Source organism: Arvicanthis niloticus, chromosome 8 (assembly GCF_011762505.2).
Source record: "Arvicanthis niloticus isolate mArvNil1 chromosome 8, mArvNil1.pat.X, whole genome shotgun sequence".
In the NCBI taxonomy this organism is placed as follows: domain Eukaryota; kingdom Metazoa; phylum Chordata; class Mammalia; order Rodentia; family Muridae; genus Arvicanthis; species Arvicanthis niloticus.
The window spans coordinates 61,580,255-61,724,433 of record NC_047665.1 but is presented as its reverse complement, the minus strand read 5'-3'; the positions used below and the strand labels follow the sequence as shown (position 1 = coordinate 61,724,433).

At 44.0% G+C, this 144,179-nt stretch overlaps 1 protein-coding gene and 1 non-coding gene across 2 annotated transcripts; one reads left to right on the top strand and one right to left on the bottom strand.

Moving 5' to 3' along the window:
• The first annotated feature begins 32,333 nt into the window (after positions 1–32,333).
• Positions 32,334–117,428, top strand: Ccdc3 (coiled-coil domain containing 3). The gene is made up of 3 exons (XM_034511121.2): positions 32,334–32,872; positions 35,757–35,931; positions 115,329–117,428. The coding sequence occupies exons 1-3, from the start codon at positions 32,499–32,501 to the stop codon at positions 115,599–115,601; spliced, it is 822 nt and encodes a 273-aa protein (XP_034367012.1). The 5' UTR covers positions 32,334–32,498; the 3' UTR covers positions 115,602–117,428.
• Positions 117,429–142,428: 25,000 nt separating this feature from the next.
• LOC117714470 (U2 spliceosomal RNA) lies at positions 142,429–142,614 on the bottom strand. The gene has a single exon (XR_004607545.1). It is a non-coding gene; the product is annotated as a U2 spliceosomal RNA (small nuclear RNA).
• Between the last annotated feature and the right edge of the window lie 1,565 nt (positions 142,615–144,179).

The following is a 144,179-nucleotide window of genomic DNA, read 5'->3' as shown; positions in this document are numbered from 1 at the left end:
TTTCACTGTGCTCCCAGAATCCAGGCTCCTAACATGTGGCATAGACCTCCATTTAACCTGCACAATGCAGTCACGTAGAACAAAGCAGCCCCTCCCAGAGAGGTTTGCATCAGGATCCACAGGTAGAGGGCATGACTACAGGCTTCAGCCTCAAGAGATTTCCATATTAATGAGTTACCTAAAGGCTAGAAGGCATAGCTAATTAAGTGATCCTCCTCCCCTTTCCCTCCCTATTTAAGTCAGCTCCCCCCTGGCTTAAGGGGGGGGGGGAGTGCACATTCAGACCATCTACCATCCATCATGCCAATAAAGCCATTTTGGAAACCTACAGACTTTCTCATGTTATTGGGGCCTGCTGTCTTGCAATTGTCCATGGAGGACTTCCCTGTGTCCCACCTATCGGGTTCCACAGCCTAACTTCCCATCTGGAAGACCTCTCTGCATCCCAGCCGCCAGTTCCCGAAATTCTCTAAGTTTTAGGGAGATAAATATGTAGATAAGTGCCAAGGACCAGCCTTAGCTTGGTTGGAGGTCCTGCAGGAGTGAATGTGAACATTGGAAGAATGACACAGAATCAGTGATGGATGCAAGCTGACAGCTCTGTCCTCTGCTCAAGATAGCCCTCTCTTGTAGACCAGAGTCCAGTCTTTTATTTCGCATAAGATACTTCCTTAGAAATTGTATATCAGTTTAATCATTTACCCCAGGTTCATTTTTGATTATCCCACGAATTAGCATTTTATGACCTTAGCCCCTTGACTCTAAAGACAGAACCAAATGGTCAAAGCTGCCAAGTTCTGCTGCTTGCTGAACATGGCCCCATTGTCTATTACATTATCACCAGTTTTCTGTTTTCCAGGTTCTTTGCTGCCTAAGCTTGGCTGTCCTGGAACTTACTCTGTAGACAGACCTTGAACTCAGAGATCTGCATGGCTCTTGTCTTCTGAATGCTGGGATTTAAGGCATATACCACCACACCTAGACCTAAGCTTTTCATTACCTAGAATTTGCTTTGTACCAGGCTGGCCTTGAATTTAGAAATCTGCTTGCTTTTGTCTCCTGGGATGAAATGTGTATACCACCATGCTTGGGCCTCAGCTTTTCATGGCCATTATGCCTCAAGATCTGGATCAAATTTGTATTTTCCAGCCCCAAGATCTGAATCACAAGTGTGCCCTCTATCTCTGGATTGTAGTTAAATCCAGATTAAAAATCCAAACTATTCCTTGTTCAATTGCAAGCACAGACAATAAACTTAGCTGGGTGGGATCTTGCCTTAACATCACCACTCCCTAAATCTCCTTAATATTTTTTCTGACAAAGCTGGCTCATTAGTACAGCTGCCTCTGTTCTTTCAGGTCTATGAAGCTCTTCATACAATTCATATTGCATCCTTATATTTTGCATAGTTGAGAAATCCTATAAAGAACAGTTCTTACATAGATTTATATATTCTTGAACTCATGTTTTCAGAGTTCTTTCCCACAGCCTTAAGGGCTATCCTGAAGGTTACAGCATTACCATTTTGCTGAGGAATACCAGACACATTCATGCTTTCTGAAATCATGCCGTTTCTGATTATCACAGAGTCATTAACCTTGGCAGGAAAAACATTGCCCGAAATCGGAACATCTAGTAAAATATATACACTATTATACAAACAACCCTTAAGTCTACAGCAACTGTCAGCACTTAAAAAGACCCAAACCCCTGCAGGCTCTGCTCCAGGGGTGGGAACCTTGTCACACATATCATCTCTTCTACAGCCAGGCCGGACCTGGAAGATAAGATTTATAGTAAGTTCTATATAATTGGCACACTGGAAGTAACATGGTAGAAATATCAGCAGCAGTGTGTATAGCACAGTGTCACCCTTAGAGGTCACTTAATGATTTGGAGACAGCCAGGACCTTAGTGTGCTGGGACTCACTTACATAGACCAGAGTCTATCTTGGAGTGGTGAAATGTTAGCACAAGTAGAAAGGGCTATAAATACGTGTAATCCTTGGGTTACGATGGGGTAATGTCCCAAGGAACCCATCATCTGTGGAATGTGTCATGAGTCAAAGATGTGTCTTAGTTTCTCTTCTGCTGCTGTGTTAAAATGCCCCAACAAAAGCAACTTAAGGGAGTCAGAGTTTGTTCTGGCTCACAGTTCCAGAGAACCACAGTCCTCAGTGGTGGGGAAGGTAGGCAGCAGGCAAGGGAAGGCACAGCAACAGCAGCAGGAGAAGTTTGGTTGGATACATTGTATCCACACCCAGGAACAGATACTGAACAGACAGTGGGGCAGGGCTATGAAACCCTAATGCCCATGCCCAGAATGAATCACTGTCTTCAGCAAGCTGGAGGTTCTATAGCATTCCAAAACAATGTCATGAGCTAGGGACCAAGTGATCAAATCATAATATAACTTACTAGACAGCATGGCTTGGCAACACAACATGCTGTGCACTATCAGCTGATCCCTGTTATATCTGTATGGAGACTTGGGCTCTAGCTTGATACCGCTGCCCAGTGAGTATCATAATCCAAAATGTAACCTTGGAATAGATCAGAATCTACCACTGTAAAGTTAAGGCATTGTAAACAGAAAATGGAACCATACTAAATCTTACATTTAAAAAGAAATCTAGGTTGAAATAGTGGTGAGCGGTAGGGAACCAAGCAATATCTGAGGGTCCAAAAAGCTGGCAAGTGGTTCATTGTGTCCTGTTCCTCTGTTCATCCATAGTTCTAAAATGCTCTCATTATACCCGTCATCCATGGGCTAGACAACCTGAACTTTGAACTTCATCTTGCTTTGCCTGGACTTGTAGACATTGGTATTCCTTAGACTGTTAAGCAGAGCAGATCCCCCCGTGATCATAGCATTCCCTCAGCAAGAAGCTTTTCTGTGCATGACAGACAGCATACTCCTTGCTATTACGTGTCAGCAACCCATCTGTTACGGTTACCTTGACAACCGAAATTCACCTGTCTGGAAGATACTAATGGGAGATGGTGGGAGGGTCCTAAAACATTCAGCTGACAGTTGTGTGCAGTTAAGAAACAGAGCCAGGGAGGAAGAGTCACTTGCCCAAAGCCATTATGAAAATTATCGAAGAAGTCAGAATTGCATCCTCAAGTCTGACTGCTCTCACCTCTTTGGAAAGCAGGAAACTTAATTATATGTAGCCAATACTTGTAAATGCTTTAACATTCTAGACAAAAGATACTAATTAACATTCCAAATTATTTATATTTGTTGATAACTCAAGGCACTATCAATCTAAATGTAGGTGATCAATTGTTAAAGTATAATTCACCTGAAAGTGAGTTTTTTTCTATCTTTTCTTTCTCTCTCTTTTTTCTTTTAGTTTTAGAAACAGAGTTTCTTGTTGTAATTCAAGCTGGTCTTGAACTTACAGTAATCCTTTTGGCCTTGAATTCATGGTAAACCTCTTGCTTTAGCCTCTTAAGTGTTAGGGTTATAGGTTTGACCCACCATGCCAGATTTGGGGTGTCCTACCATCTTCTTCTCTCCCTCCCTCCCTCTCTCCTTTCCTTCTTCCCTTACTTCCCTCTCTCTCCATCCATCCTTCCCTCTCTCTTTCCCTCCTTCCCTCCTTCCTTCTTTCCCTCTCTACCTCCCTCTCTTTCTTTCACCTTTCTTTCCTTTTGGACAGCTCTCCTGTATCCTAGGTTGACCTTGAACCTGTAGACAAATTTGATGTAGACAAATACGTCCTTGAAGTTTAACCCTTCCACCTCTGCTTCCCAAGTGCTGGGTTTACAGTATCACTACCATATATGCCCTACTATGCAATTCTGGAAGTGGAACTAAAGGGTTCATGCATGCTGGGCAAATACTCTGAGCTATTTGCCATCCCTGGTTATGCTATTTTTTTCTAAAATCCCTATTTTTTAGGGATGGGTGTGCTCCTTCTGGAAGCTTCTGGGCATGGGTACTCTCTTTGTGCACCAAATAGAGCCAGCTAATATTTGCTCTTCAGAACTACAGCATGTACACGCGGCTTTGAGCAGCGGTCTCATATATATCTCCAAGTGGCTTTCCTTGTCGTTTCAGTTTTTCATCATAGTTTCATTGATTATTTGGGAATTTCACATCATAAGCCCTGAGTACTCTTACTTCTCAGTCCTCCCAGGTCTATCCCTCACCCTTGAGACCTCCCCACTAAAGAAGAGGAAGAGAAAGAAGAGGCAGAGGAGGAAAAGAAAGAGGAGGAGGCAGAGGAGGAGAAAGAGGAGGAGGAAGAAGGGAAAGAGGAGGAGGAAGAAGGAGGAGAAGACAAAGGAGATGAAGGAGGAGGAAAAGGAGGAGGAAGAAGGGAAAGAGGAGGAGGAAGAAGGAGGAGAAGACAAAGGAGATGGAAGAGGAGGAGGAAGAAGGGAAAGAGGAGGAGGAGGAAGGAGGAGAAGACAAAGGAGATGAAAGAGGAGGAGGAAGAGGAGGAAGAGGAGGAGGAAGAAGGGAAAGAGGAGGAGGAGGAAGGAGGAGAAGACAAAGGAGATGAAAGAGGAGGAGGAGGAGGAGAAGGAAGAAGAAGGAGGAGGAGGAGGAGGAAGAGGAGGAAGAGGAAGAGGAGGAGGAGGAAGAGAAGAAGATAAAGGAGATGAAAGAGGAGGAGGAGGAGAAGGAAGAAGAAGGAGAAGGAGGAGGAGGAGGAAGAGGAGGAGGAGGAGGAAGAGAAGAAGAAGAAGAAGAAGAAGAAGAAGAAGAAGAAGAAGAAGAAGAAGAAGAAGAAGAAAGTCCAATTTGTGTTGCCTATATACAGCCCCTTTTGTATCCCTTCTCCCTCCAAAAGTATTCTCTCTGTTAGGAAGGAAGTTTCTTGCCATGCATCTAGTAAACACTCAGGCTCAGCACCAAGATCTGATGAAACAGAATAAGAAATACGAAAATGATAAAGAGCACGTCTGTTCTTACCTGTCTGGCCAGGTCATGCTGGGCCTTGTGGGCACCATCATAGGGCAGGCAGGAGGTCTCATCATTGGAGGCCTGGGCATCATGAACATGTGGCCTCCCATGGGTGGTCTCAGGAGCTGGTCCCTCAGGCATTATCCCAGGAGGAGGGGGACCCATCATTGGCATTATGGGAGGTCCTCCCATGTGGGGTTCAGGGATCATGCCAGGCCTAGGAGGACCTGGGAGACATTGGTGGGAGAATCATGGCCCCTGCAGGTGGAGGAGCAGAGAACGGAGCTGAAGGGATCGTTCCTTGTTGTTTTGTCAATCAAGCTCTGGGCTTGCTCTTACATCCATTTCTGGTCATAGTCTTTCCCGTTCTCTTTGTGTTTCTGACCACTACAGTGTGTTTTCCTCACAGATGGAGAATTGTGGGTAAGATATGTATCACAGTAGTCATAATAAAACTTAGGCATGATGCTCACAGGCCATTGGCTACCCAGGTCCCCACTGCCAGGAACTCTCATCACAATTTTTAAGAGTTCTCTTTAGTGGCTTTCTGTCTAGACTGTTGTTGTGGGAGTGGGGGTAGGGTTGGGGTGGGACAGGGGTAGGGGTTGCACCGGAAGTCTTCTATCTTACTCTTTCTCAACTGTGAGTCTGCAGTCATCAATGCCATGGGAAAAAGTAGCTTTCCTTGCCTTTTACAGTCAGCTGGAGCATGGACTGCGGAGTTACGCGTGGTTTCTGGCGACAATGTGGACCTCGGACATCCACATGGTTCCTAGTTGCTGACCTCAGCATAGTCTACTGTGGCAGTACAGACCATGGATATCAGCCTGTCCTGCCACTGCATGTACCATGGACACTGTCACAGCCCTCAGCAGCAGCACAGGCCAAGGACATCAACATGGCCTCAGGTGGCAGTGAAGGCCGCTCACGTCAACATGGTCCTTGGTGACAGCTTAGCCCACAGATATCAACATGGGTTCAGGCTGCAGCACAGACCATGACATCCACATAGCCTTCAGTGGTAAAGTGGGCCATGGGCATCAACATAGGCCCTGGCTGCAATGGGACCATGGACCCAGACATGTCTCCCAGTGGCAACATGGATGCAAACATGGAATTACACTTTTAACTACTCCAGGGACTAATTTGTGTTTGGATTTGTCCTGTTTAGTTTTTTGTCATCTTGACCTAACCTAGGATCATCAAGGGAAAGAGAACCCCAACTTCGAAAATGCATTCATCAGATTGCTTAAAGGCCAGTCTGTGGGGGTGTTTTCTTGACTAACAATGGATGTGGAAGGGCCCAGACCGCCCCTGGTCAGGTGGTCATGGGTATATAAGAAAGGATGAGCAAGCAATGGAGAGCAAGCCAGTAAGCAGCATCCTTCCATGGCTTCTGCTTTCTTGCCTCCAGGTGCCTTCCTTGAATTCTTGCCCGGTCTCACCTTCTTGTCAAACTGCAAGTTATGAGATGAAATAAACCCCGTTCTCACAGCACTGGAAAACAAACTAGACAGGGGTCATCTGGATTGAGATAGAAAGCTGGATTTCTAAAAACAGTTCAAAACTGATGGGCCACACCTGTAACTCTCAGCATTTAGGCAGGAGGGACTAGGCAGGACGATCATGAGGCCAGCCCAGGTCACATAGGAGACCTAGTAATACAGGGAAAGGAAGGAAGGGAAGGGGAGAAATCTAGAAGGTAAAGTAGTTAAAGTCAGAACCCTGATGAGGGGTGCACAGTGTGCCAGCATAGGCATAGATAGGTGCCACTGGGCTCCTTGATGTAGACAGCCCTGCCAGCTACAGTCTCTCCCTGTAAGAGTCAGGCAGTGCCAGCAAGACAGCCTGCCAAGTGCTCCGAGCTGCCTGGAACACAGCACTGCATGAACGCCATCCTCATTATTGCTTCTAATCTGCAGATCCTGGGCTCTCTTGTCTGTAAACACAAAGGAAGGAATGGGGCCGAGGAGCCAGGAGCCAGGGGCTGGGAGCACCCCAGGCTGTTTCTTGCCACATGCCTTGTTGAGGAGAATGTCTAAGCCTCCGAAGTTAAGCCTCGACAAGTCTGATGTGTCCGTGACAGGAGCTTCCTCTTCTGGAACCATAAATGCTATTTTGATCCCCCCCCCCCTTAAACAAATAGCTTTTGTTCTTTCCCAGCAGAGCTCTGTGACAGCCCTGGCCTTCTCCTCTTTGCTGAGTCTATCTGGAGATCTGGGCTCTCCAGATCTTCTTGGAACTATGCCTGAAACTCCCCTGCAGAGAAGCTTTCTTTGGGCTGAAACCTTACTTCATCCCTCCACGGAGGGTCCAAAGGAAGACCAGGGCAGTGGGCCCACTCAGACCGTTTACTCTCCGGTTTCATAGTTGAGTCTGTCAAAGGACACTGCTCTGAACATCTCAGTTGGTGAGGGTGTCAGCTTAAGGAAGGGCTTTGTCACCAAATTCAGTCTGACTATGTTCTTTTTTTTTTTTTTTTCTTTCAAAGTTGATAACAAACTGGAGTCGTTGGGAAGAGGGAGCCTCATTGAGGAGTCGACTCCATCAGACCGGCCTGTGGGCATGTGTGTGGACATTTTCTTGAAGGCCCAGACTACTGTGGGTGGTGCTGTCCCTGGGCTGTGTGAGAAAGCAACTGAGCAAGCCACTAAGCAGTTTGGTTATCCAATCTCTGCTTCAGTTCCTGCCCCTAGGTTCCTGCCTTGGCTGTAACTTGTATGTCAAATAAACCTTTCCTTCCAGGGTTGCTCATGGTGTTTACCACTGCAATAGAAGACAAACTAGATTATAATGTAATTACACGACTATACATTGAAAAAAATTAAGCTTGTCTATATCACTACCAAAAACAAACAGTCAAACAACACACACACACACACACACACACACACACACACACACACACACACACACTAATCCTAAGCTAACTAGGGTAGACAAGCTCTTCAAGATAAATAGACTCAGAATTAGCTGTGGTGCACATCTGTAATTCTGGGAGACTGTAGCGGTTTAAAGAGGCTTGGCCCTCATGGACTCATATATGTTGGAATGCCTGGCCCACAGGGAGTGGCACTATTAAGAGGTGCATCCTTGTTGGAGTAGGTGTAGCCTTGTTGGAGGAAGTATATTACTGTGGTGGTGGGCTTTGAGGTACTATGTTTAAGCTCTGCCCAGTGTTGAAGTGAGAGCCTCTTTCTAGCTGCCTGAGGAACAGAGTCTTTTCCTGGCTGCCTTCAGGTCCTTCCTCAGCACCCAGTCTGTTTGGATGCTGCCATGCTTCCCACCATGATGATAATGAACTGAACCTCTGAAAGTGTAAGCCAGTCCCCAGTACATGTGTTTTTTTTTTTTTTTTTAAATAATACCTTGATCATGGTGTCTTTGCACAGCAATGAAACCCTAACTAAGACAAAGGTTGAGGCAAGGGGATTATGAGTTTTAGGATAGCCTGAGCTACATGGTGAACTCCAAGGTAGCCTGGACTATAGGGTGAAATCTTATTCCCCAAGCAGCAGCAACAACTAACCCCAAAAGAACAAATAATAAACAAACCCAATATCTTAACTACCTGGCAACATGGAGAACAGGTGGGAATGGAATGTTCTAGTAATTCTAGAGTGAAAGAGAAATAAGGAAGATATAAGAGACATAATAGTGGCCTATGATATTTCAATTTAACCTATGGCAAGGCATTATTTTAGATATTTGGAGAATTTTCCAGAAGCATTGGATATCAGACGGTCAATTCTGCTGGTGTCTTGGTGTCACTGTGGTTAAATAATGAGGTAGTTCCTTATTTTGATTTGACTGATGAAGTACTTAGTGGTAAGATGGCTTGAGACCTCATGTTGTTTTCAGATATTCCAGTTTAGAAAATGTGAATGTGGATGAACTCGGTGTGGGAAAGCATTGGTGGTTATTGAGCCTGCGTAACTGGTCTCCCAAGCTTTGTTGTACTCCATATTCGGAAATTTTTATTTAAAAAATTAACATTGAAGACAACGGTATAGTGTGATTTTAAAGCACGGGGAGTGGTTGTGATCAATGTGCTCAGAGCACCGAAGGGCTTTGCTTTCTGTCTAGCCTAGCGAAAACAGTTTTCTCGGAGTTATACAATTTAGTCTCTTTGGAAAGGGGTTTGCAAAGTTCAGCATGTTTTATCTGAAGTTTAAATTAGGTATATGTTTTACTGACTTTTTAAAAGGTCTTGAATTTTTTTTTCTACATTCAGTGATATCACTAAGCTAAAAGAAACGGGCAAGATTTATAATAGCTCAGGGCTGGGGAGATGGTTCAATGGATAAGAGTACTTGCTTTGTAAACACGAGGACCTGAGGTGGAAGCCTCAGCACCTGTGGAAAAAGCTGTGCCTGACTGTTCCCAGTGTTGGAGGCCGAAGTTAGGCAGGTCCTGGGAGCTTGCTGGTCATCTAGTCTAGGGGAAGTGACAGGCTTCTAGTTCAGAGAGACATTCACTGTGGAGAGGACACCTGATGTCCTCCTTTGCCCTCTGAGTGTGATTATATATATGTGATTAATGTGCACACACACATGCTCATGTACCAGACACACACACAAACACACACACACATATACACACATACACACACATATATGCACACACACACACACACAAAGGGAGAGAGAGAGAGACATAGAGACAGAGAGAGACAGAAACAGAGAGAGACAGACAGATTTACAGTATTTCTTACTGCCAAAGCAATTAGTTTTTACATACCCCCTTTCTTATTATACTTATTATCCATTTTTAGGCTGTTCTTCCCTGCTTATTATCTTAGAAGAAAATGGTCCACCTATATTCAGGTCTTTCCTGCCCCCCCCCATCCTTAGACATGGTCTCCCTGGGTAATAATCCATCCTGGCCTCAAATTTATGATCCTTTTGCCCTAGCTTCCAGAGTGCTGGAATTACAGGCATGTACCACCATACCTGGCTCACTCTCTGTTTCTCTGTCTCTCTGTCTCTCAGTATTACTTACATTTCTTTATTAGGCTCTATTGTACAAAGCAGTACGGTATAACATGCTTAGCACGTGCATATAAGATGCATCGGTCATAATCACCATCAACACACTTTTCCCACCACCTCTTTTTGTTTTTTTCTACTTCATATCTGCTACTTTTATTTTTGGGTTCTACATGTTACAAAAGCATGTGATGCATGTCTTCCTGAGTCTGGCTTGTTTTGCTTAGCATGAAGATCTTCAATCCCATCCACCTTCCTGAAAACAAGAAACAGGCTTCTTTTTTCTTCTTAACAGTGGATCAGGTTGTTTTTCTGCAATGTGCTTCCAAGTGGTGCCAACCCCAGGATGCTTTAGGTCAAGGACTCATGAATAGTATAAGTGGTGCCCATTAAACCTACAGCTTCTTGACATCAGAATAATAGTAATAAAACTTGAGGTGATATGGTGTTTTCTCTAACATAAATCACCCAAGCAGAGCAAACATGCTTGGTTCAGTGGGGGCATGTGTAAGCATGATATGGTTGCTGACTTTAATTGGCTAAAGGATTTAGCTAAAAAGCCCAGGTGGGGCCATGGAAAGCTTTGAAAGGGTCACAAAGGGTGGGAGATATGGTAGAGCATTTCTGAAGGGTATTAGCATTTTGTCATAGAATTCAGAATCAAGTCGAGACTTGGTTCTCTATTTGGGTTTGTGTATCTGATATCTATTATATAACTGCTAAATTATAAGACCTGTCATTATAATCACACCAAAAAGCAGAGTTCTCTTGTGTTGCTTTCAGAAAGTTAGTAGAAAAAGCAATGCAAGACACATGAGAGCAAAGACAGCAGAAAATTGTAGCAAGGCCCTAAAGAGGTCACTTCCACCCTAAGCCTCAGTCTGGAAGACTGCCACCCAGACACCAGAGACAACAGCACCCTCTAGTCGGGCACCCTGAAATGACAACATTGTTTTTATATGTGCATGTGTGCATCTGTGTGTGCATTTGTGTGTGTGTGTGTGTGTGTGTGTGTGTGCATACGTGCATGCTGTATGTATGTGTGTATGTGTGTAGGCTAGAAGAAAGCCTCAGGTGTCATTCCTTAGGTACCAACCTCTCTCTTTTGTTATTACATTTATTTGTTTGTTTATATTCACTGTGTGTGTGTGTGTGTGTGTGTGTGTGTGTGTGTGTCTGTCTGTATCTGTATGTGTGCATCCACAGATGCCACAGCATGTGTGTAGAGGTCAGAGGTCTACTTGGGAGTGCTGGTTCTCTCCTACCACTTGGGGCCTGGGGATAGAACTTAGGTCACTGGGGTTTAGGACAAGCACTTCTCCCCTCCCCTTACTGGCCCCACCTTCTTTTTGAGATAACATCTTTCACTGAATTTGAACTTGCCAAATAGACTAGGCTGGCTGGTAAGTGAGTCCCAGAGACTGCCCTGTCCAGGATTACAAGTACACGCCACCATACCTGTCTCTGATTTAAAAAAACAACAAAGCACACAGACTCTTGGGATCAAACTCAGGTCTTCATGCTTGCAAGGCAAGCTTTTTTTTTTTTTTTTTTTTTTTTTTTTTTTTTCCAATTAAGCTGTCCCCCCCAAGCTGAAATTTATAGATTTCCTCTGGGTTGTTTCTTTAACTGAACTGGGAAGAAGGAAACAGGTCCCTGAAGCACAGCGGAAACAGCTTTCACTGTGATTAGAGAGTTCGGGGAAACGGGTAAGGGAGCTGGAAGTTGTAGAAAGGTTGCTCAACCCCCCAAGTGCCCTGACTCGCTCACACTAGATAACTCATCCTGAGTTATCGCTGACCGTTTGACACGGGGTCACTTAGCTCCTTATCAATAAAACGGAGGCAGTAACAGCTCCATTGTTGGACTGAGGTGAGTCAATGAGTTCAGGACCTATCAGATCCTGTTGAATGCTGGGAACGATAGCTACCAATGAATTAAGGATTGTTGTCTTAGCGTCTTAGGACAGTGAGGAGACACAGAGAAAGGGAGAGAAAAGAAGATGCCACATTTTAAAAGGTTGTACGGACATTCCCGATAAAACATGACAAATGAAAACCATTCCTGATGGTCGAGTCTGGTTCTAATTAGCCTCTTCAGAACGTGACAGTGTCTGTTGGAAGAGTTTGCTGTGGAGGGGTTGCCTCGCCTCTGGGAAATGGGTTCTGGGAAATGTCTACCAGCAGAGGAATTGACAAACCTAGACACAGAGCCTTCTGCTAAGGTCATCCCTGGTGCCCCACCTCTGTCAACCACCGGCACCTCCACCACTGCCATGCAGCTCGCTGCCCCACTAGTCACTGTCTCCCAGCAGTTTTGTTTCCAAGTCGACCAGAAGTACAGCTAATACCAGAGTAGCCTTTGTAAGTTCTGTATAAATTGCTCAGATTGCCATGGAAACAAAGGAAGCAACGGTGGAGGCTTGAGGAGGAGGAGGCATCCTTTGTTTAATTGCTGATGAAGATTGTGAGGGGAAAGGAAATTTCAGGTCCGGGGGAAATGAGAGATCTACTCACCAAGAGGAAATGGGAGAGTGGGGAACGGAACCCTGGGGTGGGGAGCGACCCCAGACAGCACCATTGCAATCACTGGCTCTTTGGAGGCATTTTGTTTAGAGAGTTTACTGAACAGGACTGTCAGATTTCTGCCTGAGTGGAGAAAAGGCTCGGGTTACTGCGACTATTAAGAGATTAAAGCGTCTCTGGGGGGTGGTGTACAGAACGGTCAGTGTATATGCTTCTTGGCTCCATTTTAAATCCCTTTAAATGTATTACCTGTAGTTTCATTAAGGATTAGATCAGATTATAGAGTGTTTCCTAAATTTTGGAGACCTGAAGTCAATTCAGGTTTATTGCCCCCTCTTGCTTTTGAAAAACACTCCCCCCCCCCCCCAGTATCCAACCACAGCACAAACTGCACAGTGTTCTAACACCCATAGCACCTTTATTCCACAACACTCATTTAAAGCTTAACCATGTGTCAGAGAACAAAAATCATACTCAATCTGAAAACCACACTCTCGTCCAAAATGTTCTGGGTAAAGACAACAGGCTCCTCGAATTAATTTCTGTAGAAACTATGGCAAGAAAAAAAAAAAAAAGCAATTTGTAAAAGCTGTAGGTTATTAAGTCTTGACAAGGAAAGTGCTCTTGTATATAATTTCAAGACACACCTAATTGTCTAAGTTACAGGGCTGGGGAGAGAGCGACCTTAATTCTTCTTAAAGATTAAGGGAAGAGTAAAGTAAATGCAATATCCATCAGGACGGGTTGGTGCTTGGTGTTATTATGATGGTGTTATTTCCAGTAACTAGCCGAGCCCAAATTCTGTTTTATGACTCATTCCCCCTCTGTAGAAGGCTCTTGACCTGACAGCAAGACTCAGAGTGTAAAAACAGAGCACAGGATCTCCTCAGGCTGGAGAATAATTGGCGCTAGGAAAAGATCACTCATACCATAGTCACCCAATGTGTGGTCAACGTGTCATGGTAAACAAAATAGAACACGTGTGATAGGTGAAGCTTCTGGAAGCCAAAATGAAAACAATCTAATAAATATATTACTTGTCTTACTGCTAACAAAACCCTGTTGTTTTTTATCTATGTGCATGTATGTGCTTGTGTTTGTCCTGGCATGTGGATGCCTACAAAATCCAGAAGAGGGTGTTGGATCCTCAGGACCTGGAGTAAGAGGTGGTTCTAAGATGCTGGGAGCTGAACTTCTCTATAGGAGCAACACGCAGTCTAACCACTGAGCCACCTCTTCAGCCCCAACACAAAGGTTTTAAAAAAAAAACCACAGTGTAATCTAGATCATTTATTTAATAAAAAAAAAAATCAGGCTTTATTTGAAGGCCAATGGAAGTCTCTGGTGAGTCTGCTCAGTGAGCCTCACTCGTCAGTGTTTGCTCTCGTGGGTTCCTTTCCATGTTGACCCTGGCATGGCTAGCATTGACAGGAGAACACACAGTTGACTGATAAATGTCCAGCCTTCATGAGTTCTTGCCCACTGAAGCTTCTTTTCCAGAAGTGCTTTTTTTTTCCTTTCCTCTTCCCTCTTCCTCCTCATGCTCAACCTCCTCCCCCTCCTCTCTCTTCTTCCTCATACTCAGTCTCCTCCTCCTTCCCCTCCTCCCTCTTCCTCCTCATACTCAGTCTCCTCCTCCTTCCCCTCCTCCCTCTTCCTCCTCATGCTCAGCCTCCTCCTCCTTCCCCTCCTCCCTCTTCCTCCTCATGCTCAGCCTCCTCCTCCTTCCCCTCCTCCCTCTTCCTCCTCATGCTCAGCCTCCTCCTCCTTCCCCTCCTCCCTCTTCCTCCTCATGCTCAGCCTCCTCTTCTTCCCCCTCCTCCCTCTTCCTCCTCATGCTCAGCCTCCTCTTCTTCCCCCTCCTCCCTCTTTCTCCTCATGCTCAACCTCCTCCTCTTCCCCTTCTCCTACCTTCCTTCTCCTCTTTCTCTTTTTCCTCCTTCCCCTCTTCCTCCTCCCTCCTTTTCTTTGCCTTGTTTGAGATGGGGGTCTCACTATGTGGTCCTGGACATAGACTAGTCTGGCTTTGAATTTGTAGAGATCTTCCTGCTTCTTTGTCTTCTAAGTGCTGGGAATAAAGAAGCCTGCTACCATGCTCAGTCTTGTCTTCTTTGTTCGGTCTTTTATTTAAAAAAATGTATATTCTTTTTTTAATCATTTATTTATTTATTTAATTTATTTATTTACACTCCAGATCTTATTCCCCTCCCGGTCCACCCTCCAACTGTTCCACATCCCTTCTCCCCGACCCCCTGTTTCCACGAGGATGTCCCCACCCCCCACCCCACCAGACCTCTAAACTCCCTGGGGCCGCCAGTCTCTTGAGAGTTAGGTGCATCTTCTCCAACTGAACCCAGACCCAGCAGTCCTCTGCTGTATATGTGTTGGGGGCCTCATATCAGATGGTATATGCTGTCTGTTTGGTGGTCCAGTGTTTGAGAGATCCTGGGGGTCCAGTTTAATTGAGACTGCTGGTCCTTCTACAGGGTTGCCCTCCTCCTCAGCTTCTTCTGAAGACCCCCCAAACTCGGGAGACCCTTACTTAAGTCTCAGGAAATCACGCCTACCCAAAAATCACAAGACACCGTACCTGGATGCAATCAGCAGAGGTTTATTAGGGAGAGTTGGCTAGCCAACCGTCAAACTGTTTGTCCATGCAGGAGCAGAATTTGACAAAAGACCAGCAAGCTGAGGGGCTTTTTATAGCACTGGGTGGGGAAAGGGAGGAATTTTCTCACAGTTACACATGATTGGTTGCTTTACAATTTTTGAACATCAGCAGGCTGTACCAGTCAATGGGGGCGGAGGGCAGTTCCTGTAGGCAGAAGCTTATCTAGGTTAGCAGAGCATCTAGTTAGACTTAAATTACAGCTTTCTGGAACACTGGGAAAACCTCAAGTGGGGGGGAGGGGTAACCAAGGAGACATAACATAAAAACAGTAGAAAGTACACTTATCTTTTGTAAGGATGTAACCTCGCCCAACCATTCATCTTGTGATCAGCCAGTTCCTGGGACCACCCAGATGACTTGCATCTTTCTTTGTAGTCAGGGATGTGTCTTCCTGCTTTGGGCCTTCCCCACCCACAGGTGGGTTCTCTTCCCTGAGGCCTGAGGAATGTTAATCCAGCAAGTGTCCTCTGACTCAGGGATAATGTCCTCCTCCCAGAAAGTATCCCAGGGGAGTGAAGGCCTGAAATCTTACATTTAGTTCCGCTTTCTGGAACCTGCATTCTTTTGCTCAGGTCTAGAGGTAAAGAAAAAGCCTGTATATATTTTATAGAATGGTCTTTATAATTTTTTCACTCTACACTTCCAGTTTTTCCCTAATTCAACCCCAGGGGTCAACAGTTTCTGTTCATTGGTTGGGTGCAAATATCTGCAGCTGACTCTTTCAGCTGCTTGTTGGGTCTTCTGCAGTGCAGTCAGGATAGGTCCCTTTTTGTGAGCATTCCATAGCTTCAGTAACAGTGTCAGGCCTTGGGACTTCCCCTTGAGCTGAATCCCACTTTGAGCCTGTCTCTGGACCTCCTTTTCCTCAGGCTCCTATTTCCATCCCTGCAGTTCTTTCAGACAGGAACAATTCTGGGTCAGAGTTTTGACTGTGGCATGGCAACCTACTTGATGCCCTGTCTTTCTGTTGGAGGTGGGCTCTATAAGTTCCCTCTTCCTACTGTTGGACATTTCATCTAAAGTCCTTCCCTTTGTGTCCTGAGAGTCTCACCCACAGGTCTCTGGTGCATTTTGGAAGGTCCTCCCCCCCACCCCCCAACCTCCTACCTCCCTAGGTTGCCTGTTTCCATTCTTTCTGCTGGCCCTCAGGGCTTCAGTCCTTTTCCCTCACCCAATACCAGATCAGGTTCCCCTCTTCCCTCCCCCTTCATTTTCCCTCCCAGGTCCCCCCCCCCCCCCCTTGTGATTGCTTCGTTCTGTCTTTATCTCCGTCTTCCTACTATTTGGTCTCTCCTTCAGTTCAGTTCTTGCTGTGTATTCCAGCTTGGACTTGATTTCAAAGTCCTTTATCCTCAGCTTCCAAAGCTGTGATACAGATATGTGTCCCCATGCAGGACATGTAATAGCTCTTTAGGGAATCTATCTTCCATGTCATGAGAAAGCCCAGGAAGTCATGTGGAGAATCCTACTTGGAGAATAACTGAGGCCTCCTTCATCAGCATATCTCAGTGTTCAGCCATACATGGGAGCCCATTGGGGATAGCATAGAAACCCTGACTTTAAGTCAACAGCATGTAAAGCCCCACAACCTATGAACCAATCCACAGGGATACAGGAGGGATAATTAATTGTTATAATCCATCAAACTTTACAGTAGGCTTGTGCAGCAATAATAAGGACACTAGAAATGTAGCTAAGAGTAGCATCCTGACATAGAGTGCGGCATTTGCATGGCTTAGAGAAAGAGGAGGAGCTGTTAGGGGGAGCCTTGAGGAGATTCCCACCAGTGGCTGGAGAAAGAGCCAAAAGCAAGCATTAGCTCAGTTTTCACAACTGTCCTTTTGCTAATGTGGGAAACAGGAAGCCAGATGAACGAGGTGCTAGCTCAGGAGATCTCTCAGCAGGATGTGGAAACGGTTGGGAAAAATATAGAAGAAACGAGGGAGTGGACTCAGGCAGAACTGAGGATTTAGAACTGAGAAGCAGCTTAAGTGCCCAGTCTTTCAAGAAAATGTTTGTAAAATAAGGAATGACTTTGAGGTCATTGTGGTGGGAAGTTCTTTAGTCCCAGCAGAGGCAGGCTTAGCTCTATGATGCGGAGGGCAACCTGGTCGAATAGATAGTTTTCAGGTCAGCTATACAGTAGGGCCCTTTCTCAAAAATAAAATAAAAATAAAATAAAAATACATGCTCCCCTAACAACAACAAAAACAACAATAGCAAAGAACCAAAACCAACCAACCAAACAAAAAAGAAATCCAAAACAATAGCAACAACAAAGAGAAATGACTGGTTTGAAAGTGGAATCAGAACACTGCTGGGCTGGGGGTATAGCCCAATGCCAAGTACTCAGAAGCCCTGTATCTGATGCTCTTTTTTGGCCTCTGGTCACTGCATGGTAATGTGCTCATACATACATGCAGGCAAACACTCCTAATTAAATAAATATGTGATATATATATATATATATACACACATCAATCGACTGACTAATCATTCTATCTACCTATTGATCAATCTATCTTCTGTTTGTGGTGCTGGGGACAGAACACCAGGGCTGTGTATGAGTGTTTTGTCTGCTCTTACAATGTAGCCCTGGCTCACCTGGAACTCATTGTATAGACCAGGCTGGCCTCAAACTCACTGAGATCTGCCTGCCTTTGTCTCCTGAGTGTTGGGATCAAAGGTGTGTCCCTACTGTGTCCAGCTTTATTTGTAAACAAACCAAACTTAGTAATAAAAATTTTGGAAGAGTTAGATACGTCTCTACAAATGAATTTCCTGCAAGCTTATAAGTTGTAGAAATTCTTATCACAAGTGACATTTTTGCAATTTGAGTATGGATCGAGAGGCCAGTAAATGCAGAATGAGACACGTTAATTATGACCCCTTTGGGGCTTTGTTATGAATGAACAAGGTGGACTTTTTCTCCATACCCTCTCCCCTCAAAAAACTAACCCATAGCACTACTTAGTTTTATTTATATTCCAGACAAATCTTTATTAACACTTTTAATGCATTAAACATAGGGATACCCAAACTTCTTACACACTTTCCATTCATTTTATTCTTTATTTTATTTTATTTTATTTTTATTTTTTACCACCCCCCATTTTATTCTTTAAAGTACTTTTTACAGTGTGTGTGTGTGTGTGTGTGTGTATGTCTATTGGTGGTGTATGTGTGCCATGCATATAGGTGGAAGTCAGTGGACAACTTTCAAAGTCAGTCCTCTCCTTATATCATGTGGGCTCCAGGGATTGAACTCAGGTCATCAAGCTTGGTAGCAACCACCTTAACCAGCTGAGTCATCTCAACGGCTCATTTCAATTTAGTTAATAATATATTTTCTGTTCATAGCTATGAGATTTTTTACATGCTACCAGACAGATAATCCTGGGAGATCCTTCTGACTGCAGGAGAAACACCCCCCATTAAGCTTTTCTGCAGTCCTGTGTGCAGCTGGCAAAACCACGGAAGCAGAAGCAGTCGATGGAGTCTTTGTAACTTTTGCTCAGAGTCCTTGTAAACTTTCTCTGTGTTACTCATGCTGCCTGTCACCTACACCTTAAGCAGATAGACACTAAAGCTCCAGATGTCAGGCAGCTCTGGAGGTGCACACTGTCTCCCATGCAAAGTTTGTCTATCTGGTCAGCTGAGCTGCCCAGCTGGGGATCTTCCCTCAAGGAGGAAGACTGTGCCCCTTCTGTCTTCCACTGGCCATGACCTCTATCAGACTCCCCCAGGAGACTCTACTTCCTATGGGAAAGAGCCCTTGTTGACAAGTGTCTGTGCAGGGCAGAGCCGCTCTGTGATAACCACATGTACTCCTCTAGCCAGCCCTCTGGAACTTGAACTTCCTTTTCCATTTCCCTGCAAGGACTAGGGTGTGAAAAGGTTAATGAGATCTACCTTCCTCTGGCTTGGGGTTTTGTTTATGCCCTGACTTACTAGGGATTTCCCCTTGTTGCCTTTTTTTTTTTTTTTTTTTTTTTTTTTTTTTTTTTTTCTTCCCCTCTGTGTAGACAAGGCTGGCTTCAAACTCAGTGAACTACTTGCTGTTGCTTTCTGAGTGCTGGGATTAAAGGCTTGTGCTACCATACCTGGCTTTCTTTTCTTTCTTTCTTTAAACAAACAAATACTTTTCATCTTTTATTTATTCTTTGACAATTTCATGCATGTATAAAATGTATATTGACCATCACTCTCATAGCCCTAAAATTCCCATTTCTTCCTGGCTTCATGTTCTTTCCTTTCTCCTCCTCCCCTCTCACCTTCTCTTCCTCCTCTTCCTCCTCCTCCTCCTCTTATCCCTCCTCCTCTTCCTCTTCTTCCACCTCCTCTTCCTCCTCTTCCTCCTCCTCCTCTTCCTCCTCCTCCATCTTTCTCCATCTGTCTCTGTCTCTCTGTTTCTGTCTTTCCATCTCTCTCTCTCTAGTAACCCCATCAGTGCTGCCTGCCAGAATGCTGACTGATCTCGTTGACTTTACTATGTGTGAGTGAGCTCACCTCAGTGAGGTCGTGTGTACATCTGTTCCACCCTGTGCAGAAGACAGAGAACATTCCAGAGCACTCCTCTTCCAGGTCTTGCATTTCTCCTGTCTCCTTTTCCATAACACTCCCTGGGGCTGAGTAGAGGTTGATAGAAATGCCCCAGTTAGGGCAGTTAGGGCTGAGCACTCGGAAGTCTAGTGTTCTCTGCACCTGACCAAGTTCCTGACCACTCATGACCCTCTGCCTTAACTGCTGCCCACTTCCGAGAGAAGCTTCTCTGGTCAAGATTGAGGGTAACACTAATCAATGACCTTCCCTTTCTTTACTATTACTTTCTCTTTAATGTTTTTTATTAGCATATACTCTTTGTACATGATACTGGGTTACATAAGGACATTTTATACAAGTATATAATTCACTTCAAGCCTCTTTCTACGTATCCACCTTGTTAGTCCTAGACTGTTTTGCTTCTACTTTCCAGTCATATATACATATGGTTATATGTGTCTGTCCAAACTCTAGGAATTACAAATGGGAGAAAATATGTGATATTTGTCTCTTTGAGGATGACTTAATTTACTTTACGTTATAATCTCCAGTTGTAACCATTTTTCTGTAAATGACCTACTTAGTTCTTCTTCAAGGTTGAAAAAATCTATCTATCTATCTATCTATCTATCTATCTATCTACCTACCTACCTACCTACCTACCTACCTAAATATCTCACATTTTTGTTATCCAGCTCTCTGTAGATGCACAGCTAGGCTTGTTCCATAACATAGCTACTGTGAACAGTACTGGAATAAGCACTGATGTACAAGCATCCCTGTGACACACCGCTTTGGAGTCCCTCACATAAGTACCCAAGAGTAGTAAGCTAGGTCATATGGTGGATTCATGTTTAGTTTTTGTTTTTCTTCTTTCAGGAAACTGTATTGGTTTCCATAGTGACTTGTCTAGGGTGTAGGGCAAGTGGACCATGCCACCAGACAGAAGAACTGGTAAGTTTGAGCAGGCTCAGACCCCAGGGAATCTCAGAATTGAGGATGGCAGGAGTGGAGCCACCTCCCTGTCAAGCTCTACTTGTTCTGGGACATGTAACCATGACACCCCACTGAGAAGACCATGGCAATCAGTCACATAGCATAAAAGCATGGAGTTCTTCATGCTAATGAGGTGTCTAGATAGGCCCCGAGTGTTCAGCCAATGAACTTCCCTCCCTGTGCATTCCTTCTCACTAAGGGTATTTAATCCCTGAGTAAGGCATATGCATTCACATTCACCATCAAATAAAACAGTCTGGACAATCAATGACTGGCTCTTCATCAAGGATCACTGTGGTGTGAGGCCTTCTACATAAAGAGCCTGGCCTAAATCTCCCGGAGAAGGCCTCCCTCCCAGCCCCTCTGTACACTTGTCACTCACTCAGAACCAAACTGGGTTCTGCCCAGCTCAGCTTTCCCCTTCCTGCCTAATGCATAGACGCCTTGAGGGAAAACATGGACCTCGGACCCCTGTTCCCAACTCCCAGCATCGTCCCAGAGGTGTCGGGGTACACAGGGGACTGGGAACCACAGCAAGCATCCCAGATCCTGCCGTTTCCCACCCGAGAACACACAGACTGAGGACCTTTATTGTGGGCCGTGTTCTGCCTTCCCTGATTTGCTTGCTGGCTGTGCTCAGCAGTACTCTGGACACCCCAGCTCCGGGAACCGCAGCAGCGAGAAACACACGCAGCCAGGCACTGGGGTACCTTCCCGTTAGCAGAATCCAAGGGTTCTATTTGTTCAGGTTTCAGGCATTTCATTAACAGCCTTATCAGAGGCTGTTGAATAACTTTTTCAAGCAATTCATTCCCAAGAAAAGGTTACGCTCTCAAAGTCTATTTTTAGCCATACCAATTTGACTAATGAGGACGGCTTCTCTACATTATTCTTAACTGTGTATCCAGGCCCTGCATCTACACATTGAGAGATAAGTATGAAAAGTTATTTGTTTGAAATAGAAATGTTGAATGATGAACGGGAGTCTCAAAATGCTCAGCCTGTGCCAACTAGTTCCATTTGGTATCTAAAACTTTGAGCGAGGAGATGTTAAGGATTTGGTTTGATGGGCTTAAGACGACAGCAGGCATTCTCGGAACTTCATATGCCCGCCTTGAAAAACTAGCCATCCCTGATTCCATTTGCTAATGTGAAAAGGCTTTGGCAAATATTGTTATTCTGACTGGTGAGCCAGACTCCAGGAGGACGCTTAGCCAAAGTGCTGACAGCAGCTAACAGAACAGTTTCTGGGTGCTTGTCAAGTCCAAACCTTGATTTTGGTAGCTGGAGCTATGCTTCAGCGGTACAGTGCTTGCTTGGCATGCATAAGGTTGCAGGTTCAGTTCTCAGTCCCATCCAAAAAAGAAAAAAGAAAAAAAAAGAAAAGAAAAGAAAAAAGAAAAGATTATGTTAGCCAAAATATTTTTTGTTTTTGTTGTTACTATCCTCTCTTAAAGCTACAGATTTGTGGACTCAGCAGTGGTCAGGCCCTTAATCATTAGTCGAATTTGTAATAACCACAGACAATCATGATACGCACTTAACTGCCTCCCGTAAATGTGTTCATATGCAGGGGAAGAGCTGTGCATGGGCTGCTCTGCATTCCCATAATATTCCTTTTGGAAAACAAGACTCCATTGGGAGCTCTACGTCTTTACACACACATCTTCACATCTTAGGAAGGAGGCCCCATTTGGTTGCTGGGAGACCTCAGGCAGGGAGTCCTAACCTAAGCCCCATTCCCAGCATCCCCAACTGCCTATAGTTATGTGACCCAGGCAGGCATCAGGTCTCTGGGGATTCTAGTTTCTTTATCTGTGAAATAACTCTGGCTTTCTTCCTCCCAAGGATACCAGAAGGAAGAATGAGTTGAGGTTTACATTGCACACTGGGAGCCTTCCAGAAAGGCCCCGCAGGGCTAGGAAATATGACACACTAAAACAGGAAGAATGTCCCTCATTTTTGGTTGTTGATCTCTGTTTAGGCTCCGTGGGCTGTCACTCTGTGCAGAGAAATATGGAAAAGAAAGGTCTCAACTTAGAGCAAGTAGCATAATTCACACTCAAAAATGCTGGATTTTGTTTGTTTTCTTGCTCACTTTGAGGGGAAGGCTTTTGGAAGCAGATGGCTTGATTGCTAGCAAGAAACATATATGGCTCTGGTCTGTATTCAGAGAACAGCAGACGGACCTTTGTGTTGAAAACAGCAGGAGGCTGAATTGGAGTGGTCTGAAGTTGGAGTTTATCATCAAGATGGGCAGGTCCTGGAGGGCAGGAATGGTGTTGGACAGACTATTACATCTTCAGTATCTGTCTAAGGGTAGACGCACAGTGCTACCGAGTTTGGTTTATTTAATGAACGGACAGCCTAAGATGACATTCACAGCTATGAGACTGGGGAAAAGGCTCAGTCAGTAAAGCGCTTGCCTTACAAGCACAAGAACCTGAGTTCCTATGTCGAAGTTGAGAATGCTGGATATGGCAGCACACGCTTGTAATTCCCATACTGGGGAAGAAGCAGAGACAGGCAGATTCCCAGAGCTGGCTGGCCCAAAAGCCTAGGCTACTAGGTGAATTCCAGGACACACCCACCCACACACACAAGCACACATGCATGTGCAACCACACACCCATGCATATACACATACAGAAACACACAGAGAACAAAACCGATTTTAGCTCTGTTCTTTACTAGCTATGGGTTTCTTTCCATCAGTGTTGCCACTGGGGCAGGAGCGCAGGTGCGGGGCTATTGTGTTTGTACCAGGAAGGATACACATATATTGCTTTGCTTATGGGGCATTCCAATCTTAGTGACTGTTATAATAATGTTAGCTTTCTATCACTAGCAAGGGTCAGTGGAGAAGGGCAGTGCTTACCCAGGAGTACTGAGCCTTGTCACGTGGGAACTTCTGGAGAGCAGTGAGCCTTTTGCACTTGGCTCCATATATATATATATATGAATGAAGAGGACAGATCTGAATCTACTTGCTAGATAAATCGCTTAACTATAATCCAGTTTGACAAAGAGCCAGTCCTTCAAAGATCTCTTACTGTATGAAGAAAATACATAAAAATATATTTATAAAACAAAGCAAGTAACCATGACACTGCCACCAAGGTCAAGGCATGGAGCATTCCAGTCTCCTATGTGTCCCCAGATAATCCATATTCTTCTTTCACAGATCCAATGTGCATGCCGTTTGGAATGCTTGAAACTGAAGCATGCTGTCCAAGCACATGAGTACAGAGTGATTTTTATACCACTTCCCGAGTGGTGGCAGTTTGAGTTCTTGAATATGATACGTTAAGTTCAATGACTGAATGTCTGTCTTGCTCTCCTGATACGGCCAGTGAGCTTTCACAGTTACCACACTGTTTCAAGCATTCCATTTATATAGTATAATTTTTAAAATATGAAATGGCAATGTGCTGGCTAGGTTTATGACAACCCATCTCAAGCCAGAGTCATCTGGGAAGAGGGACTCTCAATTGAGACAAAATTCACCATAAGATTTGTCTGCCTATAGGCAAATCTATAATTCATTTTTCTTGACTAATGATTGATATGGGTGGGTCCAGTTCCTTGGAGATGTTGCCACCCCTGGGCAGGTGGTTCTGGATGGTATAAGAAAGCAAGCTGAGCAAGCATGAGGAGTAACATAGTAAGCAGAGTTCCTCCATAGTCTCTGCTTTACTTCCTGCCTTCAGATTCCCGCTCTGAGATCCTGTTCTGACTTCCCCCAGCAACAGAGTGTGACCTGAGAATTGTAGTCCATAAGGAACTCCTAGATAGCCATTAGTCAAAATGACACAATTCCTGAGCAGGGACTGGTCATTTGTTTGGATGGATGGGAACTCAGAGGAATAAAATCAGAAAACGGGTAAGAAGGACATCTGGGGATGAAGATGAGTGGATGTCTCAGAATGGTCACGGATTGTCCCAGCATCTGTGTCTCATGTGAGTGATGACCATTGGAGGGCTTCTTAATAATTAGATGGACAAACCCATCCTATATAGTTTCTTTACCCAGTAACCCTGGAGAACAGAGTGGCCATGTGGAAATGAGATAGGCTCTTTACTGGTTCAGTACTTCCTTCATCAAGGCTGGCCTGGCGAACTCCTGCTGAGAGCTTAATGTGTCAAAAAGAGGCAAACATAAGACTGCATCATTCACCCAGAGACCAGTCAGCCACTTGGTTGATTATATTAAACTTTTTCCATCTTAGAAGAGACAGAGAGTAGGTACTTTCTGGACATGAATATGCTTTCCCTGTGCATGTTTCTGCCAGCAGCACCACCATCAGTGGCTGTAACTTTAATTTTTAGCAGTAGTAGTGGCAGGTTCTAGCAGGAACAACAGCCAGGCCTCAGCCGAATTGGGCATGAGTTAGCAGGAGGGATTCAGACCATCAGGGATGCCAGGAGAAGTTCTTTGCTGTGCCTCTCACAGGGAAGCCAAGACTTGAGACCAAGAATCATTGCACAGCTAACTCTACGAGCAGGTCCCTCTCACAGTCCATTGAGTCCTATTTGTATCCCTCCAAACATCACGTGTCCTCCATGGACCTTGCTTTAGCACATGGGTCTGACTTAGCAAAACTCCACGTGAGTCTGTCTCAGCTGACATCACACTGCCAGTCGAGTTCTCAGAAGTGGCAAGAAGCTGCAGGACACCACCAGAAGTTTTTTGGTGTGTTTCTCTCTATGGAGTCCAGACAAATAGAGATCAACTGCGAGTGCAGTGTAAGGTAGACCAATACATGCATGTCATTAGTGAAGAATCCTTCATCACATGTCCTTTCACGTACTTGCTTTAGCAGAACATCCTTTCACCTGTGTCTGCTTCAGTGAAATGTTCCTTAGTGTGTTTACTTTAGCAAAACGTCCTTTTTACTTGTTTCAGGAAAACGCTTCTTCACGTGCTTGCCCCAGCAAGACACCATCCCATCCGACACAACTGCCTTCCGAAGATTCCTTAAGTTTCCATTTCAAATGGCCTCCCAGAACACCCTGTCTGTCATCATGACATTTCCCAGAGCACCAGTTCTGATCAGTGTGTCCCATTGTTCCCTTCACAGCAATGGGCTCATGGCAGACTCAGTTATAGGGTCAGTTGACAGTCAAGGCCTTGAAGTAGTGGGGTGTCGTCTCTGCCTCACAGTTTCAATTGATGAGTCTTGGAGTCAGTGGCAGAAATGGCTTGCTCCACTATAAAATCCAATAATTAGTATATGGAATTATTATATGGAATTATACAGAATTTTCATTTCTTTCTAACTATCTTGAGCTCTGCTTATTTTGTCAGTCTTGTTCTCCAAAGATCAGCAGATCACCAGGGAACATACCAACAGTCCCACCAGGAAGAGAAACCAAATGGAGACAGACAGCTCTACACCAGATCCTACAGAGAAGAAAAACTAAGCTGACCTGCCCGAGAATCCATGAGGACAATCTCTGGGCTGGGCTTCAGGAAAAGATGTTTTCGATAATATTGGAAAGGCTTTGATTCTGTCAACTTTCTACGAGACAAGAGAAACTAGCCAGGCCTGTAGCTGTTTATTTATTGACTTGTCTAAACAGAAGGAAAAGCCAAGGCTTTAAAGGTAGTGGAGGCAGACAAAGCTTATCCAGCCAGCCCCCAAGGCGCTTGCAGATGAGATTTAAAAGAACAACCTTTAAGTTATCTTGTCTGCGTAAGTTATAAAATAGGACTGAAATAGAAGGGGGCTTCAGGACTGAACAGTATGAATGCCAGGTCAGTTTCACAGTCACTAAATCCTTCCTGGGTATGCTTGTTTGAATAGGTATGACCCGTATAGACTCATGTCTTTGAATACTTGGCCCATAGGGAGGTTTGGCCTTGTTGCAGTAGGTGTGGCCTTGTTGGAGGAAGTATGTTATTGTGGAGTATGCTTTGAGGTCTCCTATGCTTAAGCTATGCCCAGTAGGGCACACAGTCTTCTGCTGCCTTCTGATCAAGATGTAGAACTCACAGCTTCTTCTCTGGTACCATGTCTGCATGCATGCAGAGAGAAGACTGAAGGAGTTGAAGGGGCTTGCTGTCCCATGGGGAGAGCGACAATACCAACCAACCAGAGCTCCCAGGATCTAAATAGCTAGCCTGGGAAACACACATGGAAGTACTCATGTCTCCAGCTGTATATGTGGAGGAGGATGGACTTGTCAGGCAAGAGTTGGAGCGGAGGGCCTTGGTCCCTTAAAGGCTGGATGCCCCAGTAAGGGGGAATTTGAGGGCGGGGAGGTGGGAGTGGGTGGATGGGTGGGGGCACACCCTTATAGAAATAGGAGGAGGGAGGATGGGTTAAGGGGTTCCTGGGGGATGGAGGGAATGGGGAAAGGGGATAACATCTGAGATGTAGATAAAGTATTTAATAATAATAATAAAGAAGAAAACAAACAAAAAACAGATAATGGAACTGGCTATTTCAGTCGACCATTTGAGACTTTTTGGCAGCAATTTAACATTACCCATATTACTGGGATTCCTTATAATAATGGTCAAGGACAAGAGACTGTGGAAGGGGCCTATGGGACTTGAAAACAATATCTTCATAAAATAAAAAATGGGGAGATATATCCCCATACATCACAAATTTATTTAAATCATGTTCTTTTTATTTTTTATTGATAATTTTCTTTAAAAAAATTGGAGGCCAAGGAACTTTCTGCTGAGTTCTATGGCACTCTATAACTAGGCATACTTATGCATAGGTGAAAGGGAAGGATCCACTTTTTGGCATAAGGCATGATCCTGATCAGGCATTAAATAAGGGGAAGAGGGAATGTTTTAGTTTTTTCTACAGAATGCTGAAGGAGCATGGCGGCCACCAGAGCGATGGGTGAGACATGCTGATGCCAGGACAAAGAATGATGCTGACCTGTGAGCTTGCTGAGTGCCCTGACAATGGTGATTAGAAGCTCTATTGGACATATGTTCCTGAGCCACCATTGCTTACCCATACCCCTGATGGGACAAGCTGCCTTGTCTCAAGTTTTTAGACCTTGTGGAACAGAGAATCAAATAGAGAAGTTATAATGACTCTTGTATCGTTCTTAAATGTGACCAGTTATTCAGACTCAATCATGGACTGGTCTAGAAATCAACCAATATTGGAAATAACAGTCTTCATTTGGAAGTCTGGTTCTGGACATTTTCAGAGACATATATGGAAGTTAGCTGCAGTTCTCTATGATGTTATGTTAGCAAGAGATAAAGTTGGGGCAGGATCTGGATTTCAAACAGGTGTTAGCACATGTGTTAAGGCTCTTTTAATTGTCAAGTTAAAAATACTTTTGTTTCTTCTACAGTATTTAATGTAAGTTGCATTGATTGTACACCTTTTAATTGTGTTTGTGTTTTGAAATCCGGCATGTCAGTTACAGAGGTCTATCAACCAGCTTTTGTTTTAGTGCCCTGAGTATCACAGAACCTTGGTATTCCAAAAATAGCCTGCAAGTACTGGAAGAAATGAGCCAGGCTTTAAGCAGAAACAAGAGGGTAGTGGACTTGATTATTACTGGTATTACAGCCTTAATTACATCAATTGCTAGCATCACTGCTTCTGCAATTGCTTTGACACAAGAAGTTAAGACAGCTACTTTTGTTAATCATTTAGCAAAAAATGTTACTAATGTATTGAATATACAAGAGGATTTAGGCATTTGGAAGAACAGATTGATGCTCTTTATCCTATTCAAATTATCAGAAGGAGGTTCAGAATTTAAGGGTAAGGAACCATCTCAAGTGTCATGCAAAATACCATTGGATTCATGTTAGTTCTAAAATTTACAGTGGTAGTCACTATAATTAGGAAAAAGTTTAAAGTCCCTTGCTATGTATTTGGCATAATTCTAATACCTCTCTGGATGTTTTAACTTTGAATAGTGAGCTTATGAATTTCAAGAATGCTACTCTGCTGAGTGTTGATGTGGTAGATACTGCTGATAAAATTACTCATGGCCTGAAGTCAGTATTTCTATTTTGGTTAAGCTTCAAGAATGGCCTATATACCTTGATCATGCTAGCCCTTTTTGTCCTGAGAATACTTTTATTCCTGCCCATCGTGTTAAAGCTTGTCTTTAACAACATCAACATGTTGACAGCCAAAGTACATGGCTTGAACCTGAAAATGGACCCCCAGACAGAGTTGTTAAATTAAAAGGCTGGCAAGCCAAGGACGGGTAAGATTCTGCACAGAGCCTTATCAACCTAAGACATAAGTGCATTTCTTTTGATAATGCATATTTCATGACAGGTAAGGAAGGCATTTTGTCAGAATGACCTAAGACAGGCTCAGTCTTGTTAATGGAATAAAAAAAAAAGGGGGGGGAGGCAGAGAGCCATTGGGGCTGCTAGGCAAGAATCTGACATGGGCCAAGGACAAGGAAATTGGCTGCTTGGCAGAAATATGACATTGGCCAAAGAAAAGGAAGTAGATTTCAAGCAGGAATTTGACATTAGGCTATAACAAAAAAGTAATTTTAGTCAGGAATCTAAATCTTAGGACAGAACAAAGAAGCAATTTCATGCAGGAATCTAAATTTTAGATTAGAACAAGAAATAGGCTTCAGACATGAAAATAACTTTGGACAAGGACAGGGAAGTTGGCTCAGATATTTTGGTTATCCTGATAAGCCCTTAGAAACAGTGATCATAGGAGTGATCATGGAATTTTGTTTATAGCCTTGCTTCTTCTTTGACTATTTGTGTTTATTGTCTTTCTTGTTCCTTGACTATTTGCATCTATTGTATTGCTAGTCCCTCAACCTAAAAGTGACCTGAATACTTGCATGTAATTCAAATGGTATAAAAGCAAAAAGGAGGAGGGGGGATGGGATAGGGGGTTCTAGGGAGGGTAAATGGGGAAAGGGGATGACATCTGAAATATAAATAAATAAAATATCTAATAAAAAATGAGAACAACAAGAGCAGTTATCTATTCTGGAATGTTGTTTGGCAATCAAGATAAAACATAAAACATGCACAGTCCATACAACAGTACTTGGCTCATACTTAGTGTCTGGTAATACTGCGACTTGACAATGCTTTCTCTGAGTCTGTTTGCCAGGAATATAAATGATGTCACACTCCCTATCTTTCTCAAGCAAACCTATAGAACACCTCCTGAACAACTGTTGTGTCTACACTATCTTCCCCTCCCCACTCCCCACTCCCCACTCCCCACTCCCCACTCCCCACTCCCCACTCCCCACTCCCCACTCCCCACTCCCCACTCCCCACTCATAGATCAAAGCTCTTTCCTGCCCCTCTGTGCGACTGTATTTGGAAATAAGGCCTGTATGGGAGAAACTAAGGCTAGACTAGTTGATAAAGATGGAGCTCTAGTCCACTGGATTGGTAAGAGAAAGACAGATGTGCACAGAGGAAAGGCCATCTCTTGCTGCAAAGATACAAAATGGCTGTTTACATACTTCAGGGACAAAGGTCTTAGGAGACACCAGTCTTGGCATCTGGATATTGAACTTTTAGTCTCCAGAACTGGGAGAAAGAAATCTCTGCCCTGTAAACCTCCAGCCTGTAGTATTTCATTATGACAGTCAGAGCAGGTTCATACAGTAACCCTGCAAAAGTTCATAGCTTAAATGTCCAATGGGAGACAATGGGGCTGTGCTGATAAGCGGCCTCTGATATTTGGCCAGAGCGTCACTACTCATTGTGTGAAAGTCTGGTATTTCCCATGACAGGTAACTGCAGAGAGCCATTTGTCACTTGTATCCTTGGCACTGCTGTCCCCTGGATTTATTTTGTCTATAACTAAGATTTTCCTACATAATTTGTTTAAGCCTCACTGAGCATAGTGGTGCACACTTGAAATTCTTGCCCGAAAGCATTAGAGGGCCACATAGCAAGACCAAATCTCTGCCAATCTCCCATTCTGTAAAAGGGAGAGAGAGAGAGAGAGAGAGAGAGAGAGAGAGAGAGAGAGAGAGAGAGAGAAGAACTGGCCAAGGTCTCAGGCTGAATACTTGACACATGGAAATCCATGGCCTGTGAAGGGCTTCTTTCTTACTTTTTCTTCTGCTTTGGGACTTCACGAAATTTGTGAAAATAAACCCTGATTGGCACAGTGACAATAGTCTAAGCTTATGGAACCATCATGATATCTGAAGTGCTCCAAATCTGACAACTGGATAATACTGCCTGAAGTCTCTTTTATTGTCTAAAAATGCCCCAAGTCCTCCCTCAGGTTTCTTCCAGCTCATCTTCCTTCTAAGGCCCCTCTGTGGTTTGGGTTTGTAAGAGCTGCCTGTCAACAACTGCAGCCATCCCAAGCTGTCACAAGAGGAACCAGAGTTTCAGGACTCCCTGGAAGACCTAGCGCCTTCACACGTTCTTCCCGCTGCTTTATATTCTCTTCACATCATTCTAGAACCACTCTATTCTCCAGGCCCTCGGACAACTCCTGAGTTCAAACCTACAAACCCCAGTGAGAAGCTGCAGACAGTCTTCCATTTTAAGGGCAACTTTGCTTATAAATCTGTTGTAAAAAAATGCATTAAATTCAGTATGTATATTACGATAATGATATTTGGATAACATCCATACCATAAATATATGATTAATACAGTATTCTCGTTCTTTCTTCCTTCCTTCCTTTCTTCCTTCCTTCCTTCCTTCCTTCCTTCCTTTCTTTCTTTCTTTTTTTTTTTTTTTTTGAGACAGTTTTTTTTTTCCCCCATGCTGGACTCAAATTTCCTGTGAAGCCTTCTATGTAGGTGAGAACAGCCCTGAACTCTGATTCTCCTGCCTCCATCTCCCAAGAACTGAGTGTTTGCCACTGTGCCCAACTGATGTGGTGCTGGGGATCAAACTCAGGGCCACAGACATGCTGGTGAAGGAGCTACACCCTCAGCCCTCTTGTGATCGATTCTCATTACACCAAGAATAGTAAAGGCAATGGAGACCGGGAGCTTTTAAGGGCTTTGGTCTCTTCCATTTCACGAACTAGTGAAAGCTTTTTTGAATTTACAGATGAATTTGCTTCCCAGGTGTAGGACTTTCCGAAAGGTTGCTGTATAAAGCAGTTAACCTTAAACAAACAAACAAATCTGTGAACAACAGCTTTTCAAATCTTTATGGGGACTCTTAACATTATTACAGAAAACTCAGTGTGTGTGTGTGTACGCTATAGAGATGAGAGGGGAGGAGGGGAGGGAAGGCATGGGAGGAGGGGAAGATGAGAAGAGGAGGGGGGAGGAGGAGAAGGGGAGGAGAGGAGAAGGGGGAGATATTGTTCTACACGAAGTTCTGGGAAGATAAATCAGATTTGATTTCTATGTGCTTTGATTCTAAGTCACTTGCATAGAAAACTTGTCTGCAGAGTGCCCCACCGTGTAAACTGAGAGCAATAGTCCCACCTGCGCAGGGAACAACTCTTTACTCCTGGCAAGCTCTGATCTACCCCATAGTGGCACGCTACAAACCAACTGGGTCTGGTGGTCAAGACCTAGTACATCTAGCACATCTCATTGTCACCCTGGAGTCCCAGGGCTCAGGGGTCCGTACTTTCCTCCCGAGAGCCCTGCAAGGGCCGGTTGCCGGGTTGGCGGACTCCCCGCCCCTGCCACGCTCCACGCCCCAGTCCCCGCCCGTCCCGTCGCGTCCTCTCGACCCTTTTTAAGCGTGGCGGGGCGAAGGCCGGGGCATGGTGATCCCGGCCGTAGAGCTAGCCGCGCACGCAGCTCTCCGGAGCGCGTGCAGCCGAGCGCCCCGGCCGCGGTTCCCGGGCAGGCGCTGCGGGCTCCCCGGCTCCCCGCCGCCCCCGGCACCCGGGCGGGCCATGCTCCCGGGCTAGAGCGTAGCCGCCGGCATGCCGCTCCCGCTGCTGCTCGCCGCGCTCTGCCTCGCCGCCTCCCCGGAGCCCGCGCGCGCCTGCCAGCTGCCGTCGGAGTGGAGACCCCTGAGCGAAGGCTGCCGCGCCGAGCTGGCCGAGACCATCGTGTATGCCAAGGTGTTGGCGCTGCACCCCGAGGTGCCCGGCCTCTACAACTACCTGCCGTGGCAGTACCAAGCTGGAGAGGGAGGGCTCTTCTACTCCGCCGAGGTGGAGATGCTGTGTGACCAGGCTTGGGGCAGCATGCTGGAGGTGCCCGCCGGTTCCCGGCTCAACCTTACGGGTCTGGGCTACTTCTCCTGCCACTCCCACACGGTGGTCCAGGACTACTCCTATTTCTTCTTTGTAAGGTGAGCCTGCCCCCATCTGCGGGCTACCTTCAGCAGGTCCGGAGCGCCCCTGCCCCCCCCCCCCCTTTTTTTCAAACTAAGACAAGCCCTAGGCTCTTCATTCTCTCCTTGTTCTGTCCTCTATGACGATCCTGACCGCCCTTGATTAAAGATGTTTAAGATACAGAGATGCTTTTGGAGTAATATGCACATACGGGGGTTAGAAGGCAAAAAGGTCAAAGTGCTTTTGTTTATGAGAACAGGTTTTTCTGTTTTCGCCGGGTCATCCTCCTGCCTCAGCCCGAGTGCTGGGATCACACGCTCTCGCTGCCACGCGCGGCTATCAAAGTGCTTTCTGATCACCCATTTGACGTTATGAGAAAGATGACCTTTGCAATCAGTTGTTGGGATTCTTTCTGGCTTTGAACTTGAGTATAAGTTTCGAGCCAGCTCTCTGAGTCCACTCTCACGCTCCTTCCCTTCACCAATTTCCATCTGGATAAAAGTGAGAAGCAAATAGTGATAGAAGCTCCCAAAGCACCTGGGAAAGTCCTGTCGTTTAATGTACACTCACGCTCTCCTTTCCTACCCACCTCTATGCTAGAAAGCAGCGCCTCCCCTTCCCACTTGGCTGTCTTGGCTCACTCTCTTATACCAGCTGCCCGGTAATTCAAATTAGCAGAGCTTTACTGAGAGCCCACTGGTGGTAAAGACCCCAGGTCACAATGCTTTGAAGAGTGCAGAGGGGTATCAGGCAGGTGGTCTTATGTAGACACTGACAATCTTGTGAAGTTCTACTGAGATTGTCCTGTGGTCAACGGCAAATCCGTCTGTTCTCTCCAAATTCCTTTCATTTTTATCGACTACTGAATTCAACCTAAATCATAGGTAGAAAACAGCAGGTGGATACCCAAGCTTGTGGGTTGCTTCTAATTCAATCAATATGCATCTAGAGGGATATACGGGCATAGGATTTTAGCCAGGTTTTAAGACAGTGATTCAATCTAAAAGTTTGTGATCAGTAATAGTCCCGGCCTTGTCAATTAATTGTAAAGCAGCACCGAGGTTCTTGGGAATGACTCTGACCACGGGGCTGCAGATTCAGTTTTGAAGTCTCCGAGAAAGAAAACGGTAAGCTCCCCAGAAGGGCATCTGTAAGCTCAAGGCCACATGTGCTTTCCATATTGAAGGCAGGCTAAGTTTAGAATGTATGTTCTGCTTTGTGTTGGCTTGAGCTGCTTAGCCAGATTAGGTTGATTTTTATTTTTATTATTATTATTATTTTTGTAATTGCCTGGAAAGTATAGTTTCTAAATAAAGTCAGCCAGGACTGTGAGTGTGCCTTTTCGTGAAATGGAGAAATCTGAGTCGGCCTTTTCATGTCTTTATTTATGGAAAACACTGAAAGCCCAGCTATAAAACAACTCAACACCGCTTTATTTTCCACTGGATGAAAGCTCAAGAAAAGAGCAGATAGCGTTGGATATTTGCTTATTATATTTTTTAAATCACAACATGATCCAGTGGCCGTGTGGTGGTCAGCCAATGTTTTCATATTTTGTGATGATCTGTTGGCGGAAAGTCACACCATGCTGTGACAGACTGTCTTTTCATAGGGCCGTCTTGCCTTGGAGTAGGCTAATAATGCACGCAACGCATTCTTCCTCTGGTCTGGCTTCTGTGTCTGCCTCTTGTTCACTAGCTGTGGCTGATGCGTGGGAAGGAGAGAGGGGTTATTTTGGCTCTTCCCATGGCTATGTGGCCCTGTACACTGGGGCAGATGAACAAGGCAGTGCACCAGCAGAGGGGCTTCACCTCAAGGCAAACAGGAAGCAGAGAAGGAATATAGATAGGAAGGGGCCACAGCAGGGGATAGCCCCAGAGGCATATCCCCAGTGATTTATTTCCTCCAGGTAGATCCACCTTCCAGAAACTTCCCACCCTAGTTGGGTACCAAGGTTGAAACAGAGGAAGCGGGGAACAGCTCAAATTCAAACCGGAACCCTTAGGTTATAATTCTCACTTCTTCTTTTTCTTTCTGTTTCTAATAAGCACTTCACACTTGAACATGTGAAAACTTTCACTAATATTTGTACCACATTCGCTCTGTGCCAAGTTCTTCATTATCTTCGTGTGCGTTGGATGTGTGTGCTGTGTGTATGTGCTGCATGCACTGGAGTATGTGCCCATGCAGAGGCCAGGGGAAGATGCTGAACATCTTCCTCTACCTCTCTCCACTTCATTGCCTTGAGATAGGGTCTCTCATTGACCTGGAAACTTGCTGTTTGGACTAGGCTGGGCTAGCAGGCTCTCAAGATCTGCCCGTCTCTGTCCCCCAGTGTTGGTGTTACTGGCATGGATGGCCATGACTGGCTTTTTATGGGGGTGCTATGGATTTGACCTTGGGTCCTCACATTTGATCAGGAAGTGGTCTTACCCACTGAGTCACGTCTACAGTTTTCCAACGTAATCCCCATGATGATACCAAGAAAGTATATTCTACTACAATCCTCTTGTAGTGGGCGGGAAGTCAATGGTGCTTAAAGAAGAAACTGGTTTCATGTCATGAACCCAATGTAGCAGTGAGACTTGAATCCAGGTCACATTACAACTGCTGCCTGCTCCAGGAAGCAAGGGACACTATGAGACATGGGAAACAGACAGGAATGCATACATCTCTTTTCCCTCTTGTCTAGACTCCATTCTTTAGAAATCCTTAAGCTAGACTCAAACAGTGTAAAGTGGAAAGTAATAAGAAGTGTTAACGATAGAGGTCCCTTCCTGAGAGCCATGCCAGACTTCATGGTGACATTAGTGAGACCATCTCTGTCCTTTGTAAACCAGACTGTAGCTGGCCCATCCCCATAGCCTCACCAACATCTCTGCTTTGACCCTTCCTTCTTAGGATGGATGAAAACTACAATCTCTTGCCCCACGGAGTCAATTTCCAAGATGCCATCTTTCCAGACACACAGGAGAACAGAAGGATGTTTTCCAGTCTTTTCCAGTTTGCTAACTGTTCCCAAGGGCAGCAGCCGATGACTTTCTCGAGTGACTGGGAGATCCAAGAAGACAACAGGGTAAGAACTGACTGCAGTCTGTGACTTGGCGAAACAGTAGTGTAGTCATATCATCTATGAAGATATTGCATCATGATTGAAGGTGTTAAGAATGCTCTTCCAAGTTATGTCTCCTCCCACCTCTCTCCCAACTTGGCACAGAGCAAAGTGGACATTCTTCCACTCTCAAGTGGAAAGTGCTCGTTAGAAATAGAAAAAAGTCAGAATAAGAGTTAAGAGCTATAAGCTAAGTGTTCCAGTTTGAATTTGAGGTGCTCCCCTTCCTCTCTGTTTCCTAGTACCCAACTAGGGTGGGAGGCTGTGGAAGTCTCAAAGGATCCATCTGCCTGGAGGAAACAATCACTTGGGGGTATGCCTTTGGGGCTATGTCCTGCTGTGGCTTGTTCCTAGACTCCTTGTCTGCTTCCCTGCTTGCCATGAGCCCATGCTGCTCAAAGGCTTTGGATGCCCAAGGGTTAGTGATTGATAAGGAGCTCTTCACAAAGGAGGGACGAGATGAGAGGAAGGCACACGTGTCTCTCGTTCCCCTTCTTCAAAAGGGAGACAAAAGTCAAAGCCATATTGCACTCATTGATTTACATATTTGATTTAAATATGTAAATCTCTCGGCATAGTGCTCAAGAGTGTTCAATGTCTGTAAGCCATTGTGACTATTCTTGTGACTGACAGTCTAAGGCTCTAAGGCACACTCTCAACCAATGGATTGTGAACCCTTGTGGGGGTGTCTAACGACCCTTTCACAGGGGTTGCTTACCAGATATCTTAAATATCAAATATTTACATTATGATTCATAGCAGTATCGAAATTACTGCAATGAAGTAACAACAAAATAAATTTTATGGTCAGGGGTTACCACAACACAAGGAACGGTATTAAAGAGTCACAGCATCAGGGAGGTTGAGAGCCATTCATTTAAGGAATATTCTTAGAAGAAAAGGAAATGAAATAAAAGAACTCTCAGAGCTAACATTCCATGCTTTAAAAAACATTTTTTTAGATTTGTTTTTTGTGTGTGAGAGTATTTTGCCTGTATGTGTGTGTATGTATGTATATATGTATGTATGTATGTATGTATATATGTATGTGTGTATGTATGTATATATGTATGTATGTATGTATGTATGTATGTATGCATACCGTATGTGTGCCCAGTGCCTAGGGAGGTTAGAAGAGAGTGTTTGATCCTCTGGAACTAGAGCTTTTGGATGGTTGTGAGTCACCATGTAGATCCTGGAAATCAAACCCAGGTCCTCTGGAAGAGCAGAAAGTGCTCTTAGCTGCTGGGCCTCCTCTCTAGCCCTTATTCCATGATTTTAAACGTGATGCTCCTTTTAAAGCTTACAGGGTAGCCCAGGCAGCTGTAATAAGGGTTAAGATCACACTGTGTGTGGAAATAGAAAGGGATCTCCCAATCTGAGCCAAATGTCAGTGAAGGGGAACGTTTAGGGATTGTCACCTTACCCAAACAATGGCAGTGCCACAATGGTCCTGATGAGATACACTCAAAACAGGCCTGTGGGTGACTGGCCCGTCACCCCCTGTACTCTGTGCAAAGTAGATTTGAAGTTAAATGACCAATATCTGAAGACAGGTCTGATGTGGATGTCAAATTAAACAGTGGCCCTAATTTATGGCATAAAGAATCACCTTGGATGTATCTAGGGGCCCCATTCTTTCTATCCATGCATGGAGGGTTGAGAGGCATGCTGTCTTGTCTGCTGGCTTAGCCTAGGGAAGTGCCTCGTTCCTGTAAGCTTCATCATTTTCCGATCAGGGATCCTTGGCCCCAGAACCATTCTCTTACTCTCACAGAGAACCCGTGCCTGTGATAGGCAAGGCTGTCCAGACAAAAGAAGTTACTCACTTGCCTTTTCACACACTGTGAGGTTCCTGCCTTAGATGCACCCTATTGAAAGCAGTCTAGGGTCTCCTTGATTTGATTCCATGCTTTCTGAGAGTCTCCTTGAGTTTGTCAACCCGTGTTTTGTTGCAGCATGGTCCTGAGAACCTGCTTTGTTTTCTCCTCTCCCCCTCCTCTCTGTGTGTACAGATATAGGTGTGTGCTGGTGTACTTCCTATGTGGATGAAGATACACGGAGGCGCGAAGACTTCTGGTTTTGGTTTTCAGGACCAATATTAGTTACTTTTCTGTTGCTGTGCTAAAACACTGTGACTGGATAAAAGACAGCATTTAATTAAGCTTATGGTTCTATAGAGTCAGAGTTTATAATGGACAAGGCAAAGGCACAGCAAGGAAGAGCTGAGAGGCATCTTGATTCCAAAGCAGGAGACCAAGAGAACTGGAAATGGTGCCAGGCTTTTGACACCTTAAAGCCCACCCCTACTGATACATTTTCTTCAACAAAGCCACACCTCTTAATCCTTCTTAGACAGTTCCACCAGCTGGGAACCAAGTATTCAAATCCATGAGCCTATGGGGGCCATGCTCATGGAAATCATATACTCTGCTCTTTTATATTTTGAGACAAGGGTCTTTTATTGATGTGGAACTCACCTAGCAGGCCAGGCTGGCTGGCCATCAAGGCTCAGGTGTCCCTGCCACCTCTGCCTCTGCTGTGCTGGAATTAGAGGGGTGTGTCATAATGCCTTGCTTTTATGTGGGTTCTCAGGGATAAAATTCAGGTCTTCATGCGTTCATAAACACTTTTCCAACTGAGCTTTCTCTAGTCCTGGTTTCCTGTGTGTGTGTGTGCACGTGAGTGTGTGTGCATACACTCTTAGACAACTTGCTTTGTCCTCTAGTCTCTTGAGATAGTATCTTTTATTGAACCTGGAACTAGACTGGCAGTCAGCAAGCCTGAAATATCTTCCTATCTCTACCTCTGTACTCCCAGCACTGGGAGTTATGGATCTGCATGACTATGCTTAACTTCTTACATGTCTTACACAAGTATTGGAGATTTGAACTCAGGTCCTCATGTTTTTGCAGCAAGCTCTTTTACCTATGGAGCCATCTTCCAGTTCCTGATTCTCCGTATTTTTACTGTTCAGTACTTCACATTGCGTAAGATGCACTCAAGCCTCAGAATTGCAAACTCGAGTCATACCTATCCTACTGGGAACACAGTCAGTTTAGTTTTGGTTTACTTTGTGGGAGCTTTACATATGTATGTTTCCCACAATAGCAATAGATTTATGTCAACAGATCAAATATTACTCCACAAAAGCTTAAGGGGCTCAGCCTTAAAACTCTTCAGCTGCATAACATACTAGCCCTTTGCCCACATAATGAAGCTATTAACATTTGTTTGGAATTAGATTTTCCAACATTAAAAGCGGGAGAGGATAGAACCACTAGACCACAGAGAATAGCTTCAGTGTGAAGGCAGGTCAATTTCTGTTGGTCAAATGCTGATCTTGGGGAGAACACTTTCCCTTTTAGTGACCATGGCCTCTTAGATAATGGAGTGTGGGGGTGCTGGACATACGGAGGAAGAGTAAATATGAAGTGTGTGTGTGTGTGTGTGTGTGTGTGTGTGAAATGGGGAGTGATAATCATTCCAGAATGCTCTCTGATATGTAGTGAATTTAAAGGTTTGATTTAGAGCACTCTCAATTCCCCAGACTTTTCTTCATTCCATTATTACTCCATGCCCTCGTTGAAAAGGACCACATCAGAGCACAATGAAAGTGTCTGTCTGTCTGTCTGTCCATCTGTCTGTCTGTCCATCTGTCCATCTGTCTATCTATCTATCTATCTATCTATCTATCTATCTATCTATCTATCTATCCATCTATCTATCTATCTAGTATGTCTGAGCACATACGTGTGTGTGTGTGCACATGAGTATCAGGGTCTCATGTCTCATGATGTGGACTCCCAGGCTGGTCTTGAACTAGGCTAAGCTACTCTCAAATTCTCAATCCTCCCAGGTCAGCATCCTAAGTGGTGGAGTTGAAGTCATGTGCCATTATCCCTAGCAGCTAATTCTTTTAACATTTAGCCTGAGGTCTGGGGAGCTGCTGAGTGGGTGAAAGCACTTGGTGCCTATTGTGAGCATGCTAGCCAGACACATACAGGAACATGTTGATCTCTTTCTACATCACAGTTTATTGAATAGGAATAAATTCTCATGATCCAGAGGTTTCAATGATAGCAAACTTGACAGATAATCAGATAATAAACACCACACATGGTATATATGTATATATATGTGTATATATATATATGCAATATATATGCATATATATATATGCAATATGTAGTTTACAGAAGGAATACAAGTTAAAGTAGCTGTGGCAGAATAGGAAAGGCTTCAGAAGTAGGCTGTGAGAGTCTATGCTGAAGTCAGGGTTTGAGAGCAAGTCTATAACGTTCAGTTGTTTAGTGAAAGTCTGGGTCTGTGTGCAGGAAACTTCAGTATCCTAATTTAGTACCCATTGCTTTGGTAAAGGCCATGACCCTAAGCAACCTGGAGAGGAAAGCGTTTATTTCATCTTATAGCTTACAGGTCATTATGAAGAGAAGTCAGGGCAGGAGCTGAGGGCAGGGACTGCAGCAGAGCCATGGTAGTGGAACAGTGTTTACAGCGGTGCATTCCATGTCTTACTCAGCCTCATTTCTTTTACCGATCACGACCACCAGCCCAGCCAGGGATGGCATCCACTAACAGTGGGCTGGCCCTCCTTCATCAGTCACTAATCAAGAGAATACCTCACAGACTTGTCTGCTGGTGGCATCTTCTCAACAAAGGTTCCTTCTCCCTAAATGACTCTGGTTTGTGGAAGGTGGCAAAACCCAGCATGGGTTATTTCTGGTCCAGGTTCATGTGGCTAAACAGGTAGATGGGCAGGCAGTTGCATTGGCTGAGCTAACAGATGGGTCCCCAGTGGAGCTGACGCTCCAGGGAGGCTGGAGAGTTCTCTGCTGTTGATCCTCAATGTATATACTGGTTATCAGGTGATAGGTTGGTGTGACACCATATGATCAAATGTTAGGTGTCTGTCACTTGATGGCATCCAGCCAAGTGTGCTATGCTCTGGTAAAACCTTTTGCTTTTGTCTGGTGTGTTTAATAAGTTCTTAGGTCTGGCTACCCTGATAGGATTTTAATACATTCATATGCCTCCACAATCCGAATTCACTCAAAATAAATATATAGGGTGGCTCTCCCTTTATGTCTGGTCATTTATCAGTCTGTGTTGGGTGGGTGGTACCTGGAAGATGTTCAGTTTGTGTGTCTATATAGGAGTTGCAGTCATCCTTTCTCAAAATGGAGTAAAAAAGTCTTAGTGCAACACACAGGTTGGTAAACCACTGTTTTATACCACATGGACTAACTCAGAGCATCCACATCCCAACATCACACAAACCTAATGATCTGAGTCAGAACCTGCATAAAACCCAGACACAATAATGTAGGTATCTAATCCTAGCACACTCCTACTGGGAAATGGGAGGCAGAGACAGGGTAATTTTTATAAGCTCTTCAGTCAACTAGCCTGGCATAGTCAGTGGAGATAATAGACCCTGTCTCAAATGAGGTGTAAGGTAAGACTGACACCTGAAGGCCATCTTCAGACCTTCACAGGAATATCATACACTGGTGTATGTACACACGTGTGTGTGTGTGCACACACACACAGATATGCATGAACACACAAAAAATTTAACTTAGAATCAATATATTTAGTTTTAAAATTCTATTGTGAACCTTGCAGGCTTTCTCTGCAGTGTGGAGTGATTCATACGGTTGTGTGTGTGTGTGTGTGTGGGGGGGGTGATTCTAACGGTTGCCCAGAGTGATTCAAATGGCTGTGTGTGGACAAAGAGCTTCGGGAAGAGTTACTGGCAGTTTCTTCCTTCCAAAACTAACCAAAGCAAACAACAAACAAATTGTAAAGAAAGCAAGCAACAACAGGCACCCTTTCTAAGGGCAGTCAAGCCTCTAGCCGTCTCGTCATAGCTTGCCTATGGTCTCAGACGTGTTACCTGCTTCCCCACAACCTCCCAACAGTTCAGAATTGTTGTTTAGATCACCTATCCTCCAAGTAGGAATGAATGCTGGGCGGGGGAGGCTTTTGTGAGTGAGAACCCACTAATCCCTCACATGTTCAGAGAGTGAGTGGCCCTGGACTTTGCTGTCCTCAGTGTCTTACGTGTGGTGTAGGTGTATAGCAAGCTCTTCTGCATCTCGTTGTTGATGCTGCTGCTTTCCAAGCTTCCTTGCAGCCTAGGCAGGTGACCTAAACCCCAGTCATGAAGACCAAAGTGATCGGGAGGTTAAGGGATGGGAGAGTAGGGAACTCTTACATGGGATTGCTTCTGTGCAGCAGACCCAGGGTGCCATTCATCTGGATCTGAAGGAGCAAAACCCTCCCACACTCTGGTTTCTTCCCAGTACTTCGTTTTTAAAAATACCCTCCTCCCCACCCCTTCCTTTGTTCACAGAGACACAATCTTGCTTTCAAAAGTTGCCAAGACATTGGGAGTGTCACTAAGTGTTCAGCTCCTCTCCACTGGTGTCATGGTGTTAATGGGGCTTGAGGGGACGTCTTTGGCAATCAGTCTTTACTGGCAGGATTCTCAGCACTCCAGCCAAGAACATTCTTCCTCTCTGTTTCCCCCTGCTTGGGCAAGTGTAACAGTCAAAACAGAAGTTGGATATTTTCCCGTTTCTGCCAGTTCTATCCCTTAGGAGCAAGACCTAGCCTGACCCGACTTACATCAGTCTGTCATAAAATGTCATGGGTTTAAAATAAAACCTGTGAAGGTCAGGCTGCCCCTCTGTTCTCCTTTCCTTGTTTGGAGTGGGGAAGGAGCTGCCTTACCCTAGGCTGCTTCAGAAGGAATGTAAACTCTTCATCAGATCCGGATGGCTCTGTGTCAGGAAGAAGGACCTTGGGCAGGTCCTTCCATTTCTTGTAGCTAAAGTTTGCTCATCTAGAAAACGAGACTCACAGAAAAAAAATTGCTGTACTAGAGTATGCATCTGATGCACTTGTAAACAATGAAAAGTAGTTTGGGGTTCAGCATGACTGTAGTCATTTCAAAGTCTTTCAACATTGCATTTTTACAAATAAAAGAAAACTTTCTGGGGCTGGGAAGATGGCTCAGTGGTTAAGAGCACATACTCCTCTCGCAGAGGGTCCAAGCTCAGTTCCCAGCATCCAGCATCCATGACAGGTGGTTTGAGAGCCACCTGTAACCCCAACTCCAGGGAACTGAGTGTCTTCACGTTCACATTTTCACACACACACACACACACACACACACACACACACACACACACACACGTAACTCAAAAAGCTTCCTGTTACCCCACCCCTACTCACCAGGTAACTCCTAAGACCTGCTGGGACTGGTGACTGCTAATCCCAACCCAACTCCCTTGATTGATGAGAATATGTATTAGTCAGGCTTTCATTGCTGTGAGCAGATGCCATGACCAAGGCAACTCTTAAAATGACATTTAATTGGGGCTGGATTGCAGGTTCAGAGGTTCAGTCCATTATCATCAAGGCTGGAACATGGCAGCATCCAGGCAGGCATGGTGCAGGAGGAGCTGAGAGTTCTACACCTTCATCTGAAGGCTGCTGGAAGAATACTGGCTTCCAGGCAGCTAGGATGAGGGTCTTAAAGCCCACACCCACAGTGACATACCTACTCCAACAAGGCCACACTTACTCCAACAGGGCCACACCTTCTAATAATTCGTAGGCATGACCGAGTTCCACGGAGTCACCTGTCACTAAGAGAGAGAGCCACTTCAGGACATACAACTTTGTAACTTTGTCAGCTCTCTCTCCCTCTCCCTCTCCCTCACTGCCCCCTCTCTTCAAAGTAGTTTAGGCGTGTCTTTTTTTTTTTTAACATCGTGACATAAATTTTGGAAATATCTTGATGATATACAAAAGAAATCCAGGGGCTGCACAGATGGCTCAGCAGTTTGAGCTCTTGTTGGCTCTTCCAGAGGATCAGAACACCCACATTGGACAGCTCCCAACTGCCTGCAACTCCTGTTCCAGGGGCTTCAAACGCTCCTTTTACCTCTAAGCACCTGAATGCTTGTACATACACACCCACACTCACACCCCCCCTCACACATGTGAGAGGTGGGGAGAGACACAGACACACAGAGACACACAGAGAGACAGACAGTGAGTTGGGGGCAGAGACACGGAGAGAAAAGCAAACAATAAATCTTTTAAAAAAATTCTAGTTGTATTTTGCATTAATTGAATTGCATTGAATTGAATTTACAGATGAATTTGGAAAGAATTAATAAACTAGCAATCCTAAATCTCCCACTCCATGAACCACACATATTACCTTTGTTTGGAAAGTTTGATTTCTTTAATTAATGCTTTGTCGTTTTCAGCCTATGTAGTCTATAGGCATTTGAATTATACTTCTAAATTTTATATTTGCTATTGTCTCAAGTACTACATTAGTTATTCCTCAATGCTGTGAGCAGATGCCTGACCAAATGCAACTGAAGGTGTGTGTGAGATTTAATTTGGTCCCAAATTTGAGGGGATTTAGTCCATTGTGGCAAGGAAGGGATGGTAGAGGTGGTGTGTGTGGTGGTATGTGTGGTGTGTGATAGTGTGTGTGGTCTGTGGTGGTGTGTGTGTGTGGTATGTGATGGTGTGTGTGTGTGGTGTGTGATGGCGTGTGTGGTGGTGTGTGTGTGGCGTGTGTGGTGTGTGTGTGTGGTATGTGGTATGTGTGGTGTGTGGTGTGTGGTGTGTGTGTGTTGTGTGTTGTGGTATATGTGTGGTGGTGATGTGTGTGGTAGCTGGTAACAGAATGCTGGCAGTCAGCTGACACAGGACAGGAAGTCCCCTGGAGTATAAATCTCAAGGGTTGTCTCCTAAGGCCCACTTTCTTTCAGCTAGCCCTGTCGAACGTCTTACAATCTCCCCAAATCCAACCCCTGTCTGGCAACCAAATGTTCCATCACATTTCACACACAAACCATAATATGGACCTTTTGTTTTGTTTTCAGTCAGCTTTGCTGTGTAGTTCAGGCTGGCCTAAACCCCACAGTCCTTCTGCTTCTTCTTCCCGTGTCCTGAGATTCCAGGTGTGCCACCACACCAAGAACAGGTACCTTAAAAGTATGCATGTGTGTGCTCGCACGGGTGTATGTATACACATGATCATGTGTGTGTGTACACATGCATGTGCACACGGTCATGTGTGTGGCACACGTGTAGACAACTTGGGGTGTCAGCTCTCATCTTCCATCTTGTCTGAGACAGGATCTCTGTTGTTTTACCACTGTGTACATCATGTGAGCTCACGAGCCTCAGTCTCAGTTTAGGACATGGAGACTCCAAGGGCATGGTACCACATTTGGCTTGAAGTGGGTTCTGAGGATGATAATCCAGGTCCTCATGTATGTGTAGCAAGTGCTTTATCCTCTGTGCCACCTGATAAGCCTAAGAGGGACCGTTTAAAACTTTTATTGCTAACCTACAGGAGCACAACTCAGTTTTGTGTATTAATCTTATAACTGACAACTTATTGGACACACCAAATTCTAAAGGATTTTGTAGATATTTTAATGCAACTAATTATGTTGCCAATAGGGTACAGTTTTAATTCTCCCTTCAAATGATATGTCTTCTCTCTCTCTCTCTCTCTCTCTCTCTCTCTCTCTCTCTCTCTCTCTCTTTCTCTTTGCATTGGCTAAGACCTTTAGTGTGAACATGCATAGGAATGGTGAGCACACACAGTATATTTTAAATATGTTGACTGCATTTTTTTTAGATTTTCTTAATAAGATTAGAAAAGTTAGCCTCTATTAGTTTGTGGGCAGTTTTAAAAATATCCTTAAAACATTTTCATTGTGCACATATGCCCCGGGCATGGTACTGGGTCATATAAGGACTCTCGCAAGCACATGGCTGGCCACACTTGTACTCACTGATCATCCGTCTCCCATCTCCACACTTTTCTGTTTGTCTCCTTTTTTCCCCTTAGAGAGTTTCATTTCTACTTTCCTGTCATACATATGTACATACATACATACATATATACATATATGCTTGCATGCAGCATTATAAAAAACTAGGAAAATGCATTTATTTTCCTGAGGTGGCCTAATTCATTTAACAGGATGATCTCTGGTAGAGCCCATTTTCCTGCAAGTGACAAAATTTTATTCTTCATTGTGGCTAAGAGAGCGCCACAATGCATATGTAGTTAGCGAGAGTCATAACAATGTAGTGAATTCTTTCAGATGTTCTTTCAGCATCTGCTGGGAGGTCATAAGAGTCACCCCTATTAGCTTGTTAATAAAATACATGCTAAAGCAGAGGCGGCAGTGTCCTAACAACCTTTCTGAGAAACCTGAGGCCTCTTGAATGATCTTCTACTGTTCCTGTGTGAAAATTCATCAGTTTATCATGTGCTTGGGATTTCTTTTTGTTCTCTCTTTCTCTCTTTCTCCACCTACTTTCCCTTTCTTTTTCTGGTTGTGTGTGTGTGTGTGTGTGTGTGTGTGTGTGTGTGTGAGAGAGAGAGAGAGAGAGAGAGAGAGAGAGAGAGAGAGAGAGAACATGTCCATTCTTTCCAGCACCTGTGGGTCAGAGGAGGATACTGAGTGTCTGTTGTCTTTTCTCATGGTCTACATTATTCCCCTGTGACAAGGTCTCTCACTGAACCTGAAGCCAAGTTTGCAGCCAGCAAGCCTCTGTGGTTCCAGTGTTGGGGTTACAGATGCTTGCATGGTTACACATAGGTTTTTACATAAGCAAGTGCTACAGACTCAAACTTGGGTTTCCACGCTTGTACAGCAAATGCACTGACACACTGAGTAAGTTCTCTGGCTCCAGACTTTTTAAAAACTGTGTATAAATTTGCAAAATGACACACAGAAAGTATTAGGTCAGATTGCATAGATCCACAGGTACTTGGCTACCTTATTTAAGAAATTATTTAATATCAATGTCAGTTTCATCTGGAAAGTCTGAAGTATTGGGAAACTTCAAACTTACAGTGGCAGTGTTCTTAAAACTCTGACTTTTGTTGACAGCCCAAATGTTATTACTGGCAGCAACAGATACAGTCATGGTTTTCTCTTTTCATGGCAGGCTTGCTTTATTCATTCTTTAAGGAAATTGAGCCAATATAGATTCAATTGAGCAAATATAGTTTGCCGCTCATTCTTTCAAGTAAAAATAGTGTTTCATGAATAGAACAAAACAAAACGAAATTAAAAAAAAAAAAGAACAACCAAACAAGCAAACTCTCTACCTTGGCTCAAAGCTTCATCATGTGAACACTTGACCTCGAGACACCACTGTACTGAGAAGCCTCAGGCCAACAAGTCCTGCTTCTTCACACAGGATGCTAAACAATGTTATATTTGGGTCTTTAGAAAAATTAGCATTTTTTTCCTCTTTCATCAAGGACTTGAAGTAAAACTAGTTCATTTTCCTACTATCACAGTACGGTGAAGAATACGAAGTTCACTAGTAGAATTTGGTGTGCCTGCCATGACTTAGATGAAGTGGGGGTCAGCTTGACTCATCTGTGCTATTGCAGAAACCAGCATTGTAGGGATTGGAGAGGGACTCACTAGTTAAGTATTTGGATACAGGGTCTCATCTGGCTGGCTTGAAACTTGCTATGTAGCACAGGGTAGCCCCAAACTTGTGGTCATCGTCTTGCCTCAGCCTCCTGAGTGCTGACTTTACAGGGATGAGCACCATGCCAAGCTCAGAAAATAGTTTTGATCTCTTGGGCCACCAAAAGATGATGAGTTTTTATCTCATGGGTCCCTAGGATTCTGCAAACTTTTAGACATGCTGCCTGGACCAGGTGGTGGGAGTGGCAAAAGAGAAGGCAGTGAGTGGCTTGAGCCGCCTGCTCAGGAGTCTGCAGTTTTTAATGGTCTAAGTGGTTCTTACCTTCCTAAGGCTGTGATGCTTTAATACAATTCCCCCTGTTGTGACCACCCAACCATAAAATTATTTTCCTTGCTACTGCATAACTGTAATTTTGCTACTGTTGTGAGTCCTAATGTATATATGTGATATACAAGACCTCTGTAAAAACATTGGGGGTCTTGACCCACAGGTTGAGAACCACTGGAAGCAAACAGGCATGTGTGGCGTCGGTGCGGGTCTCAGAATTCACAAGATCTGGGGTAAACAGTGGACTTGAGGTGGCGACAGCGGCTGATCTTTTAACAGTGGGAAATGAGAAGGCAGGCTGAATGTGGTGGTAGAGACCAGTCCTGTGGAGGCATTTTCTGAAGATTTCTTCTTTCCTAGAAAACCCTAGGTTATGTCAAGTTGACATAAAAACTAGCCAGCACAACAGCCCAACATCATACGTTACTCATAACATACTTTAGAGTATAGGTTGTGTCTCTGTAATCATGTGATTGGCTGGGATCTACAAGTGGCTGTCAGCTGTGGCTGGCATTGTAAGAAGAGCTGATCAGACAGTGTGGGGTTGCCCTGGGAGTGGATCAGAATTCAAAGTTCTGTTTCTACTAAATTCCTATCACCTGTGTGTCATCATAGAGTCAAAAGTCATAAATGGAGTTGCCGTCAGGGGCCGGCTTTACTGGTTATATGTGAAACTGCAGGTCATGGTTCTGATAGAGTTGCTTATAGATATCAAGGCAGCCAGGCCTGTATTCTCCTCACAAGGGACTTCACTTACTTCCCTACAGTCTTAGCCACCGTGTCAGGTACTGAGAAAATGCAGTAGAGGAGTTTGATCCTGGCCTCTGAATTCAGGCAGGTCCAATCATTCCACGTGGACAGAGGGCTAGGCTCGCAGAGCCTTGTGAGATGGGAAGGCTTTGGTGGAGAGAAGATAAACTCAGACAGAGAGGGACAGGAATGCAGACAGACAGCTCGGATGCACACAGGAGGACAGGAGAGTGGCATGCTGGGAGGGGAGTGGCCTCTGGCATGCAGAGGTGAGGCTAGGTCACTGCACTGAGTAGGCTCTTTTCTTCTTCCCCATTCCCTCTCCCCCCCCCCCCGCCCCCTTTTCCCTGTGGTGTTGATGATGGATCCCAGGGCCTTATACATAATAGAAAAGTGCTCTACCACTGAGCTCACCCCTAGCCCACTTATCTCCATCTTAGTCCCCCGCCACCTTGCCTTCAGGGTTTCATTGAAATGTAGCTATGACTGCTAAGTACTGACTAATGCCTTCACTAGTTACCACAAAAATCACTTTAAAGTATAGATTCACGTGCAGTTGCACTGACACACGTGCCCCTGTGAGTATCAGTGTCATGGTAATACAAACCTAGTAATGACATTGGTCACAGCTACAGAGCTTATTCAGATGTTCCTAGTTAAACGTGTGTGTGTGTGTGTGTGTGTGTGTGTGTTTATGTGAAATCCTGTCACATGTGTAGCTCTCACTGGACCACCACCACAATCAAAGTATGGAAGTATGTCATTACTACCCACTTCCTCATGCTACCCACACCTCCTCCCCCACCCAACACCATACCTAGATTTGGACATGGGGATTTGAACTCGGGTCATCATGCCTGCCCTGCAAGCACTCTGACCCACCGAGCCACCTCTCCAGCCCTCATGCTTACAGGTTTATTTCAGGTGGTGCACAGCTATAACCAAGCGGTGCACACCTTGGGAGACTATCTTCCTTATTCAGCCTTTCAGTAACCTAGAGGTTTATCTAAGTTATGCGTCTTCTCATTGCTAAGTCACAGTCCACAGTATAGATGTGTCCCTCTTGTTTAACCTGTGACACTAAAGGAAATTTGTACAGTTGTTAGTTTTAGCTTTTATGAATACAGCTGCTACGAGTAGTTGAACAGTCTTTTAAAGAATTATTGTTAGTTCTCCGGATGGGGGAGCTGGTGGTAGGACTGAAGGAACAGAGGGGGGATTGCAACCCCATAGGAAGAACAACATTGGCTGGGCAGACCACCCAGTGCTCCCAGAGACTAGACTATCAACCAAGGAGTGTACCTGGAGGGATCCATAGCTCCAGATACATATGTAGCAGAGGATGGCCTTGTCTGACATCAGTGAAAGGGGAGGCCCTTGGTCCTGTGGAGGTTTGGTGCCTGAGTATAGGAGGATGCTGGATCGGTGGGGAGGAAGAGCACCCTCATAGAGGCAAAGGGGAAGGGGGAGAGAACAGATGTGGGATGGGGGGGTTGTGGAGGGGTAAGCAGGAAGTGGAATATCATTTGAGATGTAAACGAATAGAATGATTAAATTATTATTATTAATTTTTGAGACAGGGTCTCACTATGTAACGTTGGCTGGAGCTCATTATGTAGGCCTGGTCCCAACTCATAGAGATCTGTCTACCTCAGCCTCCTGATTGCTGGGATTCAAGGTACGTGCCACCACACCTAGCAAGATATATTTAAAATTTTTATTTATGTGTCTAGACCATCAACCACGGAGTGTACAGGGAGGTTCCAGATATATGTGTAGTAGAGGAAGGCCTTGTCTGACATCAGTGGGGAGAGGAAAGCCCTTGGTCCTGTGGAGGTTTGATGCCCAGTTTAGGAGGATGCACTGATCTATGTGTCATTAGGCATCCCTGCCTGACTCAGTTTTTCCATCAGCAAAATAGGTAATAGTAAGTCAAAAACTTAGGAAAATAAACTTTGTACAAAAAAAAGGCCATCTAGCCCTGACTCTGCCTGGAGATTACCTCAGTTATTACATCTGTGCGTGCACTAAAGAGTTCCAGGAGAAGCTGGCACCCTGCGTGGCTGAAGAGAGACCTCCGAGTGACTTCATTTCCTCCTTTGGTTTTCTTTCTACTGTTGAATGATGAAGTTGACTTTCCAGTCTCCCAAGACTGTATGAGTACCTCTGTGCATGGCAGTCTTGGAAGAACGGGGAGAGAATGAGGAAGGAGTGTATCCTTCATGGAGGATCTTCCCAAGGACAGGTACTCCAGCTGGGGTCCCCTGTACTCCAGCTCCAAGCCCACTACCTTGAAGTCATTCTGTGGAACTGTGCTAAAGCGGCAGAAGCAAAGGTGGATCAAAAGGAACATCCTATTCCCAGAGTCCTGCAGGCTTGGAATAGAAGTTCTTGAACTCCATTCAATTTTCCCTCCGTGTTTATCATCCCTGCAGGAACGTCAGCACTGGGTGTTGGTTGTCTTCTCTGGGACTGTACAGGGAGAATGCAAGGTCCAGAAGAAAACTCTTAAACTATGTTTTTAAGTAAGAAGTGATCCTTGACCTCTGCTCTGTCTGGGGAGCAGAAAGTAGGTCACAGTCTGAGCCCTCCTGGGGATGTCTCGTCTCAGCTAGTTTCTCTGGAGATAAGGACCTTTTTGTTTATTTATTTTTAAATATTTTTTATTTTTAATGTCACCTTAGTTTGCTTTCTGCTGCTATGATAAAAACATCATGACCAGAAGAAACATGTAAAGAAGAACCCAGAAAGGGTTTGTAGTCAAGGCAGGAACCTGGAGGCAGGAACTGAAGTAGAGACCATGAGGCATTGCTGCTTACTGCATTGCTCTCAGTGACTTGTCCCCAACCTGTTCTCTTCAACACAGGATCACCTGCCCAAGGGTGGCGTGATGCTACAGTGAGCTGGACCCTCATCAATCATCAGTGAGGAAAATGCCCCATGGCCTACAGGGCCTATTACTCAATTAAGGTTCCCTCTTCCCAGATATGTCTAGGTTTGTGTCAAGTTGACTCTGGTCTTTTGAAGAGTAGAACTCAGACTTAATATAAGCGGAGTCATTTCTCTAGCCCCAGGGACCTTCTTCACAACCAACACCCAGTGCTGATGTTCCTGCAGGGATGATAAACACGGAGGGAGAATTGAATGGAGTTCAAGACCTTCTATTCCAAGCCTGCAGGACTCTGGGAATAGGATGTTCCTTTTGATCCACCTTTGCTTTTAAAAACTTTACTACTAGTACGTGCAAGTGGAGGTCAGAGGTCAGTGGAGGACTTCACTCTGTGAAGTCACTTCTTTCTTCCTACCTTACACATTTCAGGGACCAAATTAGGGCCTCCAGGCTTCCATTGTTGGTTGGCAGGTGGATTTACACCCCTGAGCCACCTTTCTAGCTCAGGGTCCTGATATTATCCTTTCTTCTTCCAGATTCCCCTTCCCTTTCGGAGGTCCTATGAGCCACCCTCTTACCCAGGAGTTACTTTCAGCATTCAGCTTTCCCAGCATACATTGTGTTTATCATAGACCTGCAGGGACATTGCTGAGGCTGCTGGATCACAGTGCTTATACAAATGCTGCCTGTGAACCTGGTGCTCAGGGAGATCTCCTCCTCTTCCTCCCCACCCCCCAGGCAGTCTTGGCTCTGGCTGCCCAGACTCGGGGATGCTGCCAGGCTTCAGAGGCCCTGGTTTTATCTCATCTTGCTTTTAGTTAAATCAGCTGTGACACCCAGCAGATTCATGCATCCCCCTGGGGGCTATGCAAAGCCTAGATGCTGTTGGCAGGCTCATTCCAGGGACTTAGGGCCCCCAGAGGTGACCTGGGACTCACGAGGCCAGTCTGTTAATTTTGCACAGATGTAGAATGCACACTGCCAGGCTGTCTGGTCCAACCCTGCAATGCAACATCACAGAAAGTTGCTGTGAAGAGAGACAAAGAGGTCAGGGAAGTCAGAAAGTAGGGCAGAAGACAATGCCTTGCCCCTTAGTTATCCTTCTAGCATGGGGTCTATCTGTATTTTATGTATGTGAGTACACTATTGCTCTCTTTGGACACCGGATTCCATTTCAGATGGTTGTGAGCTACCATGTGGTTGCTGGGAATTGAACTCAGGACCTCTGGAATAGCAGTCAGTGCTCTTAACCACTGAGCCATCTCTCCAGCCTGTCTTATCTGTATCGACTGTAAGCAATATCCAGAGACTGACATGGGGTTTCAAAAGTGTACAGTTGGGCTGTTGTTTGTTTGTTTGGTTTTGAACATAGCTTTGTAGTCAAGCGAAATAGTCCTGTTGAAAGTTACTTGGGAGATGGCTCAGTAGGTAAAGCGCTTGCCTCCCAAGCTGGCAGACCAGAGTTCAAACCTCAGGAACCACATAAGAGAAGGCCAGTGATGGTGATACACACATTTGTAAGCCAAGTGCTGAGGCCTCACGGGTGAGTCCCTGGGGCTCACTTGCCAGCTAGCCCAGTCTACTTTGTGAGCTCTAGATCAGAGAAAGACCTTGCCTAAAACAAACAAGGGGTGTAGCACGTGTAGCACGTGAGTGAGGATAGCCTACACACACACACGCGCGCGCACACACACACACACACACATGAACATGCACACACATGTGCATATCTATATGCACATAACAAAGAGAAATGAAACTGAAATTGCTCTGATCTGAAATACAACTGATGTTTGAAAGATGAGATGGGGTTGTTCCTATCTGCTCTGCAAAAAGGCCTTCCTTCTGCGTCCTGGCCCCTGGGCTGAAAAGAGGCTCTGAGAGAAGGATGGCTTTCTAGTTTTCAGGGAAATGGTTGTAGTTAGATTAGTCTAGAAATCAAGTACCACGTGATTTCTGGATTCCCTTCCTCTTCTCTTCCTCCTTGCCTCCTTTGATTCCTCCCTTCCTCTTCCTCTTCTCTCTCCCCCTCTTTTCCTCCTTCCCCTCCTTCCTTCCCTCCCTCTCTCTCTTCCTCCTTCCTTTCCTCCTTTCTCCCTCCCTCTCTCCCTCCCTCCCTCCATTCATTTCATTCTCTCCATACAGACCTCAGGTTGTTTGCCCCAGCTCTCAGCTTCTTTCCTTTCTGCCCACCCTGGTTCTCTCTCTCTCTCTCTCTCTCTCTCTCTCTCTCTCTCTCTCTCTCTCTCTCTCTCTCTTCTTTTTCTTACTTTTCTTACAAGTATCTTTCACTCCCCCTATATTTGGGGCCTGTGGCGGGTTCAATAAGAGTGGCCCCCACAGGTTCATAGATTTGAACAGTTGCTCATTGGGGAGTGGTGCTACTTGACTGGGGGTGGGGGTGGTGAGGACTAGGAGGCGTGGCCTTGATGAAGTGGGTGTGGCCTTGTTGGAGTAGGTGTGGCCTTGTTAGAGAAAATGGGTCACTGTGGATGGGCTTCGAGGCTTCCAAATGCTCAAGTCAGACCCAGTGTCCCTCTCTGCCTGCTGCTCATGGATCTGGATGTAGAGCTCTCAGCTACTTCTCCAGCATCCTGTCCACCCGCTTGCTGCCCTGCTTCCCACCATGATGACAATGGGACTAAACCTCTGAAACTGTAAGCCAGTCCTACTGAATGGTTTCCTTTGTAAGAGTTGCTGTGGTCATGGTGTCTCTTCTAAGTCACCCGACTCCAACAGGTCCACAGTTTCTTTCTGCTCCTTTATCACCTCATCCTCGACATCACAGGACCCCAAGGCTCTGCTGCACCTGGTTGTATAGAGTAATTCAAGGTCTCTGTTAAAGGGCAATAGTAAGAATTCCTTACTTCTTTTCAAATACTTACATTTAAAAGCCTTGAACCTTTCATCCTGAAATGAGGGCGAGATGCACATTTTAGGGCTGGGGAATGGCTTTTGTCCAGGTGGTATATTGGGCTCCTTCAACCACATAGTTGACATCATCCAGACCCCACTATGTACAAGTCCAGGCCGGAACATGTTCATATGCACTGTGGCTCCAGAAGGAGACAGAACCCATATTTATCCAGGCATGGCCCCAATGAGTATTTATCTGAAGCAGCTAACGAGCAAGACTTTACATCCAATTCTGTTGGCGAACAATAGGCACTTAACGTTTGTCTGTTTGGGATGAATTATTGAGACTGCCAACGGAGGCAGCAGCGCATGCTCCAGTGTTTAAAAAACTGCTTGTGAAATCTTACTGGAGAGGCCCCAGGGGAGCCTGGATTCTGTTATAAGAAACGCTAATTAATTGTAGGCCTCTGTGGAGGTCACTTCTTTAGCCTCAAGACAATCTCTGTCGCAAATGGATTTCTCTTTTGCAGGAGGAGGGGGGGAGGAAGGGGGGAGGGGGCTGGAGGGTGGGTGGGGCAGCATTTTCTGGAGGGACCTGCTGACGACAATGGCTTTTAGATGCTCTGGCTGCCAGCGCTGCAGTCAGTGCCTCCCTTAAGGGTGGGGGTTTACCCTCTTCCTTTAAGATCTATATGGATGGCTGGTACGATGGGCCTACCGGACAGAGCTGGAAGGGAACAGACTTGGGCAAGTTGTTGTCTGACCTCAACATGCACACTGTGGTGTGTACACCCCCCATGCACATGTATGTATACATACACACATACATGCCAAATAAAAATAATAAGGAGCTTTCTGTATGCTAGTGTCAGCGAGCATCAGGGACAGCAAGGCAACAGTGAGAAATGACGGCCCCATATTCACTCAAGGTGGATGACGTACTAGGGTTTGGATCGGGACAGACCTAGGGTAGCATCTTAGTTCTGTTTCTTATGAACTCCGCAAGTGTGTATATGTCCTTCAGCTTCACCAAGCCTTAACTTTGGCTCAAGAATGGTCCCCTTTCTGAGTTTTGAGACCTAAGTGAGATGTCCACACAGGGTTCAGCACGGACATTGATCCACAGAAGAGGAATCGGCCTGTGGGAGAAAGGGGGCTCTCAGGTTTGGTGAGTACCAAAGAGTCTGCCTTGTGACCTACAGGCCACTTACCTGTCATTGCAGAATGGGGTAGAGCTTGTGGTGGCGGAGTTTGAACTTCTAAGTGGATGCCTCTTCAGAACCTGGACCCATGATGGTGGTAGGCATGGGGGTGGGGTACTCAAAAGCCTGCCATGCTGTGCAGGGGCCTGTGCTGGTGTGTGAGATTCCTTGTCCAGGTCAGAGCGTTGGGGGTGATGGCCGCTGTGGAGAAGCATTGGTGCAGGGACGGTGTAGGGTGAGTGGGCTGACTCAGAGATCACACCCCAGCTAATCGTCTTATGATTGAAAGGTAGCAATGGCTTTATAAAGAATAGGTTTGGAGGCTGAGAGTGTTCCTTACTTGGCCGAGTGCTTGCCTAGGATGACTGAGGGCCTGGGTTTGATTCCCAGAATAGCCTAAACTGATGACCAGCCGCTTGGGAGATCCAGACGGTTAAGGCTATCCTTGGCTACGTAGTAATTGGGGGCCAGCCTGTGCTATATGACATGTTATCTAAAAAAAAAAAAAAAAAAAAAAAGGAAAATTAGATTTGGGACTGGGGAGATGGCTCAGTCAGGAGCTAGGAAAATGCTGACTGTGGAACCTGGTAGGGACCCTACAGCTCATGTAAAAAGCCAGATATGGCTGCCTGCACTTGCAATCCCCTGCTGAGGAGGTGGAGATAGGAGGATCCCTGAAGCTCACTGGACACTCAGTTTAGACAAACCAGTAAGTTTCAGGTTCAGGGAGAGAGAGAGAGACTGACTCTCAGTCTTTCTAACCAAGCAAAACCGAAGAACAACTAGATTACACATTGACCTCTTCCCTGCACACGCACCTTCGCACACCCGCAAGCACACCTTACACACACACTTACTAAACTAGAAAAAAATAGATTTTGTTTATTATAGCCCAGTACAGTGGGATGGGGATGCAGGAGACCCCTACATACCTCCTGCCTTCACATACGTGCAGCCTCCCTGACTGTCAGCACCTCCACCAGGGTGGGACATGGCTTTGAGACTGCCAGCCTGCAGTTATAGGTACTGTTCTCACTCAGGCTCCATGGCTTACATTAGGGGCCATTTTTGGAATTACATTTGTATGGGGCAAATACAGAATAGCATGTATCTGCCATTAATGTGTCTTTCAGAACAGTTCGTCTGCCCCAAGCATCTTCCATGTGCTGCCAATTCAGGATTCATTCCCCTTCCTCTCTGGTTTTATTTTCAGCAAGGATTGGACTATTTGTGTATAGACAGTACTATGTACCAGCCCGTGCATCTGTTTTCATCTGTCTGTGTGGTGATGCTATGGATGAAAGCAAGCCCAGGGACCAGATGTAGAGAGCACACACCACAAGATGCTGGCCCTGGTGACTGCAGAGTTTTGCTTTGATAAATCTCTGATTTCAGTCTGTGTTTTAGAATTCTGGATCATCCCATTCCCCATAACAGCATCTTTCTTTGCCAGCCCACTCGCTGCTCCATGACAACAGTGCTCTTTGTAAAAGATTTTATTACATTTAGTGTGTGTGTGTATGTGTGTGTGTGTATGTGTGTGTGTGTATGTGCATGCACAAGCCATGGCATGTATGTGGAAGTTAGGACAACTTGTGTGATTTAGTTCTCTCCTCCCACCATGAGGGTTCTGGATCAAAGTCAGGTCATTGGGCTTGGTGGTAAGTTCCTTCACCTGCAGAGCCATCTTTCTAAGCCCGACCCTTATGCCTTGTTTCCCATGAGCCTTTCACATAGTAAGTGCTCAGTAAACGCTCTGTGAATGTGTGAGTGAATACTCAATCTCTGCCCTACTGTTCTTACAGTTATCTGCCCACAGGCAGGCCTTCCCTGTGTCTGCTGCCCCCCCACCCCACTCCCATCTGGCTACTTCAGGGCAAACATTGCAGAAGCCAGATTTCCTGAGGTACAGAGGTTGCTTCCAAGCTTTGCCTGGGCTGTCGTTCTGTGCTCCAGCTGCTAGCAGGAGAAGCTGACGTTGTCTGTGTAGCTGACAAGGACTCACAGAAGTTAGAGGCAAAACACAAAAATGTAACTATGCTGGGCTTGGCCACTCCTGTCTTGATGCACAGTGGTAGAGACCTTTGGAACCTGAGCTGTGACCTGTGTTTTAGTCTGGCTAGCTCCAACCTATTGAAACTAGGAGAAATAGATCTCACTCCTACAGACTGGGAGTGCGCTAACTTATTCTTGCTAACATGGCTGAGGGTAAAGCTGTGTGCGTTGAGCCCGGTCTGTAAAAATTACTAGCTAACTGAATACTGGGTATGCTCCTGTGGCAAGCTTCCATGGTAATATGTGAGAAATGTGTGGTAATATGAGAGAAATTGCTAGCAGGACTTTGTCCACTTAATTTCTGGCTACCAGACACTAGGCTATTGAGTCGGTTCTGCAAGCTTGCCCATCTGTGGGAGGGGGGAGTTTCCAAGTTCTGAGACCGTAGGAGGATTGTCTCCGTGTTGATTCATCTGCCTCTCCTCTAGTTGGAAAATCAGCAGGGGTGGACTGAGCTGGTGGATTTATTTCCACTTTTGAAAATCCCCTTTCCTAGAAGACTTCTGAAATGCATAAAGGCTAATTTAGTGCCTGCCAGGTAGAGGTAGGGCTGTCTAGCACTCCAGAATGTTCCTGCCCATTCAGAGCTTAGGCTTTCGGGCAAGCCTAGTGATGAAACTTCGGTTTGTTTTCATGGGAGAATACTATGTGGGCCCGAAGTGTTATTTTGGGGAAGGTGAGGCATGAGGCACCATGCACTGGTAAGGGCACCTGCCTTAAGTCTTCTGTAATGCAAAGAGGTTGGGAAAATCCTGAGGGAAGAAGGATGTTTATTGGAAGGCATGGCCTTTGCTTGGATCAGGGGCTTGAGGAGAAGGGGTGAATATTTTGATCTAAGCCCATAACCCTAATTTAAATTTAGGAAAGGGACTGCCCAGAGGGACACACACACACACACACACACACACACACACACAGAGGCATCAGGCACAGACAGGGAACAGACGCACAGCACAAGACACAGGTAGCAGGGACAGACAGATCAGACAGGTACAAAAGATAGATATAGACAGGCCAGTAACCACAACCTACAGAGAGACAAAAGGCACGGGGAGAAAAATGAAGAATTTAAACTTGGGCTTGCTTTTGGTCAAACTCGTCCGAGAGGAAGGAGCTCTGTCTTCATTCCTTAGGGTGACACTGACACATTCTGGGGCATCCCCCTCCCCGACCCCCCCCCCCCCAGCATCTTCCATGTGCTAACTGATATATCTGGCCTTTGCTAGATACTTGATTTATAGAAGTTCCCCCATCTCAGGCACCTCAAACTCATTTGTTTCATGACATACAAGGAAGTAACACGGCTTCTAAGATGTCGTAACTTCATGGGATGGTGTGTGAATTTTGGGGATCAAACCCAGGTCATCAGGCTTGCCAGTAAGTGCCTTTTCCCACCGGACCAGCTCAGCAGTCCAGTCTATATCTTTTGTGGTTGGCTTACATCATTTAATGTTTGCAAGATCCATCAGTGTAGAACAGGTGACAAGATTTCCTCTTGTAAAGGTATACACAGACCACAGTTTCTTTATTTATCCACTGGAGGACATTCGTGGTAACTCTACTGTCTACTATGCCATTCTCTTCTTCTTTTCCTTACGTGCTATCAGCCCTACAAGGAGTTTCCTTATTCTCAAGAAGAGGGGGAGGTGCGATAAGGGTTCACGAACCCTTGCTCACCCACCCACCTTGTTACCAATGTATTGAATATGGCACATGCCGGGCAGAAATCAGACCTCACTCTCCCTAAGAAATAGTCCTACTGTTTCAGGAGCAGGAGAGAGAATGTCCTCATTGGACTTTAAGGATGGACATGTGGAATGAGGAGGGTGGGGGCAAAGCATTATATTTGACATATGCCTGGGCTTTGCTGGGCTGCCATGGAGAAACATTTACAAATCACTTTCCTCATTTCCTGTTCTAGATTCAGGGGGATATCCTCTTCCCTTCTTTGATCTCCCATCCCTTCTTTCTCTGTAGAAGGATGGGCTGTCATTCTGGCCTGGGGACAGATAGCCTAGTCTGGGTCTTCTGGCTGTGAGCTCTCCACTGTGACTCATAACTTCAACTCCATCAGTGCTCTGAGCTACACCCTCGGCTTCCTGGTACCTCATGTTCCCGTTGGGAAATAGCTCTCTTTCCACCCCACCTCACCCAGCCCCTGCCTTTTGATGGGTGGCATGAGGCTGAATTTCAGTCACGTGTATGATTTCCAAATTCCACCTAGGCCAGCCCCCCTTGGGCTGGCTCCGTCCCCTCTGCTCCTGGAGATAAGGACAATAAAAACACATTCTAAGAGGAAAAACAGGAGGAGAGGAATGTGGGCAGCCCCTGCCAGCGGGGCAGTGGAAACCTCTGGCCTGTACCGAGCTGACCTGTGTTCTGCTCTCTGAGTTATGCCTCACTCGGTACACGCCAAACAGCTGGACCAGGCTCAGAAAGAGCCCATCTTATAAATGGAAACTGCAGACAGGAAGCTTGTGACTTTGGTCCCGTGTTCCTAGTGGGATGGATAAGCTTTAAAAAAAAATGTAAAAAAATTATATATATTTACATTTACTTATTTATTTATTTTTTATTTAAGGGGGGATAGGGTCACATGGGGGAACAGTGGAGGTCATACTACCATGTGGATCCTGGGGGTTGAGCTTTGCTCTTCAGGCTTGGTGGTAAGCACCTTTACCTGAGCTGTATTGTTGGCCTGGGTTAAGTTCTTCGTTGTGGTGGCTTGGCTCTTCTGGGGGTGTTGTGTCCATTATTCATTATCTACCACCAGTAAAGAAGCTATTGATCACACTTGGCCACCTTTCTGAAATGCTGCCTAGGTTCTGGGGTTCTCTGATTTTCTTCTCCTAGCCTGTTGTACCACAGAGGCCATGATCCCCACTTACCCAGTCTGTGGTCACAGGGATTCTGTGCTGTAAAGTCTTTTTTGCACTGTGTCACACACCTTGGGGGTTAGAGCAAGGGTGCAGGAAGAAACCTTGGGGATATGAGGCCTTGGTCGGGGTGCCCTGAAAGCTGAAGCCAGCTAGAAATTGGGAAACATGTAGAGTGAGCAAGGGGGAACTTCCTGCTTGTCATTAATATGGAGAAAATAACTCCCCGCCCCCAACTGCCGTGATTCTGAGAACTGGTCTGCCCTAGTTATACTGGAGGCCTCCATTTTGGTAGAGCATACTGACTCCCGTGTCTCTGAGCACGCAGGACCCAAACCAGCGGACACTCCTGAAGCAGCTGTTCAGGGATAAGGCCAGCACATTGTCTGGTCCCTGGTCTTTTCCCATTGCTCAGACCTCCACCCATTGGGTGACCTTTCTGTTCAGCTGTCTCTTCGGTTCACCCTTGGGACTTAGGACGGCTGCTGTTGCCAGTACCAGGACACATGGACTAGTGACTAGGGAGAGTGCTCTGTTAGGGTATCGTTTTTGTCTCTTGTGCCTTCCTTGCCTTTCCTCTCTCCTTTCTGTTTCCTGTATTCACCTCTTCCTCTCCCTTCCTCTCCCCCCCCCACCACCTCCCGGGTAGTGGGACAGCATTCTGCTAGGAAAGCTCAGACCAATCTCATATGCATGATCTTGCTTTGGTTTCCCAAGCATCACCGTCGCAGGTTTGAGCCCCCATACCGGACAGTCCACTATTATTCTTCAAAGTACGATGATCTGTACTTACATGATAGCCTTGACATTATGCCTGTAAGCAGACAGACGGATCTTGAGAGGCACAGTGGTTTGGGTGGTAGCCATGACTTTGCCAAGTGCTGTAGGATTGTCAGGGTTAGCAGTCTGTTTAAAGATGGGCTTGTAATTGAATTGACTACCAAAATTTACATTTATTGTATATGGCACATTTATGTTTATATATAATATTGTAAAATGAATAAATTAGTAATCAACATACATTACCTCACATTCATTTTTTATGATTAGAACATTTAAAACCTACCCTTTCTGCAATTTTATTTATTTATTTATTTATTTATTTATTTATCTGCCTATTATTTATTTTCTTTCAAGACAGGGTTTCTCTGTGTAACTCTGGTTGTCCTGGAACCAGATCTAGAGACCAGACTGGCCTCAGACTCAGACGTCTGCTGGCTTTTTCCTCCTGAGTGCCGTGATTAAAGGGGTGTGCCACTATGCCTGGCCTCTTTCTGAAATTTTCAAATGTATAATATATTGTGATGAACTACAGTCACTGTGATGTACCATAGACTCTTTAAATTATTTGTATATATGTTTAAATACATAATTATATATATACTTATTAAAGTATTAAATATATGATATTTAAATAAATTCTTTTCTAACTGAATTTCCTGTCTGTTGAACAGCATACCCTCAGTCTCTGTAACCTTGGCCTTTGAGAAATGCCATTCTGGTCTGTTTCAATGAATTCTACTTTTTGATATTCCGTGTATAACTGGGATCATGTAGCATTTGTCTTCACTGACTGACTTATTCTAATTATCATGTGTCCTCTAAGTACATCGTGCCACAGGTGACTGTCCTAGTTAGGGTTACTGTCCTAACAGTATACACAGGCTCCCTTCCCCCATTGGAACATGTACCTCTCGCCTTTTTGGTAACAGCCAAGTGCAAGGAGGTCTGTCTTACTGGATTAATTCCATTCCCTTCATGATTAGCGATGATGAGAATTTTTCTTAAATGTGCCCCATGTCTGTGTCCTCCATTGAGAAATGGCTATTTAGGTCTTGCTCCTTTTCTAAGTGGGTTAGTTATTTCCTTACCCAGATGCTTGGGCGCATTCCATAATTTGCATATTTAACACTGTTTCAAGTGTATTGTTTGGAATTCTCCCCTCTGTGAGTTGTCTCTTCCTGTTGATTGGCTTCCTTTGCTCTGTGGAAACACTTGGGTTGGATGGAGTTCTCTGTTTCTATTTCTTCTGTTGCCTATGCCGTTGGAGATATGCTGGACCAATTATTACTGAGCCAATTATTGCCTGGACCTGTGTTGAGAATTTCTGATATGTTTTTTGCTAGTAGGTGTTTGCCTGCTTTAGCATCTTTACAGCTTTTGTTTTTGCGGTGCTCAGCCTTGCACATACTAGGTGGGTACTGTACTTCTGAGTTACATCCAGAGTCCACAGATTCAGGTCTTATGTTTAAGGCTGTAATACGTTTTGAGTATTTTGAGTTGCATTTAATTTTAAAATGGTGTGACAATCCAATTTTATTTTTCTTCATGGGGACAAAGTTTTTATTAGTGTGTTAGTGTGTGTGTGTGTTCATGAATGAACACAGGTGCAATTGTGATACAGTGTGTGAGAAGGTCACAGGACAACATCAGTTGTTGGTCTTTGTCTTCCTTCTTTGCCCTGGATCTCTTGGTACTTGCTGCTGTGCAGCCAGGTTGGTTGGCTTGTGAGCTGTGGCTGTGATTCTATCTCTGCCTCCTATCTTGCCCAGAGGAGCATTTGGATTACTGATGCAAGCAGTGGATGACTAGTTTGATGTGGATTCTAGGCCCTCATGTGTCTGTGGCAAGTGATGTACTAACACCACCTCCCCAACTTGATATACACCGTTGTTTAATGATGCTGTCAGAAAGAATGTTTCTGCATGTGTCTCTCAGCTATATTTGGTCTGAAATACAGTTCACATCCCTTTGGGCTGTGACTTATTGTCCATAGTTGAAATGGGGGTGGGCTGACTGTGTTGTAGCTTCTCCTTCTTCAGACCCCCAAACACTTGCTTTGTCTGTTCGGGGCTAAGATGTTAAATACATGTCTTTTTTTTCTCTGTTTCCTTTTAAAATTTTCATTGAAAATAGTTTCTTCTCTCATACAATACATCCTGACCACAGTTTCCTTCCCTCCAGCTTCCTGAAGCTCCCCTCTCCCCCAGATACACTCCCCCTCTGTTTCCTTCCAGAAAAGAGCAGGCCTCCAAGAGACAGCAGTGAAACGGACTAAACAAGATAAAACCAGACAAGGCAACAGCTGGACATGGAAGGTGGACAGGCTACCCTGTAGGAGAAGAGTCCTAAGAGTAGGCCAATGAGTCAGAGGAGTGCCTTTTTCCCCTCTTCATGCTAGTCAGAAAGACTTTATCATTTTTACTGATCACTCTACTTCCAAATGCTGGTTATTAATGTCTGCATGATCTTTGTATGCTCACTGTTAGATTGGTGTGATTTTAAATAAGTTTAGACTCTTTCTTCATCTTATTTTTTTCTTTCTGGTTATCAAAGAATCACTTTTTTTAAGATTCAGAATATTTTGTAATTTTTTTTTTAATATTTTGATTGTGTTATTCTTTTCCTCAGAGCCTTTCTATCTTCCCACCCACCTAACTCCTCCCCTCCCCTCCTCCCCCTCCTGCCTTCCTTCCTCTTGTCTTGTTCCCCCTCCTCTTTTCCCCACCCTTCCTCTCCTTCCTCCCCTCCTCTCCTTCTCCCCTCCCCCTCCTGTCCCCTAGTTCCAGGCTTGGGAGAATTAGGTCTCCAGAGATAATCGCTTACTGCTCTTGGTGTGTTGCCTGTGGTATTTTGTCTTCATGCTAGCTCTCCTCATGGTTGCAAAAGGACTGTAGCAGTTCCAGGGATAACTCCACACTTAACAAGACCTGAAAAAGAAAGGGATTGTCTCTTATTTGTGACTTTTATGAAGAACAGCAAATTAAAACTCCTTCTGAAAAATGTATTTTTTCATAATCCACCTTTTAAAAAATGCATCATGGGCCAGAAATGTCACATCTTTGACCCTTAAGGACCTTTGAACCTAAAACAACCCTTGTTTTTCTTAGACTAATTGCAAGGATAGGCCTTTTGCAAAAAACAGCCTTGAAAAAGAGGGTGGAGCTGAGTTGGGTGGTCAGTCAGGAGAGGAGATGGGTATAAATCATCAACTTAATAAGCCTCATGGGACTATGTGATGGGTAGATGTCATGAAGCTTAAGTTAATGAGTTAGCTTACATAACCCTTAAACAGTACTTAAGACTTGGGAACTGCTATGTTAAGTGCATTTGCTATTACTTACAATGATGATGATGGTGATGGTGATGATATAATGATGATGGTGGCGGTGGCCGTGGCAGTGATAGAGTTAAAGGATAGTTACCATAAGTCTCAGCAGCTATTTGATTAAATGCAAGAGCAAGAAGGATGGTAAAGGTAAACAAAGAAGAAAATCTGGTTGGTACCTGGTACTCAGGCAGGGAGGATGAAGTGAACAGTTGGCTTGTGTTTGGGCATCCTACTTACATGACAGGTACTCAGAGCAGCCTCCTAAATAGAGGGGAAATGGGACCCCCTGTGAAATCCAGGGGTGTGGCTTTTGCCTAGCAAGCTCAAAGTTCCTAGATATGTTAAAAGAAAGGTCATAAAGGTGGCTCATTTGATAAAGGGATTGCCTTACAAGCACAAGGACTGGAACCAGATCCCTAGGACCCATGCCAAGCATCCAAGCAAGGTGGCATGCACCTGCAGTCCTAGCCCTGGAAAAGATGGAGGACAGATGCTCGTTTCCATGAGCATGTGTATGCATATGTATACCTACATACACAGAGAGGAGAGAGAAGGGGTGTCTCCCCAGGGCCTCTGCTCCTCCTCAAACATTCTATTCCGCTAGATAAAGGCAGTGGCTGGTTGCAGAGGCCATTTTTAAAGCAGCCAAGATCTTGGAATCAAATACAAAGTTTAAAGTCTATGACTTAGGGCTAGGGGAGAAGGGGATGGGAAAGAGCACGCTGTGTTCAGGCACTCCGTTTCCCGTGTGTCTTCATGTATTCAACATAGCGTTTGTCAGAAACCGCACGAGAGTGGTAGCAGTCCCAGCCATAAAAGGAAGAGAAGAAAACTGGCTTTTTAAAAAGTTGTAAGCTTGCACTAAAAATAATCCTCCCCGCCTGTGCCTGATACCCAAGAAGAACTGTGCACTGTAAATCCTGAATGAATTTTGAAGTGTCTGTGAGTCTTTGTTGTATCTGATTTTGTGTGTGTGTGTGTGTGTGTGTGTGTGTGTGTGTGTGTATGTGTGTGTGTGTATGTGTGTGTAAGTTGGGACTCCAATTTTTTGTTCTGGTCACTTCACGATGCATTGTAACATTCAGTCTAACAGTAACATTTAGGTCCTAGAAAGAAATGAGAAATGCAGTTCTAAGCTTAAAGTCATTTCTCAGGAATGCATTAGCCAAAGAAACTTTGGGGATTCCCCATTTCTGTGTACTTCTTAAATGGCAGACTGCACATTTGAGGTGGAAATTGTTATATCAAACACGCCAGTTGTGGGAAACTAAAGAAGAATGGAGAAATACCAGTGCTCACCCTGGCAGTGAACAGGGCAGCTCTGCTTTCATTGGTAAATATCTGTTTTGGTATGTAGATGTCTGCGGGCACGCAGGAAGCCACAGGGTGCCAGGTCCCCTAGAATTGGAGTTCCAAGAACTTGGGAGCCACTCACCACCTAATGAGGGTGCCGGGAACTAAACCTGGGGGTCCTTTGCAAAAGGAGAGAGTGCTCTTAGCTTCTGAGCCAACTCTCAAAAGCCTCTTGGCTTTTGCTCACGTTTGACTTTGCATCTCTTCATGGAATGGCGTTTGTGTTGTTTACAGTCACCCTTACAGAACTAAGTGTGCACCGCCCTCTCTGTTTAGCACTTGGCATGCACACATCTAAATACTGATCTTTTTATCTGAGGTTTAGATTTTCTTCTACGCCTACTCATCGGGAAAAAGGTTCAAAGGGGGTTTCCTGACATTTTCAGACTTTTCTTTGAAGTTCAGGTTGCAGCAGGCTATTTGGAAGCTCCATGAAGCAGTTGATTATCACAAACCTGAATCAGCAAGAGGGGAGGGTTGTGGTGGGTGGAAAGCACCTATTTCATCTGGTTACTGGAGACATGTGTATTTTTTTTCTGATCCCACTCCCCCCCCCCCATAACCCTCAAATGAGCCTGAGCTCTGTTGACTTTCTCTTGCTTGCAATGCCTTCCTTTAGAAACCAATCTAACAGATATCACGGTTTCCACCGATCGAGGCTGAAGACACAGAGACAGGATCCATTTGTGCAGTGGTCCATGACCCTGGGGAATAGAACACAGAAAGGAAAAAAAAAGTACTCCAAAGAGTTTATGTGAAATCTTCTCAAGATGTGGGATGACCACCTATATAGGGCAACATTACACTGCAGCTAGAATACATTGATACTGATGGGGTCATTTCCTTCTCTACTTTAAGGCTCTTTGGATTCCATTTTTATTTGGCTTTAGAGAAAAATAGCTGGTCTGGGGCACTGAGCTAGTCCACCTGCTTTTTCATTTCCGGACACAGACTTGGGAAGTGTCCATTTGGTACAGACAATGGCACCTTGGGATGTGAGATTTTTTTTTCCAGATCCCTGTAGCATGCGTTCTTCCCTCACAGATAACACAGCCGATATTTGCCAGGGGTTAAGTGACTTGTACACACCCCCATGGTGAGGCTGAATCAGGGTTGGTATCTGTGAGGCTCTAAGTTTGTGCTTGTAATAGTTGTGTATGGAGCTATCTCTGGATGTAGGTGTTCTGCAAGTGCCTTCAAAGACGCTCAGGTTGCTGAAGGAGTCTTCCCAGGCGTCTTGACCATCATCAGGCTCATCTGTACTACCCTGTAACTTCTTTCTCATCCACTGCACTGGGTATTATACATTAAGAATACCAGCCCAGGCTGCAGGGGAAGGAAAGCCCAAGATCACTGTGCTATCAGCCCTGGAGTTTACAGAGCTCTTTATGATCCCTGGGCTCCGCTCCATCTATTTTCTGGCCAGGACCCTGTCTACAAGAACGGTGAAACATTTGGTAATCAGCATCCGGTCAACTATAAGTCAGGGACTGTGCTGAGGGATAATAAGGCTCTTTTACTTATGGTTCACAGGATTCCTACTGTTTGCATTTTTACATAGCATTTTCGCATGCACTTTGACAGCTTTGTGAAGGTCGGAAGACAACCCCCAGGAGTTGTTTCTCTCCTTCCACTGCGGCTTCTTGGGATTGAACTCAGATTGCCAGGCTTGCATGGTGAGCACTTATACCAACCTAGCCATGTTGCCAGCCCATATTCCTACTCTGCTGCCTTGTAAAAGAGTGGAGGGCGAGACTATAGAGATGGCTCCAGTGGTTAAGAGCACTGGCTGCTCTGATCTTCTCAGAGGCCCTGAGTTCAACTCCCAGCAACCAAATGGTGGGTTGCAACCATCTGTAATGGGATCCAGTGCCCTCTGGAGGGCAGACTTAGATGCAAAGCACTCATATACATAAAATATATAAACAAAGAATGGAGGGTGAGACAGGAGGATGCCTTCCTCTAACCGAGTGATGATGGTAGAATGTAGGAATCAGTGGTTATGGTCTCAGTCTAGAGGACAATGTATTCTTAATCTGGTTTAACTAGGTCTGTAAGTTTTGGTGAGTACATGGGCTGCACCTTGGTGAAATGTGGTTTCTGTACAGGGTTAGATACCTTGTCCGTGTCTGTAAATAAGTCATAAGCTACACAATGGTTCTGTGGTCCACCGTTTAATTCTAAGATTTTGTTCTTGCCCTCATTTAGAAACATTGACTTTTTTTTTTCTTTTTGCCTACCTTGTGCTTTTTGTAATGGTTCTCTGACTTTTCGTAGATCACCCTTTCTCAAATGGTACCCTGACTTTCTTAGATCATTCATTCTCATTGGGTTAATTGCACCTATTGGATCCAGGCCTGGCCATTTAGAACTTCTCAGACTCCCTGGTCATGATGTGTTGGGTTCTAAAGTGGTAGAAATGTTAGGCAGGTCAGTAAGTCTTTGCTGGAACTGGGGCATAGAGCAGTTCTGGTCCCATGGGGGTTGCTCTAGGCAAAAGAAGTATTAATTCTATTTTAGTATGCAGTTTAACTTTAGATGGACCACATTCTTCTCTTGGAGGTGGGGAAGGGCCTCCTTTATAAGCACAAGACACCCCCTCCCCCGTTTAACATGGCTTCAAGTATCACAAAAACAAGTCCCTTAGATGACTTCACTTACCCCATTTCTATCTTGGAAAACAAAGTTGTATGGCATGGAGTGGCCATTGTGCCTAACCTAACAACTGGGCTCTGTGTATCACCTTCCCACACGGAGTTTGATATTCATCAGAGCCATATTCCTGGTCTATATAAGTGGTGGAAAGAATGTATGTTTAGTTGCCATAGGATATTAAGTATATTTTGAAAGGTATCAGTGATGGGCTTTGAAAAGGTTCTCTTTTCTTTCTTTCCTTTTTTTTTTTTTTTTTTTTTTTTTTTTTTTCTGTAGGGTTGGTAGTTTGACAAAGATGCAAAACAGTGATCTCAAGTCCCTGAATCATGGATGAAGTGGACATATCCAGGATGTGGTTATAAACTCACAAATCTGAGAGCTCACTTTGAACTTGCCTACTCCATATATCCAACAACCAGTCCTATCCTAATGGTGAGAAGCTAGGAAGTAACCTATCTTTGCCTTGGGAAGGTACATCCTCCAAGAGTGCAAAGTGTGTTAGTCTCTCTTCCTGGGTCTGTGGCAAAATACCTGACATAGTTTAAGGGGTTGAATCAATTACTTTGGTTTATGGTTTGGGGGTTCAGTCCAGGCTCACTTGACCCCAATCCTAACCCTATGACAGCCTGTGGGAGCATATAGCCAAGAATAGCTATTTACTTCATGGAGGACAGGAAGCAGAGGATAACTGGAAGGGGACAGGGTCAAGATGTCCTCCTGTACACCCCCCCACCACATGGCCTTCCTCCAAGTTGGTCCCACATACAAAAGTTTCCAGAACCTCCATTGCTATCAGGTGAAGAGCAAACACTTAATATATGAGGCCAAGAGGGACATTTCCTATTAAAACCTAACAGACAGGAATTTAAGCTGTATTCCATTAGAATCCAAGTACTTGGCAGGTAAAGTCAAAAGCATGAGGAGTTCTAGGCCAGTCTTGGCTACATAGTGAGTCTGAGGCTAACCTAGGCTAAGTTAGACCCTGTCTTGATTTGAATATCCTTTGCCCAGAGAATGGCACTATTTGGAAGTGTGGCATTGTTGGAGTAGGTGTGTCACTGTGGGCATGGGCTTTAAGACTCTCATCCTAGCTGCCTGGAAGACAGTCTTATCTAGTCTCCTTGAGATGAAGATGTAGGAATCTCAGCATTTCCTGTACCATGCCTGCCTGGATCCCGCCATGCCCCCTCTTTGATGATACTGGACTGAACCTCTGAATCTGTAAGCCAGTCCCAATTAAATATTGTCTTTATAAGAGTTGGTCGTGGTATCTGTTTACAGCAGTAAGACCCTAAGACAGAAGTTGGTACCAGGAACTAGGGTATTGCTGTGATAAGCCTGACCATGCTTTTGTCTGGAAGAATGTGGATTCTGGAACTATGGATTAGGAAAGCAGTGGAATGCTTTAAATAGGGCTTAATGGGCCATTCTAGTAGGAATATGGAAGACTTTGTTGCTGAGAGTGATTTGAACTGTACAGATCTGGCCAAAGAGGTTTCAGTGGAGAAGAATGTCAGTATGTGGTCTAGAGACTGTTTTGTGGTATTTTGTTGAAGAATGGCTGCCTTTTGCCTTTGTCTGAAGAGTTTACCTGAGTCTAAGATATAGAGATTTATATTAATTGCATTGACAAAGGAAGTCTCAAAAAAGCCCAGCAGAGACTTTGTTCTCTGGTTAAGTCTCAGGAAGAGTGTTTTGAACAAGCATAGCAAGCTTAGAAATGAAAAATATAAAATATATGGTTCGAGTACTAAAGGGGCACCAGGAAGTGAAATGGAGCTGAATCCTGTGTTCAAGGATATTAAATTGAGTTAAGGAAGTAGTGACCTGGGGCAAGGTCCCACCTAGAAAAAATTCAGGTGCAGGCATGGTAGTACAAGTGTTTAACCCCAGAAGGCAAAGGCAAAGGCAAAGCAGATCTCTGAGTTTAAGGCCAGCCTGGTACAGAGCAAGTTCCAAGTAGAGAAAGACTTAAATCCAGGTGTGTTGGACCCCATCTTTTATCCCAGGATTTAGGAGACAGGTGTGCAGATATCTGAGTTCAAAGTCGGTCTACAGAGCAAGTTCTAGGGCAGCCAAAGTTAGGCAGTAAAGGAGTTGGAAAACAGAAAGCTGGTGATAGTGTAGGGGGACCATGTTCCAGCCCCAGGAAGCAGCAGAACTCAGCAGCTTTGGTCATTTGACTCTGGCTTTAGAGTCAAGAGGAGAAGGAGACTGCTGGGACAATTGATGCTGTTAGGTGGAGCTAAGAGACTAGCAGCAATTAAGAAGAGACCAGCATCACTGAGGTGAAATTTTCTAGGAATTATTTTTTGAGAGCACAAAGAAGCTGTGTTTCCAGAGATAGCTGAGGTTGTACCTCGTGCTGCAGCTGGACTTGGTAATGTGTAAGAGTCACCCAGGTGGTACTGGTTTTGAAGGCATGAAGGTATCATGAAGAGCAGCTGAGGCTTGGCACTGTTAGAGGCCATGGAAGGTCATTGGTGAAGGTGCAGCCTCAGTTGCAGTTGATGGCCCAGGACTGAAGGGGTCATGCAAAGGAGTTGAGGTTTAGCATTATGAAGAGAGACTGTGAGAGAACACATGGGCTATGCCATAGTGAAATGTAATTTTTTTGTAGTATTAGCTACCTTGTGTATGTCTGTAAATAAGGTCACATGCTACACAATGATTCTGTGGTTCACTATGGACCATAGGTATAATGTTACATGCAGTAGAGAAGGCTAGCTCCTCTAGTCTTGTGTAAGCTTCCTCTACAATGTTGATACCATAGTGAAATTGCCTAACAATGCATTTTTTTTAGAATGTATCATTGTTTTGTTAAACAAGGTGAAAAATAATATTTTTGAATGTGAGAGTTGACCTGATTCATTCCTTTAATCTTAATGAGGACCTACTTTTTTTTGACAGAGAATATTCTAGAAATTGAATGGTGAACACTTGGGTCCAAACCCAACTGCTTTCTTGTGAGCGCACATTCCAGCTGGTTGCCTCTAGTTACTTGTGGCAGTTCAGTTGTTTTGGTGACACGGAATGCTCGATGACAACCATACCAGCTTGGATGATTTTGGCCTTATTTTATTCTGGCACACTTTTGTTTGCATTTCAATTTTGCCATGCTGGTGTTGAACCCAGGGCCTCATGCTCTATTATTGGCCATGCCCCAGGCCTGGACTTCCCAAAACTGTTCATGTCATTTCTGCTTATGTCCCTTGGCCATAACACCCAGGCCACCTCGCTCAAGGCAGGTCTGCATTCTTGGTAGCCATGTGCTTGTTACATAGCTCTCTTAGGATTGCCACGAGGAGGGGGAGAGCTCATCATGAACCGTTGGCTTTTTAGTGCTGGGCTTTTTAGTAATTGAGCTAAGCAGTAGTCCTCCTTAGGAGGTCCGTTCACATGCTAGATGCTTCTCAGCTATCCCTATAGCTTAAGAGCAGGAACTTGGGGGCTGGACCTGTAGCATACTGGTAAACTCTTGGCCCACATGTGTGATGCTATAGTTCAATTTTCAGTGTTGCCAGGGGAAAACAGAAAGAGCAGGGGTCTCAAGTTTTACTCCTTTTGGGCTTCACATTGCCTTTAGTTGGTTGATCGATGTTCTAGTAACTTAAGACATCAGACCCAGGGTCCAAGGAGGACAAAAAAGTCTGTCTGACAATGATGCGCACAGTGGCAAAGACACATTGCTCTAGGAGGAATCACGAAAGCAGGAGAAAGTATTATTAGGGGAACTAAATGTAGGCCACCACCTCATGATGCATATGTATTGTCCTTTTTTTTGCCCCATGAGTCACATCTATCTATAGACCCTCTCATGCCTCTAAAGCACTGGTCTCCCCAAGTCCAGAGTACCAGGATAGTCTACTGACCAAAAAGTTGGGTCCTGAAGCCAGAACATGGGTTCCAATTCTGGATCTGCCATTTTGCAGCTGGGTCAGCTTAAGTCTGTCTTCTAATACAGTGTTTCCTTAGCTAGTAAACAGATGTGGTGGTGTCCGCGGCAACTCTAGCTGGAACACTGTAGTGCTACCAGGAAGCACGTGGACTCTAGTAGGGTGCTACAGATACAGTCACTCTTGCCAGGCCTGGTGCATGAGACACCTGCCTCTGCCTCTAATCCAGGACTTAGATAGCTGAGGTAAGAGGATTTTGAATTCAAGGCCAGCCTTTGCTACATTGCAAGACCCTGTCTCAAAAACAAACAAACAAATAAACAAACAATATTATTATAAATCTACAAGCCACACGTTTCTCCTGTTTATACAAGAGGCATTTATCCATAAACCTCTCTTTTTAAAATTAAGTTATTTACTTTACTTATCGCAGCCTTTCCTCTTTCCTCTCCTCCTACTCCCTACCTCTCCTCTCCCCTCCCCTACCATGTACCCCTCCTCTTCCCTTCTCAGATAAGAGGGGCCTCTCATGAATATCAACCAGTCTTGGCATATCAAGTGCCAGGCTCATCTCCTGTTGAGGCTAGCCGAGGTGGCCCAGTCAGGGCTATCTTGCTTTTTTTTCTAATGCCCAGGACCACCAGCCCAGAGATAGCACTGCGAACAGTGAGCTGGGCCTTCCTACATCAATCAAAAAAAAAAAAAAAAAAAAAAAAAAAGTACCACCAGTGGCTTGACCATAAGCTAATCTGGTGGAGACATTTTCTCAGCTGAGGTCTTCTCAAATGGCTCTAACTTGCATCAAGTTGATTGATGTAAAACTAACCAGCACGGTTATTGTCGTAAAATATTATCATGAAAATAATGAGATTTCCATTTCACGTGATTATAATGGTTTTGCAACCAACACAGTTTTAAGTGCTCTCTGTTATGCCTGTGCTTTTCTGACAGATACTGCTTGCAACAACACAGCATACATGTGACATCCATAGACAGGGCTGTTAGAGATTACAAGCTACTTGTACTTCTTGAAGCTTGAAGGTCAGTTTCCAGAACGCTACTGAAGAGCACCAGTGCAATAAATACTTCAGCATGTGTTATCCTAAGCAATTGATGATAAACCCGTTTTATGATTAACACTATGCACCTCCTGATTTAGAGCAGAAATTGGCACTTGTGGCATAAGTCAGTATTAAACCTAGATTTACAAAAGCCCACTGTCGTAGGGTTTCTATTGCTGTGACCAAACACTATGACCAAAAAGCAAGTTGGGGAGGAAAAGGGTTTATTTGGCTTACACTTCTACATAGCTGTTCATTTTTGAAAGAAATGAGGACAGGCACTCAAACTGGGCAGGAAGCTGGAGGCAGGAGCTGATGCAGAGGCCATGGAAGGCGCTGCCTACTGGCTTGCTTCCCCCGGCTTGCTCAGACTGATTTCTAATAGAACCCAGGACCACCAGCCCAGGGATGACACCACCCACTATGGGCTGGGCCCTTCCTCATTGATCAGTTATTGAGAAAATGCCCTACAGCTGGATCTCATGGAAGCATTTCCTCCACTGAGACTCCTCCCTCTCTGATGACTCTAGCTTGTGTCAAGATGACACACAAAACCAGCCAGTACAGCCATCAACTGAAGACAACCAACCTGGAGGTTGAATCTCTTAGAAACCAGAGAATATGGCCCTTCCACCAGGGTTTTAAAAGGGTGCATACCCAATTCTTCTCACTACTTACACTGCTACAAAGCTTCAGAAAGGCCCCAAGTTGTGGGTGGGCCTCAACTCTCAAGAAAGCCTTGCCCAGAGTCACAGAAGTGTGCTCCATTGAGAGCCTCGAGGTAAAGCTGAGGAGGAAGATTTTCCAGAAAGACAACATCCCACATCTCCAGGATCATGACTTCTCTCACATGAAACACTTGGTCTGGTCCTTTTCCGTTGTGCTGTATTGTGTTTATATACAAGACAATAACAATCAGTTGGGTTTCCTTAGAAGTTATGTTAAGCTTAGATCTTAACTATGGTCAGGAACACATATGTTACCACATAACTGAAGGAAGGGAGTGTGAAGACTTTGGTGAGAAGCTCCTGAAGACACAGTGAGCCAGAGGGGTTTCAGAAAGTACTGGCCCATGTTGATTTACTTTACTGCAGCCATGCACACAAGGCCCTGTGCATGCTGTCATGATAGCAATCAACGCTGCTAAAACACATTGGCTCAGATTTGAGACTACTACAGTTTTGGGAATCATTCAACTTACTGTTTTTAGTGTACAAATTTCTCTATTTTTCCACTAATTTATTTATTCATTCACTTTACATCCTGATTGCAGCGCCCCCCCCCCCCCCCCCACTTTTCTATTCTTATACAATCATTATGATTTGTTACAGGAAATAAAGACTAATGCTTTCCTGTGGTTGCTCCTTAGTATGTAAGGCTCAAAGTCGTTTATCCGTAGTTTGTATTATTTTAGGATGTATAGGTTTAAAAACTCGAGTTTCACAAACAAAAAAAACGTTAACTGAATTTTGGCTCACGCACTGGCTGGTTTTTGTGTGTCAACTTAACACAAGCTGCAGTTATCATAGAGAAAGGAGCCTCCCTTGAGGAAATGCCTCCATGAGATCCAGCTGTAAGGCTTTTTTTTTTTTTTTTTTTTTTTTTAAATTAATGATCCAAGGAGGAGGGCCCAGCCCATTGTGGGTGGTGCCATTCCTAGGCTGGTAGTCCTGGGTTCTATAAGAAAGCTCACCTTGTATATTTATCTATTACTTAGCATATTCCTTACAACAAATACAGAAAGGGAACTGGGATGCCCTCAGAGGCAAGTCACATGAGAATAAACACTAGGCAGTCATGCAACTAGTTTAGAGTTGAAGTCTGGGCTCAGAAACACCAGATGTTGCATCTAACTTACTTCCCCCCCCCCACAACAAAACCCCAGCCTGATTCCTCTCCTTTGACTAGGAGACCACTGTAACCCCCAAGGCTATTTTTATAGACACCTCCTTCATCACCTGGATCTCACTGGTGCAACATCTAAACTTTTCTACTATATAAGCTTTACTTAGGGTAACTCTCACAGGTTCATGACTGTCATCCTTCTAGATCATTCTGGAGTAGTCTCGGGCAGCAGTTGTACCCAGGTTACATTTCCCAGTGATGAAGTCACATTCCCCAAAGAAGAGGAAAATTTGGCATATGGGGAAAGAAGACCCTTTCAACTCCCCTTTTCCCAGATGCCCTTTCTCTTTGAGGATGGGTGGGGAAGGGATGGGACTCCATGGCTGAAGTAATCTGAGGAGCTTAGAGTCATTTTCTTTTTTTAAGTAAAATATCCACCATCAGAATTCTGTGCTTCGTTGGAAAAATGAGCCTGTCTCAGACATTCAGAACTGCTGTTAACACAGGACTCAAATTGGAAATGGTAAAGGCCCTGGAGTGGGGATTCTATCTGTCCAGCTGTGACTCCTTTAAAGTCCTCTAATTCCTCTGATGAATAAATACTTAATGATTTTATGTCTAGGAAAATTTTAGAACTAGTCAAGGAACTATTATTTGTAATAAATACATTATGGTTATTTGGGTAAGTCGCCTTTAAACTCACTGTAGGTGTTCTACGTCAGCCACTCTAGAACTGGGATTAAAGGCATGCATGAGCACGCTTGGCTGGTTTTGGTTTTTCTTGAGGGGATTGACTATGCTTTGACGTTGTCACCCTGTAAGGTATCATGATGACTTTATCAGAGCCATGACACCATTTTTCTATTTGGTCCTCAAGGGAGTGAGGCTTCTCTTTCAGAGATTCTAACGTATTCATGCAGGTCAGCTGGCATTGAGCCAAAGTCAACCCACATCTACCAACCATTACATACCAACAGCACCATTCACAGAACATGGCTCTTCCTGTTTCAAGTTAGACTGAAGTTGGAATGCAGCAGCAGGGATCTCCCTAACTCACCAGAGGGGTTTCCTTTCCATCAAATGACAACTACAGGGTGCAGATGATTCTAAGAAGTAGGGAGCAAAGATGAAGGTTCTACCTGGGAGCCTCTTTATTTTTGCATACAATAAGAAGCAAAGAGTCTCTTTGCAAGGCTGTAGAATAATGCTAGCAGGAAAGGGGATGGTTAAAGGACAGATAGGACAGTGGTGAGGAACAGGACAGAGAATTGACCTAGATAAGCAAAGGAATGGCTTGGGAGAGGGCACATCAGAAACGATGAATGTGTAGTGGTAGCAGTGACCACCGGGGTGGTAGGATCAGGAAGGCAAGGAGATGGAGAAGTTGAAAACACATCATTGATTTATTCTCTAGACAAATACAATAAAAGACATTTTGGCTGGACACAGAACCTGTCAGGAGACTAGAACCCTAAGGTTAACATGTTAATGAAAGTGATGGAGAGGTGATGTGGAAAGATGGAATATTTTATTCCTTTATGTTCTAACACTATGCTGGATGCCTTGCATGTATCAGTTCGGCTATCTTTCATAATAATGTTAAGATAAGACACACAAATTAGGGGCCTAGAACAACCAAATAAATCTATCCATGGTTCCCCATGACAGAGCTTGGACTTTTGCACCTAGGTGTTCTGGCATCAAATTCCATGCTCTTCTTTCTACACCACACTGCCTCTAGAAGGGCATGGGAAGAACGTAGGAAGTGATCAATTGCCCGAGGAATTAACACGTAAACAGCACTGGTGGCATCAAAGGTCACTGGAGACTTTGGAGATTGCTCGGTACACCATTCATATGGTTGCTGTGTCAGTGTCAGCAGGATGGAAAGATGTGAGAGAAAGATATGGATCTGGGATGATAAGAATGTTCACAAGTGTGGGCTGATGATCAGAAGGCCAGTGCGGGACAAAATGAAGAGGTGTAGCTGGTCATGCAAGCAGATGGACTAGGTCCCAAAGCTCAAGCTTGTGTGGGTGGAGAAATTAAGAAAAAAAATGCTATTATTGGAGAAGGAAAATGTTAACTCTTCCTCCCAGCCCTGAGCTCTGATGGGCTGAAAGCAGCCAGGCGCATCTTAAAGAGGTAGATGGAAGGCATGTGCTCCAGGCAAGCTGAAGATGTGTAGAGACTCATTTTGTATACTACGAAGTCCCAGGGATTTGGGGAAACTGAGTGTGGCGGTTTGAATTGGTTTGGCCCCCATAGACCATGTGTTTGGATTCTTGATCCACAAGGAGTAGCAGTATTAGGATGTGTGGCTTTGTTGCAGTAGGTCTGGCTTTATTGGAGAAAGTGTATCACTGTGTAGGTGGGCTTTGAGATTTCTTAGGGCTGAAGCTCTACCCAGTATAGAAGAGACCTTCTTCCTGGTTGCCTGAATAAGACAGCCTCCTCCTAGATGCCTTTGGATCAAGATGCAGAACTCTCAGTTCCTCCAGCACCATGTCTGCCTGACTACTCCCATGCTTCCTGCCATGATGACAATGGACTAAACCTCTAAAACTATAAGCCAGCCCAATGAAATGGTTGCCTTTATAAGAGTTGCCTTGGTCATGGTGTCTCTTCACAGCAATAAAACCCTAACTAAGACACCAAGTGAAAGCATAAGAACATAAGAAAACATTTAAATGGGAGTGTCAAGCGTATTCAAACCACCCTAGGGAGGGAAGAAAAAGGACGGGCAACATGTGGGAAGGAGAGAATGTGTGGGTAATGACCAAGGATGATGGACTCTTGACACCATAGCCTGCCTGAAACCCTGTAGGCAACTTTGCAAAGCTATCAAAAAAGTACCCAATCCAAGGGGACAAAGGTGGCTGGTCTTTCATTTGGATATGGATAATAAGCATGTCCTCCCATAGCATGGCTGACACCTATCAGATGGGTACCATACTCTAGTTCTATCAGATTGGCCTTTTAACAGTTTTTCTACCATGGAGCTCTTCCATAGTCTGCTGAAACTATGTACTTCTTTTCAGAATAATTATAGATTATGTGCTGGCTAGTTTTATGTCAACTTGACACAATCTAAAGTCATCTGAGAAAATGCCTCCTAAGTCTGTGCAAGCCAGTGTTCCATGTCTACTAAACACACTAAAGGCATCTTTAACTTGCGAGTCTAATTTGAATGCCACTCATTCATAGATACCATGCATCTTTACATAGAAATGCCATTTTCTTATTTCATCACTCAGATTAGAAGTTACAAGGTTATTCAAACAACAAATAAAGGACTGAGGGGAAAATGTCTTAAATTCAAGAACTCTTCTGAAATCTGCCAGAGATGGTCACAGGCCAAACTCTTGCATGCCAAATTGGGAAAAAGATAAGTTGGAAGCAAGAGACATAATTCACTAGGACAAAAGCCAGCATTAGGGCCAGAATGGCTGCACTCTAGTTGGCAAAGTGCCAATCAGAAAGAACACACAAGTTTAAGAGTCAGAAATTCCAGGGAGCCAGTTGCAGGGCACTTTTTGACAATGATTTTGTTAGTTTGCCTTCAGGTCCTCATAATGAATATTGAAAGAAAGATCCCTGTGTTTTTTGACATAGGGAATAAAGAAAAGCATAAGGTTATATTCTTATAGGTATATACTGTAGATCAAACACATTCTCTCTAGTTCTGCTTTGCTGGAAAGTGTGTGTATGTGCCACATATGTGTGGGTAGATGTGGAAGCCACAAAAGAATGTCAGGTACGAGCCTCTCGACGTGGATGCTCAGAATCAAACCTGAGTCCTCTGGGAGAGCAGCAGGAATTTCTTAACCACTTATTCATCTCTCTCTCCAGCCCAAAAGGCAATATGATGAAAGAGTCCAGAGTGTCTTCAGTCAGAAGAAACTATTTAACCAGAGCCTCACCAACCTAGGAGAAAGAAAAAAATACTTGGCTATAATATTCCATGTGGAATAATACGAATACTTAATTCTATCTTACTTAAGCCATTGTGGTTGACCTAAGGGGAAGGGGACACTAAGAAGTGTGTGTGTGTATGTATGTGTGTGTGTGTGTGTGTGTGTGTGTGTGTGTGTGTGTGTGTGAAGGTCATAAGCTCTCTAAAAAACTGAAGCCCAATACGACTTCTCATAAAGTGCACCCTGACCACTGTTCATCACTATGGCTGATGTGGTGTCAGTTTCTTCACCTATGCCAGCATTTCAAGAAAAACCTGCCTAGCATAACAAAAGTTAAAAAAAAATACAGCTCTTATTAACACACATCACAATGAGAATCTGATATGGCAAGAATGTTGGCTTTAGAACAGGAATTTTTAATAACCATAATTAATATGCTGTGGTGAAAAAAATCAGATGATATTTAAGAAGAGGTGAATAGAGTAAATAGGCAGAAACATTAAAGAATCTGAAAGAAATGGTAGAGATCAAGCCAGGTGTTCAGATGAGGGAGGATGAGGGATGGAGGAGGATGAGGGATGAGGGAGGATGAGGGATGATGAGGGATGAAGGAGGATGAGGGATGAAGGAGGATGAGGGGTGAAGGAGGATGAGGGGTGAAGGAGGATGAGGGATGAGGGATGATGAGGGATGAAGGAGGATGAGGGATGAGGGAGGATGAGGGATGAGGGAGGATGAGGGATGAGGGAGGCTGGAGGGTGAGAGGGATGAAGGAGGATGAGGGATGAGGGAGGATGGAGGGTGAGGGAAGATGGAGGGTGAGGGAGGATGAAGGAGGAGGGATTAGCAGACAAAATAGAACAAAGAATGGAAGTAGCACATAGTGCCTGACCTGGTATAAGACTTTAATCCCAGCCCTGTGTCTTAGTTAGGGTTTCTATTGCTGTGAAGGGACACCATGACCGCTCTTACAAAGGAAACATTTACCTGGGGTTTGCTTGCAGTTTCAGAGGTTTAGTTCACTGTTATTATAGCAGGGGACATGGCAGCACACAGGCAGACCTGGTGCTGGAAAAGGAGTCTGGAGTTCTACATCTATATTGACAGCAGCAGGAAGATAGCAACGCTGTGTGGGCCTGACTTGAACATTTGAAACCTCAAAGCCCACCCCCAGTGACACATGTTATCCAACAATGCCACACTAGTGTCACTAGTGACTAGTGTCACTCCCTATGAGCCTGTGGGAGCCATTTTCTTTCAAACCACCACACCTTGGAAAGTCTAGATGTGAGGATTAGGAATTGAAAAATCTGCATGACAAAGAGTGAAGAGACAGCTCACAGACTGAGAGAAAATCCTTCTGGCTGTGATTTTAGAAGGGGTTGACACCTAGAATATATAGAGCTCAAAAAATTAAATGTGTGGGCCACCTTTAAAAATCAAAATTCTATTGCTGTGAACAGACACCATGACCACAGTGACTCTTAGAGAGGAAAACATTTAACTGGAGCTTGCTTACGATTCAGAAGTTCAGTTCACAGTCAGCATGGTGGGAAGCATGGTGTCATGCAAGCAGACATGCTGCTGGAGAAGGAGTGAGAATTCTGTATCTAGAATTGTAGGGAGCAGAAGGGAGAGGAGAGGAGAGGAGGAGGAGGAGGACGAGGAGAGAGAAAGAGAGAGAGACAGAGAGAGAGAGAGAGAGAGAGAGAGAGAGAGAGACTGGGCTTGGCTTATGCTTATGAAACCTCAAAGCCCCCCCGCCCCCCACTTCCTCTAAAAAGCCACACCCCCTAATTCCTGTCAAATAGCATCACTCCCTAATAAGCAAGCATTCAAATATATGAATCTATGGGAGCCATTCACATTCAAACCACCACAGCCCCAAATAACTAAACAGGCAAATAAATAAATAAACCCAATAAATAAACAGGCAAATGAATCAGGCATTTATTAAAAGACTACATGTGGCCAATAAATGCATGAACATGTTCAATGTCCTTACCCATCAAAGAAATAAATGTAAGTCAAAACAACATTGAGATGTCATTTTATCCCAGTCAGAATAAATGAGGACCACCAAGACATCATCAAGAAAGCAGCAGCAAGTGTACACACATGTGTGGAAACACTGTGTGGTAGGAAGAAGCTTTACACATGGCTAGAAAATATGTAAACTGGTACAGCCACCCTATGATCTAACTATATCATTCCTATATATCAGAAAGAACCCAAGCAGCATGCAACAGGTACTTGTACATCTGTATTTATTATATCGGTTTCCCACAGCAGCCAAGGGATTAGCTGATGGACACTATCAAAAGATGAATAAAGAAAATATGGTATGAAATACACACACACTACACACACACACACACACACACACACACACACACACACACACACACCCTAATAACCTTTGGATTTTCTAAAATGTCAAATAGGATGGCTCAGGTTTTAACAGTTATGAATCTTGTTATAAGTGCCCAAATGTATGTTTTGCATTTGTGTGTGTGTGCGTGTGTGTGTGCATGTGTGTGCATGCATGCTTGCCAATGTACAACATAGTATTCCTCAGTCATTGCATCATTTCCAAGAAAATGAATGGAATAGCAGATCATGACGTTAAATGAATTAAGCCAGATTTATAACTGCAAGCAACATGTTTCATCTCATATGTGGTTCTATCCTTTAAAAAGATAAGACTTAAAAATCAGAGGGAGTGAATAACAAGTGGTTGCATAACAGAAGGTGGGATAAAGTACATGGTATCATACTAAAACAAAATCCATTATTTTGCACCATGAATATACCTTAAAAAAATAAAGGGCTGATGCCATAAGAAAAGGAAATAAAAGATGTACCGATATGTGATTTGTGAAATAGGCAATAAGCTATTCTTTAAATTTACATTTAAATTAAATAAATCAAATCAAAATAAGTTCTTTGCAAAAAATGGTAAGGAAAGAAGAGAAGACCCAAGCTGGCAGGAAATACTTGTGATCCACATACCCTCAAAGAAGTATCTAGAAGACACAACCCTTAAAACTCATTAGTAAAAGAAAAAAATTAATGGCCTGGTTTAAAAATGGACAGAAGATCTGAAAATACAAATATTTATTAAGAAAATATACCAGAGAGGCAAATAAGCCTGCACAAAGATGGTCAATGTCATGTTGTCATAGATTGATGACTGTAACAATAAGTCATTACCGCACATCGACTACAATGATCCAAATCTAAGGCCCTGAACCATCAAGTGCTGCTAAAGACAGTGGTGTAACACAGGCTCCAAGTCATTGTTGGTGGGAATGCACAATGGTACAACTGCTTTAGCAGCCGTTTAGTTATAAAAATAAGCATACTCTTGCCAGGTGGTCTAGCAACACGCTCCTTGGTATCTAGTACATCAAAAACTTACGTACACCCAAAACATACATTTGAGTACGTGTAGCAGATTCATAACTGTTAAAACCCGAGCCATCCTATTTGACATTCTAGAAAATCGGGATGTTGTTAGCTTCCAGGGTTAGTGGGGAGGAGGAAGGAATGGGTAGAGTGTGGAGGATTTCGAGGTCAGTAAAAATACGCAGCACGCTCCTCGGTGGTAGGAAGCCACGCCTATACATCTGCTGAAAACTGTATGACATACAAAACCAAGAGTGGACCCGAACACAAACTATGGATGTTGAGTGATCATGATGTGCAGGACCAGCAATTTAATGGATGCAATTTAATGGACGCCTACTGGGGGGAACTTTTTGCGTATATGCAGACAGGGAATATACGAGATCTGTCTCCACTTTTTCTATTCAGTTTTGCGATGAATCCAAAACTGCTCTGGAAAATAAAGTTTACTGACATTTCCGAAAATATAGTAGCTGATAACGTAGCCTCTGAAAGTTGCCTGCGAGTCTCTTGAGTGGTAAGGGTTTCAGATTAAGGATTCCTGCATGGAGAAAGCATGGGATAGGATCGAGTGGGTTTGTGGCTCTCCTGGTTGGGTCCATCACGGTTCTGTTACAAGAAATGGTAGATTACTCTAAGAATTTTATGCAGAAAATAGTTTAAAATATAAAAGTTCAGTTTTACAAAACTGTTAGAGGGACAGGAGGGGAAATGACTCTCGGGATGCTACAGACACATTGTACTAAAGGAACATCACCTCTGCCAAAATGCCACCGTAGGGAGACTGAACATGGAGGAGCAACAGCTGGGCGATCGGCACTGGCACAGATTGTCTTTTAAACCTAAGCACTGCAAGGAAATCTGGGAAATGTTGCTTTTCAGCCTCCAGCCTCTGTTAAGGAGGCAGCATAGCTAGGAGGAGACAGAGCCACGTTTCATGGCTGAAATACATTGTGCATAGCTAGAAGCCAGTGGGATTCTTTGTTTCTGCATTGATGTGCGGACAAACCTCCCTAAAGGTTGTCTGGTTGGCAGAGTTTTGAATCAATCTCATTTCTATGAATAACCTAAGCCAGACACATCTTATACAAGTCCTGTTACTGAGGCAAGCATCAGCCTTGCAGGTCTCTGCCTTGCTTTATTTTCCAGATATGGTTTCAGAATGGGCATCTCACCCTCAGAACAGTTACTGTCTCAGGGAAGATGAGCTTATTGTGGTAGTGGGCATTGTGATTACTCCAGTACTGCAAGGTGGAGGCAGGAGGATTCAGAACTCAAGGCCAGCCTTGGCTACATAGCAAAACCCAGACTAGTCTGAGTTACACGAGACACCGGCTTCAAAGAAAAACTAGTCAATCTCAGATGGGGGAATTCTCTGATGTAGGAGGCTGCCCAGCACTGCAGAAGGTCAACAGCACTTCTGTTCTCCAGCTTCCAATGCCAGGAACAATCTCCAAGACATGACTAGCAGTCTCGGGACTGTCACATGTCCCCAGGGGAACAGAATCCCCCAAATGAGAGCCACTGCTCTAGCACAGAGTATCAGTTGAGTGGTGGCAACCACTTTCTGCTATGGCAGTCGTCAAATGCCCAAGAAAGGTTTCAACTACTCACTGGAACACAGCATCCATCCCTTAGGCTGTGTTACTTTCCTCCGACTAATGCAGAGAACCACTTACAGAGGAGAACGTGCATGCCAATCAACGGAGGAAACCACCTCTCAGAGTTCCCAATGCTCCTCAACAGAAGTAGTTATCACTTTCCCTAAAAACACTATGTGATGGTACATTATGCATAACTCTGTTAAATTCCTCTTAATGAGAGACATGTAATTTCTGAGGGACACCCAGTGAAACTCGATGACATCTTATCACCAAATAGAAAAGAAACTGAAAAAATGTTCTGCCATCCCACAGACAAACCTCCCACTTTCTTGCCCTGAGCTGCTTTCTGAAACAATTGGGGCCCCTACCCACCCCCCCACACCCCCACTCCCACCTCCACCCCCTCATGGTAAAAATGGATCCGCAGCCTGCAGACTGGCTGATGTCACATTCTATTTCTGCTACGATGGAGAACTGGGGAAATCTGACATTGTCTTCTATTATGTGTGTTTAAGAGCTATCATTTTAATATGCAAGGTAACCATCAGTAATGCATAGCATGTCAGTAATCCCATAGCATGTCGAACCCATAGCATGGGTTCCTTTCTTAGCCCTGGGCATTGTGATGTATGCTCAATATCCAAAAACTGGGGAGGTAGAGGCAGGAGGATCAGAAGTTCAAGATCATCTCCAGCTATGTGGAGAGTTTGAGGCTTGGTGTGGGTACATGAGACCCTGATTCCATTTTCTTTCCCACTGTCCAATTTGAAACTCAAAACCTCTTTCTGATTTTTCATTGTGTCCCCAAGAATCTTACCTCTCCCTGCAGCTCCCTCACCTGCCCAGTTTCTTTAGTTTTATGTATGTCTATGTATGACTGTCCCTGTAACTGTATGTCGCATGGATGCAGAGACCTGAAGAAGGCAGATGACAGTGTCAGATCCCAGAAGCTGGCGTTACCGTGGGATGTGAGCTGCCACGTGGGTCTGGGAACTGCACCTGGGCCCTCTGCAAGAGCAGCAAGTGCTTTTAACAGTTGGGCCATTGCTCTAGCCCCTTAGTTTGCTTTTATGACATTTTACAGGTTTTGAAGGCCCACTCTTTACATTTTCACTTAAGATATTCTCCTGCCATTAGACTGGCATGACTTCATGCATTTAAATATAAGAAGTGTGACCAAGAAGTTAGGGAACCCTCAGGATCCAGAAGTGTTAGGTTATTTTATACGGACTTAACCTCAAGTCAAGTTGGACTATGATGGACCCGACCACTGGAGAAGACATAAAATCTGCTCTAGGAAGCTACTAGAGGGTGAAGGGGGTCACTCCAGGGATCAATAACATGTGGTTGAGAGTAACAGAAAATCTATGGTAGAGAGGGGGCAGAGTGGGCTCTGTTCCCCAGGGGTCGTAGCTGGTGTCTCTGTGTGAATGCTGTTATCTATCAATACCAGGAGGCTTCCCCAGGAGTGTTACAGAACCTCCACAGTCCCACAGAGATAGCAGTCCTTGGCCCTTGAAGGTCATTTCTGTCTTAAGGAAAAGGCAGAGACAGATTGTCAGAGTGCAGGTCCCAGGACTTCACATTTACTGAGGGATGGCATGATGAGAGCAGGCTGGGTACTCCACATCCTGCTTCTTCTTCTTTTTTTTTTTTTTTTAAAAGATTTATTTATTTGTTTATTTATTTATGGGTACACCATTGCTTTCTTCAGACACACTAGAAGTGGGCATCAGATCCCATTACAGATGGTTGTGAGCCACCATGTGATTGCTGGGAATTGAACTCAGGACCTCTGGAAGAGCAGTCTGTGCTCTTAACCACTGGGCCATCTTTCCAGCCCCACATCCTGCTTCAAGAGAGGTCTCTGTACAGAAACAAAACCGTTCCCTGCAAGGTTCCACTGTCAAAACTGGACCTACAGTGAAGATGACAACTCAGATGCTGGTATTAAATAGTCATCTCTACAGAAAGCCACAGGAAGAAGGTTCCTGAGATCATGGATTTGGTGGCTGAATTCAGCTCTGCCATGGGACATAATGGCTCACTAGTGACAAATTGGTTTGTGCTTGTTTCTTCCGTTCATGTGATATCTGATCTTAGTTGTCAACTTGAACACGTGGACAGAGGAACTTCAGATGAAGAGCTGCCTCCATCAGACTGGCCTGTGGGGCATTCTTCTCCATCATTGATTGATGTAGGTGAGCCAAACCTACTTTGGATGATAGCATTCCTAGGAAGGTTGGCCCAGACTATTTAAGAAAGGTAGCTGGACATTAGTCTGGGCACAAGCCACTGTGCAGAATCCCTTTCCCAGTCTCTGCTTCAATTCTGGTCTCCAGGTTCCTGCCCTGACTTCCCTTAGCACTGCAAGCTGTAAGCCAAATAAACCCCTGCTACCCCAAGTTGCTTGCAGTCACAGTGTTTATCACAGCAACAGAAAGCAAATTAGAACAACTCTCTAATGTATGTGTTAAGGATATCAGAAATTATAATTCAGAAAAGGGGCTGGGAAAGACTTAAGAGAAAACTACTGAGAAAAAGCACATCGTACTTGCTGCTTCTTGCCGAATACTCTTTATGGCCTTCTCTCCTGTGTCTGGGCCCCCGTGAACTTCTCCTTTTTACAGCCTTGGCTCGCTGAGCCCTCTGAGAGATCACAGTGTTATCAAGGGTTACCTGAGAGATCAGTGGATGTGTTATCGAGGGTTCCCCATGCTGCCATCTGACTAGCTTCTGTGTCCTCAGCCACAGAAGTCCCGAGTGACCTTCTCAAACCTGCAGTGCATCTAGATTTGGTTATATTTGGACAATGTTGCTATGCCACCTCCTTGGCTGCGTCTCAACACACGGAAGCCCCGTATGTACACACCTGAATTCCTTGACATCTCCCATATGCCCTGACATGCCTCCAGGTCAGAAGAAAGTTAGGTAAGTTACTTATGACTTGGCAGTGTTCGTCTCTTGGAGACCCAGGAGGGGCTTTGAGGTCCCTTCTACACTGTGGCTACTTTTTATAGATGTGCCCTGCAGTCTGAGATGGATGAAACCTGTATATCTGGTTTGTACCTTTTAAATGTAGATTGAATTTCACTTGAAACTGAATTGAAATTTTTTTCTGCTCCAGATGATTCTAACAGGCCCCATGGGTTCTGCGTGGTTCACGTTGGCCCAAACGGGTCCCACAGATTCATTTGAAAATGAGATACAAGCCCTTCAAAGTAATTTTGAATCCCTTTGGGATGTTTCTGAAACAAAGAGGGTATATTAGGGAATTAGTCCCTAAGCTTCCAATTTATTTTTCTTTACTTATGTGGAGGTTATAATCGTTTGTGGAGAGATCCTTTCTGAGTCACAGAGAGGCCTTTTGCCATCTTGTAGCATGAAAGACTCAGTTTCTCTTAGGCAGTCAGTTGCATTTTTAAAAAAGGAAAAAGGAGCTGAGGGATGAATACAAGCTGTGTCCTGGCATGCCTCATGATTTCAATAAACCATGTGCAGGACCTACGCCATGACAGGGCTACACATCTGCAGAGTCTTTCATCACAGGTCAGAAATACTCACAAAGCCGAGTCTGGACTGAACGTAGGCAGGCTTGTTTGATGGTGTTTATGATTCCCTAAACAATACCAGTATTTACATAGCACTTACATTGTACCATTATATTGTAAGTGATGTAGAGATGACTGACTGGACACACACGAGACTGCATATAAGTTATACACACATAAATTCAGCATCTTACATAAGGGATTTGAACATCTGTGGACTTAGGCATCTATAAGGAGTTGGTGCAAAGCCATGGGAAACCCAAGGGTAACTGCATTGAAGTATCTGTGGGACAACTATATGTGTGTTAGCTAACACTGAGTCATTACTAATTTGAATGTGATGGCAGTATGGTGGTTATGCCTTAAAAATGCATTACCCAGAGATATGTACTATTTATAGATGATAGCTTAGAAATACCAAAGTGAAAAATACACCACTGGTTAGACAAAGCAAGAAAGGCAACCTGCTGTGAGCTCTGTGGCTACAGAGCAGGGGCTATGTGAAGTTCATGTTACTAGTTGCAAGTTTCTGTAAAGAGTCTACAGGGGCCAGCAAGAAGGCTTGAGGGGTTAGGGCACTTGCTGCCGAGCCTGGTAATCTGAGTGTGCTTCCTGGAAAGCTAGAAAGACAGACCCAGCTTCTAGCATTTGTCTTCTGGTCTCCACATGTGCACTGTCTGCACATGTATACACATTAAGCAAACAAATAAAGGAGAAACTAATGTTCTTGGTCAAAGTAAAAACAGGACTGAGAAAAATTTCATATCCGCTAATAAGAACAATAGAATCTTGTGGTTTCTTTGCTTCTAAAAACCTTAAAGTACTCTATTCACAAGCTAGGTATTGTTTGGGTACGGTGACTGCTTTGTTTCTTCCACTGATTCCCCTGATGATGAATGAAGTCATTCCGTTCTGAGTTTGAAACTGTTCTTACTTAATTAAAGGTTATTAATAGTAATGAGATCTGCATTATGTTTTGTTTGACTTTTGTGTAGCTGCACATCTGTGCAAACATGTGGGTTCACGTGTATGTGGAGGCCTGTGGTCAACTTTTCTTTTTGAGTCATGGTCCCAATGAGAGCGCTGGGGCCCAAGGCTCCCCATTTTAGCTACACTGGCTGGCCAGTGAATCCCAGAGATCATCTTGTCTTTACCTCCCAGTTCTGGGATTACAAGCAATTGTGCTACCATGCCCAGCTTTTGACATGAGTGTTGGGGATCTGAACTCGGGCTGCATGGTTGCATGCACTTTTACCATTGAGCCTCCCTAACCCTCTATTACTTTTTTTTTTTTTTTTTGACTAGCATTGATATGTACAAGCAAATCAGAGACTTACTAGTTAGATTTTTTTGTTGTTGTTGTTTGTTTGTTAAGGTTCTTTGTTTCACAGTCATCTCTAAAATACCTAGCTTTTCTGTCTCCGGAGACCTGGATTCTCCTGGTCCCTTGTGCTTGCTTCAATTAGAGTCCCTCTGTCTTAAGAAGCTGTATTTACTCTAAAATAACAATTGTGGTCACTCTCCTTCAGCAAAAGATATTTCTAGAACTTTAGGCTAACTCTGCTGTCCAAACCTCTGGTGACCATGACTCTAGGGCTGTTTACCACTGAAGAACTGTAAGTCAGCACTGAATCGCCACTACTCTCAGGTTAGCCTCTCAAAGTCTTCTCTCAGCACCCCACAAGCTCTCAGACACCTGATGACTACATATTCCTGCCCAGGAGGGAGCTGTCATGTGGGTGTTGTGGTATGAAAGCCCGTGGTACTACAACAAGGTTCAGAAGAAGTCAGGGATTTGGAGGGGTTGGAAGACAGGCAGAGGATGTGACCCGAGGCTGCCCATACACTCTGCACCTGGATGCCCTCCTTGGGCAATTCTCAGAATCACCAACATTTCAATATTCTTAGGCTAAGTGAAGCATGACAGATTGGCTGCCATGGCAACACAGTTATAAATTCTGTTTTGGCGATGAGTTTTCACCTCAGAAAGCTTTCTAGGATTTCTCCTTCAACCCCCAGGGCCTAGCATTTTCCAAAACGTAACAGAAGACTGGCAAATTCATTGTTGCTCAGAAGTGGTAAAGTTCTTCCAGTGCCAGGCACTCATTGTGGGTCTTAAACCATGCCACATGACAGGATAAAGACAAACTCAGGAATGTGAAATGTCCCCTTCTTTACCTACTTAACAACTTTCTAGGAAATTCAAAGCTTTAAAAACTCAGGGCTTCACCTAGAAGCTTGCATATATTATGCTAATGATACCAAGATACGCCGAAATGGAGGTCATGGTGCTTCTAAGCATTAAAACCCAGTGTCTTTTAATGCATAAAACTGAGTGTACAGATGCTAAAACCTGGCGTATTAATTCTTGCACACCTGGTACTACTGCCAACTGTATCTACTGCATGGAACAGGGGCTTCAGGGATCGGTGAATCTTCACCAACTTTTATGGAGATACACATGGCAGGGGAGGTGATGTCCATCCAAAGGCTGTATGCTTGGAGTAGCATCACTGTTACATAAAGCATTAGCTAAGTTCATTGAGTGCCTAGAAAGCTTCAGACATAGAGGCATGGTTCTAAAGGCGGGCATCACACACAGTATCTGCCTTCATACAACTCTTCTCAGTACATGAACGTGAAAACAAGATGTCAATGGCCACAGTGCATATCCCAAAAGGAGCCCCATCTACTGCCTAAGGCAAAATATAACAGTTTTCTCCCACTGGATGGATGCAAGAAAGGAAGTTCTATGAACCAGGGGTTTGGGAGAGGCTAGAGGTTGTATGTTCCATGTCATCAAGGGATGTAGGAGTGGCAGTGTGGAGACGGCATCACACTAGCCTGGGAGAGGGGACAGTTAGGCCAATAGGAAGATGTTTGGGGAGGGAGCATCCTAATAAAGATGCAGACATGTGTATGGGTGTGAGACCAGTACAGCGTGGCTGTAGTTTAGGTGCCTGGGACAAGGCAATGATGCTTGAAGAGGCAGAGCAAAGTGAAGAGCATGTCCATGTCCCTTTGAAGGCATCTGACAGAGACATAACTCGAGTGTGCTGGCATGCGTCCCCAAGCAGGGAACATCAACTGAGACACTTTTTCCTTCCAGAAAAGTTAACTTACAGACAGTGAGTCCACGGGGAGTCTGGGGAAGCTTATCCCAGTTTGGTTTTGTCTACCCAGTTGCTTTCTTGTGCTGTGAGGCTTTCAGAGTGGACAGATGGCCTTCTCCCTAACCAACTTTTAAAAATAAGTGATTTATTTGTCAGTTTCATCAAGGGCTTTCTTTTTTTTTTTAAATCCCACTCAGAAAGTAGAGAGAGAAGAGATAGGATGATATTGTAAGTCTGTAAACTGAACTACTTGGCAACTCTTGGGAAAAGACAAGGTCTTCCCAAGTCCTGAAGGCCCCGGGCTCCCTTTCCATTGTGTAAATTGGTATCTGGGGGAACATCTTCTGCACATTCCGAACTATGAGACGTGACAGCGAAGTCAGCACCTTGTGCCAGATTCAGCCACAGGGAAGAGGTCAGACATTGAAGCTCATTAGGATTCAGACAGCAGCGAGCCTGGCTCTGACTCTGTACCACATCCTGGAATAGCTTAAATATTCCGGTTTCCCACTGAAGGCGATGCTTCCAGGGAGTGAGGAAGGGTTGGAGAGAAAAGGAAGTGAGAAAGAGATTTGGCAAAGAGAGCCTCAGGACAGGACAGCTTCTAGAATGCAGAGTGATGGATTTGCAAGCCATATGTTTGCCTACGTGTATATGCGTATGTGTGTATACATGTGGGTGTGGGTAAATGTAGAGGTCACAGAATAATGTCCTGTGTTGGTTCTCTGGCACCTTCCACCTTTTGTTTGAAACAGAGTCTCTCATTGGCCCTGAACTTCGATAACTGGCCTATGAACTATAAAAATCCATTTATCTGCCTAATATGCCTGGCATTTTACATGAGTTGTGGGGCTCTGAACTCAAGATTCTCCATGCTCGTGGGGCAAATGCTTGACCAATCAAGTCACCTCCGAAGCTCGCAGACTTGTTTGATTCTTACAATCAGACTAACAATTGTCCGTGACTCCGTTTTGTGGCAAACCATAGGCTCTGAAAGTCCCAAGGATACACAGCTGCAAAGAAAGGAACAAAGTGAGTTCTGACACTGCATGCAGTTCCTGATAGTAAGTATTCAAAGGTAGGGGGAGGCATGTTGTCCAGCATGGGTGGTATCTTATGATCCTGCTGGGGAAGAAGATCTTACCCAAGTCTCAAAGGAGACCCAGACACCTGGGAGAACAGTCAACTTGAAAGCCTATTTTTGCTCGGTGGGCAGAGGCCAAATGAACTTTAATGGACAATGTAGCACTTTTGTAAGAAAGCAACATAGTATCTGGAAGAGAAAGTCAGTTTGTAAAGAAGGAGAAGCCAAGTAGGTGCATTAGTGCAGTGTGGGAATACCCAGGAAGTAAAAGTTAAGGTGTGGGAGGTGCATGGCCGCTATGGCCGGGTTCCAGTGTGAGTGTCCTGCATGCCATTCAATTGTACACTTAAGCATGGATAGGATGGGATGCTTCCTGGCCTGATTATTTCATCACAATAAGCAAAGCCAGCATAGGGTTGCCAGGGATTGGCTGTACAAGCAGGGTGAATAGAAGATAAGCGTTCTGCTACGTAGTTTTATCATCATAAAAATCCATAACAATGGGCTAGAGAGATGGCTCAGTGGTTAAGAGCACTGACTGCTCTTTCAGAGGTCCTGAGTTCAATTCCCAGCCACCACTTGGTGGCTCAACCATCTGTAGTGGTGTCTGATGCCCTCTTCTGTTGTGTCTAAAGACAACTACAGTGTACTCATATAAATAACATAAATAAATCTTTTAAAAAAAAACCTACAACAACACCCAAAAAATAAACTTGGGCTTTTCTATTAGTCAGCAGAGCCTAGCATGGGCAAGGATTCCTCATTCAAGTTCAGAGAAGTCTGGAGTTGGAGCTGACCCTCCTTACAGCAGACATGCTCAGACAACCTTGAGGGCAGAAGCCCGACACAGAGGCACCCCCAGTCCAAAGGACACACAAATTTTCGAGTCAAAAGGTCACCCTCTGTCAGACCACAGTGGAATTTGATGTTCATTAACTCTGAGTTTTTAAAAGCTCCGACTGACATCCTCCCATTCTTAAGTTGCCTCCTTAATTCATTTTAAATTGAATGCCCAGACGACTTGCGAGTGGGATTATACAAGTGCATGAGAAGCCAGTCATCTGGAATGGCGGTTTTCAGTTTTTATGTTGGGAGAGTAAAACCACCGTGTCCCCAGCCAAGATCCCGATGTGTAGTTTGCGAGTGTTTTTCTTGCGAGTAGTTGGGAGGGGAGTTGGTTCCCAAGGAGAATGTTTGTGTGAGTTGCTGAGAGCCAGCGAGTGCTGAGGCCACTAGCTTTGTGTCCCTATATCCCTGAGAATTATGCTTATTTTATGATCCTGAGTGTTTGCAGTCAACCTACCATGGAGTTTACAAGTACGAGGACCTTTTATGACAGATGGTCTGCAGGTCTGAGTACCGACTGCCATCACAGTACCCTGCTATGTAAGTGCTACCAGGTCTGAGAGCTTTGTCTGTCTGACCTATAAAATAAAGAAAAATGGCCCAAACTACAATATGGGTTGGGTGTCAAAATTTAATAAAAAAATATTATCCAAAGTCCTTGCACAGTGCCTGGGGCATAGTTATGCTCAATAAATTACATTCCTGACACCAGAAGAAAGGCCAAAGTTTGGGGAGCTTCCTGCCCTAGGCCAATAACACATATATTATTTGTTTGTTTTTAAAGATAATTTTCAGTGTGTGTGTGTATCTGTGTGTCTGTGTGTCTGCATGTCTGTGTCTATGTGTGTTTATGTGTTAGTGCCCAAGAGGTCATCAGAACCCTTGGAGCTGGAATTACATACAGGTAATTGTGAGCTGCCCAATATGATGCTAGGAACTGAACTTGGATCCTTTGCAAGAACCATATGGACTCTTAAGCACTGATCCACCTCGCCAGCCAGTTCTCAATAACTCTTAATGTGTCCTCTTACCCACCCGGCTGGGTTTGGGCTACATATGTGCACTTGATGTCCCAAAGCCTCAGGTTCCTTAGCAAATGTGTTTTTATCACTCTACTGCTTGGGACCCACCCTAACCTTCTGGATAGAAGTGACTTGTGGTTAGGAAGCCTAGATGTCATCTCTGACAAGGCACCAGTCATTCACTGTCCATCCTGGGCAAGCCTTCTTTCTTATTTAAGTATGACTGTTTAACAAAAAAGGCAACAGCAAAATCTGTTATCCCTGCTGGGTGAGGACTTAGTCTCAGCACTTGCCCCTGTGAGCCAAAGGTTATCTCACGCTAGTGCACTGGCACAGTGCAGGGCTGACAAGTCTTTCCTGGGCATGTGACTCAGGAACTGAGAGGCACCTGGGTAAGTGCCACAGAAGTGCAGCCCAAGGGGGTATTACTCCTCCTAAGACCACAACTCTGAACATGACACTTATTTCTACGTACATAAGTGCAGCCAGTGTGAACATACCATGTCTATAGAGATGTAAGTTTTCCAGTAAAATCACCCCGACGTTATCTTGGAGACTAAGTCCTGGTCCTCTCCCCAGAGCTATGTTAAGAGGAAAGAACTTATACCCACCCCCACCCCAATATAGTTATGTGTGTATTTTTTTATGAATGGCATATCACATGGATGATTCTGAAGGTTGAGGGGGGCTTTTTTCACTTGGTAATATATATTGGAGTAATCTCCCTCATTTTTTAAGTGGCACATGGTATTTATTATTTAGGCTGGCACATATGATTTATCTGTCCCCATATTGATGAGAATTAATGTTCTTAAAGCTTTTACTTTTTCAATCTGCAGGGCTCATCCTTGCTTATCACTTTATAAACATCTGTGCATATATATATATATATATATATATATATATATATATATATATGCATGTAATGTGAGGAGTGAAAGCACAACATCCAGAGGTTTAAGTCTGCAACGAAACATAAAATATCACATCTTTAGTCCCTAACTGGTGCTAAGAGAAAGGAAGAATCAAGAGTATATTTAGAAAAAAAGATCTTGATCAGGGGGCTGACTGGAGGGAACATATACTTTGAATTAAATTTTCAAGCATAACTTTGCACTCATCAAATATTAGTCTGTGGCTTTTCATACATTCAAAATATGTGTGGAACCATATCATTCAAAATATGTGTGGCCCCATATAAGTTTCATATTATATTTTAAGATCTTTATAGAATCCTTCTGTATTTAAAGTTTTTTGGCCAAGAAAGCTTCTTGGGAAAAAAAATTTCCTATCACGTGTTATGTTATATAACTAATGAAAGCCACATGGTGTTGGCAGATGAACCCATAGCTAAACAGGACAAAGTAGGTCCAATCGGGCCTTAGTAGGAATACTAAAGAAAAAATTCTAAAGGAGGAGGCAATACAAGAGGTCAGAGAAGGACTGAGTGCTGAATAAAATCAAAGCAAATCACTGGCTTGCTGTTTACTTATCTATACACTTCATACTCTGTACGAGATAAACAACAGGTAAATTAGAGAAAGAAATGCATAAAAAAGTAAGCCTTGGGGGCTGGAGAGATGGCTCAGTGGTTAAGAGCACTAACTGCTCTTCCAGAGGTCCTGAGTTCAATTCCCAGCAATCACATGGTGGCTCACAACCATGTGATGATCACAACCATGTGATATGAACCCTTTGTAATGAAAATCTGATGCCCTCTTCTGGTGTGTCTGAAGACAATGACAGTGTACTCACATACATGAAATAAATAATTTTTTAAAAAAGTAAACCTTGTATCAGAAGGATGTTTGCTGGAAACACCTTGGTAACATAAAGCAAAACTCAAAGAAATGCCCTTTATCTCTTGTAATTTCACTTTAAATATTGATTTGACTTTTTAATTGATTGATTAACCTTTGGGTTATTGAAGAAAGGTCTCATTATGTAGTTCAGACTGGCCCGGAATTTATAGAGATCCACCTGCCTCTGCTTCCCAAATGCTGGGATTAAAGACCCATGCCACCAAGTCTCACCTCAAATGTTGATTTTAAAGAATAATTCTCATGAAGAAAAAATGTAGCAGCTTGAATTTCTTAACACCACTTAAATCAATAAAGAATGCAGAAGCAACCTGCAAATCTAATATAGAGGATATGGTTAAATAAATGAAGGAATAGTGTTGAATTAATTGTGGTCACTTGGCTACTCAACTATTGGGTTGTGATAGTATCATGTAAAAAACTTCAAAGAGCAAAATTACCAACCCCCAAATAAGACACCACTGTGTTTTTAGGAATATGACGGGGGGGGGGGGGGCTAGGGAGATGACCCAGTATGTAATGGTGCTTGCCATCCAAGCCTGACAACCTGAGCTTGGACCCTTAGCACCCAGGTAAATGCTCATAGGCCAGGTGTCCTGGAGTGCACAGTACTGAAACAAATAGGAGAGACTGTGCCTCAGAGACAGGGTATAGGGGGAGGACCAGTACCCAGATAAAATAAGTCCTCAAAGAGTGGAATGTGCTTCCACTTCCACAACTGTGTAGATACCACACCTGACTACATGAATCAAAAAGGATCAGGAAACACAAAAATACTAAAGAACAATAGAAAACTTAACTGATTCTAATGAGAGGGAGACATGTGAACTCCCTGACAAAGAATCCCACACAATTATCTTAAGGAAGCTCAGCAAACCATTCAGTGAGTCAGGAAAACAATGACCAAAGCAAAAAATAAAATTAATTAGAAAATTCTAGAACTAAGAAGTATAAATGAAATGAGCAATGCAAGAGATCAAACCACAGCATAATTGATCAGAGATAGGATATTTAAATGTACACGGTCAGATGAGAAAATATTGTTATGGAATGGAGAAAGTTTTGGAACTTCTGGCACAGCATTCCAAAGAACAAAATGTCAGTTATAGAAATTAGAAGAAGAGAAGACAGAAAAGATCATAAAATATATTTTAGGAAAATAAAAATTTTCAAATCTAGACCAACGGTTGGTGGAGCCTGCTGGCATGTCTGGTACTTGAGTCTATGAAGTGGGCTTGGATTGTGGATGTACTGTGTCTACATTCCAATCATATCCAGTCCAAAGGAGGCTTCATCAAGATAACTGTCAAGAATCAGAGATAAAGGTGAAATTACAAAAACAGCAAGAAGAATGATGCCATTCCCTAGAGGAAGTTGCAATGAGGGAACAGCAAGCTTTCTCAATAGGAGCTTTGCAGGGTAAGAGGGTGGAATGAGATATGCTAAGCAGAGACACGAGGAGCTACCAACATGGGCTATGATACCCAGCAACACTATCCTTCAGAAATGAAGGTAGGTGAAGGCTCTTCATCACAAAGATAAGGAGACCATCACCAGGCCTGCCTTAGAAAAACTGTTAAAGGGATTTCTTCAAGCTGAAAGAGCAAGCCAACAAAATATAAAAACACATTAGTGTTAAGTAACTACACAGTCAAATTGAGAAAAGTCTAATAATTTAATGATTTGTAAATGTATGTAAAACTTATCTTCAACATGCAAGAAAAAAACTTAAAAGTTTTTTTGCTAGAATAATGTGTCAAATAAGTCATGATATAAAAAGATACAAATTGTAACATTAGAACACAAGATCCAGGCATGGTGGCAAATGCCTGCAAAGTCAGTGAGTGAAGGCAGGAGGATCAGAAGTTCAAGGCCAGCCTGGTCTGTTTGAGGCCACCCTGGACTACAGTGAGACAGACCCTGTCTCAAAATGATAAGACAAAACAAATATAAAATGTGGGTGGGAAATAGTCAAACCATAGTTTTTAAAATGTATGTAAGTATGTGTGTGTGTGTGTGTGTGTGTGTGTGTGTGTGTGTGTGTGTGTATGTTGTGTATGGAGGTATATTTGTGTGCATATAGGCCAAGGGATACCTCTGATGTTATCCTCAGAAACATCATTTACCTACTTTGATACAGGGTCTTTTATTAACTTGGAACTCACCAATTAGGCTAAACCAGCTGGCTGGCCAGTGAGTCCCTGGATCCTTCCTTCTGTTTCTTCCCAGCATGGAGATTTGATCTAGGGATCAGAATCAGGTCCCTCTACTTCACAGGCAAGCACGGTACTGGCTGAATTGTCTCCCAATTTGTTTGCTTTTTGAGATAGAGTTTCTCTCTCTCTCTAACTCTGGCTGTCCTGGAACTCATACAGTCCAGCCTGGCCTCTAACCCACAGAGATCTGTTTGCTTCTGCCTCCCAAGTGCTGGGATTGAAGGTGTGCACCACCATGCTGGGTCTACAAACTGTAGTTTTAGGAACGCGAGTAATGATTGGTTTAAAATAGCCTATTGGAACTATAAAATGGTTTTTGTAAGTTTAGGTAACCATAAAGTCCAAGCCTTTGTAGATATGCAAAGTATAGTAGGGGATTTTAAAATGAAACAAAACAACAACAACAACAACAACAACAACAACAACAACAACAAAACACTGGCTAAGCTTATCAGAAGGCAGGCAGCAAAGGAGAAAGGAAGGGGCCACACATCCAGGAAATAACAAGTGGCAGGAATTAGCTCTATGAATAATTACATATCAGAATGTAAAGAAATTAAATTCTGTGATCAAGAGACATACTGTGACAGAGTGGATTAAAAAAAAAAAAAAAAAAAAAAGAGCTAGAAAGACCCCAAACTGTGTGTCATCTATAAAAGATACACTTTACCTTTAAGAACACTGTAATTCCTCTCAAGTACCCATGGCATATTCTGCAAGACTGATAAGCTAGGCAAAAAGTTGAACTATTCTGGAAGACTGAAATAATATCAAGTACTTGGTTTCTGGCCACAATGGTATGGACCAGGAGTAATTTCCAACCAATTGTAACCAGGTAGAATCAAATCATGTTCTTAAAAATGCCCGGGAAGAAATTGACCATGGTCAAGGGTTTATACTAGGGTTGCAAGCATGGTTTTACGTATGCAAATCCATAAACAAGGTGTAGCACATGAACAGAGTGAAGGCAAAACTCATGTGTTCATCTCAGTGGGTAGAGAAAAGAGTTTGGCATGATCTAGTATCTTTTCATGCTAAAACTTTTCAATAAATCAGTCAAAGAACATACCCCAACACAAAAGAGGCCACACACTATAGCACGGAAATGGGATCGGCCTAGATGCCCATCAAGAGCTGAATGAAGATGAAAACATGGTGAATAGATACAGTGGAGTTTTATTTAGTCATAAAAAATGAAACTGCAATTCACAGAGAAATGGATGGGACTAGAAATTATATCTAGTGAGTTAACAAAGACTCACAAAGACAAACACTACATATCTTTCTCTCATATTAGAAGATCATAGCTTCTAATATATATTAGAATATCATATATATATGTATATATATACATATATATATGTGTGTGTGTGTGTATGTGTGTGTGTGTGTATTTATGTGGGAGTGGGGAGAGTCAGCCAAAACAAGGACTATGAAAATAATATAAGGAAACCTACTACTTTGCATGCTACAATACATTACATGGAAATACTGTGTGTGTGTGTGTGTGTGTGTGTGTAACATACACACAGCTAACCCCAAACACTCATTTCATTTGATGAAATGGTCAAAGCTTTTCCTTCAAGGTCAATAAAAGTGAACACAAATCATTCCGGTCACTTCTATTCAGCACAGAACTGAAGTCACAGCTAGAACAGTTGGGCAAAGAAAGAAATAAAAGGCGTTGGAAAGGAAAACGTTGAATTGTCTGTGTTTGCAAGGACATCTCAGATATACAAAGCCCTGGAGATACCACAAAAAGTCTATTTGAGCCAATAAATGAATCCAGTGAGGCTGGAAGGTATGTATAAATCAGTAGTGTCTTTATACACCAACAATCTACCTAAGGTGAGAAGAAAATAATTTTATTTACAGGAGCTACAAGAAATAATACAGTTCTTAGGAATAAATTGAACCAAAAAGGTGAAAGATTTTTTCAATGAAAACTATTCACAGCACTGATGAAAGCAATTACAGATGGCAAGTAGAGAAGAAGGAACACTGTTAAAACATTCTCATGACTTGAGACAGCCTGCAGTCAAGCCAGTCCTTAGCAAAGGTCCCGTAATCATTTCCACAGGAATGGAGATTCCATCCCAAAGGAACGAGGACGAGAGTGGTAAGAGCCGGGACACCTCTCTCATTTTCAAAAACACATTTTATCATCAATAGTCATCAGAGAGATGCTAATTAAAACCACCATGGTTGTATCACCTTGTACCTCATGGAATGGCTTTAATTTTAAGTAGTCGGCCATAGTAGGGAAGGAGTGGTGGTTAGGAATAGTGGGATCCTGCATGCTCACATCTGGATGCATCAGGAAGCAGATAACTGGGAATGCTCTTGTACATCTGGATTGCTCCTTGGCCTTAGGCTGAGCCTCCATCTCATGGAATGGTGCTACTCTTGTTCAGGGTGCGGGGGCACCTTCCTTCCTCCGTTAATACTCTCTGGACATGACCTCACTGACAAAGGGTGTCTCCTAGAGAACTGTAAACCCAGTCAAAGTTGACAATGAAGGTTGACTACTGTAGTAAGTGTTGGTGGACAAAAGGAGCCCTTGTACTCTCAGTGAGAACTAGCTATCAGTTAGTACTGTGGTTGTGAAAGCTTCCTGGAGAGAGAGAGAGAGAGAGAGAGAGAGAGAGAGAGAGAGAGAGAGAGAGAGAGAGAGAGAGGAAGAAGAAGGAGGAGGAGGAGGAGGAGGAAGAAGAAGAAGAAGAAGAAGAAGAAGAAGAAGAAGAAGAAGAAGAAGAAGAAGAAGAAGAAGAAGAAGAAGAAGAAAAGAGGAGGAGGAAGAAAGAGGAGGAGGAGGAAGAAGAGGAGGAGGAGGAAGAAAGAGGAGGAGGAGGAGAAAGGGAGGGAGGGAGAGGGAGGAAGAGGAAGGAGGAAGAGGAAAGAAAGACAAGAAAGAAAAATAAGATTAACTTAGGTTCCAGTGATCTCACTACTGACTGTCTGAAGTGAAATGCATGTGAGTGTGAAGGACATGGGGTGGTTATGTCAGGGAGGATCTGCACCCCATGTTCAATGCTTCATTAGTTATAATCACCAAGCTATGAAGTCAACCAAGGTGCCCAAGAACAGGATGTAAGTGAAATAAAACAGGCATGTGGTCCTACTCATTTGCAAAGTTTAAAAAGAATGATCTCATTGGGTGTGGTGGTGCGTGCCTTTAATTCCAGCTCTTGGGAGGCAGAGGCGAGTAGATCTCTGTGAGTTCAAGGCCATCCTGTTCTACAGAATGAGTTTCAGGACAGCCAGGTTATGTAGAGACCCTGTCTCAAAACAAAAATAAAATGAAATAAAACTGTCAAAAGAATGATCTCAAGGAAGCAGAGAACAGAACTGTGTGTACTAGAGGCCGAGGGGGAGGAAGGTGGGATCTTTGGTCAAAGGATTCAAACTACAGCTACATCGGAAGAACGCCTTCAGTGGTTATTGGACATTGTATGGTATGCCCAGTAAGCTATAAATATTATATTATTTTTATATTAATATTAATTAATATTATATTAAATGCATATTATATATTTGAAAATTGCTTCAAGTGGGACTGGAATCAGAAGCCTCTTCCAGAAGGCTTGAGTTTGATTTCCAGCACCTGCATTGGGCGGCTCACAACCACCTCTAGCTAGCTCCAGGGCAGTCTGATGCCTCTGGCCTCCACAGGCACATGCTCTCATGGCCAGATATCCACACCTGTACATATAGTTAAAAACAACCTGAAGAAATCTTTTATAAAACAGAAAAAAAGGCTGTGAAGCTTTATGTTGTCATTACTAAAATTAAGTATGAGAGATCATGCAAGTTAATTAACTCAATTTAGTCATTCTACTATCTATCTGTCTGTCTGTCTATCTATCTATCTATTGATATAGATATATATTTCAAAGAATAATAAATATGGTTGGTAATAAAAATTCATATTTTTTGGTAGTGATGAGGATCAAACCCAGGGCCTTGCATATGCTGAACAAATCATTTATCATTGAGCTATATCCTACGTCATTTAAAATATACACTAATTGCTTTATAGTCAGATTTTTAAAAAAAAAAAATCACACTAAAATAGAAATGAAAGTTGTCTTTGTATGGTGAGATTACTTATTTTCCCTGTTTTCCAGTAGTTTCCAATTCTTTGATAATTGATTTTTTTTTTTTTTTTTTAGTAAGGAAGACAGAACAGCAGACTGTTAAAGAGGTTTGCAGGAATAACTTGGAAGTTTATATATAAGAAAAGGTTAATCAAGGCATTTTAAAACTTGTTTACATTGTAACTTTTCTCTGACAAACAATATCCACTTTTCATATATCCCAGGATCTGGCCAAAGCTGTGCTCTGGGTAAAATTTTAATGCTTTCCACATGGAAATTCTGCCGTTATTAAAGCTTTCCAGTTTACAAAGACTGAATCCAGCACATGCCAGGAAAGTCAACCCTTGGATTGGCAGCAGTATTTATCACCATCGCTTAGAGTTTGTCATCTCTTGTTTATAACTTTTCCAATCATATTTTTACCAAATGAATTATCAACTGAGATTTCATTCTAGGACGTAAAATTATTGCTTGGCAGTGTGTTAAAATAACCATAGTCAACATGCAGTGACCTCAAGGCTTCCCCAGTGCTGTTCTGCTCCCCCCTCAGCAGTCTCAGATTTAGTAAGAAAGGCAGGGGGAGGCTGGGTAATAACTCCATCAGTAACTTGCTTGACATGCAGGTATAAGGCCCCATGTTTGAACCCTAGCACTCTAAAAACCAGGTGTGTAGGCTCACACTCTAATCCTAGCACTGGGGAGCTGAAGACAGGAGGACAGTGTGCCTGAATCAGTGAGCTCCAGTCAGTGAGAGAGCCCGTCACAAATGTGACCTTTGATGTTTATGTACCCACACATGGGTAAATATCCATCCCTCAAAACGTATGCACATAGTAGAGAGAGGTGGGAGAGAAGGGAGAGAAAGGGGAAGGAGGGAGAAGGAAGGGAGGGAGGAGAATAGTAAGAGGAGAGGGGAGAGAAGAGAAGGGAAGGGAGGAGATGGTAGGGGTGGAGAGGGAGAAAAGAGGGGGAAAAGACAGGAAGGAATGCTTAGAGAGTGAGCAAGTCCATGCCACATTTGGAAAGAAGAAAAGTCTTAGACATTCCACCCCTGGCTTTTTCCAACATAGTCCTTTGCCCTTTTTAGCTCCAGGGCCACCTTAATTCAGGAGCATAAAATTGTGTCTATGCTTGATAAATTCTCCCAGATAAACAGTCTTTGCTGAGTCTGGCCCTGGATATGGCCACGTGGACAAAGTCACCGTTCTCTAAGAAGTAAACAGAAGCAGGCTCTCAGCTCCTAAGTCCCCATCACATTCCCCAGTAGGGTGGACGGCAGGAGCTCTTGGAGTTTCCAGCCAGCCAAGGGATGCCAGGCAAATGTAGGAGTCACAAGGAAGAAAACCAAACTCTGCTGCCTCACTCAGTGGAAGAGCTGGAGACTGAATGCTAGCTACTGGTGTCAGACCAAAGATGGGCCAGATCATTTGCACCTGTGGGATGGAGCACCCATTGGATGGAGCACCAGTGGGTTGGAGCACCTGTGGGATGAAGCACCAGTGAGATGGAGCACCTGTGAGGTGGAGTAGGAACAGAGAGGTTCTGCTTGTAGAATTCCTCTTCTCAGTGGAGCTGGTGCCACAGACACTTGGTCTGCAGTCCAGCCTGACACTCTCCATAGCCTTGTGAGAAGGCTCTGTCATGTCTGTTACCTGCACTGAGGTCAAAGCACGAGCACCACTTAGGCATCAGCAGTAGTCCAAAGGGAAGAGCTTAGAGAGCCCATGGTGGCTCAGTTGTAGCCTATTCATCCAGGGCCAGTACACCAAGAACCAGGGCAGGAATGAACAAAGATCTTCTTACCCTAGTGGCAGCAAGTTCATCAGCTGGGTTTTAAAGAAGCCTTTCACTCATGCAATGTAAGGTCTTACAGCGGCAGGCACACATGTACTCACACAGGCACACACACATGCAGGATCAACCGTCAGATCTTTACAAACCTGAGATTCCAGGACCGTGGGTGAAGCCAGTCTGTAGTGTAGAGCAACCTCTGTTGCTGCTATAGAAAGAAGCGTTGGCTGGCATGACTGGCCAAGGAAGGATTGTGATATTTCAGGCGGCAATAAGAGTTAGAAAATGTCTTTCTGTCACTGTCACCAAGAAGACGGTAAATGCCCAAGGCCATCATCTAAATGGCACCCTGCAAATAGATTCATGTTCCATTTACTGTGATGCTGAAGTTTTGGAGTGAACTAGAAAGCCATAAAAAATGTAAAACAACCCCCCCCTTCAGTTCAGGTGGGAGCCTTCTCTCCACTCACAGCGAAAGGGGGTTGGCACCTACAGCTGAGCAGCCTTCCCTCCCAGGAATCTGTGATTTCAGCATTTCCTTCCCCTAGCGGGACTAGAGAAGCAACTGGGGTCAGGCACAGCTAGGGTCAGAAGAGTATTTCACTACCCAGTGCATCCCAGTCCTCTCACAGATGAGAGAAAATGCATGCATACCTCCCTTGGGAACACACAGAAGGTTGCTTACTCTTGTCATAAGATGAAGTTTCAGGTAGTGAATAACGATTCTATCAGAGAAAAAGGCATGAGTTACATCATTTCTGAATTATATTTGACCATGCAGCCACCCAAGGAGGTGAGTCTTCTGTGGAACCCATTTTGGGAAACACTTTGCAGTAGATTTATAGTCACAAAGACGCCACTCTATTGTCCCTGTAACAACCATAGCTAGGAAGACCCAGCCTACTCTGACAGAGAGTTCATTTACAGAAGTCCAGTCTCTCCCATTCTTAGCATTCAAACTCTGGCTGTCTAAGAATTCATCCCCTTCCTCTTCATTCCAAGGCACCCGGGCAGCCCACCTCAAGGCCCTATATTTCACATGATGATCCTGAAGGTCTGATTTCTGTTGCTGTGATAAGCACCATGCCCAAAAGCAACTTAATGGAGAAAAGGGTTTATTTCAGCTCATACTTCCAGATTATGGTCTATTATTGAGGGAAATCAAGGCAGGATTCAAGCAGAAACCATGGCAGAATACTGCTAACTGGCTCACTCATGCTCAGCTAGCTTTCTAATACAGACCAAGCCCTAGTGAAGCCTAGGGGATGCTGCCTCCCACAGTGGGCTAGACCCTCCTACATCAATCATCAACCTAGATGGTTCTTCACAGACGTGGCCAGAGGCCATGTTCCTCAATGAAAGGTTTCTTCAGAAGACCATATGTTATGTCAAATTGCCTGCTGAAGCTGACTATCCCTCCGAGTCTTATGCAATCCAGCATTTCCCCCTCAAATGCTCTTTTCTCATTTCCAACATGCTCTGCTTCCACAGGATTCGACATGAGGATGTACAAAATAACCTAGTCAAATACGACCAAGGCAGGATCAGAAAAAGAAAATTTACTAATTTCAGGAATCCTAAAAGTCAATTCCGAATATAGTCAGAACAAGTCAAAATTAAACTAATTTTGGGAATCATAGACTCACGGGGGTGATGGTGGACCCTTTATAACACTCAAAAGATCGTTTTCTTGGTTGCTCAGGTTCAAACCACTGAACTTGTTTCTGTTTCAACTTACAACTTTCCTTCCATTATTCTTTGAGGACTTATTATTTACTTGGCACTGAATACAAAGATCTTAACTCAAGGGGTTCAAGGCTCAGGACAGAGTGAGATGAGCCAGAAGAGAACAATGTGATGCTCTTACGAGGATTTAAGAGGGATTACTGGGCTCTGCCTGCAGGAAGGCCTCATGGAGGAGGTGACTCTTAAAAAAAGACTTGGAGAATTCAAAGAATGTTATCAGCTATACAAAGATGTGAGGAAGGGTCAATAGAGATTTTCTAAGCAGAAATACCTGTGCAAAGATCTACATGTTTGAAAAACCCTACTATGGTTGAGAAGAGCTTTCAATCAGTGAGGGTCAAGTTTACAGTTTGTCAGATGTTCTGCCAAAATCTCAATATATTAACCAACTTAATCTTCCAGGAAGTTCAATGAAACAGGCTTAGTCAAAGTTCTTTGGTTGTGAAGAGATACCATGACCATGACAACTCTTATTTAAAACAACATTTAATTGGGGTTTGCTTATAGTTTCAGGTGTTTAGCTCATTATCATCATGGCAGCAAGCATGGTGGTGTATAGGCCACCATGTAATACATCTGGATCCACAGGCAGCAGGGAGAGAGAGACACTGGGCCTGGCTTGAGCTTTTGAAACCCCAGAGCCCACTTTCAGTGACATGCTTCTTCCACCAAGGCCACATCTCCTAATCAGCCACTCTCAAGTAGGGCTACTCCCTAATAACTACACATTTAAATATATGAGCCTATGGGGGGGAATTCCTATTCAGACCACCACACAGGCATTATTATGCTATTCTAGATGTGAGGAAACTTTGCTAAGGCAGATTCTTTGACTAAGGCCCTGCTGTCAGATGATGGGCAGGTCCCACAGAGTAACAAATATCAAGTATGTAGGGAGTCAAATCCTAAGAACTAGAAATCAATCCCAATTCTACCTAACTCTGAAGCCCCCTTTTATCAGGGGTGCTTGATAGCCCCTTCCTTGGCTAAGGGAATTGGGAGTGGGGCCTGTGGATGGGCTCAGTCAGACAGGCCAAGTGGGGAGCCTGGACCTCCTTACTCAATGCTGTCCAATGGGAGATAACTCTCACTCTAACTGTCTCTCATGACCTTCCTCTTCCCACCCACCTCTGCTTCAGGCCGCAGTCTTTTCTTATGCTGGGCACCTGGCACAGAGAAGGCAACACTTTTGACTTTGGATGGAGCAAAGGAGCCACCAACAAGTCAAATGCTATCGTTCGCACCTCAGGCTGTCCCTCCAGAGAGTCCTCAGAAGAACTGCCCTGTTTGTCACTTCCAAGGTTTGGGTGTTTCCCCAGTAGCTGTGGGTTTGGCCAAGCTTGGAGACTGCCTGCCTCCACACCCATCTCTCTCTCTCTAAAGGGAGTTAAATGATGCTGCAGCTAACTTTCCAACTGATTTTCAGAAGGGCCAAAGAGAACTGTGGGTATCTGATCTGAGGCCAGCAGAGCCCCTGAAGCGCAGATGGGGAAGCAATCCTGGCCTCCACTGTCTACTGTTTCTAGACCTTCTACAGTTTAAAGTTGTATAAAGTTTACTTCTCCATCTGGACTTTTGAAATTGGCCATAGTCCATTGGGCTAGAGTGCAATGACCTTTGGTACTGGTACCCTGAGCTGTGACCCACAGAAATCACATCAGTGTTCCAGAGCAGTATGAACGTGATTGTGGGGGTGAGGGGTGGATATACAAGGCACCTGAACGTGCTGATTAAAATGTTCGCCTGTTCCTTGTCTTTCTTCATTCCTTGGCTGTAGAACACCTTCCCTCTGAATCCATCCAGTGGTTAATTATCACATTTTCACCTCCATTTGTCCTTCCTGAGGTCAGGTTTCTGACACTCCCTGCTCTCTAGCCTTATGAAGAACTGGATGGTAAATATCTTAAGCCTATGGACCTTTTGTGGTCTTTGTGGCAACTATTCAACTCTGCCACTGTAGCACAATAAATGCCATAGATAATATGCAAACATACAATTGTGGCTGTGTTCTAATAAAACTTTATTCATGTGGGGCCAGATTCTGTGATAGGCCATAGTTAGGTTACCACTACACTCCATTTTAAAATAAAAATCCTCCCCAATTTTCCTTCTAATTTTGAATCCCAAGAACGGGAATGAGGTGTTTAAAAGGCAAGCTATGTGTCTGTCTTGTTACTTTTGGACAGTCCTTTTGTTTTTTATACTTCAGAAAGTACACGTTGTCTTGTCCTTGTAGGTGGTTATTTAAATTGGAAGCAGCTGTGCTTTCAGAAAGACGCTCTCAGGAAGCACGTTTGCTCTGCCCGCTACTAGGAAATAGTGATTTTTAGACGCACTATATTTGTTTGGCTAGACACAATGCTTACCAGTGTGTTACAAAGTAACCCAGGAAACCCTTCTACCCCTCGAGTTGCCCAGGCACACAATGGCAAGTATTTTGTTTACTAAAGAGAGAAAAAGAAAAAGGTGAGCAGGAAGAAGGGAGGGAAGGAAAGAATATAAGAAAACTGAACTAGTTTGGAAGTGGTAGATGATTCTAGACTCTGACATGGATACATTTCCTTGACCTCTCAAGGTCTTGACTATGAAACCTTCTCACAGAACCTGAGTTCTTGGGGGAAAATAAAAACCAGATAGGAATATTCCCAACAGAGATTCGGACAAGAAACCCTCCATAAGTGTGTCCTGTCAATGGAGGTGGGCATCAAAATCACATGGCCTCAATGATGTATCAGCACCAATCCCAACATCCCCTCCTCAGCCTATGGTTACCAGGAGAAAGGATTCCTGACTAATTACTGGGAACCTTGCAATGCTTCCTACATGTGTTTTTATTGAGATAATCAATGAAAGAAATATGCAGACCAGTATCTGGAAAATGTTGCAAGATATTTGATCACACTGTGAACACCAAGATTGTGTTGGTTACTGGAAAAAAAAAAAAAAAAAAAACACCTGTTTCTAATTGTTGTGTGACTCGGCCATAGCAACCACCTTTAATTCCTCTGGCTAGAATACAGATACGCCCTTAGTAGTCACCTTTAATCCCAAATGATGAAGGTAAAGTTAGTTTGCAGAAGAAAGGACCTGTGTTTAAAAGTGATGTCTAATTGAGTGTCAGACAAAGTGACAAATCAGAGAGAGACTTGACAGAATAGGATATGCCCAGTTCTCATGAGGAGAGGAAAGGGAGGTAGGGCAGGAAGGAGGAGGGGGCAGTTTTACCAGGAGAGTTTTACAGAGACAGGTTGCAGAGAAAACAAAGAGAAAGGGGTGAAGCTAGAATAAGCCAGAGGAGGAGAAAGATCCCGAAGATTAGAACAGATTGCCAAAATTAGTATGAAGTCAAGCAGAGCAATTCAGGAGAAACTGAGAATCCAGAATGAATTAGTCAGCTTGGAGAGGAGTTTGAGCCAGAACAGCTGGGCTGATCAGCCAGTCAGAATTCAGAAAGAGCTAGAATGGTGAGTTTATTCAGCAGTAAGTCTCAGAGGCTGAAAATATTCTAGGCCAAGATATGCTTGTATGGAGGCTAGATGCTTCCAGGAGTAGGCCTAGGTTAGCAGAGTGAGGCAGTAAGCCTCAGAGACAACTATTAACATTAGGCAAATAAGAGATACTTTTATAGCAAAATACTCATGATTAAATTCCAGGGAAAAATTAGAATAGGCAATGTAATAACTGCATGATTCCAATTTTGCTTGAAATCTTTAGATACTTGCCTAGACCAGAAACCCAACCATAGGAATATATACAGTGAAATGTCAACAATGACTTTCTCTATATGCAATCACAGATGATTTAAACTGTCCACTTTTGGATTTCTTTGTGTGTGTGTGTGTGTGTGTGTGTGTGTGTGTGTGTGTGTGAGAGAGAGAGAGAGAGAGAGAGAGAGAGAGAGAGTATTTATGTATACCTGCTTATGTGAGGGAGCCATGTGCACTGTGCACATGCTTGTGGAAACCAGAGGTCAACATTGGGTGCCTTTTTAAGTTATTCTCTATCTTATTGTACTTTATGTATTTTTAACAGTCATACAATGGGTGTATTGCATAGATGCCAGAGGACAACTTGCAAGAGACAGTTCTCTCTCTTTCCACCATGTGGCTCTTGAGGATAAAATTCAGGTTGTCAGGCTTGATCACCTAGTTGGCCCCACACACTTTTTTTTTTTTTTTTTTTTTTTTTTCTGAGACAGGATCTCTTAGTGTGACCTGGGACCCGGGACTTGCTAATCAGACTAGGCTAGCTGGCCAGCCAGACTCAGGGATGCTCCTATCTCTGTTGTAAGTGTGCACCTCTGCACCTAGGTTTTTACTTAGCATCTGAGGAGCTGAGCTCAGGTCCCTGTGTTTGAGTGGTGCCAAGTAAACATCTGCCCAGTCTTGGTTCCTTGATTATCTTTTAAAAAGTTGATCCGATATAATTAGCTTCTCCAGCTTTAGAAAGACATAATTTTAAAAGATAAGGAAGCGTGGGGACCTCAGCCTAACTTGTCTCCACCTCATGGCAGTTTGCCCATCTGCCCCAAATCAGGCATTCTCTCAGCCACATGGAAACTTCCAGATAAAACTCTGCCACAGGCCAAGTGGAGATGCTTAGGCATCTATCGAAAGAGTCATCTCCCCAGTTTAGCCTGGGGAAAGTGCAGGGGTTCGGCAGGGATGAGCTGGGGAATGTGTGGCTTCAGGGCTCCTCCTAGGATCCTTCTTGGTTCTTCTTCAAAGAGAATGTGTGCTACCTGCTCCAGCCCAGCCAGGCCTTTCCCCTCTGCAGCTCAGATTACTGGAGGAAAAAAAAAAAGGCTAAATGAGCAAATAGCATATCTTGGCTTTTTTCCCCCCAAGAAAATGTTAAGAGATTGAGTTTCATTTGGAAAATATTCCACAAATAAGAGTTTCATTTTCTTTTTTTTTTTCCTTTTCTTTTTTTAGGTGTCTCTTTCTTTCTTTTTAACTTTTTTTTTCTTATTCACTTTAGATCCCACTCACTGGGCCCCTCCTGGTCACTGCTTCCCATAATTCTTCCTACATGCAAAAGACCCAGGGGGCACCCAACCCACTCAGAAAGCAGGAGTTTCAAAAAAACAAAACAAAACAAAACAAAACAAACCATGTATTTGCAAAGCATAGTTCTCCTCTTAGGAATTCTCACTTTTGGGGGAGCAGTGATGGCTAGAACCCAGGAGAATCACTTTAGCTTTTATGGGGAACAGCTTCATTATGTCATGGTATTGTCTCAATGCACATGACATCTTTGCTGAAGAAGAAAGACTTGTGTGAGAGTAGTCTTGGATTATGCCTCTGCTAGTGAGGGCATTGGGCAAGTTCTGTGAGTCCTTTGATGTCTTTGTTTGCTCCTCTGGGGGAAGGAGAAGCCATGAGGACTACAGGGTGATGCACCAAGAAACACACTTAACTTTGCTTTGGAACTTATCATCTCTACCTCCATAACACCCATTCCAGCCCCCAGGACAGCATGATGCCTCTCAGATTCATCATAGCTTCTTCAGGGCATTCTTGGCTGGCTTTTCTTGCTCTGGAGTCCCTAGAATAGGGACTTCATTGCCCTGGGGTCTAGAATGTTAAGGACTGAGGACAAGCTTTGTCTGTGGTGATTTCTCAAGCCCTGTGATCCCTTCAACTCCTCTTTGATGTGATAATCTAGCACATACTAATGGATTCTGTTCAGATGGAAGGACCTGGGTCTCTTGTTTTGGTAGAGGATGCTTATCTTCTTTTATCCTGTTCTTGAAGAATCTATTGTAACTGGTACACAGATCTCAATATAAGGAGAATGGATACAAAGTGTTTATCCTAGCTACTTAGCCAGCACACAGACCTCAATACAGGGAGGATGGATACAAAGTGTTTCTCCCAGCTACTTAGACACTTGGAATGTTAAAATATATAGGTCTTACTTATTCACACATATATGATAGAAGTGATATGAATTCCTCAAGGTTCCTGTACCCACTTTCTCTTCTGGGTGTGTGTGTGGATTGAGGGGTGTCATTTTGGCCAGAAGAGGGCAATATTGCACATGTGGTCTCCCTGAAACATTGACATTCCAGGAGTTCGAAACTATTAAATGACAACTTTGGAACACTGGCTCATTTCCCCCACCCCCACCCCCCACTCCCCGCATATATCCAAAATTGCTAGGCAACAGGATCCCACAGGTCAGTGTTGAGTTAGGTTTTGAAGAATTTGTGATTTGCCAAAGCATGGAGACTCATTATCCCTAGTATGAATAACTGCAGGAGGGAGAGCATGGTATAGATAGCACCATGAAAGTGGGCCCACAGAGGGCTTATGAGATTGCCAAACAGCTAGATATAGTGGCATATGCTCAGAATCCCAGCCCTCAAGCTCTGAGGTAGGAAGATCAGGAATTCAAGGATAGCCTGGGCTACATAATACATTTGAAACCAGCTTCGGTTACATGAGACTTGTCTTTTTAAGAACATTCAGAGAGAGCTGTAGGTGAATGGTGCTCTAGGGAGAGAGACAGAGGCATAGCCTTGGAGATGGGAAAGACCACAATGAACTGGTGGAAGAACCAGGAGCCAGTATACTTTGTGGTCAAGCTTGTGGTATACAAACTTAGTAAGACTGGAGATGTGTGGGAGGGTCTGACCACAAAGGCCCAGTTTTAAACCACATCCTTGTATTTTTGACTACTGGCTGTCAATGACTTTAATATGTATCAGGACATGAGTCCAAAAGCTCTCTAGAAAAAACTCATTAACTCTTTCAACCCCAGTGTTTAATCTTATGCTACATTCGAGGAAACTGTGTGTGGCGAGTCAGGCTTCCTGAAGGGGTGACTCTGAGAGGAGAGAAGCAAGCAAGAGTATTTTAAGAGAATAATCCTGTCATTAGAGACAGGCCTGGGGACAGGAGGGCAAGAGATGATAAAGGACCAGTAAAAAGGTAAAACTATTTGTAATTGCAACTTCACTGGGTACTTAGTCTAGCTCATGGGACACAGTGAAACTGAGATGTCCCTTCAGAGATGTTCCAAGATAGGATGAGGGCCCTGGAGAACCTAATTGTGTCACACCTAGTCATTGATTACAAATGTTGGAGGAAAGGGAAGGTAATCCAGGGCAGGTTCTGGAAAATCAACTGAGGACTGTCTACTTAAAATACTTCAAAAAGCTGGGAACAGACCTTCCAGTCCCAGAGCCAGTGTGGCTGGTGTTGAGAGCATTTGGAAGCAGAAAGGGGTGGGTGAGAAACAAGGACAATTGGCCTCAGGGTGTCTTAGTTAGAGTTTACTGCTATGAACAGATGCTATGACCAAGACAACTCTTAAAAAGAACACCGTTGAATCTGGGCTGGCTTACAGGTTCAGAGGTTCAGTCCATTATCATCAAGGTTGGAGCATAGCAGCATCCAGGCAGACATAGGACTGAAGGAGCTGAGAGTTCTACATCTTCATCTGAAGGCTGCTAGGAGCTTTAAGGCAGCTAGGGCCTTAAATTGGAAGCCCACAGGGACACACTTTCTCCAACAAGGCCACATCTACTCCAACAAGGCTTTATCTCCAAACAGTGCCACTCCCTAGCCAAGCATATTCAAACCACCACAAAAGGCTACACATTTAACCATATTGCTGTTAACCTACTGTAGTGTGGGTGGCTGGGGCCAGATGAACACACTCTTCCCTCAGCTTGTGAAGGATACTGGTCTTGGGGGTCCTTCCTCCAATACCAAAGTCTGCAGATGCTCAGGTTTCTTATGTATTATGTATAGTCTCGCACTGAATTTGTATATAACAACCTCTGGATGTTGTAGAACACCTAACACAACATGTATAAACAGTTGCTGTACTGCATTGGTTTCTGGCAAACAGCCTATATATGTCCCAGTACAGATGTACCATCAGTTGTCTCCCTTTTGTCTTTTGTACACAAAAGAAGCACAGAGAACATATCCTAAATGATAGGTGTTAGAGACAGACTAAGGGTCTGAGAGTTGGTGTCAGGCTATAGCTGGGGAAGCTTAAACCCCATTCGTGTGGATTCCAGTTAGAACTTAGCATGTACATGCAAATTATGCTTTTAGGAACTTCCAGAATTATCTATCTATCTATCTTTCTTTCTTTCTTTCTTTCTTTCTTTCTTTCTTTCTTCTTTCCTCCTTCTCCTCCTCCTCCTCCTCTTCCTCCTCCTCCTCTTCTCCTTCTCCTCCTCCTCCTCCTTCTCCTCCTCCTCCTTCTCCTTCTGATACATGGTTAGTTGAATCTGGTGAGGAGGGCACCACATACACAGAGCCTGCAGATATGGAAGGCTCCATTTTTAAGCAGAGGACAGTGATGCTCAGGCCTTTGGTAGTTCAGCTCTTGATAATGGATAACAGGTGGGGGCAGACAATGAGCAGTGGTGAAAAGACCTCTTACTTCCTCATGAGAGTGAGATCTAGCTTATAGCACAAGACTCAAAGGGTACCCAGGACAAAAGGCCCAGTCTCTCCACACTCCTGCCCGCTCTGCTCCTGGGATACAGCACGGTTACCAGCTGCTTGTGCATTCCCTCAGAAAGAGCATACACATATGTAAGCATAGGTACACGGGATCGGGTGCTATAGCCCTCATATCACCATGTTCATATCATCCTGTACTGGGCTTTCTATAGTAACACCACGACTCACAGCTTGCTTCAGCAATGTTCCTATGGAACCACATTATTCCCTTAAAGACACAGGATACGAAGCCCTTTAATCATGTAACGATTTACTTTCCCGTAATCCTGTGCCTGCTCGACAAGTCTCTACGGCTGAGCACTCTCGGCCCTACTGTGATTTTTGAGCCAGGTCTTTTTTGATGGACATTTTAAAGATGTTTTCAACCCTTTAAAACAAAACAAAACCCTTGTGTTTGGTTTTACATTTTTAAAAATACATTTTGGAGACAGTCCGGTTTAGCCCAAATGGAAGGCACCCCTGGTTCAGCCTTACAAGTGCTGGGATCCTAGGCTTGCATCACTGTTTAAATCGCCTTTCAAATAACAAATGATGGAATATAGTTCAGTGGCCAAGCACATGCCCAGCATGCTCTGAGGCCATTGGGTTTAATCTTTAACATCCACCCCACAAGGAAGGAAGTAACAAACAGCATGCAATATTTGTATATCTGATGGTTTGCACATGTGAATGCATTTCTGTGAGATGATGCTTCAGAATTACTAGGTCAAAGGATACACAGTTTTTATTTTGACAGAGTCCATCTGCTCATTGTGGGGGTCTACGCACTGTCCAGTAGAGTTCTGCTGCCCACATCCTGACTCTGGCAGTCTGTATATAACAAAAAAGGGCTGGGGATGCAGCTTGGAGCAGAACATTTGCTTATATGCGGGGTCCTAGGTCTAATCCTTAGTATCCCCTACCATCCATAAATCTGTAGAAAATAATAACCGGCCATGGCTTTAAACTGCTTTTACCTCTGCAAGCATGGTTAAGCGTCTGTTTGCATGTTCGAGAGACAATTATGGCTCCTTCCTGTGAACTACCCCATATCCTTGTGCATATGCTTACCGATTTATAGGAAGGAGCTCATTCCTTCCTGTCGCCAGTGACAAGTATTTAGAATATATTTTAAACTAAAATCCCTACAAAGAAGAGCAAAGGGGGGTTCTGTTTGTGTCTGAGGTCAGGCAGGATTCCCAGGTGAAGGCCACTGCCAGCATCATACCTTCTGAGACTCACCTACCCCTCCCTTTGTACTGTTTCTGCCCTCAGCTCATGTGCTCCTCGGTGCAGAAAGCCCTGTTTGAGGAAGAGGACCATGTCAAGAAGCTGCAGCAGAAGGTGGCCACCCTGGAGAAGCGGAACAGGCAGCTCCGAGAGCGGGTCAAGAAGGTCAAGAGGTCTCTGAGGCAGGCACGGAAGAACAGCCGCCACCTGGAGCTGGTGAACCAAAAACTCAATGAGAAGCTAGGGGGCGCAAGTGCCCAGCAGCACATCAACGCTCTGGGCCGGGAGCCCGCGCGCGCCCCCTATCTGCATGGGTAGCAGGTGCAGGTAGATGCAGGCCTGCTTTGCCTGTGTCGGTTGACAGAGAACAAATGCAGGCTCTCTATATGCACTTATTTCAAACATTATAGGAGATATCCGTTAGGCATTTGGTAGAGTCTAACTGGGTAAAGTGGCAAGTCTTGCTTTCTTTCCCATTGGGTGCTGGCCTTATTGGCCATTCGGCTTCAGATGCCACGTGCAGCATACCCTCCTTCTGTCCTGGTGCCACACAAGGGCCTTAAAATTGGAAGGCAATAGGATCTTAAGTCTGGCCCTCAGCCTCTAGAGGGTCCCTTCATTGGGGAGAGAACATTCTAGAACCTCGGTATACACGAAGATATCAAGGGACTCTGCTTTTATTTCAGAAGAGAGTCAGTGTTGAGTCTTAGCAACCAGAGCTGACACATGCATGCACTGTTCGGAAACATTCTGGAATGTTCTGTTTTTTTTCCCCCATGTCTTTAGAAACAGGGTGCCTATGTGTAAATATGCAGGGCACGCACCCGTACTTCAGTCAGCATTTCTCCCATAGCCGAAGCTTGTTAAGACTTAATGAGTTCATCACAGGTAAGGGAACTGGGCAAGGAGCTGAGGCGGCCAGTAATTGGTAAAGATAAATGTTATCTGTTTTCCAACCCCAGCTCTCCAGGGCTGACATGATTGCCTACAGGATGTTTTAATCTGAAGAGTAATTGCTTTTATGGATACACCATATTTCATCACCCATATTCCCAAATAGGAATTATGCTCAGCCATTCTGGAGTCTTAACCTTGTGTTTGCTCAGCTTGCCATGTCTTTGAGTACGAGGTCACTGACCCCAACACACTGAGACTTTCTACTCTGCAAATACACTTCCCTGTGTAAAGGGATTCAGTAAGGTCTATGTTCCCATTTAGGCTCCCAGAGGGCTTTGTCCAGGGATTCTAACCTAAGCTTCTGCAACCTCCAGTCCTCTGCCCTGAAACACACACACACACACATGCTCTCTGCTCGGGTTCCCATAAAAGGTCTACCGGTACCCCGATAGGAGTATTTGCATAACAGACACTTTCTTTTAATCAATTTTTTTAATCAGTAAGAGTGTTCTCACTATCCTTACCATGGCCATATTTTATCTTGTCCCAGCTGTGTTACTAAGAAGTCAGCTGAGTGGCTGCTGCTTCATCTCTCCTGATGGTGGTCCTCCAGATCTAATACCCTGCCACACTGTCCAACCAATAGAATGAATCCTTTGGCTCTACACCAACGACCGCCCAGAACCCACTCCAGACACATGGAGCTGTTAAAAGTGGCCATTACTGTTACACTGCTACCTTTCTGCTTGTGGGAAGTCCGAGCGTCTCTGTGAGAAGTACCTTGTATTGCACGAGTATTGGTGGGGGTAGGGATAAGTCTACCCTCAGCTGGACAGGCATGATGGGAAGGAGCTTCTGTTCTGGGACCAATCTTCATCCACTCTCCCAGTGCTATTCACAATATGCTACATCCATGTGCCTTCTCGTTAGTTCTCCCTGGGAACATTAAGTTAAAGCGGTTTCGTCACCTCCCAAGGGAATGGTAAGCTTAGAGGTGATAGAGCCAGGACTCGGAGACCTGTGGAAGCCACAGATGCCTTATGTTCTGCTTTTCCAATAAACATGAGCAGTGGTTCCAATGGCTGTAAAAGAAAAAAATGCGTGTGTCTTTGGATCGGGAGGCTTGAGGATTTCCAGCTTCAGCCTGGAAAAGTCATTTAGAGCCTTTGGGGAGATAGCTGGAGTGAGCCTGGAATACTGAGGAGACTGTTCAAGCCTGATCTCCTGCCCTCCCCTGATGGATGTGGCCCGAGTCTCCCCACCCCCCACCCCCAGGTTCACATCTCTCAGCGCACCTGTGCTCCCGCTACGCTGCTCTCAAGGGACAAGCGGTATCATTAATCAATGTCTTCAGATGTGCACCGAAGTCTTGCTAAAGGAGACTTCCCTGGGTCCCATAATCTTCTGCCTCGTCGTCTTGCCACAGCCCTTGCTACCTGTTAATCATACCAGTGAAATGTTTAACGTTCTGTAAAAGGCTGACTCCAAGCGTTGCTCGGCACGTGACACATTTTCTCCAAGCTGTCCCTAGCACTTTCTGTGAAATGCAGGCTATCATTTTATTTCCCTTCAAGGTACCAGAAGATAAATTGAATTTTCCAAATCACGTAGTAAGCAAAAAAGCAGGTAGAATTATTTACTCTTTAAAAAGTCATAGACTCTTTAAATGACAGTCCCCAGGAATGTCCCTCTGGCAAGATGTGGACCCAGCGAGTGTGGGGATGAGGCCCACAGTATGCTGAATGTCAACATCTTTGGTGGATCTCCATTCAGGGCACCATCTCTGCTATGCTGTTTACTCCACTTTAAACACTAGGCTGTATGGCACAGTATGACTCCAGCCTGTAGAAGTTACTGGAATCCTTGCATCAGGAGCATAAGACTTATCTAGTTGGAAGAGACAGACTAAAACTCAAATCATGATAACTTCCAATCATATGGCAGAATCAACAATTCATAGTCTGTGAGGGTTTTTACCAAAATCAAGCACCCTAACTGGTAGGGTGGTACACACCTACAATCCTCCCTTGGGAGGCAGAAGCAGAGAATCATAAGTTAGATGTTGTCTCTGTAGCAAGACCCTGACAACACAGTTCTCCCCTAAAAACAATAGAGTCCCCACCCTAGTTCATATTGGGTTTGTTTAAATGGGATATTTAAATTAATATTCTTAATAATTTTATAATAAAAGTAGAAGGCTCCATCCCTATTTTCCAACAGGAAATGAGGTTTCAGGACGTAAAGGGCCTAAGGTGCTGACTGTACAGACAATGAACTGAGCAGTCGGTTCTGCCTCCCCCTCTCTCTGCATCTGCTCACCTGTAGAACGGGGACAATCATGTCTCCTTGCCCTGAGATTAGCTGGAGGACTGGGCTGTCATTCAGGTGTGCCACACAGCTCTGATACTCTTTTATGTCCTTCTTATTTCTTACACACTTTATTATCAATGGCTACCAGCAAGGTCCAACGTGTGCCACAGTAAGGAAGCTTATCAAAGAGAAATGGAGAAGGGCGGCTACAGTCAATTGTAGTGTGTGCATGCATACAGAAGTCACAAGCCAATAATTTTGTGCATAAATGTGATATAGTCAAGCTTGTCGGAAAGAGATCATTTGGTAGGTTGCATATGATTGTCTCACTGAAACCCATATGAATCTTTGGCTTTTTCTATTCTCCATAAATCTTTTATTTATTTATTTATTTTAAATGTCGAAGCAGCCCTCCTTCCACACAGAGGAATTAGCTGTTCCTCCAAATTTACAAGGAAACCATAACCCATCCTCAGTGTGCTCCTCAACCCCCTTACCTCCTCTACTCATACCATCTAGGATGGCTGTCCTCCTTGTCCCCCACCATCAAGAGGAGGCTGATGTCATATGTGTTGTAAATAATCTCAGGTGTATATGTTGAAGGTAAATTAGGAGTTGATGAAATGAGTGTGCCCTCGCCGTGATGGTATTAGCAACTATACAAGCAGGGAGAGAGAGAGAGAGAGAGAGAGAGAGAGAGAGAGAGAGAGAGAGAGAGAGAGAGCGCAAAAGAGGAGCTGATCTGGTACCATTGCATGGCTCAATGTATGATGCCCTCTCTCATGCTTTGATGGCCACCAGATAATCAGTACCATGCCCTTAGGCTTTCTAGTCTTCAGAATCATGAGACAAATAATCTTGGATTAATGAATCACCATCTCAGTCATTTTGTTATAGCAACAGAAAACAGACTAAAACATCTAATTCCAACATTCTCCTCTTTAACCACAGATCTTCAGTACTGGGGACTCCTGTCTTTATCTATTCTCAGACCATGACAAAACCAGAAGAAAACATACCACCCCCAAGCACAAGAGTGGTCCATGATGGTGCAATACTCCCTGAAGCCATTATCTTTCTTCTGCCTTTAATCCCCAATGAAAACTCTGTAAGTGCTGATTTACAGCTTCTACTTCTTATGGCCTTCTCAGCCTGTGGGGATTGGATCTTAGTCCAGGCTTCTGCTCTCAGGCAGCAGATGGCCAAAGCTGCCTTCTCATACATTTTCTTTCAAACTCTCAAAAAGAAGAGCTTGACAAGATTTACAATGTATCACCAAGACATTCTTCCTGTCTCACACTGCTTCTTCCCATCTCCCTGGCCACTGCTAAACAACTACACTAGTTTTCACCAACCAATACTTAAACTTACAAATTCTAGTAACAACAAAACTGCCATTAACAATATGTCTATATGTGTAGTTATGCAAGTCTAGACCAGTGGTCCCCAATAGAACCTTCTTCTGTAATGGAAACAGTAGAAGCTGCTAGTTTTTTAGAATATAGCTACTGCCATGGGCTGGAGAGGTGGCTCAGCAGTTAAGAACATTGGCTGTTCTTTGAGAGGATCTGGGTTCAATTCCTGGCACTCACTCAGCAGCTTACAACCATCTATAACTTCAGTTCCGGGGAACTTGGTTCCCTCTTTTAGCTTCCATGGGCACTGGCATATATATGATATACATATATACATGCAAGAAAAACTCCATTAATACAGATAATATAAAAATGCAAGTAATTTTTAAGAAAAATTTGACTAGTGTTACTAAATACCTAGGTTTTCACTTGAGTCATTAATTAAAAATTTTTGTCTTGTTTTACTTTTTATACAAGCTCTGGAACACATTTCTTTTCAAAAGCGCTGAGCACTGGCATCCTTGGGAAGCACAGAGGTAGGCATCCTCTGATGTAAAGATCAGAGACACCTTTGGGAAATACTCCTACAGTACAGAAAACACATAGCATACTGAACATCTGGAGACAGAGTGAGTGTGTTAGTTGTAAAAGGAAATCAGAGCAAAAATCGTTACCCAAAAGAGCAGTCATGGGATTGCATAGATCGGACTAATAAACACCAGACTGAACCCTAGAACTAACGTCTATCAATCTAGATTGGGCAAGTAAAAGTCTGATTTCGGTCTCTATTTGCAGGGAGTCATAGCACTTCAACTGATTCCAAGACCAGTTCAGAGAGTCCCTTGAATAAACAGAGGTCAGGAGCCCTGTTGAAGCAAAGTCCTGTGATAACACTGTAATGTGCTCTCAGTCTTCCTAGACCTGTACAAAGGGAGCTGTGGGTACTTACCAGTGTCAGTGTGTACAGAGCAAGAGAAACCCTAAGGCTGCCGTGGGGTTATGGTACTGATGCGGAACTGAATCTGAGACAGATGCCAAAGGGATGCTCATGGATACGGGGGGGGGGGGCGTCAAACAGTTCCTAGCATCACGCTATAAGTCCATCTCTTGGTATGTCTCACTGGTCTGTGAGCCCATTCTGGGTTCACTTTTTCTAGCTCTTAAGAAGGTAGCTAAAACACATGTTCTTATATACATTGCCAAAACGACCACATTGAGTCCCCCAGCCTTGGCTCTAAGGCTGTTATATCAGGAATGTTAAGAGAAAAATGTAGGTTTTCTATTATTTAGGAATGCTACAGTAGATTAACAATAAAACAAACCAGGAAGCCAATATCCTGCCAAAGAGAATAGAGACAATGAATTATTATTTTTTTGTTTATTTGTATTTATATGAGTACACTGTAGCTGCCTTCAGACACACACACCGGAAGAATGCTTCAGATCCCATTACAGATGGTTGAGAGCCACCATGTGGTTGCTGGGATCTGAACTCAGGATCTCTGGAAGAGCAGTCAGTGCTCTTAACTGCTGAGCCATCTCTCTAGCCCAACAAACAATGAATTATTAAGAAGCATTTAAGATGGATCCTAGGGTTGAAAGGTACAACAACTGAAACAAAAAATTCACAAGAGGAATTTAGCGACATATTTGAATGGAGAAAATAAAGATAAGTAAAGTGAGATTAGTTGTCTAGGCACAGACAGAGAAATTAAAAATTATGGGGAAAGTAAATAGGGCCTAAGAGATTTATAGGTACCATCAAGCAGAGCAGCACACACACACACACACACACACACACACACACACACACACACACACACACACAATGGGAGTCCCAGAAGGAAAGGAGAAGGAAAGCAGACAGTGAGTAGACTGATGATTGCCACTTGAATGACTGGGGAATGGGCTCAGCTTTCCTTTTGAAGGATAACCATGCTCTAGTAGCTGTGGGTGTGGCCCTGTGGTAGGTAGTGTGCATGGAGTTCTAGGATTATCCTAAATGCCACAAAAAAAGTTTTAGAATCAATAATGATGTTTGGACAACATCATGGAAGTGAACCAAAACTCAATTATATAATTTAAAATGGTTAAACTAATTACACACACACACCCTCACCCTCAATAAAATAATCCACCCAGTTCCTCCTGCCTTCTCTCCCTCGGTTTTTGTCGTTTTCCTTATTGCTGTTAAAACATCCCTTACAAAAGCAGCTTGAGGGAGAGTGAGCTGCTTCTGGCTTGTAGTCTGAGGGTACAGCCCATCATGCCAGGGAAGGCACAGCATCAGGAGCCCGAGGCATCGGGTCATGTTGCATCCTCGCTGGGAAGCAAAGAGTTATGGATGCTGGTGTTCAGTATACGTTCTCCTTTTTGTTTAGTTCAGACCATTAGCCCATAGAATGCTGCCATCCACAGGCAGGGGACTTTTTCACCTCCACTAACCTAATGTAAAAACTCCCTTATAGACACAACCGGAGGTGTGTTTCTATCCTGGTTCTAAATCTAAATCAGCTGACATCAAAGCCTAGTCATCACACTATTAATATACATCCTCAACCTAAGCCATATCCCATGCAATTCACTTAGAACCCAACATCTTTGATTATATTATATATTCTTCTCCCTCCTTTCCTTCAGCCTCTCTTTGTCCATCAATGAGAAAATCCCACTTGTGTTTCAAACTCAAGAACATGATTCTAAATCTCCATAGGGACAGTTACAGTTCTTTGAAATTTTACAGTTTTGAAATAAATAGTGATTGAGAAGTCTTGACCTAGTCTAAGCTGTTTGGAAAGTTTTGTTAAAAGTCATTTTTTTAAAAAATGTAGTAAAAGACAACAATACAAATGGCTAAAATGACAAGTTTTGTAAGTACCCAGGGCAGTAGTGGGAAACATATTTATACCACTGTGAAAGAAATGACTATTACAGAAAGGTTAGTGAGAGAAAATTTTTTAACCTTCCCTAGACCAGCGGAATCTATTACTGTGTCCTCCACAGTCCTGTGACATTCGGGGGACATTCCCCATATCTAGCACTGAGTATATTTTACTCTACTAGTTTGTGAATTCCCGGAGGAGGACTTGGGGCTAATTCAACATGACACTACATTAACTAAATACCCAAGCAGAAAAACAATGAGGCAAAGAGAGAAGGTAGCACCACATGCTGCATCTTAGAAGAACTGGAGAGATTCAGAGAAGGAGACAGAAAATGGCTCCCTTTGTCTCTAGAGAACTCAGATCCTCTGAGGAACTGAATCCTAAGCACAGAAAATTACAGGCAGGGCAAGAACACACCCAGCCCATCTCTTGCTACTTAGGGTCAAAAGGGACCTGACTATTGCAATATTGCATAGGTTACACAGGAAGCAGGTCCTGCTCTCTTATCCAGGGAAAGAGTGACCACTGTTATGCAGAGTGAGTCATATATGCTCTACTGTCCTGGCTTGGCTGTATAGCATAGGTCACATGTTAACTAAACCAGCTTCTTTATATGTAAGACCCTTCTCACAGAAACCTTTAGTGAAAACCTTGTTTTGTCCCAAAGAACTAAAACTCTCCTTCAGACCATCCCCTGCCCACCAGGCCTTACTGCTTGTCCATTGCTGATGTTAATACATCTCTTAGAGATGATTTGATTTGGTATTCCACCCCAAGTCTTTCTTCTAAAAATCCAAGCAGCACTCAAGCTGCCTCCTCTTTCTTGCATCTGTCTTATTCACAACCAGATGCAAAGGTCACAGAAGTCATCGCATGGAATCTGGGTCCCTTTGGCTGCCAACATTAAGAAAAACTCCCGTTCCAGTACAGTGTATAATCTAAGCTCAGCAACTCAAGTGAGTAAGATGTATTTTGGCTTACGGTTTTAGAGTGTTCTTCCCATGGTTACTTGGCCTCATTCCCTTGGGCAGAACATCATGATGGCATCAGTAGATGGAGGATGAGGTTCTTCATCACACACCAGGCAGAAATCAGAGTAAGAGAAGGGACCAGGCGTTGAGTATAACCTTCAAAGGCATGCCCTGTGGGACCTACTTCCTCCAGCCAACCGTTACTACTTCCTAGAGTGTACTACTTCCTAGAATAGTACCAACATCTGGGACTGAACATTTAACACATTCACTTGGGGGGACATTTTAAATTCAAATCCTAAGAACCCTATGCATACAGCAGCTGGATTGCCACCAACCACCTAAAGATACTTGTTCTGTGTGTGCATAAGGATCCAGCCTCCTCCTAGCTCCTACCTTGCCCAAAGGCAAGGATTATGCAAACATCCATAAATCCACACCATCAGCTCCCATCTTGTATAACTAATGTATAGAGGACATATCAAAGTCACCTTTTGGCTGCCTTGACACTGTTTCTCTCAGAGTGGGGGTGGGGCTCCAAAATCTCATTTTTCTTCTCCTACTTGTCTTCGTGGTTTCCCTTAATGTCTGTAAGGCTGGTTGGCTTTGCCACCAGAGCAGCTTCAAAAGGCAGAGGAGTTAAGGCCTCATTGATTTTTCTGGGGGTTTCTTTAGCTTTAATTAAGGATCTGGAAAGAGGTCCTTAAAAGGAAGTAGAATGAAGCTTTTCAATTATCAGAGTTTTTCAATGAATTCTGCTTCCCATTAAGAGTTCATGAGTTGGCTGTATCTTCTGTTCCTGTGAGAGGAATCTCTAGTTGCCAGATGGCTGGGCATGAGCCACAGGGCCTGGCATTTTGTGTCTTCCTGTCCAATAGAATGGGAAAATCTAAACCAGATACAGAAACAGAGCTTTTCTTTCATTAAAAACCTGTCTTAATTATGAGGCTGGGCACCCTGGAAGTGGATGTCAGCATTTGCAGACCTTTGAGCACAGAAGAGGACAAAACTGCCAACAGGGAAGTACCAGACAATAATGTAATATAACTCTAATGGGATCTCCACCATGGCTGCCCACTGGGGACACCTAAGAGCTGTAAACTAAAGGTACCTTCCTACACAGCTTGTAGGCCTACCTTCCAAATACCTTCTGCATGGGGACGATAAGCAGCCAGGACCGAGAAGTCACTGTGCTGAGGGTAATCTAGGCTATTTGGTTTTAGAACAAACACTTCATTCTGGGAGATACTAATTTAGTCCTCTGGGTAAGAAATTATCTGGGTATTGTGAATAGCCCTGAGGCTTTCCAAAATGATCTAAGTACTTTAGATTGGCATATTAGCGATCCATGCCTATATAACAAGTCGCCAGAAACTAAGTCATATGTAGGAATGCATACTTCCTGCTTCATAGCTACAGTTCAGTGTCTAGAAGCAGCTCAGTGGTACCCCTTGCAAAGGTCTGCCATTGGCTACAGTCAAAGTCAGGACATTGTCTGAAGGTTTGGTGGGAAAGGTTCCATTCCAAAGTTTGTGAGACTGTCGGCAGATCTTATCATTTGAGTCTGAAATATTCCCATTCCCCATTGGCTCATATTTTGAACAGTTGGTCTCCAGCTGGTGGAAGGTTCTAGAATCTTTGGGAAGTAGAGCCTTGCTGGAAAAGTTGGTCACGGGAGGCAGGCCCTTGGAGAAAATTATCTCTGCTTCCTCCTCTGCCACAATATTAACAGAACCTCTCCCTGACCCTTAGGAACAGACCGAGCCCTAAAAGTGTGAGCCAGAGCCATCGTTCCTTCTTCTGTTGTTTACGCCGGAGAATTTGATCACAGCAACATGAAAGGAACATGTGCACGCAGTTTAATTTCTTGAAGTGCGTTGAATCAAAGCTTCACAGGCTAAATAGCTGCCCTCACGCTCTTGCCAGAGGGGCCTCTCAAGCATCAAACTCGCAAGCTTACAGGGCACTAGAGAACATGTACAAACAAGACACAATTTACATCTAAAGAGGAAGTGAACACACGTCACATTTACAACACTTCAGATTAGAAACAAGTCCACACACACACACACACACACACACACACACACACTTAAGACACAAAGGGATGACAATACACATGAACTTGTGTGCCAGGAGTCGAGACTATGTGGGTGCTATCTTAGAATTAGCCTGTTCGAACTGGACTTTAATAACTCATTAGTACAAAAGCATGTCCTAAAGGAAGGGTGGCACATCCCAGACATGTGGATATCACATCTTGACCATGTCTATACCACCATAACTAGCTTAGTCACTTTTATGAAGTATGATTGCCACCCCTGAAGATGTTCAAAAGCCCCAGGAACACCAAGTCCCTCGATGTTTTTTAGATGTGGTCTAACATCCAAAAGGGATAAGACTCAGTTGAAAACACAGCAAAATTCATGGTAATAAGTAACTCTCCAGATTCTACTGTGGAAATCCAACCCAAATCCCCCCCCCCCTTTCTTTAAACAGTCCTGTCTTAGTCAGCTTGGAGGGCTGGCTATCACATAAAACACTACCAAGATGCCACAAACAGAGTTTCTTTCTTACAGTTCTGGAACATAGACATCTTAGATCAAAGCACTGGGTGATTTGGAAGCTTGTGACAAATTCGCACAATAATGGTTTGAAAAATACTTACTGGTTTGCCAACCACCCCCTCCCCTTCCTCCCTCCCTTTCTTTTGCAGATTTATTTTTATGTGTATATGTTTTTGTCTGTATCACATTCATGCTTGGTACCTACGGAGGCCAGAAGAGGATGTCAGATTTCCTGGAACTGGAGTTAGAGATAGTTGTGAGCTGCAATGTGGGTACTGGGAATCGAACCCAGGTCTTCTGCAAGAGAAGCTAGTGTTCTTAATGACTGAATCAACTCTTAAGTCCTATGCCTATCTTTTCATCGGCTCTCTACAAAATGGATGAGGTTGTCACTCTATGGTATTGTGTGAAACACAAATAGGTGGTCTACAACAACACCTTCTCTGCTGGTTTTCTAAGTTTCACGAAGTAATTTTCAGCAGTAGAAAGAATGCTTTATGAGCAAAAGACTGTCCTTGTGACATACCACAACACAGTCTGGAATTTATGTTCTTGTCATCTCTTCTCCGTATCAGCGAGCAGCATGAAACGAAGACTCCAGATGTCCCTTCGTCTTTGTTTTTCTCTGTGAGGCTTTTTAATGTCACTTGTAAATTTAAAACCAATCAGCCAAGCAAACATTTTCATACCTATATTACCTTCAACATGGCCCCTTAAGACATATCAAGGGGACTGATTTTGTAAACGCTTTCTCGCGTGCATCAATCTCTTCCAAATTGGAGTTTTTCCTAAATCCCACAGTCATTTGCACGCTGCATTTAAGTGTTTTGCTTTGGAAGTTTCATTTTGCTTTAGATTTCTCGAGGCAGTTGCTTTAGTTGGAGTTAATAACTCAAAGGCCAGTGTTTAGCTTGGAAGAGGCGTGCTGTTGTAATTCTCTGGGTTAACCAGCCCTAGGCTATGTGGAAAGTTTTTGTAAGTAACAGTTGGAGGGAGGTACCAGCCTGGTTCTTCCACAGCTTGCATTCAGGTAACTCACTCAATGTCCCTGAGGCGTAAATCTTTCAGATCCAGCCCGTCTGCCTGTTTGCTAAGAACTGTACATCACAGGGGACTTCAGAGAGGAACGCAGTACATCAATTAGAGAGAGGCTTCTTTCTTTTGTTTTGCCCAAGAACATTTTTAAGTGGATAGAACATTCATTCTGCTATTATTCTAGACCTTTCTTCTGTGTGTTTATGTGTAGGTGTGCACGTGTGTGGAGGTGGGTGTGCACATGAGGAGCCATTGTGCCAACCTCTCTTTTCTCCTCCCCGCTCTCTCCTCGCTGTGTCTAGATGGCATAGAACTTGGCAAGTAAGCTAGCAGGATAGCTATTGAGCCCCAGGAATCTGCCCACCCTCCTCCCCAGCTCTTGAATTACCAGTGAGAACCATGATGTTTGCATCCCTACTACCTCCGGAAGGTTCTAGGGATCAACTGATGTCCTCATGCTTTCAAGATGAACACTTTCAAGGTAAATAAGAATTTTCTTGTCCTCTTCATTTCAATCATCAATAGGAGACAGGGGACCCAGAAGCACCTCCTCCCATTCATAGCATGACTGATCATGACCAATGGCCCCCTTGTGGCATGGAACGTGTCATGAGTGGGGGGACTGAGAAGTCAGGACTGGATTTTATCTCAGGAAGAGTACACAGGCGTGGGAAAAATCTTACCAATACCATAACTCCTGTTGCATAGAGCCTACTTCTTCTCGAAAATCCTGTGTTGGCTGCAGTTGTATGTTTTCCAACCACACATACCACCGATCACTTTCCCTCTTTTCTCCTGGAACTCTCAGGGGATGGATTGCCTGCCCTTTTATTTCTGAGGTGGGAGTGGCTGTAAAAGTGAGAACACACTAGAGAACTCGGGCATCTTTCACCAAGAGCCATTCTGGACCTCTTCGAACTCTCTGAATTCAACTAATTTAAATAACTTTGGTGTCAGACAGCAGGTTGGTACCAGTGAGTTACACATTCATTTTGTGTCTCAAATAATCAAGGCTTTGGGCTGAGGGAGACAGAAAGTCCTTTTTTCCTTAAACCTCGAGCTGGAATTGTCTAGCCCACCTTTTGTTGGCTTTTTCTTCAGAAACATGATAAATGCATCCAGATGTTCCTAGCACTTTATCAAACTGTTGAGTCCAGGAAAGACCAGTTTTTCATCTTCCCAAGAGTCATAAACACTGAACATGACCTGCTTGTATCTCCCGGAATACATCATTTCTCTCCACCTACAAACTCTGACTTGTCATAACAAGAGGAACACTGTACTAGGGCTCCCTTTACCTTCCTGTTGTCCCCTCCACTGGCTAAGTTTCACATATAAATCAATTCTTCAGAAGGGACAGAGGCTTTTAATGTCATGAGAACAAAACTTGACTATTTTAACTTCTCCCTAGAATTTTCTTTCATTCCTTCCTCTTCTTCCTTGGCTCAACACAGGGTATCTGCTCTTTGTACTTTCAGTAGACTTTTGGGGCTCAAACTCACAGAGAAATGGAGACCTGTGGGATAGTGTGGGCTTCCCCCTTAGGAGGCAGGCTAGTGCCTCCCCCTCGCTTTATTCCCTGGCATGAAATGTGAACACAGGCTGGGTTCCCAGAATTCTCCAGGGTAATGTATTGAAACATAAAAATAGACTTCTCCCTGCAGGGGACAGATTCCAATTAGAATTCTAAAATTTGTTCTCAATTTCATTTTCCACCAAAGGGACTAGATTTAAAATCAGGCAGCTGGCAAATTGCCACACAGTTTTTTCAGCTTGCTAGCCATGACGTCTCAAGAGAACAACTCAAAATGCTTACAGAAGTCTTCCGTTTCAGGAGCTCGGTGGGAAGCTGGATGGGCTCCATCTGTCTCTGGCCCATGAGCCTGTTACTGTTACACAGACTGTGGTACTCACTCACTGATGGAAATGGCACTCAGCATTCGGTGATGACGGAAAGTTACCAAGTGGCCTCAATGCCACCTCTTGACTTTGCCTGGTGCTAAGTTCACCTTTTTATTAACTTCTCTTTTGGTGGTATAGGGGTTAGAACCTGGGATCTCATGCATACCAGGCAAACACTCTACCCAGACCTCAAGACATTTGCACACAGAGCCTGTCTCCTTCTGATCTTTGCACAACTTCCCTTTCCTCCTACTTTGAAACTTGGAAGCTTTCCGCTGGGAGTGTCTCCTTTATCACGTAGCTGATGACATTACTCTCATCTTGCTCATAGTTTCTTTCTCTTCCCTCCCCAGGCAATCAGCTCCATGGTCACAGGGGCCCTGGTGGGCTTTTGGTTTTTAGTACATTTTCCAGATGGTAGTTCCCTGCTGTCTACCTGATCAGATGCTGACATGTAGCAGGTGTTCATTACATACTCATTGCATGAATGTATAAATGAATGAATTACCTTTATAACACTCTTAAAGTACGTTTTAAGAATATAGCAGCCTGTTTTCTCAGCACTTGGGAGGTAGGAGGATCAGGAGTTCAATGTCATCCTCAGATACATAGCAAGTTTGAGGCTAGCCAGAGGTACACAAATCTGGGGTGGGGAACAAGATGAGAAAATGAAATCTGAAAGATCCAAAGACATGAAATCACAGGCTGTGTGCCTTGAACAGTTTCACATAATTGATATGTGGTGAAGACAGAAGTCAGAACTAAGCATTCTGGCTCAACTTATGTCTTTTTATTCATTTAGAAAACTATTTTAATTTTGTGATCATCTTGAGTGACAAGTTATATAACATACATGTTAGTGCATAGGTTGATGAATTTTGACAAATCTATATACCCATAGAGACAACACCAAGATGTAAGACAAGATATAGAATGATCCTATCAGCCTGGAGAGCATCTTTCTGATTCTCAGTATTGCATTGTCCTAATCACCAGTACCAGGATAGCCTTTCCATTGGTGCATCAGTGTGTGTGTGTGTGTGTGTGTGTGTGTGTGTGTGTGTCCGTCTGTCTGTGTATCTGTCTGTCTATGTGCATGCAAGGCACATGCAACCTTTCACCATTAGGGCATGTGGCTTTTCCGCACATCAGACCTCTCATTTGTAATGCACATAACAAACCATCTTTCCCATAGGCTTACATTGAATAGTTGATGTCGTTGAGAATGGCATTCATTGTTGTGCTGGTTTACTTGGGCTAAACCATAACAAAAAAGCACAGGCTGTGTGTCTTGAAAGATAAAAATTGATTCCTCCATAATTTAGGGTGCTAGGAACCCCAGATCAAGGCTATGGAAGCTTGTTTTCTGGGAAGGCATTTGTGCTGGCTTACAGAAAGCCAGTTTCTTATTGAGTCCTGCCATGGCTTTTCCTACAGGCACATGCAGAGAGAGATGTCTGCTGTCTCCTTTTTCTATTAATAAAGACAGTCACAGCTCACCCATTGAACACTAATTACCTGCCAAAGTCCTTTCCTCACGGCACTGCCATATTAGGAGCAGAGGTTCAATTCAGTGTAGATCTGAAAGGAGGTCTCCATTTACTACACACAGCCTTTCCCATCATCACAAGATCACACGCCAGGATGCCTCAGAGCTGAGGGTTGTTTATGCTACGACCCTCTCTTGACTGTACCAAGCGACTGAGTGATAAAGAATAGTAAAGGAGAAGATGTGTGACTTTCACTTGTAGAGACGATAGTTTTCTGAGCAGCCAGCCCTGCCTTTAAGCTGTCATCTCAGCTCTAGGGGAGAGGTCAGTAAGGGTCATACGAGAAAGGGCAAGGCTTAGGGGTCAGCAGCCTCTGTGCTAGTCAACCTTCTATCACTATGACAGAACCCCGAGATAATTAACTTACAAAGAGAGAGAGAAAAGATTATCTTGGTGTCTTAGTTCTATTGCTACGAACAGACACCACAACCAAAGCCACTCTTGTCAAGGAAAGCATTAAACTGGGAGCTTATTTACAGCTTTAGAGGCCATTTAAATATATATGTCTGCTAGCCTAAGGACCTCCCATTAGATCCTGCATTCCAATGGTGCTACCACCTCCCAACGACACCATCCTGGAGACAGAGCCTTGAACATGTGGACCTTTGGGGGATATTTATCCAAGTCATACCAGCCTTAGAATGGAATCCGTGAGGTGGAAATGATAATATTCCTTACCATTGTATCAGGAGCTGTGAGGCCACATATATAAAGAACCTCCCATATGCATGGCTGTTTGTAGGTGCTTGGCTGATAGTGTGTGGGATTGCTCGTACATGGGCTGGATCCCAGGGAGGCTCTTCAGCTGACTTCAGATCCATCAAGAATTGTGCTTATCCTCTAAAAAAATTAGCCCCCTTTATTGATCACTACTGTTTCTATAAGGCAATTCCAATGAGTCCAAGTTGAAAAGCTCGTCTATGAACCAGGAAGCCATATCTTCTATTTGTCTAACTGTCCTTGAAAGGAGAGGTGACATAGCAGATTTGAAGAGAATGCCCCTAAAATCCAAGTTCTTCTCTCAGGAGCCGTTACCCTAGGCAGAACTGGACTTTCCATTATACAGAGAAACCCAGCAGTGAAGGCACAGGACAATCTTTTTCTCAGAAGCCCCTTCTGGTCACTGGGATAGAAGCTAGACTGCAATTAAATTGCTTCATTTAAAAGTGTAATATTTCAGGAGTAGCTAACATCAAGGCATTAAGAGAAAAAAAATGCTCTTCCAAAGATTAACACTTGCTCAGACACCAGAGAGCTTCAGGGAGACATTTGGTCCTCTCACAGTAGAACTAAATTAAAAGTTTAACAATCTGAATCTAGGGCAGCTGGCCTTGTTGATGTCCCTAAGGAGATTTCTTTAAAAGGGACCTGTGGGCAGTTAAAAAAAAAAGTAGAATAATCATGGCTATAAAACCCATGTTATTTCAAAGATGCTCAAGGACCATTAAAGAAGGGTACTACTCTGGTTGGAAGATACATATCATATGAATATAAAATGACTTTTAATGGCTCTGAAGCATCAGAGACCATTTGGAGGAGGTCTCACCAAGATGAGGCCCTGGGTTCTGGCTTATTTTCCTAGTGTCATCATTTTGAACTCTATTTGCTGGGAGCACATATTGTACAAACAACAAAACAGAATGCCATTTTACAGAAGAGGAAAATAAAGGTCAGAAAGGCTAACTTGACCCCAACCACATAGCTAGTAAATAACTGAGCTAGTAATCTGCTTCGGAAGGATCGTCTCAGCCACCAAGTTTTTTAGATTACTGAAAGCACTGGCTGCTTGGTGCCCTCACTAGGTGCCCTCTCTTGGAACTGTAACACATGAGCAAGGTGGTAGAAGTCCCCCCACGTCTCAATGATGTGGAGGTGTAGCACTGAGAGCAGGGACTGAAGTGTGCTGTTGAGGAGACCTCCTGGCAAGGCTTCACGCTCAACTGCTTTTCCTTGGACTCTGAGGACAGTCATACTTAGCAGATAGCTATGGTGCCCGCCACCCAAACACAAACATTTCATTTAGCTACTCCATGTTGTCTGCGTCCTGGACCATCCACTGCCCAACCCTGCCTGCCCTTGGGAGTTGGAGATGAGCTGGTGCAGAATCAACACCACAGACTCCAGGAGCAGGTGAGAGACACCAGAGCAAGGCTGCTGCAAGCTCCTTTAAGACCCTCCACCTGCACCCCATTAGTCCCAAGAAAGCAGTCTTCCTGATTGGCTGGCATTGTCTGCGTCAGCAAAATTTGGTCTCTCGGGCAGTCTTCAATTAGGTCCTCCTGAATGAGATGCCTTTGTGGCTGCATGGCTCAAGTGTTTATGTAAAGGCTATTATGCTGTTTCTCCTACAGATCTAGCCTTTTGTAAAGAACACCAGTGAGCTCCTGGTGGCAACAGAGAAAGAACACTGAGCATTTTATAGGTGATAAATAGTTACCCACCTGCCTAGTTAATAGGAACAGAATGCATGCGTGTGTGTGTGTGTGTGTGTGTGTGTACATATACATACATATATACTTATGCATACACACATGAATATACACATGCATATACACACACATACATATACATACATATATGAAACTACCTCAATCAAAATACCTTGGTTCCAAGTGACAGAAAAACTATTAAAATTATGTTTTAAAAAATAAGACTCCAGCTTTGTCTTAGATATGAAATGAGAGCTTAGTTTTACTGAGTGTCTAAGTGAAAGTAATTTCTATAGTAGCAAAACAAGGTTGCTCCTTTACAGCTGCCGTAGAAGTCAGCACACTGGCACAAGCTAGGCCACAGGGCCTCTGTACTTCGGCACGTGGTCTTACAAAGTGAAGCCCTCAGGGCTGAGTACATCTGCTGAGCTGAACATGGGGATAGGGAAGAGTTGATTTTCCAGGAAAGGTCTTCAATGAAAAGTAATAATGATGTCGGCGGTTTCAAAATCAAAAGCAGGGGCTTATTTGAGTCAACTGGTAAAGGTACCTGCCAGCAAGCTTGGGGACCTGAATTTGATCCCTGGATTATGGTGGAGAGAGCTGACTCCCACAGTTTGACCTCTGACCTTCAGATGGGGCCTGCACACCCCCCCCATAATAAAGTAAAAATTTAAATGTAAAGTAAATATTAAAAGGAGCTAAAGTGAGTTGGAAGGCAACGTGGGGACTCCTAATTACAAATCATTTAGCCTAATAGCTGGCTTCAGTAGCACGTGCCTCTGATACCAATTCTCAGAGGACGAGGCAGGAAGATCAGGAATTCAGGGCCACATAGTAAGTTTGAGGCAAGCCTGGGGTCTGGGTTGCCCAGGGAGACCCTGTCCTAAAACACTTCAAGATCATTGAGACACTTAAAAACCTACTGTAGCACTCCGTGACATCATGTGGACATGCAGACCCGGAACAATCCTGATGACCTGAGCTCAGTCCCCGTCACCCACGTGATAGAAGGAAGGAATTCAGCCCCACATGGCCTCTTGGCTTCCGCAGGTGCAAGTTACCCCCAAATAAATAACAACATTTTGATTTTTTTTTTCCTGCTTGGAGATCTGCACGTGATGACACATGCCTGTAATCTCAACACTTGGGAGGTGAAGACAGGAGGACTAAGAGTTCCAGACAATCCTCAGCTTCATAGCAAGTTTGAGGCTAGCCTGAGCTACTTGAAACTCTCTCCCCCACAACACACACACTTTTTTTCTGCTTGGTCTCAGATGTTTACTATTATCCCACTAAATTTTGGATCATACTGGTATGTGAGATATAATCATGGTCTTCTATTCCTAACACTGCGTTGAGTGACTTTCTGTGGGACCTTGAAGCTTGAAAGTAGTCATGGTGAGAACATTTACACCACAGAAGCCAGCAAATGCTGTAAATCACGGCTGATTCCCCCCACCCTTAACACCCATGAACAGTTAACCAGCATTCTGCGGTTATGTAGGCCATTAAAATTTTATGTGTCAACTGGACTGGACCAAATAGGTATCGGGTACCCATGATGTTGTTTCTGGGAGTCTCTGTGAGAGTGTTAGTAGAAGAGCTAGCATTTGACTTGGTAAGACTGAAGGAAGCATGTGGTTCCCTCAGTATGAACAGGAATCATTCAGATCATCCAGGGCTTGACTAGAACAGAAGGAATGTGGCATTTGCCTGCCATTTGTCTGCCTTTAGCTGGGATGTCAATTTTCTGACATCCAGGCGCCTGGTTCTTGAACTTTTAAATTTAGAATGCTCACAGTCAATACTCGGGATTTTATATCATATCATGGATTCTCCTGACTTTGAAGCCGACAGCTGGCACCTCACCTTAGCCTGAGCCAACACCTTAGGTTTTTATATTGTTTTTATATTATATTTTGAGGGTTAAATGCCCCTCCCCACAGGGTCATGTGTTTTTACTATTATTATTATTATTATTATTATTATTATTATTATTATTATTAATCATTTTTGTTTACATTTCAAATGATATCTCCTTTCCTGGTTTCCCCTCCACAAATCCTACATCCCACCGCCCCTCCCCTTTGCCTCTATGAGGGAGGCTCACGTGTTCGAATAGCCCAGATGCTGCTTTGGAAGGTCGTGGCATGGATTTATTCAGCCCTCCCCCATCTCACGAAAACACACATTTCTAAGAAAAGCAATGAGAATGTTTATGCATTTGATTGGCTCTGGCAGCACAAGCTGTAAAAGCCGTTTGGGAGGCCGAGGCAGGAAGATTACAAGTTGGAGATATTCCGGGACTACAGAGCAAGCTCGAAGTCAGACTGGGCTCAGAATGAAACCTTGAAGCAGACTGGAGTTAAGCTTAGCAGCAGAGTACTTACGCAGCATGCAAAGTCCTAGGTTAAATCACCTGAGCAGAACACAACCACACAAATAACTTGCCTCTTCAAAAGTTTCTTTACATAAACTACATGTTACTTGAATAAAGAGGAAACTAGGTTAAAAAAAAAAGCCAAAAAAAAAAAAAAAAAAAAAAAAAAAAGATCAGATTTCTAGTTTCAGGACCTAATATTAAGCCAGTAACCATCTCTCTAAAATTCTAACTGCAGATGGTGTTTCCCTGGAATAAATTTGGTTTTACCCCAGACCCAAACGTCTGCCTAAAGTTCCCCAGTGCCTCATCAGCCTCAAGTTTTTGCCGGATCAGCTCTGTCTCTCTCCAATTGCAGCATTTAAAACTGAGACTCATGGCTGTCTTCTACCGCCAAGCTTATCTGATGCTTCGTTCTCGGGGTAAACAGATTTCCAGCAGGGGCTGCCAGCCGCACCAAGAACCTGCCAAGCCTGGCAGATCCTAAGGTTTGAGGTTCTTCTGTCTGTTCTCAGCTCCAAGCTGGCTGTCAACTAGCTCTACTCCACGCGGCACACAAGACTCTCAGCTACTTTTGCCAAACACCATCTTCTTTGCTCAGCCTCCTGGTTCCCGATGGTCACACTAGCTGAACTAGCGAAGGCCCTAATACGGCCTAGTCGCGAACGCTACCCCAGAATTCCCGTTGTGGCCTGATCTTTCTCTCCTGGGCCCCACAAAGAAGAAGCACCTTTTTTTTTTTTTTTTTTTTCTTTAAACTGACAATCTGTCAACATGAACACTGCTTTCCTCACAATACTGACAACAATGGCCACCATTTCTCCCTTAGTCATATCCGTCTTAAGAGACATGTCTCAATTAAAAGATGAAATCTGAAGTATGGGAGGGGAACACATTTTGCCTGCGAGTTTCAGCCTTCGAGTGATGTAGCTCTCAGCTTTCTTATTGGGACCAAACCACCTGAAAGAGTGAGTTAAAAAGAAAGATTTTAGCTCCGGATTTCAAAGTGTTATCATCCCCGAGTCCTTGTCTGTTGGTTCTGGGTCCATGCTAAAGCAAGATGCAGTGTTGGCGGGATTTTGTGGAGAAGCCGGCTACTGGCCTCATGCTAGACAGGAAACAGAGAATGAACAAGGGACTAGAGACTGGGTATAACTTTCAAAGTCAACCTTCAGATCCCACCAACTAGCCACGCCTCCTCTCTATAGGGTAGAGTCCTTTTTGTAGCCTGATAATGGCCTCACTGTACTGGAAGAGGATGGCACACACAGTGGAGGGAGGAAGAGGAAAATGAAAATGTAAGAGAGACATTGAATAACATCTGCTTTATCTCTGACCTTGTATGATAAAGGAGAGAACTCCAGGGCGGACCCAACACATCCAAAGCAGAAGATAGACCAGCAGCATAGTTATTACAGAAATAGGTGTTAATTCGTGGATTTTTAGAGAGTGCTCCATTCTGCAAGATTCCTGAAGAAAAGTGTATGTCATTTCTATGAATGAACATATCCGGAAGACTTAGAAGTATCTAAATCATAGATCTCTTCCTCAGAATAAAATTTCATTTTAATTAATTATATATTTGATGACACAGATCTTAGGGGAACTGATTTTTTCCCTCTGCTGAGAATTGAGTCCAGAGCCTCTAGCATACTCAGCTGACATGCTACCACCAAACTGTACTCTCATCTCTTCTACCATGTTTGTTTATAGACAGGGTCTAAGTTATCCAGGATGGCCTTGAACTTACTCTGTAATCCAAATAGACCTTGATCTTGTGATCCTCTTGCCTTAGCCCCCTGAGAAGCTGATATTGCAGGTCTGTGCCTACAGGCTCAATGTGGGTGATGCCATCACTGAGCAAGGGGTCCTGGATTGTAACAGAAAGCAGGCTGAGCAAGCCGGTAAGCAGCATCTGCTGTTTCTGCTTCTGGTTTCTGCCCTGACTTCCACGATGATGGACTACAGCAGTAAGTTTGAAATAAGCTCTTTCCTCCCCAAGCTGCTTTTGGCCACAGTGTTTGATCACAGCCACAGAAACCATGCTAATCAAGAGAAAGCCTGTGGCCAGGCTTCCTTCTCTCTACTGAGATGCAGCTGCTCCATCAAAGCACCATCTCCTATTGGAGAGGTCTCTAAAGTAGCAACTCTCCCCTTCTACCCCTTCTTATTTATTCTGTAAGTAGAGGGACATCTGAAACAACAAGACAGGAGAGATATAGAAACAGGCACCACTCCAGAAAGATCCCTTGCTCTTTCCCTAGATGTTCCTCTCCTCCCTCCATGCTGGCAGCAATACTAAGATAGAAGAGATGGGCCTTGGGAATTGGGAACAGAGAACAGAGGAGCTGTGTCAGATGAAGCAGCTGAACTAGGAATCACATTTACTGTTGTGCATTTTACTCCCAGGTGACCGAATGATCTCACAGGATTCTGGTTTCCATCCTGTACCCCAAATGCTCTTTAGTTTGAATAAAAATAAGGCTCCGCCAGCTAGGAGTTATATAGCTGAGCTGCCAGAGCCAAGGCACAATTACTGATGAGCTATTGGCTCTTCTACATCTATCTGTGTGTAGGTGGGCTTGCAAAGTGTGTATCTGCTTCTTCTATAGGTTCTGATGGCGATCCTCAGGCTGAGCGGCGATGCAAAGCTCTCTGGTGAGTCTAGTGTTGAGAACTAGGCTCTGTACCACACTGTCTCTAGAGGGTAGATGAGTTGCCTCCCTCCAACCCCCTTCATTTTCTTACTCTATAACCCTAATATCAAGCAACAAAGACAAGCATCCTAATAATCACATGAAACCAAAGACTGATGACACGACACGAATCACAATGAGTAAGAATCTCTGCCAGGCAAAACTTTAGGTTTGTTATGGCTTCTGTTTTACTTCTGTTATGTTAGTTTTGGTTATTTGGACCCAGGCTCTCAGGTAACCCAGGCTGCCCTCAAACTCCTATGCAGCTGAGAATGACTTTGACTTTCTGATTCTCCCTCTCAAGTCTAGTTATCAGAGGCATATACTTCTGTGTTCCCACATGGTCTCTATAAACTCAATATCAGGCTCGAGGGCTCATAAAGAGCCCACCCTATCCATTGCTCTTCCTTTAGCCTCCCCCTTACTTTTTAGTTTTCAATCTAAGATGGAGGGCAGAGAAAAACTGGGTGTGTTTACAGAGACTATGACTACTTTTGCATACCTAGTATTCCAAAATGAGAAAGAGGAGATTCAGGAAGCCAGTAAGATGGCTCAGTGGGTAAAGGTGCTTCCCACTGATCCTGAAGACTCAAATTTAATGCTCAGGGATCCACATGGTAGAAAGAGTCAGCTTCTTCAAGTTGTTCTCGAATACCCTTACAGTGCACACATGTGTGCATATACAAGCATGTGTGTGCACACACACACACACATACACAAACACACTCTTACACATATAACACAGAGTCACATGCAAAATAAACAAACAAATAAATACATAAATAAATGTAAAATAAAAGAGACAATTCAATTAAGAGACAGAAAAACTTGTGGGGGGAAATGTGAGACCAGAGAATGAGACCAGAAAGAGGCAAGAGGAAGTCACTGCCCACTTTCCTGGAGATTTCTCAATGCTGCCACTTCATGGGTCTGTGAACTTGTAGGGACCTACAGAGTCCCCACCTCCATTTCCTATCATTGCTGAAATCTTTCAAGTTCTAGAGTCCTCATGTTAAAATTACTGTCTCTGACCTTTGAAAACTAGATGTGGCCATGTGTATAACTTCTGTCCTGTGGATGGTGCAGGAACTGCTGGCAGTTTGGGGTAAACACATAAATGAGAATGGTTTACCAATGTTTCATTTCCCTTCTCACTGGCTGATGGTAATGGTGATGGTGATGGTTATTATGGTTATGGGGTTGAGAGTATCCTGACCATGCTAGTGGAGAAAACCAGTAGTGAAATGGGGAAGCAAGAGAGTGACCAGGTCTGGGTTCACAGAAGACATCATGGGCTAGAGCTGTCTCATCCTCCTGGTCTCTTTAGAACCTCAGATGCTCACATGACAGGCAAAAGGAGCTCTGTCCCTGGTTCTTTTATAATTTTCATTTTGAGACAGGGTTATATTCATGTTGACCTTGAACTCACCTTGTATTCAAGGAAGGCCTTTAACTTGCAGCCTCTTGCTTCTGCCTCCTAATTTGCTAGATAATAGGCCTGTGCCTCTGAGACAGCTCTTGTTTTTGCATCTAGTAAGGAAAAAATTAGCAAATATAAAATCATGCCTGGTCTGGTATGGCCACAGAAGGAATAGTGTGACAAGTTTCCTGCCCATGGAGCAGGGCCAGCATGATGTGAGTCTTCTCCCATGCTAATGGTTGCTGTGCATAAGGCTTGTTTGCATAATAATATAAATATTTTACTTTATGTTCCTCCTTCAGGGAATATTTTTTCCTGCCAAGGTTATTGGGGAATGTTCTCCCTGCAAAGGCCAGTGACCCCATGATAATCAGAAGCAGCATGATTCTGGGAAACAAGAATGTGTCTCTGGTGCTCCTCAGCAAAATAACATTATAGCCTTCAGGACAGCCCTTAAGGCTGTTGGAAAGAACTCTGAAAATATGAGTTCAAGACTATATAAAAGAATATAAAAACTATTCTTTACGGGTTTCTCAACTATGCAAAATATGAGGAGCTTCACAGACCTGAAAGAACAGAGGCAGCTGCGCTAATGAGCCAGCTTAATCAGAAAAATATTAAGGAAAGAAGCATGATTTGGCCAATAGAGGTAAAACTCTGGATTACAAAGGGAAAAAGAATAGTTTGGACTTTTAATCTGAAATGAACTACAGTCCAGAAATATAAGATACAGGCTTTTGATCCATGTCTTGAGGAATTGTGGCCATGAAAAGCTTAGGCCCATGCATGGTAGAATATACCTTTAATTCCAGGAGACAAAGGCAAGCAGATTTCTAAATTCAAGGCCAGCCTATGACAGAGCAAGTTCTAGGTGAAGAAAAGCTTGGGTCTAGGTGTGGTGGTACATGCCTTTAATCCCAGCATTTAGGAGACAGAGCCATGCGGGTCTCTGAGTTTAAAGTCTGTCTACAGAGTAAGTTCCAGGACTAAGCTTAGGCAGTGAAGGAGTTGGAAATCAGAAAGCTGGTGATGATGTAATGGAACAAGGGGGCCATGTTCCAGCTCCAGCAAGCAGCAGAACTCAGGTAGCTTCAGCCATGTGGGTCTGTCTTTAGAGTCAAGGGGCTAAGGTCATAAAATGCTAATTTATTAATAATCAAAAGGGAACCTGGGTAAATGATTAAACTGATATCCAATTCCTAAGGAGGTAGCTTAATGCAAATAAAAGACTGGGCTATGGTCTGCAAGAGAGAGCTATCTCTATCTCAAGCAGAGGACAGAGCTGTCAACTTGCATTCATCATTGACTCGGAGTCATTCTTTTGCCATTTCCATTCACCTTTCCTAAGAACCCTTTCTCAAGACAAGGCTGGATTTTCTCAGGATCTAATATAAAATCAGGAAAAATAGCTGCCTAAAGGCAATGACTCTGGGAAATACTAAAAATCTTACTCTATTGGGCAATACCTTCTCTTCATTGTTTAACAGAATATGCTGTTCTTAGGGCTTAACAAAAAGATCTGCAGCCAGCAATGTGATTTACCATGGCGGTTTGAATGAGAATGGAGCCCTATAGACATATATATTCGAATGTTTGGTTCTTGTAGGTTGGAGGTCTGTTTAGGAGGGAGTGGGTGTGTGGCCTTGTTGGAGGTGTGCCTTTGGGGATGGATGGGCTTGGTGGTTTCAAAACCCTATGCCAGACTTCACTGCTTCAACCTACACCCCAGCACCATCTGCAGCTTGTGGATCAGATCAGCTACTGCTCCAGTCCCATGCCTGCCTGCCTGCCTCCTGTCATGTTCTCTATCACAATGGTCGTGGACTCACCCTCTGAAGCTGTAAACAAGTTTCCAATTGTTTGTGTCTCTTCACAGCAAGGGGAACATAACCAAGTCACCACTAAACCATCTCTCCAGCCTCCACTGTTTCTTTTTTAATAATTAGAATTTTTAAAAACATTTTTTGAGACCAGGTCTCACATTGTAGCTCAAGCTGGCTTTGTGCTTTCAATCTTCCTGACTTGTCCTCCTGAGTACTAGGGTTGCAGGCAAGCAACAGGGCTAGTCCTAAATTTTCCATTTTTATTTTATAATGATGTCAAATCAATAAGATAAGATCAGAAAATAAGCTTTGTTACTGACCTCTTCCCCACTCTATTTTCTTTCTATTTCCTACATAAGTAATATTTTTAAAAATATTTTTTTAATTATAAAATTCACAAGTTATAATCTTTCTCTTAGCATGATTTTTATATACACATAGAATAATACTATAGCTATTATTTGTATGTATATCTTTTGGTTTATTATTTTTGTATAACCTAATATAACATGCAGCCAGACATGGTACCATATGTCTACAGCTGTCTGTATTTCTTTCCCTGTTTTATAGAAATAATATACATAATGATTGTGTTATTGTGGAGCTCTTCTTTTTCACTTTGTACATGCTGGGGATAAGCCCTGTTGCTGCAAAACACTCTGCAGTTACACCCCAATGTACGTAGCCATTTGGCTTTTCCCCAGTGTTTTGCTATAGCACATAGCCCTGCTAGGGCAAGGGAAAGCATACCTGTAATCTTGGCAGACTTCTATATATCTCCCTCCATTGTATCCTGCTGGCAACAGAAGGGGGTCAAGAGAGTAACAAAGGCAGGTGTGTGTGTGTGTATGTGTGTGTGTGTGTGTGTAGCCAATAAGTGTGTGAGTTTCATCCATCATCTTTTTTCTTTTGTATGTATTCTGAGGGGTACACATTTCCAGAAGTACTGAAGTACCAGAACTTCTGGAATCAGTGAATCAAGCTCTTATTCTATCTCCCTGCTGGAAAAACCCATCAAATACACTGTTCTCAGATAGAGGAACATGAGATACTAAACTAACACAAATGGATTCTATACTTGATCATAGTCAGAAGGCTGATAAATAATTCAGTGATGATGATGATGATGAGACAAGGTCTCAATGTGTAGCCCAAGCAGGCTTTGAACTCAGCATCTTCTGACCTCTGCCTCCTGTGTGCTGGGATTATAGGTGTATGTCTCGCTGCATGCTTCAGTGTATTTTTAATTCACAGTTTTACTATGAAGAGAAAGGTTGATAGGTTTTTTAGAGTGATTACTCTGCTTTCTGATAGACTGCTCCTTAGGCTAAGACCTCACTCTGGGAGAAAGGAAAAATTTCAGAGATGGTTAAAAAGCTATCGAGCAGATATCATTCACACAAGATGAAGATGAATCCAGTTAGTCCTAGTACACCCTCATCAAGTACAAATGAGATGTTGTTGTTAGAGTAGTATCTGTTGCAGTGATAAAGTACTATGACTGAGAGCAAAACATGGGAGAAAGATTTAATTGGGGTTATGGTTCTAGGTGGTCTAACTTGGGGAACATGGCAGCAAGTGCAGGCATGGCAGCAGAAACAGGAGATCACATCTTCAGCCACCATCAGGAAACAGGAAGAGTGAGCTGGAAATAAGGCTAGGCTATAAACGTCCAAGCCCGGCCTCGGTGATGATGAACTCCTTCCAGTAAGATCTCCCCACTGAGTGCTACAATTTGGTGACCCAGTGCTCAAACAACCTTCAGGGGTGGACATCCTCATTCAAAGTTCCCCAGCACCTAAAACATTCTTCAAGGAAGAGATAAAGAAGAAATAGAGGAAAGTTTGTAGTATTAGATGCTTGCATTAGAATATTCAGAATATATAACAGACTCCAAAGATCAGCAAGAAAAAGAAAGCAAAAGCATAAAGGAAAGATGTCATAGGCTTTCACTGCTGTGAGCAGACACCATGACCAAGGCAACTCTTATAAGGACAACATGTAATTGGGGCTGGCTTACAGGTTCAGAGGTTCAGTCCAGTATCATCAAGGCAGAAGCATGGCAGGGTCCAGGCAGGCAAGGTGCAAGAAGAGCTGAGAGTTCTACATCTTCATCTGAAGGCTGCTACAAGAAGACTGGCTCTCACGCAGCTAGGAGGAAGGTTTTATTGCCCACACCTACAGTGACACACTTCCTCCAAAAAGGCCACACCTCCTAATAGTGCCACTCCCTGGGACAACCATATTTAAACTACCATGCTTGTGAACAAATAATTTTACATAAGAAAAAAAAATCAAATGAGCCAAACAACCCAATTAAAAATGTTAGAAATTGGAAAAATACATTTTAAAATGTGATATATAATAACTGATGTTATTTCTCCACTGGTAAAATGAGCCAATTCAAGCCAGATTAAAATATATAGAAATACAGACTTATTGGGAAGCTGCTCTCAGGACCCAAAGAAGGAGGTCAGGGAAGATGCCATAGGAAGAGAGACAGAGGGGAGGGGGAAAAGAAAAAGAGAGAGAGAAGGAAATGGGGTGGGGGGAGGCAGGGAAGAAAGGGGAAACCAAAATGTCTGGATTACATAGCAAAGAGCCTCTGGGCTGGACAGTTCAGGGTTGGGGGCAGGGTATGCCAGATAGGGACTGGGGAATTCTGGGAGAACC

Excerpts from the sequence above, each read along its gene's own strand:
- Ccdc3 (XM_034511121.2), top strand. The coding sequence starts at position 32,499 with ATGCCGCTCCCGCTGCTGCTCGCCGCGCTCTGCCTCGCCGCCTCCCCG. Across the intron at positions 32,873-35,756 it reads TCCTATTTCTTCTTTGTAAG|GATGGATGAAAACTACAATC; the intron begins GTGAGCCTGCCC and ends CTTCCTTCTTAG. Across the intron at positions 35,932-115,328 it reads AGATCCAAGAAGACAACAGG|CTCATGTGCTCCTCGGTGCA; the intron begins GTAAGAACTGAC and ends TTCTGCCCTCAG.